General features: G+C 34.6%; 4 protein-coding genes across 7 annotated transcripts; 1 reads left to right on the top strand and 3 right to left on the bottom strand.

Moving 5' to 3' along the window:
• Window positions 1–55,205: 55,205 nt before the first annotated feature.
• Window positions 55,206–69,264, top strand: LOC131156228 (guanine nucleotide-binding protein subunit beta-2). Its single transcript, XM_058109748.1, has 6 exons — window positions 55,206–55,652; window positions 55,777–55,871; window positions 56,150–56,574; window positions 60,788–61,145; window positions 63,706–63,819; window positions 69,013–69,264. The coding sequence occupies exons 1-6, from the start codon at window positions 55,547–55,549 to the stop codon at window positions 69,046–69,048; spliced, it is 1,134 nt and encodes a 377-aa protein (XP_057965731.1). The 5' UTR covers window positions 55,206–55,546; the 3' UTR covers window positions 69,049–69,264.
• Window positions 69,265–79,855: 10,591 nt separating this feature from the next.
• LOC131156227 (glucan endo-1,3-beta-D-glucosidase) lies at window positions 79,856–84,360 on the bottom strand. Of its 2 annotated transcripts, XM_058109746.1 has the most exons (6): window positions 84,057–84,360; window positions 83,128–83,580; window positions 82,799–83,010; window positions 81,820–82,143; window positions 80,872–81,184; window positions 79,856–80,260 (listed from the first exon to the last, which is right to left on the bottom strand). In XM_058109746.1, the coding sequence occupies exons 1-6, from the start codon at window positions 84,145–84,147 to the stop codon at window positions 80,223–80,225; spliced, it is 1,431 nt and encodes a 476-aa protein (XP_057965729.1). In that variant the 5' UTR covers window positions 84,148–84,360; the 3' UTR covers window positions 79,856–80,222. The 2 variants fall into 2 exon arrangements, with proteins under 2 accessions (XP_057965729.1, XP_057965728.1); XM_058109745.1 differs by having other exon boundaries at window positions 79,856–81,184; window positions 84,057–84,306.
• A 14,104-nt stretch (window positions 84,361–98,464) lies between these two features.
• LOC131156226 (cyclase-associated protein 1) lies at window positions 98,465–105,868 on the bottom strand. Its single transcript, XM_058109744.1, has 10 exons — window positions 105,448–105,868; window positions 104,359–104,527; window positions 104,199–104,263; window positions 103,384–103,690; window positions 103,156–103,303; window positions 102,949–103,058; window positions 102,702–102,757; window positions 102,536–102,592; window positions 102,183–102,326; window positions 98,465–98,927 (listed from the first exon to the last, which is right to left on the bottom strand). The coding sequence occupies exons 1-10, from the start codon at window positions 105,718–105,720 to the stop codon at window positions 98,841–98,843; spliced, it is 1,416 nt and encodes a 471-aa protein (XP_057965727.1). The 5' UTR covers window positions 105,721–105,868; the 3' UTR covers window positions 98,465–98,840.
• Window positions 105,869–124,504: 18,636 nt separating this feature from the next.
• On the bottom strand, window positions 124,505–130,668 carry LOC131156224 (probable receptor-like serine/threonine-protein kinase At4g34500). Of its 3 annotated transcripts, none has more exons than XM_058109741.1 (7): window positions 129,836–130,668; window positions 128,102–128,206; window positions 127,869–127,991; window positions 126,894–127,064; window positions 126,640–126,769; window positions 126,347–126,556; window positions 124,505–124,827 (listed from the first exon to the last, which is right to left on the bottom strand). In XM_058109741.1, the coding sequence occupies exons 1-7, from the start codon at window positions 130,462–130,464 to the stop codon at window positions 124,714–124,716; spliced, it is 1,482 nt and encodes a 493-aa protein (XP_057965724.1). In that variant the 5' UTR covers window positions 130,465–130,668; the 3' UTR covers window positions 124,505–124,713. The 3 variants fall into 3 exon arrangements, with proteins under 3 accessions (XP_057965724.1, XP_057965726.1, XP_057965725.1); XM_058109743.1 differs by having other exon boundaries at window positions 124,505–125,497; window positions 129,836–130,655; XM_058109742.1 differs by lacking the exon at window positions 124,505–124,827 and adding an exon at window positions 125,431–125,506 and having other exon boundaries at window positions 129,836–130,655.
• Between the last annotated feature and the right edge of the window lie 5,527 nt (window positions 130,669–136,195).

Here is a 136,195-nt window from a genome sequence, read left to right as displayed (position 1 = left end):
TTATGATATCAACAAATATTTAAGGATAAAACTAAGTTAGCTCATCTCTTGATAATATCAACCAGAATTTCCATTAACATTACGGTGGAGTACATATTTATATAATTTCTCTAGAGGTGTTCATTCTAATTATGTGGAAATCTAGCAGCTCTAGAATGTGTCTATAACAGAACATATGATGAAGAGATTGAATTTGACTTTCTGCTGAGCATTCTGTTAAACACTTAGAAGCTTTTGTGCAACAATCATCTTAACAAGGTGCAATTTTAAATACTAAGTTGATATGACCTATGTTAAGATAGCTTTTCTTTGAATTACTTTGGTGTTGCTTCCTTGATTAACATTTAGGTGATAAATCAATAGTAGGGAATGCTCATAAGTATAGCCCCTTAAAGCTATTTTTCAATTTTGAAGTATTTCCAAAGTAATTTTGTAACGACCTTGTAAATTCTACTATAAAAATACTATAATACCATAATAATATCAACAAAGTCAACTCGGACCCAAAGTGGGGTATTGGGGATACACCTGTCCAAAAATACATCTTATCATTGTAGCGGAAAACATAATACACCTTATCCTTATATACAATACCAGAGTTCTAAAGTCTCCATAAATATACATATAAACCCCTAAAAATCCATAAAATATCCCCAATTCAAAAAACACATACCCTAAACTATAGTAACTAGACTTCCTCTTCTTTGGGGCTCGCTCTGCTTGGCTATTTGGATTTCCTGAAATGTTTAAATTTCTTGGGGTGAGACACCTCTCGGTAAGAAAGAATAAATTATTACCAGTGTGTGGCAATATGAGTTTTAGTATTCAAAATATACATCCATTATTCAATTAAGTTTAACTGACAAGACATGTAACTTGAACTCACACACACACATATATATATATATATATATATATATATATATACATATTTCCTTTTTAAAACACGCCATGTCGAACACATAATTTTCTGCAATAATTAAATCATCATGCATATACATATACATAAAGAATTTTCTTCTAAATGGACATTCATACATCATCATGTAATAACCTCACATGATCGGGTTGTGCGGCCCGAAGGCGGAACTTAGTCATGGCTAGCCTACCACCAGGCTAAGTCAAATTGTACGCGTCTATAGTACGATTGGCCTATCATAGCCTGGTCCAAACTCAGGGGCGGTCAACATCTCTCCGCAGGCCCAATCAACTTCCAATACCAACACCCTCCCCGAGTAGTGTGGTTGCACTAACTATCATTATCATAGCTACGGTATTGTGCTCCAAACATCAATGAAATAGTCCATCAGGGCTCTACTACCATATAGTATAATTCATATAATATAGCCGTATAAAATCTGGTATGTTCTCAAATTATTCTGTATAAACGCACAACTATATATATATATATATATATATATATCATATCTCCATAATTTTTATACAACTTTTCTAAAAATCAGTATATACTCATTGAAATTAGGATAGCTTCCCAAGAGGGGGGGTGAATTGGAATTTTAAAATTATTTCAATTTTAATTCTTTGTTTTATATCAACAATCACAACAAGTAAATATAAAAACAATTCAACCACGACCAATCAAGATAATCAAAAACTCAATTTTTGTATCAATAGCCCTGTAATGAATTGTAAAGCACGCTGAATTTATGTAAGCCCTGTGTTTATTCCAAACTCACAGTTCTTTTTTGTGTTTAGCTTTTAAACAAACTTTCAGATTAATAAGTTTAGGTTGATCAACCAACATAGTCCCTTTCGGTTTCCACAATCAATGCTAATCAAGCCAAAAACGAATTATCCTCCGGTCTATTTAACAACTATATACTCAGAATTAACAATTTAAAACATACACGCAGGTTGTAAGTATTGCTGAAAAAGTAAAGAGTAAGGAAGAAAAGAGACACAAGATTTTATGAGGTTCGGCTTATACCCAGCCTACGTCCTCGCCTTTGGCAAACCACCAAAGGATTCACTAATTCAGTTCTGTTGACGGGTGGAACAATACCGATTACAAACACTCATTCCGTTAGGCTAGAGCCCGCCTCTCCAAACTATATTCCCTCGTTTGGTCCAATGATTCTACAGCCCTGAATTGTTTATAAACAAGAACCAATATAGAGAAGAGTTTGTGTACAAGAAAACACTCTCACAGCAGAGTAAGTTAGTACAACATTCGGCACAATAATACTTCAAAGTAATTCAAATATAAAAGAATTTGAAGCTCAATACTCAATTTAGATCACCAAATATCTTCCAAAATTTGAAAGATTCTGACTTTGAAGGCTTTACTTCGGAGTCTGAATCGGTAGCAATTCAGTAGTTGAAGATGAATGAATACAAGAGAGTTTGAGAGCCTTTTTGAGAACTTTGATTGCTGAGAATTTCTTGGTGTCTAAAATCTTTGAAGTTTAGAGCTATTTATAGATGTTTAAAAGTAATTCCTTACCCTCAAAGTTTCCTTGAAGTAGTTTCCAAGTTTTTTAAAATAATAGTGTCCAAAAATTTCAGTTAAAAAATCTTCCCGTTGAGAGTTTTTATGCCAACGTTCGAGTAGCAGTCGCCTGCCACGACCTGGCAGTCGCCTGTCATAGAATAAACTCTTAACACAGAACATTGGCAGTTGCCTGCCAGAACCAAGGCAGTTGCCTAACATGACCACCCAGGCGCCTGGCTATATTCAGGTAGTCGCCTGGCATGCTACTGTCTCTTTGAAAAAATCTTCATTTAATTTGGCAGTTGCCTGACAAGAGGACAGTCGTCTGGCCCTTTCGTTTTTCAAAAACTCTTCTTTTTTAAAAAGCCTTTCTTTTCATTGATTTTAAAAAGCATTCTTTAGAGTTTTCTTAAAAAATATATTTTTGAGTTTTGATTTTATGAGAGCTTCAAATCAATTTATACTTGAAATTAACTTGAAGTACTTACATTCAAAACATCCTTAAAAATTTTAATCCTTTGATCTTCAATCTTGCTCTTCCATCATCTTTGAGTTTTCGATCTTTTCTTTGAGCTTTCATCAAGTTATCTTTAATCCTCATGCTATTCAAGATCTCTTTTTAATCCATAAGCTTTATCATCCTCTTGAACTTTGTCACTACCTTTAAGCTTTGCCTTTTTCCTGAAAAACTTTCACTTGAACCACATTAACATATCATGATTTGTTATCATCAAAATAAGAATTGTAAGTCTTATTAGGCCAACAATCTCCCCCTTTTTGATGATGACAAATCGAGAGCAAAAATAATAAGAATTAATACTCATGGCTTCCCCTTTCAATAAGCATGATACATTTTCATAGGTATATACAAGATATGATCCCTGCAAGATAATCCATAAATGATCCATGCAAGATAATCCATACGTATTCATAGTTTTACAAACCATATTAGCATCACACATTTGATCCATCCATACATATTCATAGTTTTACAAACCATATTAGCATCACACATTTTTGCACTCCCTTCTCTCAAACATCTCTCCCTTTAGACATCAATCAAAAAGGAGAAGAGATAATACAAAAATAGAGAAGTGCTGCAATACATAATACTTATAGAGCATAAAGAACATACTATCCGATAAAGCATTAAAACACATAGATGAAATGCATCAATTGAAGGCTTCCATAGACCCACTTTCATCGTATTCTTCTTCTTGTTCACCAGATTCATCATCACTTGATGTAGCAGAGCTAATATTCATTGGGGAATTGCCTTTAGAGGAGCTGGCCAAATGTTGTTCAATCTTGTCAACTCACTGAACAAGACTTGAACAATGAGTTTCGACAGTAGAAACCTTCTCCCTTAGAGTACCAAGTCCAGATTGCATTCCATCACTGAAGGTCATATAGTGATTAAAAAATGGAACGAACTAAGAAAGAGTTTCTAGGTCAAGTTGAACTGAAGATGCTGGTATGGAAGACTGAGGTGGTGGTGCAGATGATACATGACGATGTCCCTTATGAAACCATCCTTGAGGAGAGTTTTTATATCCCATACGTTTAAGAATAGTACCAGAAAAGATATCGTAATGGGTTTTTCTAGTGAAGTTAAATGATGGTGTAAGAACATTGAAATGAGCAAACACCATATTTAACATCCCAACATATGGTAGAACAACACGAGGGGCATCAACTTTCATAATATTCCACTTAATAAGTAAGCTTGGAAGATCCAACTTTTTCCCTTTAAGAATACACCACATTATGAAACAATCTAAGAATGAAATATGATCATGAGAACTAGAACATAGTAGGATATTGTATGTAATGAGTTTATGTAAGATTAGAGCTTGTAGATTGAGCTGTTTGTAAAAAGGTGGATACCCAAAATCAACAGGTGTATCAGTTATACATAGAGGCAAAAATTCCTCTAGAGTGAATCCTTAGGACATAATCCATTGTTTCTCAACAATGTGGACCTCAAAATCTCATGGCTTGACTCGAAGAATTTTTCCCAAAGATATGGGAGTAAGATGAATATTTTGCCCTAGAAGATTTTTTTTGATCCCGTTTTCACATCTTTCCATATTTGCATAGAAAATTCAAACCATGTTGGGATAGTATCCTTTAGCTTGATATGTAATAAACCGATCCCATCCAATCTCTTTAAAAAGTTCAGCTGAAGCAATTTGATTTCTATAGAGTTGCTTAGCAAGTGGAGTTACTAACCATTTCTCTACTTCATCATTGTTGATCCTTGTCGAAGAAAAAGAACCCTTGTTACCAGTAGATTTTATCCGTGGCATGTTTGTATGGAAGAGGGAATTTGAAAAAGGTGTGGAGAGAGGTTTGATGCTCGGTTTCAAGCTGATTTGGACGAGATGTTTATGTGGAAAAGAGTAAGGAAGAAGAATTTCAGAGAGAAAGAGGAAGGAGCAGGCGCCTGGTGGAAGTTAAAATGACTTAAGATAGGGTTTTAAACCCTACCCACCGCGAGGCAGTCGCCTGCTAGAATAAGGCAAGCGCCTGTCAATGTAGAATTTGAAAAGTCAGTAGCCTGGCAGTCGCCTGCCAAGCAAAAAAAAAAATTAGTTGACTTCACGACTATGTAACACACCCAATTCTCTTCTAATGAATATGAATCACTCTTCAGATAGAGGTTTTGTGAATATATCCGCTTATTGGTCATTTGTATTTACAAATTCTAGCATTATATCTTCGTTTTGCACATGATCTCTCAAGAAATGATGTCTTATGTCAATATGTTTTGTTCTTGAGTGAGATACCAGATTTTTTGAAATATTTATGGCACTTGTGTTGTCACATTTTATAGGAATAGTTTGATATTGAATTTTGAAATCTTTTAGTTGCTGTTTCATATACAATGTTTGGGCGCAACAACTTCCTGCTGCTATGTATTCTGCTTCTGCTGTGGATAATGCTACTGAGTTTTTTTTATTTTAAGACCATGAAACTAAAGAGTGTCCTAGAAAATGACACGTTCCACTTGTGCTTTTTCTATCTATTTTACATCCAGCAAAGTCTGCATCAGAATAGCTAATCATTTCAAATTCAATTTCCTTTGGATACCATAAACCTAGTTCAAGTGTGCCTAATAGATATCTAAGGATTCTTTTAACCGTTGTTTGGTGTGATTCCTTAGGATCTGAATGGAACCTATCACACATACATACGCTAAACATAATATCCGGTCTACTTGCTGTTAAATAAAGTAAGCTTCCTATCATACCTCGGTAATGCTTAGTATCTACTTGTTTCCCTTTTTCATCCTTGTCAAGACTAGTTGAAGTGCTCATAGGAGTTCCTATTGGTTTACTTTCTTCCATATCAAACTTCTTTAACATATCTTTAATATATTTAGTTTGATTTATGAAAGTTCCATTTTTTGCTTGTTTGATTTGTAATCCTAGAAAGTAATTTAACTCTCCTATCATGCTCATCTCAAACTCTTTTTGCATAGACTTAACAAATTCATTACACAAATCCTCATGAATTGCTCCAAAAATAATATCATCAACATAAATTTGTACTATAAGCATGTCTTTGTTTTTTGTTTTTATAAACATCGTACTATCTATCTTTCCCCTTGAGAAATTGTTTTGAATTAGGAACTTGCTTAGCCTTTCATACCAAGCTCTAGGAGCTTGTTTCAATCCATATAAAGCTTTAGTTAACTTAAATACATGATCTAGATTTTTTGAATTTTCAAAACCTGGAGGTTGTTTTACATATACTTCTTCATTTATATATCCATTTAAGAAAGCACTTTTTACATCCATTTGATATAATTTGAAGTCCTTATAGGTTGCATAACCTAAGAGCATCCTAATTGCTTCCATTCTTGCTACAGGGGCAAAGGTTTCATCGTAATCGATACCTTCTTCTTGATTATAATCTTGTGCTATTAGCCTAACTTTATTTCTTACAACAACTCCATTTTCATCCTTTTTATTTCTAAACACCCATTTACTTCCTATGATTGATTTGTCTTTAGGTTTAGGTATAAGTTCCCACACTTGGCTTCTTTCAAATTGATTTAGTTCCTCTTGCATAGCTATAATCCAAAAGTCGTCTTTTAAAGCTTCTTCAATATTTTTGGGTTCATCTTGAGATAAAAAGGCATAATGGTTGCAAATATTTTTCAATGAGGCTCGAGTGGTTATTCCTTTTGAAGTTTCTCCAAGTATTTGTTCTTTTATATGACTTTTAGAATATTTCTATTCTTTAGGTAGTTCTAGATTTTCTACAATGTTTTCATTTGAAGTCTCATTAATATTTTCTTCCTTTATTTCAAGATCTTCTTCTTTTTGTAGAATATCTTCTTTTTCATCAATCTTAATTTTATTTTCATAAATGTTTGATTCATCAAATATTATATGTACTGATTCAATGATAGTAAGAGTTCTCCTATTATAAACCCTATAGGCTTTGTTATCTGTAGAGTAGCCTAAAAAGATACCTTCATCAGATTTTGCATCAAACTTTCCTAAATCATCTTTAGTGTTAAGGATGAAACATTTACATCCAAATACATGAAAGTAAGAGATATTAGGTTTTCTTCCTTTCCATAGTTCATATGGTGTTTTATCTATACTTGATCTTATAGATACCCTATTTATAATATAACATGCTGTGTTTACAGTTTCAGCCAAAAAGTATTTAGGTAAGTTATTTTCGTTTATCATTATTCTTGCCATTTCTTGTAGGATTCTATTTTTTCTTTCTACAACTCCATTTTGTTGTGGAGTTTTAGGTGCTGAGAAATTATGGTTTATTCTATATTCATTACAGAATTTATCAACCTCTTTGTTTCTAAACTCCCTACCTTGATCACTTCTAAAACTTGTTACATTATAACCCTTTTCATTTTGTAATTTCTTACATAAGGTGATTAGCATGTCACAAGCTTCATCTTTATTTGTTAGGAATAATACCCAAGTAAATCTTGAATAATCATCCACTATTACAAAAGCATATTATTTTCCTCCTATGCTTAAGGTTTTAGTTGGGCCGAATAAGTCTAGGTGTAATAGTTCTAGGGGTCTTTTAGTAGATATATACTTTTTTTCTTTTTAAAGCTGGTTTTAACTTGCTTTCCCTTTTGGCATGCGTCACATATCTTGTCTTTTATGAATTTGGTATTTGGTAATCCTTTTACAAGATTTTTCTTTGACAATTTGGATAATAAGTCCATACTAGTATGTCCTAACTTCCTATGTCATAGCCAACTTATGTCATTTATGGCTACCAAACAAGTTACGTTTTGATTCGTTAGATTCTCAAGATTTATACAATAAACATTATTTATCTTAAGAACTATAAATAAGATTTTATTTTCTTTAGGATTTTGAATAACACATTTTTCTTTCTTAAAGGTAATTTCAAACCCTTTGTCACTCAATTGGCTTATGCTTAAAAGATTGTGTTTTAAACCTTCTACTAATAATACATTATTAATAGTAATAGAAGGTTCTTTACTTATTCTACCGATGCCAATGATCTTACCTTTGGCATTATCGTCGAAGGTGACATATCTTCCATCATTTTGTTTTAGGGATGAAAACTTGGTCTTATTGCCGGTCATGTGTCTTGAACACCCGCTGTCCAAGTACCACTTGTCCGTTGATGATGTTGTCCTAAAACATACCTACAATGGAGGATTCATTGTGTTAGTTTTTGGAACCCAAATCCTTTTAACTTTCTTTTTTTTTTTTTGTTAGTTCCATTATTGACTTTCCATTCTCCTTGTATTTTAACATACTTCCTTTTTAGTGGGCAATCAAACATACATGACCTTTGGTCTTGCACATATAGCAAGTAGTGTGTTCATGTTTGTTGTGTGAGGAAGTGTTAGCATAGTGCTTGGCTTCCTTTACAAAATATCCCATATATAATTTCTTATTCTTTTTGTTTGTTTTACCATTGTAACCTATTCCTTCTTTATTCCCATGTAGCCTTTGTTGTCCAATCATTTTTTCAAAATTATCTTTACCTTTTGTAAAATTATATATAATTTGTTCTTTACCTTCTACTAATTTCTTTAGTTCATTTATTTCTTGATCCTTTCTATTCAAGTTTTCTTTATGAGTTTTGCCTAATTCTTGAGTTACTTTACTTACTTCTTCCTCTAACTTCTCAATACAAGAGTATTTTTCTTTTTCAATGGTTTTAAATGATTCAAGTTGCTTCAAAAGTTCTTTATTTTGATCCTTCAAGGTTATATTTCTTTTGGAAATTTTTATAAATCTTTTATGTAAGGAAAATAATTCAACTTGTAATTCTTTGTATGAGGGCATACTATTACATGACTCGTCATAAGATTCATTGCAAGATTCTGTTGAAGAGTAGTAGGAATTTACCTCTTCATCATTCGCCATGAAGCATACGTTTGCCATCTCTTGTCCACTTGATTCGTTTTCAGTTTCTCTAGAGTTTGAGTCATCTCAAGTAGCCTTCATAGCTTCCTTCTTTTTCTTCTTGTCTTTCTTGAGCAAAGGGCAGTCTGGTTTGATATGTCCTGGTTTCTTACAATGATAGCATATAGGAGGTTCACTTTTACTTTTATTTTCTTTTCTACTTGATTCTACTTTTTTAGTTTTTCTTTTGTTGAACTTCTTAGGAAATCTTTTATTCCTTCTATAAAACTTTCCTAGTCTCTTAGTGATGAATGCTAATTCATCTTGATCTAAGTCACTTGATTCACTTTCTTCTTCACTTGAGCTGTGGCTTGATGCTTTTAGTGCAATAGATTTCTTATGCTTTGGTTCAGGATTTCTTTCTTTGAAAGTCATTTCATAGGTAAGGAGTGATCCTATGAGTTTATCTAAGGAGGTGGTCTTAAGGTTTCTTCCTTCGGTAATTGTTGTAGCCTTAGGTTTCCATATGGAGGGAAGGCCTCTCAAAATTTTCCTTATCATTTCGTAGGTGGTATAAGTTTTTCCTAAGGCACTTAAGGAATTAATTATGCGGGTGAATCTTGTGTACATAATTGATATGGATTCATCTGAATTCATCTTGAATGCTTCATATTCGCTTATTAACATGTCTATTCTATTGTCCCTAACATCAATAGTTCCTTCATATGTAACTTCTAATTTGTCCCATATTTCTTTAGCTATTTTACAAGCCATGACCCTACTGAATTCGTTAGCGTCTAAAGCACAATACAAAGCATTTATAGCACTTGAGTTTATTTGAAGCATCTTATAATCTGAATCGATCATATCCCTCTTCTCTTTTGGAATATGTTTTCCATCTATTATCTTGGTGGGAATAAGGTCTCCATCCACAACTACTTCCCATGCTTTCCAATCCATGTGTTGGAGGTAGATTTGCATTCTCTTTTTCCAAAAGGTATAGTTGTGTCCACAAAAGATTGGTGGATGAGTTGAGGATTGACCATCTCCAAAAGGAGCTACTCCTAGCCATTTAGATCTTTTTATAGTTTCTTGTTAGGAATTTGCTATAACTAAGCTCTGATACCAATTGAAATTAGGATAGCTTCCCAAGAAAGGGGGTGAATTGGAATTTTAAAATTATTTCAATTTTAATTCTTTGTTTTATATCAACAATCACAACAAGTAAATATAAAAACAATTCAACCACAACCAATCAAGATAATCAAAAACTCAATTTTTGTATCAATAGCAGTGTAATGAATTGTAAAGCACGCTGAATTTATGTAAATCCTGTGTTTATTCCAAACTCACAATTCTTCTGTGTTTAACTTTTAAACAAACTTTCAGATTAATAAGTTTAGGTTGATCAACCAACGTAATCTCTTTCGGTTTCCTCAATCAATGCTGATCAAGCCAAAAACGAATTATCCTCCGGTATATTTAACAATTATACACTCAGAATTAACAATTTAAAACATACACACAGGTTGTAAGTATTGCTGAAAAAGTAAAGAGTAAGGAAGAAGAGAGACACAAGATTTTACGAGGTTCGGCTTATACCCAGCCTACGTCCTCGCTTTTGGCAAACCACCAAAGGATTCACTAATTCAGTTTCGTTGACGGGTGGAACAATATATATTACAAACACTCCTTCCGTTAGGCTAGAGCCCGCCTCTCCAAACGATATTCCCTCGTTTGGTCCAACGATTCTACAGCCTTGAATCTTTTATAAACAAGAACCAATATAGAGAAGAGTTTGTGTACAAGAAAACACTCTCACAATGGAGTAAGTTAGTACAACATTTAGCACAATAATACTTCAAAGTAATTCAAATATAAAAGAATTTGAAGCTCCATACTCAATTTAGATCATCAAATATCTTCCAAAATTTGAAAGATTCTGACTTTGAAGGCTTTACTTCGGAGTCTGAATCAGTAGCAATTCAATAGTTGAAGATGAATGAATACAAGAGAGTTTGAGAGCCTTTTTGAGAACATTGATTGCTGAGAATTTCTTAGTGTCTAAAATCTTTGAAGTTTGGGGCTATTTATAGATGTTTAAAAGTAATTCCTTACCCCCAAAGTTTCCTTGAAGTAGTTTTCAAGTTTTTTAAAATAATAGTGTCTAAAAACTTTAGTTAAAAAATCTTTCCGTTGAAAGTTTTTAAGCCAACGTTCAAGTGGCAGTCGCCTATCATAGAACAAAGTCTCAACACAGAACACTGGCAGTCGCTTGCCAAAACCAAGGTAGTCGCCTGGCATGACCACCCAGGCGTCTGGCTATATTTAGGCAGTCGCCTGACATGCTACTGTCTCTTTGAAAAAATTTTCATTTAATTTGGCAATCGCCTGCCACAAGAGGACAGTCGCCTGGCCCTTTTGTTTTTCAAAAACTTTTCTTTTTTAAAAAGCCTTTCTTTTCATTGATTTTAAAAAGCATTCTTTAAAGTTTTCTTAAAAAATATATTTCTGAGTTTTGATTTTATGAGAGCTTCAAATCAATTTATACTTGAAATACTTACATTCAAAACATCCTTAAAAACTTTAATCCATTGATCTTCAATTTTGTTCTTCCATCATCTTTGAGTTTTCGATCTTTTCTTTGAGCTTTTATCAAGTTATCTTTAATCCTCATGCTCTTCAAGATCTCTTTTTAATCCATAAGCTTTATCATCCTCTTAAGCTTTGTCATTACCTTTAAACTTTGCCTTTTTCCTGAAAAACTTTCACTTGAACCACATTAAACATATCATGATTTTTTATCATCAAAATAAGAATTGTAAGCCTTATTAGGCCAACACTCATGCTATAACGACCTACTAAATTACCCAAGTTTTTTTTTCCCTCTTTATAATAATAATAATTATTGTGAAATTCCATTTCTCTGATATCTTCTTATATAAAATTAGTCATCTAACTAAGCAGCAAGAAGCTAAAATCACATAACCACGACCTTATATAAATTTGTATAATACCATAGAGCTACAATGTTCCCAAACTATACATATATGACTATTTCTCAAAATACCCTCAACTAGGCTAGGGCTATATAGAAATACTCCCAAAAATACTCACTCTACTGATAGGGCGATACTGAAGCCCCTCTACTTGCGAGCCTGATCTGCTCGCCTGACTGGATCACCTGAAAAATATTAATTTAATAGGATGAGACGACACTCAATAAGACAAAATATGATATTGCTAGTGTGTGGCAAATGAGTTACAATACTATAAAAATTTGTTTTTATATAATCATGTATAACTGAATCTGTAAATACAGTTCAAGTAATATAAACCACCACCTTTTCCATGTTGCTTAACATATCTATATTTTAGGTTTCTATACACAATACTTTTAATATATATACACGTATATTCCCTATTTACGTGAAACTGTACATATATAATAATAACTGAAAACTTCCCTGGATGGATAACTATATGTTATGATTTAACCCCTCATGACAGGGTTGTACGGCTCGTAGGCAGGATCTATCACTGGCTGGCCTACCAAGATAAACCATTATACTTTTTCAGCCCGATCGGCCCTCCTCAACCCATATCTAATGAGGAGCCTATCCACATGTGGGCTTGATCGACTTATCTACCACGTATTATCTATATAGGTGGGTGCACTCTATGCTATATAGAGCAATGGTACTGTGCTCTGTAAACTGTATCTATAATGGTCCATCAGGGTCTGATACTATATAATACATCTCTATATACAACAATCTGTTTTACCATAATTCTGTAATAACTGTATTAACCATGACGCTGTAGTAAACTGTATCTATATCAACTGTATTTCTGAGATTAACTGTAAATTTGTATGTCATGGTACTATAAAACTGTATAATCATGGTATTCAGAAAATGATGTAAAACATATTCACTATCTCTATATTCTGTATAACATAACTTTGAAAAATACTGTAAAACATGTTTCTGTACTATATCTATATTCCCAAGCCACATAGTAATTTAAAACATATTAAACATACTTGATAAACTATATAAATTTCTGCTATGAGTAATAATGTGATAATAACGTATAATTTATACTGAAAACATACTAGAATTGCCTAGCATAGCATATTTCCCTTACCTAATTCTTGTTAAAAATCCCCTACTATGATGGGTCCTGCACCCGTAGGGTTCTCCACTCAACACCCTGAAAATCATATATCTCATAACAAAATATCGTTATTTTTACATCTACTACATTTCCTACAATTGCTAGAAAGCAAATTTTGCTTAAAAGACCTTACTATGAATCTGGGATGAATCCAACTCCGTCCCACCGACGATCCGCTCTGGCAGACTTGAAGAGAACTTCCCCAAGAGCGTCGTGGTGGCCTTAGATCATCGATCCGACGACTAACGGGGCCAAAATCGAAGATAGAAGGAGGAGGAACCGTAGAAGAGAAGAGAGAGAGAGTGTCGGTGAATTTTTTGCGTAAAAACCTTCGTTTAACACTATTTATACTGCGAGCTTCATTGACGAGCCACGTCACCTCGTCGACAATGCCAAGAAGAAGGTTCATCGATGAACACCATCATCTCGTCAATGAAATTCAAAACTTGAACACAATCTCTCGGTATCTTCTCATCGACGAAACTTGTCTTTGTTGATAAGGCTCTCTTGTACCCTCGTCGACGAATTCCCTATGTTCGTCGACGAGAACATGATAAATTTTCTTGGGTCATTGCATCCCAAAGTGCAATGTCATCGACGAACACTCGACTGCCTCCTTCTGTTACTGTTCCCATGTCCCTCCCTCTTTATTATTTATATACCATTATTCTTCGGGTCATTACACATGCCATACAATTTGAGTATTAAATCATAGTTTAATAACTGTCTGGAAGAATATACATACATTTCACTAAAAATAAAATGAATCATCTTCCTTTAGGGTTTAATCAATTCATAATGATAATAATAATCCAAAATCCATTTTCCATATATTCAAATACCCAGAAAACATGTATATCAATTTCTGTAACCACATATTATAATTTAATCGATTAAATTTTAGAAAATTTCTGACCTAATTTTTTCCCTTTACTTGTTTACTGAGAATGTGCCTGTAAGGATCCTAAACCGATGCTTGCGGCGTTCGGAGCAAAAAATCTTATAATCATATATATTTTAGTTTAATCAGCCAAATTCTAGAATAATTACTATCCTAACATCCCTAGGTTCACCCGCTTCCATTAACCGTTTAATTTTAAAACGACACACTTAATTCATTTTTCTTACCTTAACTTTGGAGTGGTGTCTAAAATCTCCAAACCATGAATCTGCTCCGATTAAAATGACGAGGATCGAAGTTAGGATCCCTTGGTGGTGTCTAATCGTTGATTTGGCTGAAAATTTGAGAGAAATTGAGGAGAGAGAGAGAAAGATGGGCGGAGAAGAGAGAGAGAGAGCGTGAGATGGTGAGAGAACTGGGGGGGTCTTCCTACAACTTTCCTAAAGGATCAAGAATACTTCAGGTTATATATTTATATACATATATATATTAATATATATTATATTATTTAATTAATAATAATTTAATTTAATTTAACAATTAAAATAATAATAATAATTATTATTATAAATTATTATTATTATTATTATTGAAATCACCACATTCTCCCCTCCTTATAAAAATTTTGTCCCTGAAATTTGCTAACCGTTACTTATTGCAATCTCCTCTGGAAATTATTGAATTACTTACTTAACTCTAGAAAGAGCCGGTGGCCACCCACATAACAGCCCCGTCCCAAATTTATTAATAACCCTCACTTATGGCGAAAGAATACCATGGTTACATAACCGGCCTCTGGGAGATTACAATTAGTAAAACAAAACTCCCCCAAAAACCAATCATAACTTAAAACTAGAAACAACCGAGTTATAACTAACTATCATACACTATACAAGTCAATAACTAAAATAGTTATTTACTATAACTATCGCCTTTATCTGACTAATGCTGAGCCTCGTTGAACAAGTATGAGTATCTTTGATGCATTTTTTCCTCTAATTCCCATGAGGCTTCCTCAACTGCGTGGTTCCGCCAGGGTACTTTTACCAACGGGATCCTTTTGGTGCGTAGTTCCTGTTCCTTTCGGTCCAAAATCTGAGCCAACACCTCTTCATATGACAAGGTATCTTTAAGATGTAGTGACTCATAACTAATCACATGTGAAGGATATGGGATGTATCTTCTCAACATAGACATGTGAAACACATCATGGATCCTAGACAGAGTCGGAGGTAATGCCACCCTGTAGGCAATTGGACCAATTCTTTCTAGTATCTCAAACGACCTAATATACCTAGGGCTCAACTTACCCTTCTTCCCAAATCTCATCACACCTTTCATTGGTACAATTCTCAAGAATACATGATCCCTCACGCCAAACTCCAGTTCTCGTCGGCAGGTGTCAGCATAACTTTTTTGTCAACTCTTGCCTGTTTTAATCCTTTCTCAGATAAGTATGATTTTCTCAAAAGTCTGCTGCACAGTCTTTAGCCCCAAAATCTGCCTTTCACCAATCTAGTTGCAGTATAACGGAGATCGGCGCCTCCGATCATACAATGCTTCATATAGTGCCATTCCGATGCTAGCCTAATAGCTGTTGTTATAAGCAAACTCAACCAATGGCAAATACTGGATCTAGCTAACAACGAAGTCTAACACACAAACCCGAAACATGTCTTCCATTATCTGTATGGTCCTTTCTGTCAATCCATCGGTTTGAGGATGAAATGTTGTATTGAACGTCAATTGAGAACCCAAAGCTCCTTGTAAACTTTTTTAGAATTGAGATGTGAACCATGGGTCCCAATCAGAAACGATGTGAAAAGGAAGGTGTACTCTCAAGAGGGGCGGGTGAATTGGGATTATAAAAATATCTGTATAACCTCTTTTATTAATTCTTTCTCAATTCTTTTTAATTTCAGCAGTCACAAGTTCAATTGAGAATTAATTCATTTATAAATGAGAATACTAAATTTAATACTTTGTAGATTTTCTAAGACTTATTTCAGCACTTTAAATCAACACCCAATAAACCAATTCAATCAACCAAGATTAGCTTTACAAAATAAAATAATATATCAATTCTAGCAATGCTTCCAAGATTCAGCTTTGAATATGACAACCTATTCAACAGGATAAGCAATATTTCAATATGAAAAGAAATAAAGAATTCAACCAAACTTCCAAAACTCAGAATTTAAGTAAACTGCTTTCAATATTAATGAGTCTTGGGTGTTAATCAATCAACATACTCCCTTATGGTTTCCTAAATATGTATTGATCAACCAACATACTCCCTTTTAGTTTCCGCAATTCCAAAAAGCAAATTGATTTTCATCAATTATCCAATCCATGCAGTTGATATATGTGCAGAAAATTAAATAGAGTAGGGAAGAGAGTGGCACCGAGAGTTTACAAGGTTCAACTATCCCCACCTACATCCTCGCCTTAGGCAACACACCTAAAAATTCCACTATATCACTCCTTTATGGGCGGAGCAAACCTTTACAACATTCCTTCAATAAGATAGAGCCCTCCTCTCCAAGTGACACCCCACGCTAGGTACAATGATTCAACAATCCTGAACCGTCAACAAAACAACAAACGAATTTGGTGTACAAACACACTCTCAACAAGAGCTTGATTAGTACAAGTTTAAAGCAGAACTATATATTTCAAATCAAAATATAAAATATAGAGTATTTGAAGCTTTAGATATCTATCACTATAATCTTCTTCATTTGATTGAAAAAATCAGAATTTGTGTGCAAAGATTGGTGAGAAAATCTCAGCAAGACTCAGTAGAAAACTTCAACAAGTATGTGAGCAAGAGAGCTTTTGAAGATTGTAAGCGATAAGGTTTGACGGCTGATTTTAATTCTTGGTTTATGAAAACCTTTTTCTTGGGGGGTATTTATAGAGTTTAGAAAGTGTATTTCGTGTTCCCCAAGTGACTTGGAGTATTTCCCAAGTTTTCATAACGTTTAAAATTTCAAAAACTCAATTTTGGAAACTTCCTATTATTTCAAAATTTTGAATTTCGAATGGTCAGTCAACTGGACTCAAGAGGTCAGTCACCTGGGTCTTTTAAAAAAAGTGAAATTTCAAAGTCGGTGTAGGGTCAGTCTATTGGGCTCGCTAGGGTCAGTTGACTGGGCCTTTACAGTCTACCCAATTTTGTTCTGTATAAAGTTTGTTGGCCTATTATGGCTTTCGAATCTCATTTTGATGATAAAAAATAAAGGTTGATTTAACATGTTTCGTTAAGTGCTGATATTTCAGGAATGCTTGAATGACAAAGTTCAAAGATCAAAAGAAATGCAAGTTTAAGAGCCATAATCCATTACCAATGTGATCAAAGAAAGCTCAAATGGATCAAAATGTTCAAAAGTATGTGGAAACCTAAAGTTGACTCAAGCTCAAGTCTAAGAGGATTCAAAGCAAAGACTCATATGAAAACTTCAAGCTTAGAGTGTTCAAGGCTTTAGGATAACCTATATAAGTACTTCACACTAAATATCATGTGGAAATGTTTTGAAGCTCATTAGAGGTTATCATGGACTTAGAGACCTTGTTTTAAAATTTTGGAAAATGTTTTTATAAGTAACAAAACAAGATAGCTGAGAGTTTTTGAAAAATAACCTGAAAAACAAAAATTATAACTATTCAGGCGACTGAAGATTAACCTTAGGTGCCTTAAGATTTTCCTGAAGTAATTCTGAAGAGGCAGTGTAGGCTCAAGCGATTGACCCTGGTAACCTTAGGCGCCTGACCTTGTTTTATAACTGAAAATACACAGTTTTATGGAACATTAGGCGACTGACCTCAGGATCTCATGCGCCTAAACACTATTAACAGCTATATTTTTTAAAAGTTTTAAAATTCAAATTTATGTTTCTTGTGCCCTAAATTTCGTTTGGGAAACACTGTAAGTAACTTTGGCAACACAAATTAAACCTTTTTGAGCCTATAAATACATGTTTTTCTAATCAAATTTACACCAAGCATTGAAAATCTGCTCTCAAGCTAAAAACTCTCTTGCTCTCTCAAAGCTCTCTTGCTCACTCTTTCATACTAAGAATTGCTGAGAAATTCTGACCTGCTGATCAATCTTCTCTGAGCTCTATCATCTGGATTGTTGATTCTTATCTAGAGAAGTATTCTAGTGAATTAGTTCTTGAGCTTCAATTCAATTTCTTTTGATATTTGTTTGAAGTATATTATTGCTTTTAATTGTACTAACCCACTCTATCTAAGAGCATTCTTTGCATAAAAGAAATTGTTTCTTGTTTCTTTAACGGTTCAGGTCATTGGATCGTTGTAACTGAGCGTGTGGTATCGCTTGGAGAGGGGGCTCCACCCTAAAAGAGGGTTTGTAAACGGTTTGTTCTGCCCGCAAAGGAACTTGTTAGTGGAATCCTTAGGTGGTCTTGTCTAAGGCGAGGACATAGGCTGGGGATAAGTCAAACCTCGTAAAATATCTCAATCTCACTCTTACCCTTCACTCTTTAAATTTTAGCATATACAAATTGTGTTTCAAAGTGCAGGTTGCTAAAAACTAAGATTGAGAAGACTTTTTAATTTAAGAAAGTACGTTGGTTAATCTTTTGTGGAAACCTTTAAGGGAGTACGTTGATTAATCGTTTAAGGAAATCTTGATTAAAAGAAGCGCATAAAAATTCATTCATACATGGCTATATAATGAAATTGTGCAAACACTGAAATAAGGAATTGCTGCAACTCTCATAAATTGGTTAAGTATTGTGTGATTGGTTGATTGGTTGTTGTTTGGTTTGTGATTGATATTGTGTTTGGATTGTGGTTGAATTAAAATTAAAAATATCCTTGTGAGTTTGCTAAGTATATAAAAGAATTGTGAATTTGTAAAAAAAAAATTAAAAGATTTTTATAAACCCAATTCACCCCCCCCCCCTTTTGGGACTACACCTTAACTTTCAATTGGTATTAGAGTCAGGTTATACCAAATCTTAATTAAAAGCTATATAAAGGTATAAATGACACACCTAGGTGTATCCCCTTTTGCTGAAGGCCAATCTTCTACTAGACCAACTATTTTTTGTAGTTTAAACTATACGTTTTGGAAACAAAGAATGAGAATATACATTCAAACTATGAATTGGAAAGCATGGAAAGTTGTCACACATGGTGACTACATTCCTACTAAACTAGTAGATGGTAAAGAAGTTCCAAAAAAAGAAAAAGACTCGACCGATAATGACTATAAAATGATGCAAGTAAATTGTAGTGTCATGAATGCACTATATTGTGCTTTAGACGTTAATGAGTTTAATAGGGTCATGCCATGTAAGTCAGCCAAAGAAACTTGGGATAACTTAGAAGTAACATATGTAGGAACTATAGATGTTAGAGATAGTAGAATCGAAATGCTCACTAGTGAGTATGAGGCCTTTAAAATGAATCCAGAAGAAACTATCACTAGCATGTATACTAGGTTCACTCACATAATAAATTCCTTAAATGCTTTAGGGAAAAACTATTCAACATATGAAATGATTAGAAAAATCCTTAGAGGACTTCCTTCAATTTGGGAACTAAAGGCCACAACAATAATGGAAGGTAGAAATATGAAAAATTCCTCCCTTGAGTTAATCGGATCCCTTCTCACATATGAGATGGCAATAAACAAAAGAAGTGGAAAATCTAAAGTCCAGGAATCCATTGCATTTAAAGCCTCAAACAAAAGTTCTAGTGATGAAGATGAAGAAGAGATGGATACAAATGAAATAGCCTTTATATCCAAGAAACTTGCAAAAATACTTAGAAGGAAGAATAAATTTAAAAGAAAAATCTGGAACTCAAAATCAGAGGAAGAAGAAACTAATAAGAAAGAAACAAAGAAAGAACCACCTACATGCTATAATTGCAAGAAAGTTGGACACATAAAACCAGATTGTCCATAACTTAAGAAAGATTCCAAAAAGAAAAAGAAAAGGGCAATGAAAGCCACCACATGGGATAATATTAGTACAAGTAGTTCAGATAATGAATCAAGTGACCAAGAGGTTACTTGCTTTATGGTATGGGATGATGATGAAGAACAAAGCTCCTCATCCAAATCATTTAATGATTATAGTAGTGATTTATCTAATGAATCCAATGATGAGAGTATGTCATCTTATGAAGAACTACAAAGTGAACTATTCAAGGTTCATAAAATTCTACTTAAAGTAACTAAACGATACACTTCATTGAAAAATAAGAATGAAGCTGTGATAAAAGAATTGGAATCTAAAAATCTTGATGAAAGAGAAAAGGATCTAAAAATCAAGAGATTAGAATGCGAGAATGAAAAGATGATGAAAAAACTAGAAGATTTAAGATCTCAAGCTTCGATTGAAAAAGAAAAAGACCTAGTCATTAATGAACTTGAAAGCAAAATAAATCAGATAACTAAAGAACTAGTACGGCTATAAGCTAACTGCAAAGGAATTAAAAATTCAGAAATACTTTGCATTGAAAAGAAGATTGAGGATCAAAATAAAATAATTTACAACTTCACTAGAGGAAAGGAGAACTTTGATAAAATGATTGGCGTACAAAGAATGTCCTTGAATAAAGAAGGCATAAGATTCAATGGAGTTGAAAATACAAAGAAAAAGAATCTTTACATGGGATACTTTACAAAAGCCTCCAAAGATTATGTTAGCACCTCCTCAAATGCTTACACTCACACCACATGTTTTCTATGTAAGAAGAAAAGACACATTAAGTTTGAATGTCCAGTAAAAGAAAAGCATGTGAAAATTAAACAAGTTTGGAGAATAAAAGAAATATCGCTTGCTAAACCATCCAAACCCAAGAAAGTATGGGTACCTATATATAAAAAATCTTCAAAGACATTAGGATTAGCTATTCACTTTTAGAAAGTAAGAAAACCAATTAGTCTAACCCAAGGATATTAAATCAGTAGAAATCTAAAAGAAGAGCTTATGAAATATATCAAATAAATACAAAATGTTATTGTTGGCCAAACATCAAGAAGACTTGGAGTGTTCGACTTATCTTCAAAGATCAAGGAAGTCATATGCCTCAAAATCCAATTTAAAAATACAATTGAAGCCTGATAATATGATAAATCAAAAGAAGGAAGAGTTCATGTTAAGAGAAAAGAAAATATTTAGAAGGTTAAGGACTTCAGGCGACTGAACGCTGTATATTAAAGGCTAAGGCGCCTGAGCCATCAGACCTCAGGCGACTGAGGTGCTACTACTTACTAAAATTCAATTTTAGTAAATCTTCAAGCAACTAAACTTAATCTTTAGGCGCCTAAACTCACGGGATCTATATATTTTAAGCGCGAAAACCCTAACGTCAGGTTACTGAATCCTGCTCCATCACTCCCCCGAAGCTCCAACCTTTAGTCTCCCTTGCTTCCTCACTCAAAATCCCTCAAATTAAAACCCCAAACTCCTTCTCCTACTTCTTTTCCCTCGGATTCTAGGGTTTCTCTTGGCTAAATCCTTCCATTCTCCAAAAATCAACGATGCCTCGCACCAAGACCACAACAAAATGAGGATCTTCTTCTAGAAGGGATGATAACAACATCGAGCAATGGCTTGTCACCCCTCAATTGAAGCTTTGACATCATTCTAATCTCCATTCTATGGACCTGATTTTTGGTAAGGTGATCGACACCACCTTCTTCGATTCTGAATTTCCTAAAATCCTACCTATGTTTAGAAATATCGGTTGGAAAAATTTTGTCATTTATCAAGCCAAAGGAATGTATCCTAACTTGGTCAAAATATTTTATGCAAACATGATCCATTGCGAAAATGTTCTAACCACTAAGGTTAGAGAAAAGAAGATTGTTTTGATTCCACAAATCTTAGCTCCTATTTTGCATATCCCGGGTGAGTTTGATTGTCCAACCTTTACTCAAACTTGGATTCTAGAGCAAGGCTTCACACCCGAAGAATTTTTGCCTATAATTATGGTAAACGAACCCGTTTATTTTGTCCATCCATTATGTATAAGCAACTAAATCTCCAAACCCAAATACTTCACAAAATCATCTCCAACAACATCCTACCTAAGGTTGGCTCTTATGATCATCTTTCCTATGTCAATTGCTTTGTTTTGTAGTGTTTACTAAAGAGGAAGAAATTTGATCTCTCGAGGCTCATTTTGAAATGGATGAGGGACAAATTGGAAGCTACTAGAGTTGTAACGACCTGCTCATTTTTCACACATTTTTTTATATATATATTCCACATCATAAAATCAATACTACATATCCCACAATCCAACTCAGCAGGTCACCATCCACCTGGACCCGTGGGTACCAGGGGTATAAAAAAACATACAGCAGAAGTCTACGCAGCAGAAAGTATAAAATCATATACATTTCATCATAATGTGCATGACATATACCAGAGTACTACAACCACTAACTCACAGTATATACATCTCAAAAATGAAATCTAGGGACAATCCCCATGAAACCTATCTGTCCCTACCAAAAACTTACCCTTCCAGAGAGGGCAAACAACTACTCTATAACAGCGGGGCTTTTCCCGCCCTCCTATCAAGGGCTCCTGAAAAATGTATAAGATTTAGGGGTGAGACACCTCTCAGTAAGGGAAACAAACTAATACTAATGTGTGGCAACATGAGTACTTTGTGTTCTACATATAACATACATAACATATCCAATACTGTTTATCAAATATGGGAAAACATATGTATATCAAAACATGGCAGAACATACTGTATTTCATAAACATAACTCATCTCATATCATAATAAAAACATAAAAACCATCCTGGTAGGTTAACTGGTTGTTGTCATGTATTACCCCTACATGACTGGGTTGTGTGGCCCGAAGGCAAGACCTGACAATGGTTGGCCGACCACTGCCAAGTCAATAGTCTAATCTATAGGTCCAATGGGTTTACCCAGACTGATCCATACACTAGGGGCGATAACAGCACACTTCTTGAAAATAACCACATCGACCATCCAATCTCACACCACTTCGTACAGCGGCGTTAACACAGATATCATGATCACGAAGACCATGGACACATAGCAACGGTACCGTGCAAGTGCTAGCCTAAACCAAGCCAACCAGATTCTGATATCATATACATATACTGAAACCGTGATACATAAATATCTCATATCATTTATTCTCACATCAATCATATCATTTCACATATATACGTGTATCATGAAATCATCGGCCCATACGCCGGTATTGCACATTTTATCATAGTTCGGCCCGTACGCCAGCTACACATAGCACAACCCGTACGCTGGCAAATCATAATCACATAGCCTGGCTCATATGTTAGCTACCCATAGCACAGCCCATACGCTGGCAAATCACATCACATAGCCTGGCTCGTACACCAGCTACACATAGCACAGCCCATACGCTGGCAAATCACATCACATAGCCTGGCCCGTATGCCAGCTATACATAAAAAATCTTGGCCCGTACACCTATTTTTCATCATAAAAATCCGTACCATTCACATTCCCAGAAAACAGTATATCACAACATTTTTACTCATGCCACACCACAGATTTTCCACATATTCAACATACGTTCATTTTCACATTATTTTGCAAATATAAAATATATATATAAACATTTACATTTTCCGTAAATCAAATGCTAAGTATATATATATATATATATAAGCATTTTCTCAAAAACAGAACTAGCTTAGTTTATCCCCTTACCTGATCCCTGAACAGCCCTTAAGAAACTCTTCCTTACACCCGCAAGGTTCTTAACTCAACACCCCTGAAATTGAAAACTCGCAGAATTAAAGTTCAGTATTTCGAAGCATACAATATTTTCCTCAACTGCCAAAAACCCAAATATTGGGTAGAAAGTTTTCACCCAAAAGCATTCAAGTTTAACACCTGAGGGGTTTCCTGACCAATACTCCGAAACTAAAAACCCTTAGTATTAAACTTCAGTATTTTCATGCACACAACATTTCTTATAACTACCGTAAGACCAAATATGACTTAAAAAGCCTTACCTCAACTTTGGGATGATTTCCAACTAGCTTTCTCCCATGATCCGCTCCAGCAGATTTGGAGAGAACTCCGCCAGGAGCGTCGTGGTGACTTCAGATCGTCGATCTGACAACTGGTGGGGCCGAAAACGTAGAAAGAAGGGAGAGAGAACCGTAGAGAGAGAGAGAGAGGAGAGAGAGAGGTTTCGTAAAAAAATAATATTTCTCCCGAATTTTTCATTCTTATAAAACAAGATTTCGTCGATGAGCCCGACCTTCGTCGATGAGTCCTTCACAAATTTCGTCGACGAGACCCTATGTTCATCGACGAAATTCAGGCTGCCTCAGAACCTCTCTCGGCATTTCCTCGTCGACAAACCCCCTGTGTTCGTTGATGAATTCTCTTAAGCCTTCGTCGACGAATCCCCTATATTCGTCGACGAAATCCTGCTGAACTCCCTTTTGTTTGTCCCTTCCGAAATGCAATGTTGTTGACGAAGTCTACGACCTCCTTCTGTTTCTGGTTTCCATTTCCCTTTCCTTATCATTTAAATTTCATTTTAAATTTGGGTCGTTACAAGAGTAACTCTTTCGTGTGGTGGTATATTAAACCTTATCTTTGCTCAACTCAATATCACTACCCCTACATAGTTGTTCATTAAACGTACTCGATATGACCTCTTCACCTCCACAACCCTCAAGCAAATGGGTTATGAAAAGCATGATTAGGGTTGGTTCTTGAAAGGAGGAAGACCTCAAAGAACAGCAGTTGTTCCTCCTCCTCCTCCTCCTCCAGCACAGGACCAAGGACCTCCAGCTAACACTCCCTCTTAGTTCATTCCATTTCATCATGAATTCTCTACTTTTAGCAAAGATATGTGATCAGGACTTCAATCCCTTCAAGAGAATGTATATTCACTTCACACTACCTATTCGTTACTTGATCAGTGCCTCACTCGTATCGAGCAATATCAGGCTAGCTCATCTCGTGGTGTTGATCCTATGGATACTAGTTCTACTCCTCAGAGTAATGCTTCATCTGATGAAGAATCTGAGGAAGGAAGTGAGGAAGGTGATGAATAGGAAGCTGAAGAGGATGATGATGATGCTGATGATAACTGATTTATTTGTCGCTTTGTGTTGTATTAAGCACTCTCTATGTATTAGCTTTGTTTTATGTAGCTTTGCTTGTTTTTGTTTGACGTTTGGCTTGTAACTCCATTACTTATGCCCTTGTGTAATGTGACTATGCTCTTAATGTGCTAAGACTCTTTGTGCATATGACCTTCATTTCTTTTTGATTGATGTCAAAGGGGGAGAGATATTTTGGAGAGCAAAAATGAGACAAGAGTATTTTTAGAAAGCAACCATGAAAAATGAGCATATAGAAAATATGTAAAACATATAACACTTGGCATATAGCATGGGGGAGTAAACGCAAAAATAAACATAAGAACATAAGAAGAACATAAACTATATGTTGACATATACTTGATTGTGACTTATTTTTTGAACTTACTCATAATTGAAATCATCATTTTTCATATTTGATAAAAAGGCATGCTTATTGTAAGGGGGAGCCTTATAAAGGTTCTCTCATCTTTGATCCTTATTTGTCATCATCAAAAAGGGGGAGATTGTTGGCCTAACGTGACTTTCAAATCTCGTTTTGATGATAACAAATAAAGGTTGATTTAACATGTTTTGTTAGGTGTTGATATTTCAGGAATGTTTGAATGACAAAGTTCAAAAGATTAAAAAAATTGCAAGTTCAAGAGCCATACTCCATTACCAATGTGACCAAAGAAAGCTCAAATGGATCAAAATGTTCAAAAGCATGCGGAAACCTAAAGTTGACTCAAGCTCAAGTCTAAGAGGATTCAAAGCAAAGACTCTTATGAAGACTTCAAGCTTAGAGTGTTCAACACTTTAGGATAACCTATGTAAGTTTTTCAATACTAAATATCATGTGGAAATGTTTTGAAGCTTATTAGGGGTTATCATGGACTTAGAGACCTTGTTTTAAAATCTTGGAAAATATTTTTATAAGTAACAAAGTAAGATGACTAAGAGTTTTTGAAAAATAACCTGAAAAACAGAAATTATAACTCTTCAGGCGATTGAAGATTAACCTCAGGCGCCTGAACATTGTTAATGACTATATTTTTTAAAAGTTTTAAAATTCAAATTTATGTTTCTTATGCCCCAAATTTCGTATAAACTTGGGAAACACTCTAAGTAACTTGGGCAACATGTGTTAAACCTTTTTAAGCCTATAAATACATGTTTTCCCTAATTAAATTTACACTAAGCATTGAAAATCTGCTCTCAAGCTAAAAACTTTCTTGCTCTCTCAAAGCTCACTTGCACACTATTTCATATTGTGAATTACTGAGAAATTCTAAGCTACTGATCAATCTTCTCTGAGCTCTACCATCTGAATTACTGATTCTTATCTAGAGAAGTATTTCAGTGAATTAGTTCTTGAGCTTCAATTCAATTTCTTTTGATATTTGTTTGAAGTATATTAGTGCTTTCAATTGTACTAACCAACTCTATCTAAGAGCATTCTTTGTACAAAAGAAATTTTTTCTTGTTTCTTGTTTCTTTGACGATTCAGGTCATTGGATCATTGTAACCGAACGTGGGGTATCGCTTGGAGAGGGGGCTCCACCCTAAAGGAGGGTTTGAAAACGGTTTGTTCCGCCCGCAAAGGAACATGTTAGTGGAATCCTTAGGTGGTCTTGCCTAAGGTGAGGATGTAGGCTGGGGATAAGCTGAACCTCGTAAAAAATATCGATCTCACTCTTACCCTTTACTCTTTAAATTTCAGCATATACAAATTGTGTTTCAAAATGCAGGTTGCTAAAAACTGAGATTGAGAAGACCTTTTAAATTAAGAAAGTACGTTGGTTAATATTTTGCAAAAACCTTTAAGGCAGTACATTGATTAATCGCCTGCAAAAATCTTGATTAAAAGAAGCATATAAAAAATTCATTCATACAGGGCTATAAACTGAAATTGTGCAAATACTGAAATAAGGAATTATTGCCGCTCTCACAAATTGGTTAAGTATTGTGTGATTGGTTGATTGTTTGTTGTTTGGTTTGTGATTGATATTGTTTTTGGATTGTGGTTGAATTAAAATTAAAAACATCCTTGTGTGTTTGCTAAGTATATAAAAGAATTGTGAATTTGTAAAAAAAAAAAAGGACTTAAATGATTTTTATAAACTCAATTCACCCCCCCCCCCTCTTGGGACTACACCTTAACTTTCAAAGTTCAGTCGAGTGGGCCAACAAGGGTCAGTAGCCTAGATAGTTCAAAACCGTCGACTGAATCAGAAAATCACAGAAGTCCGCCAAAGGATTTTTTCCTCCAAGTTATAAGACAAAATCTTATACTTTCCTACACCAAACCTACTTCTCAACACCTAACCTAACATATCCATCTAGCATCCTTATCCTAATTAATTCCTATACTCTAGTATAAATCATTTTCTAAATTCTCAAAATCCCAAAATCATTGCTCTGATACCACCTGTAATGCCCCGACCCCCTAAATGGGGCTGGAGTGCTACTAGTCAATTCATTTCCTAATAATCCACATTCTAATATCACTTATGTAGCGAAAAACATAACTGAAATCTTTCAACAAATACAACACCAGAGTTTTCTACATCCATCTACATTCTAACATACATCATACATCCATTTGTATTCACATAAATACATATCTCCAAAACATGACCTACACCTCTAGTACTCATAAATACCAGTATGTTTCACAACCATCCATTATTCAGAAGAATTAAAACATAAAACATAAGATATTTACATCCCAAAATATTATCAAAATTATACCCTTTTTCCTCCGAAAGTACTATAAAATCTTGAGCTCTTTAAGCTCGATCTCGAGGAGGTCCTGAAAAAAAAAAATACATTTATATTCAGGTGAAACACATCTCAATAAAGGAAGAAACAATATATTAAAATAGTGTGTGGCTAACATGAGTTTATAATCAACATAATATTTAACATTTGCAAATCTTTAACATAATTTCTGAAATCATTTTCTGATCATATTCAAACACATGCAAGATATTTTACCCACAAGATTATCCAAGGATAGGGGTGATTACCCGTCCATACAAGTAGCACCCCTCTGCTCTGATAAAACTAGGGCTCTCACCTTTCTCAGCAAGCTCTCGGGCGAAGAGTTGGCCTCGCCCATATGTAACATGTTCTACTAGCATAAATACTACTAATACCATAATACATTATTTTGTTTGCCATTATTCCGCATCTCTCAACTGTTCATGTTCTCATCTTTTACTTTTCATTTCATTTCACTTTACGTGACTCTTTCCCATTTTACATTTCATTTCCATTTCATTCTTTTCCTTTTTCATTTCATACCCAGCATCTTTCAGTTGTTTTACCCAACATAATTCAGCTATTTTACCAAGCATTTTTTAACTGTCGTACATTTACCCAACATCTTTCAGCTGTTTTACCCAACATATTTTAGTTGTTTTACCCAGCATATTTCAGCTGTTTACCCAGCATATTTCAGTTGCTTACATGGTTGCATTAACACACACAAGTAACATATTTCATTCAACATTTTCGTACTCAGTTCGTTCCCTGAATATCATGCATCTCATACATATAACATATTTCCACACAGCATTCCTATTTACTCATGCCACACAATTTAATAGTAAAATTCATACATTGCCTGAAAATAAATCAACCCACATTTAACATTCATATACTAGAAAAATATTTTTAATTTATTGTATAATTATTTTGAAAAATATTTCACTTTCATCAGTTAAATTTCACATATACGTATCTAATAAGCAGTCCTAAATTCAAAAAAACGTAATTTAAATGGTTGGCATTTTAAACCTACACCGAAAAATTTACACGTACATATAACACAATTTATTTTTCATTTAATTCATAAAAATTCTGATTTAATATATATTTTTCCCTTACCTGATTTCTTGTATTACGCTAACAGGGATCCCGAAAAGATGTCTGCGGTGTTCACCCCGACCCTGAAATTAAATTCCTAAGTCCATTAAATTAACCCTAAATAAAATACTATTTAAATATTTTTTTAGGACCATAATTTTCAAATTAACAGTTATACCCGCAAATATAATCTATTTGTCAATTTTCCTAAATCTCACTCTTGCTTTGGAGTGAGGCTTAGAAAACCCCAATTTGAAGTTTACCTACGTCAAAATAACGACAATCGCGACTAGGGCCACGTGGTGGTACCCGATTGTTGATTTAATGGCAAATTTAATGAGAAATTGAGAAATTAGGAAAATTTTGTCTTACCCTAGGAATGGTGCTTAAGTTGCTTCCACGACAAATCTGCTCCAATAAAAATTTCGGCAGCAGAACCAGGAATCCAACAACATATTCTGTTTCCCGATTCGCCGCAAATCCGTCGAGAAATTGAGAGAGAAGCAGATGGAGATAGAGAGGCGCGGGGCACGCAAAAGAAATCTCAGGGGGGGGTTGGCGTGAATGTTCTGTGGATTTAAATTCTTTCAATCCTTCCTGAAGAGTCGGGAAGGATTGTTAAAGTATATATATATAACTTAATATATTATATTATATAATTTAATTAGTAATAAAATATTTTTTAAATTAATTAATTTTTTAAAATTTTAATTTAATTTAATTATTTATTGATTCATTTATTTTTTTATTTTTTATTTTTTTAATTAATTATTTATTTTTTTATTTATTTATTTTTATTTTTTATTTTTTGGGATCACTACACCCCGACCCTCTCAGTGGGCCCAGAGTGCCACTAAACATACATAACATACATCTCTCTGATACCATACATAAATAACCCGCCCAAACAGGGGGGAAAACGAGTGTTCCATATTGAACTGTATAAACATACATAACAAAAAACATACATCTTCTATTAAAACTTACCAGAGTTTCTAACTGTTTCCCATATACATCCATACATACCTAGAAACATAATCTACTATATAAATACAATCCCCAAAATACAGACACTATATAAAATCTCATCAGCTCTTACAAGGACTGTGTACTATCTAACTTTGCCTGGCAACACGCTAGGCTCGATCCCTCAGAGGACCTGAAACAACATTTGTATGTTAGGGTGAGACACCTCTCAGTAAGATGGATTATATTATTATCGGTGTGTGGCTAGCATGAGATTTCCTATGTACATATACTGCTAACATTTAAATACATTTAATTGAAATTATAAAACTATACTGCTTTGTAAATCTGAAAATACATACTCTGACTCAATATATCTCTTTCTATAGTAAATATGCTCATATATGCTTAGAAGATACAACTTGGTTTGTAGGACTAGTGTTGTCACTTCATCACACACACGTGCGACATGCTTCCTCCCATGACAGGTTGTGCGGCCCGAAGGCTGTACTTAACAAATAGTCGGTCGACTAATGCCAAGTCAAACATAAAGTAGCACGATGGTGCCTACTCTCTCTCTCTCTCTCTCTTTGTGCCTGAAGGCTACCCGAAGGCTGAGTCATTCGAAATACTCCGTCGAATGGGGCCCTGGAATACTCCTTCGAGGAGTACTTTACCCAGACCACCAGTCGCCTTTCCCTTCCACACTCTATCTGAGCAATGTGGTTGCACCTCTACATACATATAGTTACAGTACCATGCTTAACCATGAGAACATCATAACAGGGCTCTACTATCATATATGCCAATTTACATCATATAAAACTGTAATCATCATTCATTTCATAAAAATGTAATATGACATACTCTGTACATATCTCTGTGAAATATATCTGTCAGATACTAACTCCTTAAAAACCGACATATTATAAACTCGTCATTTAGCCGTCACATCTCATCTCATCTCATCTCATCTCTTCTCTTCTCTTGCCATATAGCCATCATATTTCTCATTTCGGCTTATTGTCATTACAGTTCAGTATTACACAAAATCTGCTCATTTAATGTCAATTAAAAATATACTCATGCCACACAATTTTTTTCTCATAACTCATACTTAATTCATCTGCTTGAGAAGATACATACTGCTGCTAGAATGGAGGTATGAATATCTCCAAGTTGTTATTTTACTAAATATAAATATAGAGCTAAATATGGAAAAAATGGAGTTAATCAACCCTACTGTCTTTGGTTGATTTTCAAACAAATCTATGGTTTGAAATAACAACTTTCCAACCAGTGAAAACATTCGAACAGAACAATACTATATTTTTAAAATATCATACTTAAATTTAAACAGTTGGTTTTGAAAATATAGTTAGTTAACCGAACCCTAGACTCAGAAACCCTAGAAAAGTTGTAACTGTTTATCTAAAAACCATTTTAACATTTCAATTCATTAAAACTCATAAACATAATTGACATAATATAATCCCCTTACCTATTTCCTAAAAAACACCTCAGACGCTTGAAAATTGAATCCTAACTTTTTCTCGAAATCATGAATCCACTCCGCTAGACTTGTAGATATTCGCTCCCTAATCCTCGTGGTAACCTCTGATCGTTGAAATGGACAACGAACGGCGAAGGATCGAAGAGAGAGAGAGTATCGGTGCAGGTTCTAGAGAGAGAGAGAGAGAGAGATATTGTGATTTCTTAATGAAGAAACAAAGAAAAATCTATTTATAGACCCCTTGAACCGGTCAAATTCGTCAACGAAATGATGTCTTCATCGACGAGCCACACAAGGTCGTTCATCGGAGAAGGAAGGACCTCATCGATGAACCCTAAGCCTGGACATTTTGGATCTCTTCATCGACGAAACTCTAAATTTCGGCGACGAACCTCAAAAGGACCTTCGTCGACGAAACCTGCTGAAAATCCCATTTTTCCTTTCTTATTTAATTTTCTTATTTTCCTTATTCGAGTCTCTACATGTTCATGGCACAAATTATTAATATTAACTTTCGACAATTTTAAGTAAAAACTAATTAATTATACGTATATGAACCAAATGTTCTATATTATTTATATAATTTTTAAAAATATCACATATTTTAGGTATAAGATTGACCATGTACATCATCTTCCATTTGTAAATGAACCACATACAATTTAAGAAACTTTTTTTGGGGTATTATTAGGAGGATATAATTAACATAAATACGTTTTGAACAAAATGCAATGTACAATTAATGCTACTTTATGGAGATTTTGAACAAAAAATAAGACCAAATTATAAGAATCAATCAATTATTTTAATAAATATTTAAATATTTAATTAATATATTTATCATATTATCCCACATAATTAAGATAAATATTTATTAAATACATTCACTAAATGCATGGTCAAGTAGAAATTTTCCTTAAATGGAACGAATAAGGATATAACTAGTAAAATATTAATAGTTTTTGTCGATGTAATTTAAATGCACACACATTCACATTTAATACTAGCAATTATTTTTAAAATAATATTCATTTACCTATAAAAAAAAATCAAAAGAAACACTTCTAGCATGATATTACAATTAATTTGCACTATTATGTTTATTTTATTAAAAAATTATTTGCCCTTAAGAGTGAGAATTAAATATTGTTTTCAATGGAGACAACTACGTTACAGATTAAATGCATTGGTTGATTTATAATCTTAAATTTTTCCATTTTAATATTTTATTCTTTATTCAAAATCCATGCAACCCTATGTACATGCAAGGAGTTATTTCGAGATGCCCCACAAGCATGGCGCGGTGGAAAGACATCAGCACGTAAGAAGGAGTATCGGGGGTTCAATTCCAGGTAGAAACACTCACGGAGTCAGCGGTACCTGTGGATGGTAAGAATTTATTCTGTGAGTCAGCGGAGACCATGGATGGTGAGAGTTCACTATGTGAGCCAGCGGGGACCGTGGATGGTAAGAGTTTTCTGTAAGCCAACGAGGACCGTGAATGGTAATGGAGATGTGTCCCGAGGGTCGGGTTGTCCGCATTCCGAACTTTAGCTGATCAGCGAAACCTAGGATGAGAACGCTGATCCGTAAGTTTGGTGCCGCATCCGAGGGTTCGAAGGGCTTGTTGGTGGCTGGAGTTCCTATGTAATAAAAAAAAAAAAAAAAAAAAGGAGTTATTTTGAGATTAATAAATCAAATTGAATTAGGAAATTGACTCGCTTACATATAGTGAAGATAGGGCAATGTAATTGTTTACATCGTTAATTTTCTATTCCTATAATAGTTATTTAACTATTTTTTAAAAAAAAAACTAAAAATCAAAATTTAATTTTCAATCGTTTTTACAATTTATAGATAGAATATATTAATTTTTTTAATTAAAAAATTTATTTTATATATAATTATTTAATTAGATTACAAAGTAAATATAAAACATAATTAAAATAAAAATATCCATAAATTTTCTGAAATTTTTTTAAAATGATAAGTCATTTAATTTTTTTTTTTACTAATTTTCATTTTCATATATAATTAGATTGTTTTGCAACACTAAAGTGTGAGCTTTAATTTATAATAATTATGTAAAATAATTATAATAATTTATATTTTAATTATAATAATTCTTAAATTGTAATTTTTGTATTATTATTTATTGTTCAATGGGTATTTGATTCAATATCAAAAGGTGAGTATTTTTAAATTAAATTTTAATTTTCTTTGATTTTATAAATATTAACCAAACATGTTACTAGCTTTTCTTTTAGTCTTTAATTTTTATTTTTTATTTTTTTTTAAAATTTTGTATGGGCCTATAATTCTCATAAGCAAGGGAGCTGGCCCTCATCAAGTGGGAGGCAGGTCAAGTTTGTCCAGCGCACACCATGTGACTAAAAGAACTTTAATGAGGGTCAAGTCAGGTCTGTCATGTGCAATTTGCATGATCAAATGGGTCTTTTTAAGTTGGGGAGGCCCGGGGGGGGGGGGGTGAGGGAAGGTTAAATCTACCATGTCATGCCACGTGACTAGAAAGTATCTTCAAGTATTGAACATGCTAGGTTTTGTCAAGCACAAGTTGTTTGTTCAAGAGGGCCTTTTTTAAAGTATGTAGCAGATTAAGATTACCACGGTCAGGTGACGTAATCAAGATGGTTTCCTCAAATGGAAGGGTAGGTTAGATATGTCATGTGCATAATATATGATTGTGAATGCCTCTTTAAGTGGAGTGTCGGTCATGTCTATGCATGAATCACGTGACTTGTCGTAGACCCACATTAGGTTGAGTGGGGACACTTGCTCCCATCGGAATTTTGAAGATTAGGAGATTTTTTTAGTAAACTAGGGGATTGTCCCCATTTAAAATACTATTTTGCCCCTATTTTGGTACATAAAAAAGCGGGAAAAAACTTTAAAAATTTATCAAATAGGGAAACTAATTGTAATAGAATGTTGGGAAGTATTTCTTTTAAAATTATTTTAAGAAAATGAATGTATGTGCATTTTAATTATATACTTTGAAAAATATAAAAATTATTTATATTTTATTAATTACATATATATTCCTTTGTCTCCACTAAGGAAATTTTTGGATCGCCACTGCTACATTATACTTTGAAAAATATAAAAATTATTTATATTTTATTAATTACATATATATACCTTTGTCTCCACTAAAGGAAATTTTTGGATCGCCACTACTACATGTGATCAAGATAATCTTCTGAATATGGAGCAAGTCTGGTTTGTCACATGCAGACCATTTGACTATACTAAAATGCTTAAAAAATTGACCTATGTGACCTAGTCAATTAGAAAACATGATAGAATCATAGCTAGTCGGCCATCAAAAAGAAACTTGTTTTCAAATCATGCATAAAGGAACCGCCCTTTGTAGATGGTTAACCACCTAATGTTGCAAGTACAAATTCACGCTATTTTTGCATTTTTTCTTAACATTTCTTCATTTTTAAAGAGGGATACATACACACACATACACACATAAAGTAAGTGCAAAAACCATTTTTGGAATAGGTGTTTTAAAGTGCTAGGACTTCTGAATGTTAAATGGAAGGGATTTGAAAGCCTACCTTCCCTATTCACAACGGTACTCTCGAACCAAACTTTGGAAACATATTTTTCCTTTATTTTAACATTTTCTTAAAAAGAAACTAAAGTGGCAACTCCATATTGAATAAAATGAGTGAGTAGGATAACCAAAGAAGGTTATATTACTTACTATATTATTCAAACTAGTCGTCAAATGATGGCAACCTAGAATGGGTCTTCAACTTGATGTCAATACGGTCCTTTCAAGTTAGAGATGTGATGCTAAGTGTGTATAGACCCATCACCTATGTGACATGTTTACTTCCAAGTGGGATGACTATTAGTGATACAAGACCTTTATACAAATAATGCATATAAAATAATTGATAGTGATGACTTTAGAATTGACCCCATCAATGGAAAATTCTTAAAACATTACTATGCCTGAAGTTTTCAACTTAAAATTTAAGTGAGGTGAAATTGCTTTGAGTAGAAAATAAAAAATAAAAAATAAAAAACTCTGCCAATGATGTTGCACGTGGTTAAACTGCTAAAATAACATCAAATCTAAGTTATTAAATAAATGACCCACAAATGATGTTGCACGTGGCAAAACTGCTGAAACATTATAGAATCCAAGTCAATAGAAAGCCTCATCAATAGTGTTGTATGTGGCTAAACTATTAAACACTATCAAATTAGTTTTTTTTTTTTTAAAAACCACCAATGGTGTTTCATGTGGTTAAACTATTAAAACATCATCAAATTAGTAACTCCAAAAAAAAAAAAAAACAACAACAACAACAACAATGACGTTGTAAGTGGCTAAACTACTAAAACACTCTACCAAATCTAAGGTTGTAAATAAATGATCCATCACTAGTGTTATAGGTGGTTAAACTACTAAAACACTCTACCAACTCTAAGGTGGCTCACAAATTGATGTTGTTGACCCACATGAGTTAAAATTATGTACAACTAAACAAAAAATTCTATAAAAAAATATAAACTAGTTTATGGCTTGATCATTATTGGAAGGTACATAGGTAGCTTTGGACTTTTTTATAAGTTTAGTCATTACTACAAAAATAAAAATTACAATTGTTTCAAACATACATACATACATACATACATACATACATATATATATATATATATATATATATATATATATGCATGTATCATTAAGGTTTTAAAAATGATGGGAGCACAATTTTTCGAGGAGATTGGCAGGATGGAAGAGAAATTTCTTATAAAAAGGAGGCAGTCACCCTTATTAGAAGCACTTCAACAAATCTTCAATTATATTTCATGTCCCTCTTCCCTTATTGGCCTCCGTTGCTAGGAGATTGGAGAGAATTCAAAGAAGATTTCTTTGGGGGAGCTTAGGGGAGGAGTTTAAATATCACATTGTTAGATGAGAAGTGGTTAAAACAACTCATATGTTCAAGAGGTTTGGGGCTGAAACCCCTCCCAACTTTCAATAAAGCCCTCTCAGGAAGTGGTTATGGAGGTTCATGAAGAAGAAAGAACACTTTCAATGGGATATTATTATTTCTAAGTATGCGCTCGAGCATAATGGTTGGATAACACACAATAGTAGGGGACTGTATGGAGTGGGAGTTCGAAAATTCATTAGGAAAGGATGGGATGATTTTTTCCAATTTTTGAGGTTTCAAGTGGGAAATGGGGACAATGTTGACTTGTAATAACATTATGTGTGCACGTGAGAACAGTAATCTTAGAATTTTTTTTTTTTTAATTACATAGGAACTCCACCCACCAACGAGCCCTTCGGAACCCATGGTGCGGCACCAAACCTATAGATCAGTGTCCTTCATTCAAAGGTCTCGCTGATTAGGGTAAAGTCTGGATGCGGACACGACTTCTGTGCATCAGTTGGACGTTCGGCCAACCCGACTCCTGGGACACATCTCCATTATCATCCACAGTCCCTGCTGGCTCACAAAAAACTCTCACCATCCACGGTTTCTGCTGACTCATAGAGCGAACTCTCACCATCCATGATCTTCACTAATTCACAGAATAAATTTTCACTATCTACAGGTATCGTTGGCTCCGTGAGTGTATCTACTTGAAATTGAACTCCCGATACTCCTTCTTACTTGCTAATGTCTTTCCATTGTGCCATGCTGTGGGGGCATCTCATAGTTGTTTTTTGTTCCATCTACATCTAGGCTTGTAACAAAAATGCCTTTATTAGTCATCATCTCCAAGTCACTGATCAAGGAATTTTTCGGAATGTTCCTTTTACTAGGAATGTAGCGAATTGGGAACTTCATGCACTCTGACTTTTACCAAAAAAAAAAAAGAACCTAAAGAGTCCATTGTAAAAGTTTAAAATCTTGGGTAGTGTATGGAAGCATGATTTCGAGCATTGAATTTGGATTTGTGTTGATTTAGAAGAAATTTAATATAATTTATATTATATTTTGTCCACATTCACACAAATCTAAATTCAAGCCTTCAAATTAATGCTTTCAAACATAGTGTTGGAGTCTATATGGCTGAAGAAAATTGTTTTTATTTTTCATTTTTAGCTTCTAAAGAATTACAAAAATAGTTAGATTGTTTTTCATTTGAAAGGTCCATTTGGGTCAAGTGTGTTTTTTGGGAAAACGAAAGAAGAGAATTCATTATTCATTACATTTTATTAATATAAAATATTATTAAAAATAAAAAATATATATTCTAATATGGTCAACAATTAAGAAAAAAGTAAGTGTTAATAATATGTAAAATTAAACTTTTGCTCATCTAATAATTCTTAGGATATAATAAAAATTATGAAAAATGATCATAAATGTTAACCTCCTATAATAATAATTTGCCAATAGATATTAAAGTCATTTTCTTTCAATATTAATGATTATTTTGAGTATGAGTGTATGTCTCTCTCTATATATAAAGCATAGTCATAGGCTCTCTCTTTGACCTTTAGAACTAGAGATATATTCGGGTCAAATCAAATCAATACAATGAAATGCTCTAACCGGAGAGGACTCAAAATTATAAACTTCAAACTTGAGTCAAATTCAAACGATACCAAAATTGTTAAACTTTAACTTGATTCTTCAATAAAAATAATTCATACATATTATATCTCTTTATCTAAAATAATATCTAGAAATGTTAATTTGTGTGAAACATCTCTAAAACTTAAATTTTGCTTTCTCAATGAAAGTTATGATTCTTTCTCCTACGTGTCATGTTTTCCTTTTTTTTTTTTTTTTTTAGATTACGCACCGAGTTTCCACGTGTCCATTTTACGGTCTATATGACTAATCCCGCGCCCCTTAAAGCTGACCCCACAACTCCAAAGGGAAGTAAATTTCAGGAATCCAGGGGCAGAAACAAATCTGAGAGGGTTTGAACACCTGATCTCGTGAGAGACACTCTCGCAGCCCGCACTACCACCTGAACCACACCCTGGGGTAGTGTCATGTTCTCCTTTGCTCTGCAAGTAATTTACTCTCTCCTTCACTCCCTAAATTAGATGAAAATCATTAATGCAAATGACGAAAAATTTATAATTCAACCTTCCAATATAATCCAAAAAGTAAAAGTTGCGGAAATGAAAATATTTAAATGGATGAGTGGTATAACATTGAAAAATAAATTAAGGAATGAACATATTCACGGTAAGTTAGGTGTAGCTCCTATAGAAGATAAGATAAGGGAGAGACAACTTAAATGGTATGAAGACTTACAACGTAAGCCATATAATGCGCCAGTGAGAAAGAGTGAGTGAGTTAGTTAGTATGGGGAGCAGTAGAAGGGGTAGTAGGGGTAGACTCAAAATAACTTGGGAGGAGATAGTGAATAAGAATTTAATGTTCTTGAATCTGTCAAAAGAAATAACTATGAGCGCATAAATTGACGAAAAAAAATTCATAAAAGGCGACCCCACTTAATGGGACTTATGACTTGGTTTTGTTGCTGTTGTTGCAACCTTCCTCTCATGTTCAAGCATCCCAAATTAAGTTGCCATAAATTTTCTTTAGAATAAAATTTTGAAACAATGTATTACTATCATCTCTATTTTCTCACAATCCAAGATCTCGGAAACAATGGAAATACTAATAAATCATCATTCCAAAAATAAAGGGTTTTAAAACATTCATTGCAAAAAAAAATTGAATTATTTATTACAAAAGAAAAAAATCAAAGACATTAACATTTGCTTATACAATTAAAATGTATCAACTTAATACTAACTTAATCTTAGCTTGGAAATGTATTAACTCCTAATTACATATGAAGAAGACTTTCCACTATTCTAAGATCACAATTAATTTATCATGAATTAAGAAACATATTAATTAAATAATCACGGTTAAATAATAAAACATATTTTTTTGCTTAATTTTGGGTAATCAAATGAATGGAAATTAATACTTTGTGTGAAATGTATTGTTTTCTTTTTTAAAACAAGTTAATTAATTTTAAAAGCATACTAAGGACCCTGGGCATATGCTCGGGTGACCGAGGGCCGCTTGACGGTGGAACGGGGGTTCAAACCCTACCATTCCAAGTGCATATTCGCGATTTACCCCTACACGTGTGGAGGGCAACGTGCGTGCAGACGTGGGATTAGTCCGAAGGAGGAGGGTGGCACCCAATGATCCCAGGACACCCGGGGAAACCAAAAAAACAAAACTACTAAAATTAAGTTATTGGGTCCTAACTTATTTAGCATAATCTAATTAAAAATTAGTGAGACATTAATCATTACGATTGAGAAAGCCTAATCTCCACCTATCACAACTTTAGTGCATGAATTTTCATTATCAATATAATCCTTTCATAGCATTACAAATTTATAAATTTTTTTTGAATACTTACAAACATTGTGTTTGATTATGTTTATAGCACAAATTATTAATATTAACTTTCGACAATTTTAAGTAAAAAATAATTAATTATACATATACGAACCAAATGTTTTATATTATTTATAATAATTTTTTAAAATATCACATATTTTAGGTATAAGATTGACCATGTTCATCATCTTCCATCTGCAAATGAACCATATACAATTTAAAAAAACTTTTTTGGGGTTATTATTAGAAGTATATAATTAAAATAAATACGTTTTGAACAAAATGCAATGTACAATTAATGCTACTTTATGGAGATTTTGAACAAAAAATAAAACAAAATTATAAGAACAATCAATTATTTTAAAAATATTTAAATATTTGATGAATATATTTATCGTATTATACCACATAATTAAGATAAATATTTATTAAATGCATTCACTAAATGCATGGTCAAGTAGAAATTTGCCTCAATGGAGCTAATAAGGATATAACTAGTAAAATATTAATAATTTTTGTCAAAGTATTTTAAATGCACACACATTCACATTTAATACTAGTAATTATTTATAAAATAATATTCATCTACCTAAAAAAAAATCAAAAGAAACACTTCTAGCATGATATTACAATTAATTTGCTTTATTATGTTTATTTTATTAAAAAATTATTTGCCCTTAAAGAGTAAGAATTAAATATTGAGATAACTCCGTTACCGATTAAATGCATTGGTTGACTTATAATCTTAAATTTTTCCATTTTAATATTTTATTCTTTATTCAAAATCCATATAACCCTATGTAAATGCAAGGAGTTATTTCAAGATTAATAAATCAAATTGAATTAAGTAATTGACTTGCTGATATACAGTGAAAAAACATACTAGGACGATGTAATTGTTTACATTCGTTAATTTCCTATTCCTGTAATAGCTCTTCAACTATTTTTCAAAAAAAAAAACTAAAAAATCAAAAATTTAATTTTCATTTGTTTTGACAATTTATTGATAGAATATATTAATTTTTTGAAATAAAAAATTTATTTTATACATATTTTTTTTTATTAGATTACTAAGTAAATATAAAAGATAATTAAAATAGAAGTACATAAAATTTCTGAAAATTTTAAAAATGATAAGTCAGTTGATTTTTTTTTTTTTTTTTTGCTAATTTTCATTTTCATGTATAATTAGATTATTTTTCAGCACTAAAGTGTGAGCTTTGATTTATAATAATATGCAAAATAATTATAATAATTTGTATTTGACTTATAATAATTCTTAACTTGTAATTTTTAATATTATTATTTCAATTGGTATTTGATTCAATATCAAAAAGTGAGTAGTTTTAAATTAAATTTAATTTACATTAATTTTATAAATATTAACCAAACATGTTACTAGCTTTTCTTTTAGCTTTAAATTTTAATATTTTATTTTTAAAAATTTTTGTGGGCCTATAAGTCTCGTGAGCAAGGGAGCCTGCCCCAAGTGGGGGGCAGGTCATGTTTGTCCAATGCACGCCACGTGACTAAAAGAACTTTACTAAATGGGAGCCAAGTAAGGTCTATCAGGTGCAATTTGTGTGATCAAATAAGCCTTTTTAAGTTGGGGAGGGGGGTGGGGGAAGGTTAGATCTTCCATGACATACCACGTGACCAGAAAGTATCCTCAAGTATTGAACATGCTAGGTTTTGTCAGACAAATCGCTTGATCAAGAGAGCTTTTTTTAAAGTGGGTAGCAGATTAGGATTGCCACTCTCAAGCGACATACAAGAGAGTTTCCTCAAATGGAAGGGTAGGTTAGACGTATCATGTGCATAATATATGATTGCGAAGACCTCTTTAAGCAGAGTGTCGGTCATGTCTGTATGCAAATCACGTGACTAGTTGCAGACCCACATTCAATTGAGTGGGGACACTTGCTGCCACCAGAATTTTGATATTTTTTTTATAAATTTTTAATTTGTAATTTTTTATATTATTATTTTTCAATTGGTATTTGATTCAATATAAAAAAGTGAGTAGTTTTAAGTTTAATTTTAATTTAAATTAATTTTATAAATATTAACCAAACACGTTGCTAGCTTTTTTATTTTAGTTTTTAATTTTTATTTTTTTTAGAAAAAAATTTGTGGGCCTATAACTCTCACGAGCCACGGAGCCTGCCCCAAGTGGGAGGTAGGTCATGTTTGTCCAGCGCATGCCACGAAACTAAAAGAACTCTACTAAATGGGGGCCAAGTGAGGTTTGTCAGGTGCAATTTATGTGATCAAATGAACATTTTTAAGTTGGGGAGGGGGAGGGGGAGGGGGGGTGAGGGAAGGTTAGATCTACCATGACATGCCACGTGATCAGAAAGTATCCTCAAGTAGTGAACATTTTAGGTTTTGTCAGGCACAAATCGTTTGTTGATCAGGAGAGCTTTTTTTTTTAAGTGGGTAGCAGATTAGGTTTGCCACGCTCAGGCGACGTAATCAAGAGGTTTTCCTCAAATGGAAGGGTTGGTTAGATATGTCATTTGCGTAATATATGATTATGAAGGCCTCTTTAAGTGGAGTGTCAGTTACGTCTATGCACGAATCATGTGACTAATCGCAGACCCACATTCAGTTCAATAGGGACACTTGCTCCAGCTAAAATTTTGATAATTTTTTATAATTATTAATTTGTAATTTTTTAACATTATTATTTATTTTTCAATTGGTATTTGATTCAATATAAAAAAGTGAACAGTTTTAAATTAAAATTTAATTTAAATTAATTTTACAAATATTAACCAAACATGTTGCTAGTTTTTTATTTTAGTTTTCAATTTTGATTTTTTTTAGAAAAAAATTTGCGGCCCTATAACTCTCATGAGCCACAGAGCCTGCCCCAAGCGGGAGGCAGGTCATGTTTGTCCAGCACATGCCATGTGACTAAAAGAACTTTACTAAATGGGGGCCAAGTGAGATCTGTGAGGTGCAATTAATTGTGTGATCAAATGAGCCTTTTTAAGTTGGGGAGGGGGGGGGGGTGCGAGAAGGTTAGATCTACCATGACATGCCACGTGACTAGAAAGTATCCTCAAGTATTGAACATGCTAGATTTCATCAGGCACAAATCGCTTGATCATGAGAGCTTTTTTTTTAAAGTGGGTAGCAGATTAGGATTGCAACGCTCCAACGACGTAATCAAAAGGGTTTCCTCAAATGGAAGGATTGGTTAGATATGTCATTTGCGTACTATATGATTACGAAGACTTCTTTAAGTGGAGCGTCGGTTATGTTTATACACGAATCACGTGACTGGTCGCAAACCCACATTCAGTTGAGTGGGGACACTTGCTCCTACTAGAATTTTGATAATTTTTTATAATTATTAATTTGTAATTTTTATATTATTATTTATTTTTCAATTGGTATTTGATTCAATATAAAAAAGTGAGTAGTTTTAAATTTAATTTTAATCTAAATTAATTTTATAAATATTAAACAAACATGTTACTAGCTTTTTATTTTAGTTTTTAATTTTTATTTTTTTTAGAAAAAAAAAAATTTGTGAGCCTATAACTCTCATGAGCCACAGAGCCTGCCCAAGTGGGAGGCAAGTCATGTTTGTCCAGCACACGCCATGTGACTAAAAGAACTTTACTAAATGGGGGCCAAGTGAGGTATGTCAGGTGCAATTTGTGTGATCAAATGAGCCTTTTTAAGTTTTGGGGGGAGGGGGGTGCAGGGAGGTTAGATCTACCATGACATGCCACGTGACCAGAAAGTATCCTCAAGCATTGAACATGCTAGGTTTTGTCAGGCACAAATCGCTTGATCAGGAGAGCTTTTTTTAAAATGGGTAGTAGATTAGGATTGCCACGCTCAGACAGCGTAATTAAGAGGGTTTCCTCAAATGGAAGGGTTGGTTAGATATGTCATTTGCGTAATATATGGTTACGAAGGCCTCTTTAAGTGGAGTGTCGGTTACGTCTATGCACAAATCACGTGACTAGTCGTAGACCCGCAGTCAGTTGAGTGGGGACAATTGCTCCTACTAGAATTTTGATAATTTTTTATAATTATTAATTTGTAATTTTTTATATTATTATTTATTTTTAATTGGTATTTGATTCAATATCAAAAAGTGAGTAATTTTAAATTAAATTTAAATTTAAATTAGTTTTATAAATATTAACCAAACATGTTACTAACTTTTCTTTTAGTTTTTAATTTTGATTTAAAAAAAAAAAATTGTGGGCCTATAACTCTCACGAGCCATGGAGCCTGCCCTAAGTGGGAGGCGGGTCAGGTTTGTCCAGCGCACGCCACATGACTAAAAGAATTTTACTAAATATGGGCCAAGTCAAGTCTCTCAGGTGCAATTTGCATGATCAAATCGGTCTTTTTCAGTTCGGGAGTGGGTGGGTGGGTGAAGGTTAGATCTACCATGTAACGACCCTAAATTCCTTTAACATAAAATGTAATATAATGAATGGAAAAGTCAACCCGAACCCGTGGGTAACGGTGACACCTGTCAATTACAGCGGAAACCTAAGCAGCAGTAAAATAAAATCTCAATCATTCAACCATGAAACATAATACCAGAGTTATTTACATTCCCAAAATACTGTATTTATTTAAAATCTTCCAAAAATCAAAATAACACTAGGATCGTACAACAAAAACCTCTTGATCGTAGTTCAACACCTACCCTTCTAGTAGGGAAGCTAAACCCACTTAACAGCTACCCTGACCTGTCGGTCCCTCTGGGTTTCCTGAAAATCATTTAATATTTGGGCGTGAGACACTTCTCAGTAAGGGAAAATAAACTAAATACAGCTATGTGGCAACATTAATATTTAAGGCACTTATACATATACAGTACATTTCATAATTCTGTAAACATTCATCATATCATACTGGATAATTATATAATTTCATATCTGTTAATAAATCATAACATACATAAAACATTTATTATAACTGTAATACTGAAAATATACCCAGAATGAATAGCTAGCTGATGTCATGTATTACCCCCCATGACGGGTTGTGCAGCCCGAAGGCGGGACCCGACAATGGCTGGCCGACCACTGCCGAGTCAAATATGTCTGTAAATACGATGGGCCCGCCACACCCTAGTTTGGACTGCTAGGTGGACGTCCACACTCTACTAAAAGCCACATCAACTATCCATCTCTCATCCCCTCGAGGGATGGTTAGCACTAATCTGAACGTAGATATCTGATCTACATATAGCTATGGTACCGAACTCCTGAACTGAACTAAACTAACATCCGGGTTCTGATAACATATAATACATGATATAATAGCGGTCTCGTGCCGATCATTTTCATAAATACGGCCTCGCTCCGAAATCATAAATACAGCCTCGCGCCGAAATCATACATAAATATGGCCTCGCACCAATATCATAAATACGACCTCGTGTCGATAACATAAATACGGCCTCGTGCCGATAACATAAATACATGGCCTCGCGTCAGAATCGTTTCAGGTATATACATTTTGAAAATAAATCATTTATTATATATTCATCAAAATCAACATAACTCATCTTTTCATAATACCTAAAAACATGTTTTGCTTGTAAAATCTTTCATATCATAATACATTTCACATAAAATAATATTCATGCCACACATGTGCTGTTAAAAGTCATACTTTATATTCTAAAATCGTGATTTTCTAGCATCTCATATATACATATACATGTCAACATAATAACAGTATTTCCCAAACATACATTTCATCCATAATATACAAATATAACATATACTTTTCTGAAAATAGATTTACTCATAATTAATAATAATCTGCATGGAAAATAACTGCTTTAGTTTATTCCCTTACTTGACTACTGAGAAAGCCCCTAAAATATCCTAACCTGACTCCCGTAGTATTTCCTGATCAATATCCTGAAACTGAAAATTCCCAGTATTAAACTTCAGTATTTTCATGTCTACATCATTTTCTATAACTACCATAAGACCAAATTTGGCTTAAAAAGTCTTACCTCAACTCAGGGATGATTTTCAACTTCATTTCCCTAACAATCTGCTCTAGCAAACTCATACAGAACTTCGCCAAGAGCGTCGTGGTAGCCTCAAATCTTCGATTCGGTGACTGGCGGGACCAAAATCTTCGATCCGGTGAGGGGCGCTGAAAATGACAAATATCCCGATTTTCCACTATTTATACTACCAGATTCGTCAATGAGACATGTCACTTCGTCGACGAATCCTTAAGGAATTTCGTCGACGAAGCCTTGTGTTCGTCGACGAAATTCTTAAAGCCTTCGTCGACGAGACCTTGTGTTCATTGATGAAGCTTGGCAGTTTCCTTCTATTCCTATTTTCATTTTTCCTCCCTCTTCATTATCTAAATCCCATTATTATTCGAGTTGTCACATTCTCCCCTCCTTATAAAAATTTCGTCCTCGAAATTTGCTATTCACATAATTCATCATCCCTTTTGAGGTAAAATGGTCTACTTATTTTATTACTTACCCTCACTTGTGGCGGAGGAATACCGTGGTTACATCTCAAGTTCTGGGAGATTACATATACTAAAAGAAAATTTTCCCCAAAACTACAATACCTCTTACTACTAAAACATTACATATACCTACAAAAGAAAACTACATATTTACTCACATTTTCTAATTACATTTAAACTTCTTGGAATAATTTTGGATATTTCTGTCTAATCTGTTCCTCAGATTCCCATGAAGCCTCTTCAATTGCATGATTCCTTCACAAAACTTTTACCTGAGGAATCTTTTTATTACGTAGCTCCTGTACTTTCCTGTCCAGAATCCGTACTAGTACCTCCTCATACCCTAGTGAATCACTAAGCTCCAACTCATCATAACTGATGATATGAGAAGGATCTGGGACGTATTTCCTCAACATTGATACGTGGAATACGTCATGAATTCTAGATAATGAAGGTGGTAAAGTTAACTTGTAGGCCACCGATCCCACTTTCTCTAAAATTTCAAACGGACCGATGAACTTAGGGCTAAGTTTACCCTTCCTACCAAATCTCATAACTCCTTTTAACGGAGTTATCTTCAAAAATATGTGATTACCTACATCAAATTCTAAATTCCTGCGGCGATTGTCGGCATAACTCTTCTGTCGGCTCTGAATTGCACTGATTCTTTCCCTGATAAGCCGAACCTTATTGTATGCTTGCTGTACCAGCTCTGGTCCCACAACTCGCCGCTCACCCATCTCATCCCAATATAAAAGAGATTGACATCTCCTACCGTATAGTGCCTTAGACAGTGCCATGCCAATACTGAACTGGTAACTGTTATTATACGCGAACTCTACCAGTGGCATAAACTGAGTCCAGCTACCCCAAAAATCTAGAACACATGCACAAAGCATATCCTCTAGTGTTTGTATCGTCCTCTCAGACTGACCATCTGTCTGAGGATGGAATGTCATGCTAAATGATAACTAAGACCCCAGAGCCTCCTGCAAGCTCTTCCAAAATCGTGACGTGAATCGCGGGTCTCGATCTTACACAATAGATACAGGAACCCAATGAGAACGAACTATCTCCTGAATGTAAATCTCTGTTAAATGGCTGAGGGAATAGCTGATCTTGATAGGGAGGAAATGGGCATACTTAGTCAACCGATCTACAATCACCCAAATCGCATTCTAACCATGCGATGTCGACGGAAGTCCTGAAACAAAGTCCATGGATATATGATCCCACTTCCACTCTGGGATAAATAGTGGCTGCAACTGACCTGCCGACCTCTGGTGCGCAGCTTTTATCTGCTGGCACATCAAGCACTGGACTACATACTCAGTAATCTCCCTCTTCATTCCACTCCACTAGTAAAACTCTCGCAAATCCCTGTACATTTTCGTACTACTCGGATGAACTGTATACAAGGATCTGTGACCCTTATTTAAAATATACCTCCTAATGTCAGCATCAGCAGGAACACATAGTTTGGAACAGAACCGCAAAGCTCCGTCATCAGAAATGCAGAATTCCTCCCTCTGACCACTCTGCACTATGTTCATCACCTCTATCAATTCTGGATCATCTTTCTGGGTGGCTTTAATTCTTTCCTGCAGAGTAGGCTGTACCACTAGGCTGGAGATACATACTGGAGTATTACTCTCTATCAACTCAATGGCAAGTCTCTCCAGATCCATCATGATCGGATGCTGGATCTCCATAGCTGCCAATGCAGATACCCCAGACTTCCTGCTCAATGCATCAGCTACCACGTTTACTTTTCCAGGGTGGTAACTGATAGTACAATCAAAATCTTTAATTAATTCTAACCACCTTCTATGCCTCATATTCAATTCCTTCTAGGTGAAGAAATACTTTAAGCTCTTGTGGTTGGAGAAAATCTCGCACTACTCTCCGTATAGGTAATGCCTCCAAATTTTCAATGCGTATACCACTGCAGCCAACTCAAGATCATGGGTAGGGTAGTTCTTTTCGTATTCTTTCAACTGTCTAGACGCATATGCCACTACCTTACCATGCTGCATCAACACATAGCCAAGTCCTTTTAAGGACGCATCGTTGTAGATAGTATAACCCTCACCCCCATACAGGATGATCAATACCGGTGCTATGACTAGCCTCTGCTTCAGCTCCTGAAAACTCTGCTCACAGCTATCGTCCCACTCAAATATGGCATTCTTTCTAGTCATTCATGTCAGAGGCCCTAATAAAGTTGAGAACCCCTCGACAAAACGACGATAATAACCGGCTAACCCCAAGAAACTCCTAATCTCCTGGACGTTCCTCGGTCTAGCCCAGTTCACCACTGCCTCAATCTTACTGGGATCTACAGAAATTCCATCTCCTGAGATAACATGCCCCAGAAACACTACTTTATCGAGTCAGAACTCACATTTACTGAATTTTGCATACAGCTTCTTCTCCCTGAGCATCTACAAAACCCGCCTCAAATGTATCTCATGCTCCTCATAGCTCCTCGAGTATACCAATACATCATCAATAAAAATAACCACGAACTAGTCTAGGTATTGGTGGAAGACTCTATTCATCAAGTTCATAAATACCGCAGGAGCATTCGTCAGACCAAATGGCATAACAAGAAACTCATAATGCCCATACTTGGCCTTGAAAGCCGTCTTCGATACATCTTCTGCTCTCACTTTCACCTTATGGTAACCTGATCTGAGATCGATCTTAGAATACACCCGTGTACCCTGGAGTTGATCGAACAAATCATCGATATGGGGTAGAGGATACTTGTTCTTGATGGTCACTTTATTAATCTCTCTGTAATCTATACACATCCTCATAGACCCGTCCTTCTTCTTCACAAACAACACTGGAGCTCCCTACGGCGATACACTAGGTCGTATGGAGCCCTTATCCAGCAAATCCTGCAACTGGTCTTTCAATTCCGCCAACTCTACCGGCGCCATTCAATACGGTGCTTTAAAAATCGGCACCGTACCTGACAGTAGATCAATGGGAAAATCTACTTCACAATCAGGCGGCAAACCCGGTAATTCATCTGGAAATACGTCTGTAAATTCTTTCACTACGGGCATATTAATAAGCTTTAATTCATTTTTTGACATTTCCTTTACAAAAGCCACGAATCCCTAACTACCATTCTGAAGCAGTCTCCTCACCTGAACAACTGAGACCATCTAAGGTAAGGATTGCACTTATGACCCTGAAAATCTAAATTCTGGTTTCCCTAGAGGTCTGAATATCACTTCCCTAACACGACAGTCTATAATAGCAGAATTAGCAGTTAGCCAATCCATGCCGAAAATAATGTCAAACACGTGCATATCTAATACCACCAAATCAGCAGATAAAATTTTCCCCTCAACATCAACTGGACAACCACAGAGTACCCTACTACATCTCACCGCTGACCTGGTCGGTGTAGCCACTAATAACTCGACATCTAATGATTGTGTTTCTGCCCCCCATAATTTAACACACTCCAAGGACACAAACGAATGTGTGGCATCAGAATAAAAAAGTGCAATAACTTTAAATGAAAACATACTAACAGTAACTGTCACCACGTCGCCGGCTGCCTCAGCTTCGCCCAGCATCAAAGAGAAAACTCTGGCTGGGGCCGTATTCCTCTGCTGGCCTCCTCGTGGTGCCTGGTAACCCCCTCGTGCAGGTCTAAGAGTAGGAGCAGTACCAGTCTGTGTCAGATACTCTCTCATCATATGCCCTGACTCCCCGCACCTGTAGTAGACACCTCGCCCGGCACGACACTCTCCCAGGTGCCTTTTCCCACAAGATGGACAAGCCAGAGATGGCTGCACACCCTGGAAACCGCGATTCCCAGTCTCCTGTCTCTGGTCTCTATAATGGCCACCTCTCTTCCACGTAGCACGACCGACTCCCTGCTAGGAACCAAAAGGTGTAGACCTTTTCTTCTGCCTCTACTCCTCAACCTCCAACCGCTCTCCAATCTCTGCTATAGTGACTCTATCCACTAGCTCAACAAAATCCTGCAACTTCAGAATCGATACCTACTTATAAATTTCTCTCCTCAGGCATCTTTCAAAGTGTCGTACCTTCTTCGCCTCATCTAGAATGATGTACGGGGCGAAGCGAGATAACTCAATGAACCTCGCTGCATACTGCTACATTGATAGCTGTCCCTACTTTAGATTCAGGAACTCCTCAATCTTAGCCTTCCTACACGAGGCTGGAAAATACCTATCGAAAAATATTTCTTTAAACCGTTCCCACGTCATCTCCACAGGTACAGTCCTCTGCTGCTCTAATAATCTCACAGCCGACCACCATCTCTCGGCCTCTCCAGTCAGTTTATATGTGGCAAATAGTACCCTCTGCTCCTCAGAACACTGCAGCACTGCAAATATCTTCTCCATCTCCTGCACCCAATTTTCAGCGACTGCAGGATCCGTTCCTCCTAAGAAAGCTAAAAGACTCATCTTAATAAACTTCTCTATCGAGCTACCGTGGCCTACAGACAGACCACCCTATTTCTTCGAACTCCTAGCAATTTCTGCCATAACCTGTTATGCTACGCTGCGTAAAACGGTATCTAAATCACTACCCGCAGCGCCTGAGGGTCTAGCACCCTCACTCCCACAGGCGTGGGCACTATTGCCACAAAGGTCCATCCTGAAAAACAAGTAACTTAACTCAAAACCTAATTCTCTATACATATCACTCAACTCATATAATATTTTCTCTTAATTAACTCGTCACTCCTGATCTTAATTCAAGGTTCAATCCTGCAACCTAGATACTCGATCCGACAATAGTTTACAATGACTTTCCTGAAATCGTCACCTCAAGAAAATCACACAAACCACCACGAAAGTCATGCATTTAGACTACACAACTAGACCTCAAATCCCCTTATCCTATACTCTGGTATTATTACTGCTGCACTCTAGAGTCTACAGAACTTAGTATCTTAGGCTCTGATACCAAATGTAGCGACCCTAAATTCCTTTAACATAAAATGTAATATAATGAATGGAAAAGTCAACTCGAACCCGTGGGTAATGGGGACACCTGTCAATCACAGTGGAAACCTAAGCAGTAGTAAAATAAAATCTTAATCATTCAACCATGAAACATAATACCAGAGTTATTTACATTCCCAAAATACTGTATTTATTTATAATCTTCCAAAAATCAAAATAAAACTAGGATCGTACAACAAAAACCTCCTGATCCTAGTTCAACACTTACCCTTCTAGTAGGGAAGCTAAACCCACTTAACGACGGCCCTGACCCGCCGATCCCTCTGGGTTTCTTGAAAATTATTTAATATTAAAGGGTGATACATTTCTCAGTAAGGAAAAATAAACTAAATACAAATGAATGACAACATGAATATTTAAGGCACTTATACGTATACAGTACATTTCATAATTCTGTAAACATTCATCATATCATATTGGATAATCATATAATTTCATATTTGTTAATAAATCATAACATACATAAAACATCTGTTATAACTGTAATACTGAAAATATACTCAGGATGTATAGCTAGCTGGTGTCATGTATTACCCCCCATAACGGGTTGTGTAGCCCGAAGGCGGGACCTGATAATGGCTGGCTGACCACTGCCGAGTCAAATATGTCTGTAAGTACGATGGACCCGCCACACCCTGGTCTGGACTGTCAGGTGGACGTTCACACTCTACTGAAAGCCACATCAGCTATCCATCTCCCATCCCCTCGTGGGATGGTTAGCACTAATCTGAACGTAGATATTTGATCTACATATAGCTACGGTACCGAACTCCTGAACTGAACTAAACTAACATCCGGGTTCTTATAACATATAATACATGTTATAATAGCGGCCTTGTGCCGATCATTTTCATAAATACGGCCTCACACCGGAATCATAAATACAGCCTTGCGTCAAAATCATACGTAAATACGGCCTCGCGCTGATATCATAAATACGGCCTTGTGCCGATAACATAAATAACACCTTGTGCCGATAACATAAATACATGGCCTCACGCCAAAATCATTTCAGGTATATACATTTTGAAAATAAATCATTTATTATATATTCATCAAAATCATCACAACATAACTCATCTTTTCATAATACCTGAAAACATGCTTTGCTCGTAAAATCTTTCATATCATAATACATTTCACATAAAATAATATTCATGCCACACATGTGCTGTTAAAAGTCATACTTCATATTCTAAAATCGTGATTTTCTGGCATCTCATATATACATATGCATTTCAACATAATAGCAGTATTTCCCAAACGTATATTTCATCCATAATATACAAATATAACATATGCTTTTTTGAAAATAGATTTAGTCATAATTAATAATAATCTGCATAGAAAATAACTGCTTTAGTTTATTCCCTTACCTAGTTATTGAGAAAGCCCCTAAAATATCCTAACCTAACCCTCGCAGTATCGCCTGATCAATATCCTGAAACTGAAAACTCTCAGTATTAAATTTCAGCATTTTCATGTCTACATCATTTTCTATAACTACCATAAGACCAAATTTGGCTTAAAAAACCTTACCTCAACTCAAGGATGATTTCCAATTTCGTTTCCCCAATGATCCGCTTCGGCAAACTCGTAGAGAACTTTGCCAGGAGCGTTGTGGTAGCCTCAAATCTTCAATTCGGCGATTAGCGGGGCCAAAATCAAAGAGAGAGAGAGAGAGAGAGAGAGAGAGAGAGAGAGAGAGAGAGAGAGAGAGAGAGAGAGTCATAAGAGAGACAGAGAAAGGAGAGAGAAAGGGGCGCTGAAAATGACAAAATATCCTGATTTTCCACTATTTATACTATCAGATTCGTCGACGAGACACGTCACTTCATCGACGAATCCTTAAAAAATTTCGTCGACGAAGCCCTGTGTTCGTTGACGAAATTCTTAAAGCCTTCGTCGACGAGACCCTGTGTTCGTCGACGAAGCTTGACAGTTTTCTTCTGTTCCTATTTTCATTTTTCCTCCCTCTTTATTATCTAAATCCCATTATTATTCGGGTTGTCACATACCATGACATGCCATGTGACTAGAAAGTATCCTCAAGTATTGAACATGCTAGGTTTTGTTAGGCACAAATCGCTTGATCAAGAGAGTTTTTTTTAAAGTGGGTAGCAAATTAGGATTACCACGCTCAGGCAACGTAATCAAGAGGGTTTCCTCAAATGGAAGGGTTGGTTAGATATGTCATTTGCATAATATATGATTACGAAGACCTCTTTAAGTGAAGTGTCGGTCATATCTATGCACTAATCACATGACTAGTCGCATATCCACATTCAGTTGAGTGGGGACACTTGCTCTTAACGAAATTTTGAAGATTAAATAATTTTTTTTGGTAAACTAGGAGATTGTCTCCATTGAAAATATCTTTTGCCCCTATTTTTGAACATAAAAAAGCAGGAAAAAACTTTAGAAATTTATCAAAATTGAGAGACTAATTGTAATAGAATCTTGGGAAGTATTTCTTTTAAAAGTGTTTTAAGTAAATGAATGTATGTGCATTTTAATTTATATTTTTAAAAATATAAAAATTATTTATATTTTATTAATTAAATATTCCTTTATCTCCACTAAAGGAAATTTTTGGATCACCACTACATGTGATCAAGATAGTCTTTAGGGTAGCCCCCACGGGTATGGCGCGGTAGAAAGGCATCAGCACGTAAGAAGAAGTATCGGGAGTTCAATTCCAGGTAGATACACTCACGGAACTAGCGGTACTTGTGGATAGTGAGAGTTTATTCTATGAGTTAGCGGGGACCGTGGATGGTGAGAGTTCGCTCTATGACCAACGGGGACTGTGGATGGTGAGAATTCTCTGTGAGTCAGCGAGGACTGAGATGGTAATGGAGATGTGTCCCTGGGGTTAAGTTGATCGAATGTCCAATTGATGCATGAAAGTTGTGTTCACATCCAAACTTTACCTTGATTAGCGAGACCTGGGGGCGGAGGACACTGATCCGTAGGTTTGGGGCTGCACCAGGAGGTCCGAAGGGCTCGTTGGTGGTTGGAGTTCCTATGTAAAAAAAAAACGATAGTCTTTAGGATAGGGAGCAAGTCTGGTTTGTCACGTGTCACATAAACATTTTAATCTTACCTTTTAAAGGATGCACTACTATTTTGCAGATACTAAATTATTTTAAATGATACATTATTGTTTGACACCGATTATTTTTGTAGTGACTTCTTAACTAGTGCCAAAAAATAAACCAAAAGTTTTTATAATGATTTCTTAACTCATGCTAAAAACGTACTAATATAGTAGACATATAATTTTAGGGTTTTTTTTTTTTTTTATAACATGGGAACTTCAGCCACCGACGAGCCCTTTCGAATCTCCCGGTGCGGCACCAAACCCCCAGAACAACGTCCGTCTCCCCTAGATTTCGCTACTTAGGTACAATTTAGATACAGTCACGATTTCTATTAGCTAGTTAGACATTCGGCCAACTCAAACTCCAGGACACAACTCAGGACACCTTCGAACATAAAGACATCAATTAGAAAGCATCAATAAGGATTGAATTACCGCTACTCCTACTTTAGTGTCAGCCTCTACTCATCGTACCATGCCCGTGGGGGCAATTTTAGGTCTTCTCTTGATGGAGTGGTAATTGGTGTTTGGAAACGGGCTCAAAGCTGCTCGTGAGCGCTTCCTCCGGTCCATGGACTTCGTCGCACCCTAAAGCAACCCTTAACAACCTATAGCTGAGCTGCATATCTGCGTATCTGACGAGGCCATAACTTGACAGCGTGTCAACCACCAACTCTACTGTCTGCCACGTCAGACGCAGCCCCACGTCGTCTGACGCCACCGTGGAATCCTGGCCGTCCACTCTTGTGGGCTCCACATCCGTGACCAACAACAGTGAACGACTGTGCTGTCATCAGTCATCGCCTCAATCATGAAACGGAGCTCTCTCTCTCTCTCCCCCCCCCCCGCCCCCTCAACTGTTCCAACTCCTTCAACGCTCAAGAGCACCGTGCCATTTTCTCACACGTACCGCTCTCTCTCTCTCTCTCTCTCTCTCTCTCCCTCTCTCTCGTCCTTCTCCGTCACTGCTCTGCGCTTCACAGTCTCCGTCTCTTTCTTTAAAATTATAATCTCTCTCTCTCTCAATGGATCAGCCCTAAATTTCACTTATTGGTTTGGTAATCTAAGAGGTAACATGGAGATCAGGGCTTTGAATCGAGCTTGAGCCGAAGCTCTAATGGAAGGTATTTGGTAATTTTCGGAGATGTCAGTGGCGGAGCTGAAGGAGCGGCATATGGCTGCTACGGAGAACGTCAATAATCTCAGAGAGCGGTTGAAGCAGAAGCGCCTTCTCCTTCTCGACACCGATGGTGTGCTTCTGATTTATCTTGTGTCTCGGTTCTGTCACGTTTTTCTGGCGTTTTTCTTTTTCTTTGGGACTAGTTTGGGTGTGTTTGGCGATCTTAGATCTGTGGCTTTTGTGCGAATTTGCAGTTGCGTCATTTGTGCGGACGCAGGGCCGGAGTGCGGTTACCTTCGGACAGACGGATCTTGTGTGCTGTAGGACGTTGCAGGGACATACAGGAAAGGTAGGGTTTTGCTGTTCCTATTTTTTCCCTTTTAATTTTTTTATTTCCCCTCTAATTTTTGCTATTCCCCTTTAATGTTACTGTTGTTGGGAAATTATATGGAACAAGGTTTGTCGTGAGCTCTTATACTGAAATGATAATTACTCTGTAAAATAGTTGCAATTCAATGTGACTTGTAGATTACGTTGGTGTAAAATTTGAGATTGTTGGCGATAGGACTACATTTGTATGCCGGGATAAACATTACGTTCGTATAACCTCTTTAAGAAATTTGTCAGGTGTATTCATTGGACTGGACTTCTGAAAAGAATCGAATTGTCAGTGCGTCTCAAGATGGGAGATTAATAGTGTGGAATGCTCTAACCAGCCAGAAAACTCATGCCATAAAGCTACCATGTGCATGGGTCATGACCTGTGCTTTCTCTCCAAGCGGTCACTCTGTTGCCTGTGGCGGACTTGATAGCGTGTGCTCTATCTTCAACCTGAATTCTGCTACGGACAAGGACGGAAATTTACCAGTGTCAAAAATGCTCAGCGGACATAAGGGTTACGTATCATCCTGTCAATATGTTCCGGATGAGGACGCTCACCTTATAACTAGTTCCGGTGATCAGACGTGTGGTTTGTGGGATATTTCTACTGGCCTCAGAACTTCTGTTTTCGGAGGTGAATTTCAATCTGGGCACACTGCGGATGTATTGTGGTATGCTTGATGATCCTCAAATTGGTGTTCTAATTCTTCGTTTTCTGTTTTGTTCTTGAAATTCTATTATTTTCTATGAATAAGTGATGAAAAGGCCAAAATATCCATAAAAAGATTAATTATGAATCAATATATTAATTAATTGGATTAAAATCCATACTAATTTTGAGACTTAATTAATCACAACATGAGCTTGCAAGGTTGATATGGAAATCGAGCATTGATTTAATGTGTTTGTTGTTGGTGAGGAGGGAGTAAGCCTTGAACTTTTCGTGAATATTAATCAAATTAATTAATTCTTCTAATTTGTTAATTGTTGTGTGGATATTTTGGTCTTTTTAGCATCCTTTGTTAGTCAAAATTAATGAAACTATGATTTAATATAGTTTTGGAAAGAACAAGGTTTTAGTGGTCCTAATGAAACCAAAGTACCTCCTTATTTTTTAGGGGGTTTGCATAGTTTTCCAAAAAATTTGTTAAAGACAGAAACAAGGTACCTTATGTCCTCCAAAACACAAAGAGCAACAACCAAAACTCTGACAAATTTCTATGCTCTAGTATGCCATGTCTACTAGGTTGGATGAGGGGAATAACTCTAAAAGATAAATTAGGAATGAACACATTTATGCAAGTTAGATTGTGCCAGATGAGATGGTTTGGGCACGTCAATGTTGGCTAAATAATTCATGGAGGAAGAGTGAGTATGCTAGTTAATGAATGTTGCTGTGAGAGGGGAAGGGTTTGGCCTTGGATAACTTTTAGTGATATAGTAAGTATTTAACAACCCTCCATTTGTGTGAGGATATTGCTCAAGGTTGCCCACATTGGCAGAAAAGGATTTTATTGTTGTTATTGTTGTTGTTGTGGTATTCAGTGTCTTAGTAATTGAATCCTATGTTGATTTCCATGCAACCTTTATTATAGCAAGGTGCTAGCTATATCTATTTCTATTCAAACCTCGAGGTTGTGATAGAAAAATATGATCATGTTATTATTCTCATTTAACCAGTGGGAACCACAACCATCTAGCACCCTGTTTTGGTGGAGATTCCTATAAGTATGGAGTCCACTAACACAAGTCTCTTACAAACATATTGAGAGATATTTTACATATTGGCCATGTGATGTAGGAGAAGAAGCTAGACCTTGGGAAGATCCTTGTTGGAGAATACTTAAGAAGAATTGGACTGAGTATTGCTGGGTTTTAGTTAGTAGTTAATTGTGTGTTTAGTTTAATTAGTATAGGATTATGTATATTTTGGGGCTTGTTTATTGTGTTTGTGTATTCTAGGGTTATGTTTGTAATGTAATTTAGTTTTAGGTGTTTATGTGTACTTTCATATGAAGAGGCTTTCTTATAATAGTGTGTGAAAGCCATGTTGTAGCAGTTATTCCTGAATTTGGTTTTGAGAAGAACGTGAATTTCCCCTTGTATCTCCTCTCTCCTTTTCCCCCTTTTTCCCTCTCTTAAATTTCCTCGAATCTTTCCCATGGCTGCAGATACGTCATGCTGCCTCTTCATCATTTGGTAATAGAGCCAACCATCTTCTCTGTTCTTCCATTTCAGTCCAACCATTTTCCCCTCACTCTTCTCCTCCTCTTCTTCTTCCCCCTCTCTTCGTCTTCTTTCTTTTCTCTGTTCTGATCTCCTGTTCTGTCCCTAATCCCCTGCTGCCCAGCGGCATTCTGCCCTCTTTCTTCTATGTTTCTCTTCTCCTTCTTCTCTTAATTCTCTCCCATAACTCTCTCAACTCTCTTTCTGATTTCTGAATTTAGTTGCTGTCTCCTCCACTCACAGTAGTTTCTGTCCAGAAATTCCTCCAATCTACCATGTTCTTTTTTTCTCTCCTTTATGTTCTTAATTATTTATCTCTATTTCTAAATTTCAGTCCAGAAAAAAAAAAAGAAAACAGTAAGAGCAGTTCTGGATTTTTAAAAATCCCAGTCATTTCCCCAGTTTTTTGAGCACCTCTTTCCCAGATGATTTTTGAGACAACTCCACTACCAACTTACTCAGGGCCTATAAAACCCCTTCCCCTAAAATTTTGTCTCCATCCGACCACCAGTGAAGTCCCACGTGCCGGCCAAACCTCTCCCAGCTAACACCCCTTTCAAAACTCTTTAAGTTCCTGCTCTTTTCTCATTACCCCACTACACCAGTGGAATCCTCATCCCTTGATCTCCCTTTGCCTCAAGTTTCATCACTGGAGGAGCCTTGCCGGCAGTGCAGATGCCAGCGACCTGCGACCGAGAAATTTCCAGTGTTTTGCTGCTTCCTGTTTCCCAAGATTTTGGGCTTTCTCCACAATATTTTTAATCTGCAAGGATATATTTTGATTGTGGACATGATATATTGCAAGCAAGCGGCAATAATTTGGCACAGAATCCTAGAAATTGTCACTGCCAGCATTGAAGATCAGGTTTTATTGCTACAATTTGAGAGTTTTAGAAGTGAATGACACTCAAGATCTAAGGTGAATTGAAGATGTCTCTTGAAAGTTGGGACTCAAGTATGGTTTTGCATGATTAGATTGAGAATTGTGGGCCAAGAGTTAAGAACTTTTGGTGATTTATAATTGCAGTGTATATATGTATAAATCAAGCAATATGGTGACAAATTATTGGACAAAGTAATGCTTTATCATACCTTGGACACAATTTCAAGCTTTTCCACACCTTCCTCAAGCCTGGAGGAAAGGTTTGCAAAATCATAAATGATGGATAACACTATGGACATGGTTTCTACAAATGGAGTCACTTGACTATAACTTCATCTAGGAACTCACTCAGAGCCTTATGAGATGTCTTGGTTGATAACTCTACTATACTTTGTGAAAGATGTTTAGCTTATATCCAAATGGGTGACTATTTTGAGAATGTTTCTGTGATATCATACCTATGAAGATTAGCCATGTACTCCATAGTTTTCCTTGGTTGGATGATTTGGGTGTGAAGGACATGATTACACATATGTCTTCTACTATAATGGTAAGAAGATCATCTTGAAGTCTGCTCAACCAACCAAAAAGGACTAGGGAAAGCCATCCCTTGTCTCTAGCTCTTGATATCCATTAGAGATACTCAACTTGAAGATACTACAAGGAAACGAATGTGTGTGAAGACATCCAAAGTCTTTCAAACAATTCCATTGTAGAGTTTGTCATCCCCGATGAGTTTGTTGATGCCAAATCGCAATTCAAGTCTATGATGCTGTCAAAGGATCGTTGTTTCTTGTACCGCTCAAGCATTAACTTTCAAAGAATCCAAGTTTGATTCTTAATTCGGATCTTTAACATTTCAAAATTTGGGGCCCAGTTTTTTCTAAGTGGGGCTGAGTTGATGTAGGACAAGAAGCAAGACCCTAGGAAGATCCTTGTTGGAGAATAGTTGAGAAGAATTGGATTGAGGATTTTGGGTTTAGTTAGTAGTTTATTGTGTTTAGTTTAATTAGTATAAGATTATGTGTATTTTGGGGGCGTATTTTGTAGTATTTGTGTATTCAAAGGGCTATGTTTGTAATGTAATGTAGTTTTAGGGCTTTATGTGTAATTTCATATGAATAGGCTTTCTTATAAATGGTGTGTGAAAGCCATGTTGTAGCAATTATTGTTGACTTTGAATTTGAGAAGTGAACATGAGTTTCCCCTTGTATCTCTGCGCTCCTCTCTTCCCCTTCCTCTTCAATTTCTTCTGATCTTTCCATGGCTGCAGATTCATGATGCTGCCCCTGCATCACCATGCCTCCATCCTCTTATAATGCACGTGAGATATGGTCTTGGCCAATCACCATTTTTTGTGGGAAGACCTTTAGCATTTGCAGAAGTCTGTTAGCTTTTTTTACTTTTATTTGTTCATGGAAACAAAACATTTAATTGGTCTCTGCTTTCATGCTGCTCCTGTTAGAGCTCCTATCACCATGAACCTCTTGACGATATCCAAAACATGAATTATATATGTGTGCGCTGCGCACATAAAGCAAAGAAAAAATCAGTGTCTCCATCTTATATAGGATTGATTGTTGCTTTGGTTATTTTTTTTTTATCATTTGCACCCCCTAAATTTAACCTACATCAATGTCTCCTATTATTTTACCGAATTTGGATGCCTAAAGTTGTAAGAAATAGTTAACTTTAATTGTGAATGCAACAATGGCAACATGAAGCATGTTAGTTTTCAAGAATTTCTTACATTTGTATTGTTTTGCATTCTGCAGTGTCTCAATAAATGGATCAAACTCAAGAATGTTTGTATCTGGTTCATGTGATTCTACTGCCCGATTGTGGGACACTCGTGTTGCTAGCCGAGCAGTCCGTACATTTCATGCCCATGAGGGAGATGTTAACAGTGTGAAGTTCTTTCCAGATGGGAATAGATTTGGAACTGGCTCAGATGATGGAACTTGTAGGCTATTTGATATAAGGACTGGGCACCAGCTTCAAGTATACCATCAACAGGAGGGTGATAATGATGTCCCACGTGTAACCTCCATTGCATTCTCCACATCAGGGAGACTTCTCTTTGCAGGAAACTCAAATGGTGATTGCTATGTATGGGACACTTTACTCGCACAGGTACTTTTTCCTTTAATTCCTTTATGGTACTTATTATCATTTGCACATCTATGTGCTTGTTTAGAAGTTTGTGATGGTGTATTATAGTGTTGGTCGTGTAGTTTTTACACTACTGAGCATGGTACAAGAAAATCCCTCTTCTCGACAAGCTTTGTTTTAAACATGCAATTATGTTAACATTTTGTGTGTCAAAAAGATTAATTATTACTGTTTTTTAATTTCTATGAGGTAATTTTCTGTCTTTGAATTTAGTCATTTCACTTGATGCACTTGGACATTTTGATTTCTCAAGCTTACAGATTATTGAGTTTGATTCCTTCTGCCAATGCTTGACTTTTAGTCACATGTCTATATCACATGGCTTGGCATTTGCCTTGAAGAATTATTACAGCTTCATTTATAAAAAGTTTACAAATATTTAGCTATAGAAAATGAAAGTAAGTTAGCTGTGTTCTGCCTTCTGTGTGGAGGCTGTTGCCTGTTGCATTATTTTCATGAGAACCACATAATATGAACTGTGAGTTTTTCCTCCAAACATTGCTGCAAAAACATTAAGATTTCTAGAATGTGCAAGAGAGGTATCTTAGTTTTCTTCATTTTAAATTTTTTTTATAAAAAATATCAATATAAAATAATATATAAAGTATATAAAAATGATTATATATGCTAAATAGTCTTAAATATATCTGTTATACTAATTATTATTTTTTTCTTTTTTTCAACATTTGAAGCATCTAATAATAAAAGCATAAGCAAGTAGTAAAACAAATAATATTTGATTATAAGTATTTAAATATAAAATAGAATGAATTTAAAATATTGTTTTATAGTTATAGGATTATGAATACTGAACAATGTGTGTTTAGTGTAAAATTTAGAGAAAATAAAAACTACCTTTAAAATACAAAGAGTTAAATAAAAAAATCATAACATACTAAAATAATAATGCTATGATACCCCAAAAAAAGAATGAGAAAGATTGAATAACATGGTTTTAAATCGCAGTAGCCGGTAGCGTAACGTAATAGTAATGGGTGTAATGGGAAGCGAGAGTAGCGGATGTTACATAACGGGAAGTGGATGTAACAGCCATGAATTTTTTTGAAGCCTGCGCAACCTTGTGCATATTAGTGTACTTGCATGTTTTAAGTTTTTAACCCTTCTTAGAAAGAGTTTTAGTGTATTTTGGATCTTTTAGTTCAAGTAACTAAGTTATTTGGTAAGGACGGCAAGTTTACATTTGCTTTAAACCACCATTGCTAGAAAAATTACGTGTGTGTGCATATTAATACTTCTCATTGTTCTTAACTGTGATAAATTCTTATGTGTGCTAAATTAAATAATAAAACAAAATACATTATACACTCCATTAATCTATTAGACACATAAGACATACGAATAATACAAATATAAAATAGTTAGAAAAGAAAGAAGGTTGAAGTTGAAAAATATAGAACATAAATATCACATTACTAATATTATCAAAATAAAATATTTTCCTAACAAGTTAGTATTTTCAAATTGTTAATGCATGTCTTGTGAGTATTTAAAGAACTAGTAAATTTTGTATCTCAAGTGTGCTCTGTGATCGTAGAATACCCTTAAAATTGAAATGGAAGTTTTATAGGACAGCTATAAGACTAGCAATGTTATATGGATCGGAATGTTGGGCGACGAAGAAACATAATATCCAAAAAGTAAAGGATGTCGAGATGAGAATGCTTAGATGGATGAGTGGTATTACATTGAAAGATAAATTAAGGAATGAACATATTCGTGATATGTTAGGTGTAGCTCCTATAGAAGATAAGATAAGGGAAGGACGACTCAGATGGTATGGACACTTGCAACGTAGGTCACATAGTGCACCTGTGAGGAAGAGTGACTTAGTTATTGTGGGGAGGCAATAGAAGGGGTAGGGGTAGGGGTAGACCTAAAATAACTTGGGAGGAGATAGTGAGTAAGGATTTATATCCTTGAATCTATCAAAAGAAATGGTCCATGATCGCATAAATTGGCAGAAAATGATTCATATAACTTACCCCACCTAGTGGGACTAAGACTTGGTTTTGTTGTTGTCGTCCTCATTATAATCTTTTCCCCCTCTCGCTGCATTGTATATTGAGAATGATTTATGAAATAGAGGGAAAAAGTGAGAAGAAAAAGTAAAAAATAAATTAAATTTTTTTATGTTATAGTCGGGTTCAGAAATTGGATTGCTATTTCCATTGTTTAACCCATGCACAATAGGCCTGTGAGATGCCAGACAAAAATTATAATAGTTTACATTTTAATACATTAATGATTAATTAAGAAACATTTTGGTACTTTTTGTACAAGTGAGCTGCACTATTTGAGTGTCAGACCTGGCAATTTTACCTTATTTTCTTTAGTGCATTCCCCTTTACTCTGTTGTTTGTGCAGGTGTTTTGTTTTGTTTGTTTTTTTTTTGTTTTTGTTTTTATGATATTTTCAGTGGTGCTTTTGATTTTTTTGTGTGTTTTCGATGGTGGAGTTGGGAGGATGAATTGGCTCTAATTACCTGGCTTTATCTTGACAGGTGGTTTTGAATTTGGGATCTCTTCAAAACTCACATGAAGGCCACATCAGTTGTTTGGGCTTATCAGCTGATGGAAGTGCCATATGTACAGGAAGTTGGGATACAAATTTGAAGGTTAGTCTGCATTTAAACTTAGGTTTGTTCTGTTATCTAATGCATTGTGATCCTGAGAACACCAATTTAATGAATTGCACCATAATTTTCTGTTGCTTGTTAGTCTGCTTAGTTCTACTCTAATTACTAGAAAATGAACCCTCTAGTGAACCACGAATTGGTACATTTTTCATTCCAGAACGCTAAATTTATCGATCCAAAATTTAATTCAATATTTTTCACATAACTTTTTATTTGTTGAAAGTGGCAATCCTCGCATTTCAAGTCTGTATGTCATTATTAATCTAGTCCACAATAGAAAATCTGTTCTAGATTTAGAAACACCTCAATTTCCTCTCCAAATTATACAAGTGCCATTACACTTTTTTCACCAATATATCTATTTTAAGTATAGCCTTAACATTCCACATATTAGAGCATATGTTGTACAACAATCCTGTTCCCGTTCCATGAACCAAGATGTTCCAACATTGTGAAAAGTAAGGTGTAGTCCCAAGAAAAAGTGGGGGGGGGGGGGGGGGGGGGGGGGGGGGGGGGTGAATTGGGTTTTAAAAGTTTCTTTGAAATATTTTTATAAATTTTTTTCCCAACTTATTGTATGTTTAGCAATCACACAAGGATGGTTTGAATTTCGATTACAATATCAGCTGAGAATCAAATTCACTTTTAAATCTTTATGAAAGAGTATATCAATTTGATCTTGCGGCAATTTAAATTAACACCCAATCAATAAGTCAACGCAATCCACAAGTTAATCAATTAAACGATGTATGAATTTCAGTAGTGCTTCCAAGATTTCAACTTTTGAATATGTCAACTCACTCAACAAGATAAGCTTGATTTCAATATGAAAAGAAATAAAGATTCCAACCAAGTATCCAAAACTTAGAAATTAAATAAGCCGCTCTCAATACTAATGAGTCTTGGGTGTTAATCAATCAACGTACTCTTTTATGATTTTCGTAATATGTATTGATCAACCAACGTACTTCCTTTCGGTTTTTGCAATTCCCAAAATCAAATTAATTTTCAGCAATTCAATATTTAATCCACGCAGTTGATATATGTGCAGAAAATTAAAGAGAGTAGGGAAGAGAGAGACCGAGATTTTTACGAGGTTCAGTTATACCCGCCTACGTCCTCACCTTAGGCAACACACCTAAGGATTCTATTATACCACTCCTTTACGGGCGGAGCAAACCTTTACAACACTCCTTCAATAGGATAGAGCTCTCATCTCCAAGCGATACCCCACGCTCGGTACAACGATTCGATAGCCCTGCACCGTCAAGAAAACAAGAAAAACTTCTTGCGTACAAGAATCACTCTCAAAAAGAGCAGATTAGTACAAGTTATAGCACAGTTAAGAATACTTTAATTTTAAATATCAATGAAGAATAGAATTGAAACTCAAAGGATATATCACCAGGATCTTTCTTTTGATTGATCAAACTCAGAGTTAATGCTCAAAGATCGATGAAAAATAACTCAACGAGTCTCAGAAAAACTCCAGCAAGTATGTGAGCAAGAAGGCTTTTGGAAGAGTATGAGAATTATAAGTTTGATTACTGTCTTGAATTCTTGATATGATTTGATTTATGAAATCATGTATTTATAGAGTTAAAGAGTCATATTTTCATGTTGCCCAAGTTACTTGGAGTATTTCCCAAGTTTTGACAGAGTTTGGGGCACAAGCAACATAATTTGGAAACTTTTAAACGCTGTTTTAAAACAGCCGTTACGAGGTTCTGGCGCCTGGACTCATTGAGGTTAGTCGCCTGGACTCACAAGGGTCAATCGCCTGGGCCTATACTGTCTTCCCAATTTTAATTTAGCATAAATGTCAGTCACCTGAGCAGTTAAAAACCCATGTTTTAAAACTTGTTTCCTAAAACTCTTGCCAACTTGTTTTGATACTTCTCAAAGTATTTTTCGAGGTTTTCAAAATATGGTCTCTTAAGTCCATGATTAACTCTAATGAGTTTTAAAGCATTCATTTTTTACATTTAATTGAAGTACTTACACAAGACTTCCTTAAGACTTAAAATTCTTCTAAACTTGAAGTCTTCATGTATATCTTGCTTTGAATCCATCTTGTCTTGAGCTTCAATATTCTTTAAGCTTTCCTAATGCTTGTCTATCTGTGACTGTCTTGAGCTTTCTTTTGATCACTTTGCTTTGGAATGCAATTTTTCATAACACTTGTGATCTTGGACTCTTATGCTTGAACTTTTTTAACTTCTTAAGAATCTATTAAATGTATACCATACTTGTCATTAACTCGCACAATTATATTAAATAACCTAAGCCATAAAATTACAGCATTATAATTATGAAACTTATCATTTAAAAGTAAAGTTCTAACTACTTATAACAAGACAAAAACTGGAAGAAGGAATAAGGTTGAAGTTGAACAATGTTGAAATAAAATAAAGTTTGTTTAACAAAATATTGTTAATATCAAAATTTCAATTAATACATAGCTTGTTGTATGGTAAAAAATAAAAAATTCTGTATTGTTGTCGCCTTCATTATAATCTTCTTTCCCCCCTTCACATAGCTTTATTGGGATTGATGCATGAAATATAGTTGAGAGGAGGAGAAAAGGTAGAAATATAGTTCTATAGTCTTTGTAGGGGTCCCTTATCCGCTGATAGCGGCCACTACATGCGGTAGTGGTCTGCACTCTGCAATGGCCAGTAGGGGTGATAATTTTTATTCTTACTGCAATAATGATAATGGTATCAGAACCCTAAAAATGCATTATGTAAGGAAGTTACGCAAGACCATGGACTAGTTTCATATTCCATGTAATGGACCATCTGATTGGCTGTCCAGAAACTATTATCTATTTAAATCGTGGTTGTCATTAACGGACAAATTATTTTGCCTAAAGAAGTCAACAGATAAATGAGGAAAATAGGATCTTTTTGATTTGGCATGTGTTATTTCTGAAACAGAAAAGCTGTTCTCTCCCTTGTCACTGCCTTGCCCTTCATCCTAAATTATGCGGAAGGGTTTTTGCTTATGTGGGAAATTATTGTGAAATAGGATCTTTATGATTTGGCATGTGTTATTTCTGGAAGTAATAGTGGAACAGAAAAGCTGTTCTCTACCTTATCACTGCCTTGCCCTTCATCCTAAATTATGCGGAAGGGTTTTTGCTTATGTGGGAAATTATTGTGAAATAGGATCTTTATGATTTGGCATGTGTTATTTCTGGAAGTAATAGTGGAACAGAAAAGCTGTTCTCTACCTTATCACTGCCTTGCCCTTCATCCTAAATTATGCGGAAGGGTTTTTGCTTATGTGGGAAATTATGGCTCCCTCCATAGTTGCCCATTTATGAAATTTCCTTCCCTGGTTTTTGTTAAAGGAAACAGAAGTGCTAATTTTATGAACTTGCTTTTATGGCTTATCATTTGGGTTTCTTGTCTTGGAAGACATGCAAGAACTTTTTGGACGGTATTCTTATATGAAGGGATAGTTTGGGTTAAAAGGTCATTTCACCTGACCCTATGTTTAGAGAGACTTTAGATTTGAATTGGTATTGGAGTTAAATAAGATGTAATATAAAATTATATTAAAATTTGTCCAAATCTGTACAAGTTCAAACCAAACTCCGATATTTATATTCCCAAATGCAGCGCGAGAGATTTTGGATTTTCTTTCTGGCTCATCAAGGGGTTTGACTTTGAAGTGAGCACAAGTCAGCCTCTTCCAGGAGTCAAATTACAATTTGTAGTAATACCACAGTTAGTCGTATATTTATACCATTTGACTGCATGTTAAATAATTAAGAGGAGTGTACAATTGTGAACTTAGGTAAGGATTCATGCGTTTAGGGTCTTGGCTACATATTTTGTGGATTTGGACAAAAAATACAATTTTGTAGCATCTTTTGTCGAAATCGCAACACCCAAACCCAAATTTGGAACTAGCTCCCAAACACGTACGATATGTTTGGGGAGGCCTTGAATTTAGAGTTGTATTGGATTTGGGTAAGATGTAATATGAAATTGTATTGAAATTTGTTCAAATTCACTCAAATTCAAATTCAAGATTTGAAATCAATGCTCCCAAACATAGCGGTAGTATCGTTCATATTCTTATGCCTGCATACGAAACAATCAAATGGCGTTACCAAAATTATGTGCTTCACATGCATATGTGAATCAATGGTTTTAAATCGCAGTAGCGGGTAGTGTAATGTAACGGTAACAGGTGTAACTGGAAGTAGTAGCAGATGTTATATAAACAGGAAGTAGCGGAACAAACGTGTATTTGTTTTCAAGCACGCACAAGCACAACCTTGTGCATATTAGTGTATTTTGGATCGATTAGTTTAACGAAGTTGTTTGACAAGGGCAAGAAATTTACATTTTTTTTAAAACTCGAAAAAATTATGTTTATGTGTATTTATCTTTTCTCGTTATTCTTATGCATGATAAATTCTTATATGTGAATAAATTAATTACTAAAACAAAACACACACTCAATTAACCCGTGACATATAAGACATACGAATAATACAAATATACAATAATAGGAAAGAAAGAAGGTTGAAGTTGAAAAATACTGAACATAATATCAAATTGCTAATACTATTAAAATAAAATATTTTCCTGTCAAGTTAGTATTTTCAAATTGTTAATTAATGCATCTATCATGAGTATTTTTTAAAATTAGTAAATTTTATATCATTGTCATCATCATTATAATCGTTTCTCCTTCTTGCCCCATAGTAAATTGAGAATGATTTATGAAAGGGCGATGATAAAAGTGAGAAGAAAAAGTAAAAAATAAAATAATTTTTTTGGTGTAATAGTACTATCGCAGTTACGTAACGGCCTTTACGTAACGGTCGTAGCTCATAACGGCTGCTACGGCCATGATTCTTCTTTTCACCAATTTTTCATGTGACAATATTGCAAAACCAAAAAATAACGATGTTACTTAACTGTTGTGGCCATTGTTTAAAACCATGTACGAATCATTCTATCTAAATAACGGTGTTACGTAACACTTTTGTGGCTGTTTAAAACCAAGTACAAATCATTCTGTCTAATTTAATTATATTCTATCATTTCATTATTTGCATATCTCAATGAATCTCATGTTTTTGTAAATTTATTTATTTATTTATGGAGCATGCCTGTTTGGTGTTAACTGGTTTAAGTATTTTGGCAACAGATATGGGCCTTTGGAGGGCATAGGAGAGTGATCTAAGTGCCTGGAAAGAGCAGAATGGCTGTTTTTAATCTTCCTAGGTTTACCCAGCGCAGCTCAAGACCATCAGAGTCACCTTGACCTTGGTGCTTCCTTTGTTATTCTTCGTGTAAGGTGATGTGGTTTGGAAAACAATAATTGTGTACTGTTTTATTCTTCTCATTGTGAACACTGAGGATCCATTATTCTAAGAAAGAAAGAAAGAAAATTACTCTCTCTCTCTCTCTCTCTCTCTCTCTCTCTCTCTCACACACACACACAATTAAAATGGGGCATTCATTTGCTTGCCCTTGCCTGAGGCCCTGAATTTGCCTTGTTCCCCCCTTTAGCATACCCACAAATTTGCCTATCTGCTTTTAATTACTATGCTTAAAATGGTGGTGTTTAGAGAAATAACAGTTGGTTATTCCTAAGAAAATTTTATTGAATTATGGGGGAAAACAAGATTTCATTAAAATATATTCTACGTTTAAATGCTGTGAAGATGCCTTTTGAATAATAAATAATATATATATATATATACACTGTTGGGCATCTCAAGTGTATATTAAAGTTTAGTTTACCAAATTGAATTTATGTTTTAAGAATTTGTAGTTTCATCTATGAATTAATAGGAATGCTGGCAGCAATTTATGCACCATTTTCATAAACTCACTATAATTGGGCTATGTGCCTTTTTTGTCAAACATAATATGAGGTAATTTCGAAGTCTGAATACTGCACTTATTTTTATTTTGTTTTTGAAAAATAAGTTAAGGGTTAAAAGGGTAACCCATTTATGAAAATTGTGTCAAATTGAGTAATTATAGCAATAGATAGTGTTCAGTATATGTTGAATAAATGTATTCACCAAATAGAAAGGATTGAAAGAAGTTTATATATATATATTTCAGATAATTGTATTTTTTTTAATAAATTAATAACAGGCAATTACAATTAAGTATGGATTAAATTCTCAATAAATGAGATTAATTTAATCCCTATAATGTTATGTAATATAAACATATTACATTTTATTTATAGTTATCAAAGTATTATACTTATTATAAGTGCTAAGAATTCTATTTTTAAAAATAAAAAATTTAGGATAAATTTAAAAATATTCACCTCATACTAGACCTTCCTTTTTATTTTGATGTAGATTATTATTGGTAATGGTATGTACACAATGTTTTGAAAGCATATGTGAATATAATAGATTATCATGTGATATATGTGTAGTTACAGGAATTTCGAAGAAGTCAAATGTATTATTAAATACTTTAAAAATAATAAAATCCTTTTAACCTTTTTGTAATTTATAAATATTGTTATTTAACTTTATAATATGCATAAGGCTTCGTTTGGAACTTAGAAGATATTAGGGAAAAGAAGTGGAAGATATTATCAAAAAAAGTGGAAAGAAAATAAAATATATACTAAATTTATTAATATAATTTTTAATTTTATTCATTATTAATATTTAGTTTTTCTTACTTTTTAGTCGTATTAAAATGAATTTTTATTTTTAAAAGTATTTGATAGAGAAGAAAAATATAAGGGAAAATGAGTGAACTCCTTATTTTTCCTTTCCTTTATTTTTTTCTAAGTAAAATCTGCGTGTGTGCGTCTCGGCTCATCGCTTATACATGCGCCCTGTGACTGCGCTTGCGGTCGTCGCACGGCGCTCCTTTTCGCTGCTTCGACTTGCCTCCTCTGGAATTTATAGAAAATGAAAACTAAACTGCAAGCATTCATATGCAGGTACGAGATTTACACATTTCGATCCATCGGTAGAGAACGATTGTGAGAGATCCTATGAATGAAATCACTGTACATCTCTAACAAGCCTGAGTGGCCCTACGCTTCTAGTAATGACGATGAGAAAATGGATAATAGTAGCCTTGAATTCAATTTAGTTTTTTTTTGTCCCAATCCTTCTTTCATTGTCAAACAAACAATTGACTCTACATATCCCCAAACAAACAAATGCGATCAGGAAATTCTACATGCCCATACTTTTCACTCTGGGCATCTTGGGTCTTTATAAACTAATTTAGAATCTATACTCTTTCTATCGTATTTTTCTTTCAATTTCTCCAACACAAAACCTTTAATCCAATGGGGGAGTCTAAAATTTCTACTCTATAAACTTTAATTTGAATGAAGGACATACATGAATAACTTACATGGTTTCTAATTATAAAATATTAGAAAACACCAAATTCTCGATTTGGAGCCTCGCACAATATCATGAGAAAGAAAAGAAAAATATCCAGGTCCCATTGAATGACAAGTTTGTTTGGAAAGATGACAAAAGAAGAAACTATTTTCCCTTAATATTTTTCCTTCTATACAACATATTATAAAAATCAACACTTATTTTAATATGAATAAAAATTAAAAAACTAAATGATTAATAATGGAGTAAAATTAAATTTTTTATTCAATAGATTTGTTATAGATTTTTCTATTGTTCTTTCTTAGTTTTGTGGACACCAATATAAAATGTGAATTCTTTTATATTTCCTTTCCCTTTCTTGCAATATTTTCTAATATCCATATGGAAGACCTAAGGAATCCCACCACGTTTTACGTTTTATTATCGAGGAAAGTACGAAAGAAATTAAAAATATACCAATAAATCTTGATCCAAACATAACCACAAAATATCATATAATTAGAGTGGAAAAAATTTAAGGGCATACCAACTAACAACCTTCATGCAATGTTGACTGTTTTTTTTCACTTTTAAAGTCTCAAAGTTTAATGCCATAAAAAGAAAAATAATTGAGAAGGAGATTCTGTGAGAGAGACGTTAACCGAATCACAAACCTCTGTCTTCATACATCATACAATTGGGAAGTGTCCGAAACAAAACAAAAAAGAGAATATAGCATATTTTATGATGTCGAATCTATGCAACTTGCACTCACCCATTCAACCTTAACAACAAGATCCGTCCTAGCTTGCCAACAATTTACCACATCATATCTGACAATTTTTTGGTTAACACTCTGCACGACCCCCATCAACGATACCGTCGCCTTCAACCCCATTTCCTGCTTTCACGCGTCCACCCAGCTACCCGATTTTCGATCTTCTTCTTCTTTCTCCATATTTTACCAACAACGCACACTCATCTCAACCAAAAAATAGACAACCCAAACGAATGAGATGTAGATGATGGAGATAGATAGTGATGGGGGAGAGTGAGAAGAGCAGGAGTACAAGAGGCCGTGTATTGACCCCCTACTATCTATTTCCAAGCCACACCCTCGCCTCTTATTTTCGTCGTCGTAATCCGCGATTCAAAAAATACTGACAACGCAAGGTATCATCCATCGCTCTTATTTTAACGGCTGGCCTCTCGTACCCGCCTTACTTCCCCCGTCTCCGGGACCAGCGGTAAGCTTCACCAGCATTAGACACCTCGTAAGTTACCACATCAGTCGATAAAACCATGACATATAAACCAGCATTTCAAACAAGGCTCTTTGCCCATAACGTGTCGACACAACACAGATTCATTACGACAAGGACTCCAACAACGGACGACATAATGAATCGCACCTTATCCACAACAGCTTCTACTGGCCTTTCTTCTGTGTCTTACTTAGCAATCATGTGCGGCTCATTGCGCATCCGACACCGACACCCAGACTGCCCAGTATAAAAGTAAGCCCTTAACATTCCTTCTCGGCTCGTCCTCATTTTATTTCAATTCGGTAATCACAGTCACTTAACGTAACTGTGGCAAGACATTGTGTGAGCCAGTGAACTCACGGTTTGTTTCTCCTAAATTTCCTGATCTTGATCACCTTGTCAGTACACTGTAAACTTTTGTCACATTCTCTTCTAATCGTTTAATTAATATATCTGAATGCCCCCACCAGCCAATCAACTTCCCCCGGGTGCTCTTAAAACACTCTTCCACTGTGCATAAGCTCTTTGTTGCGGCCTCATGCACCGATAAAGTCGGATCGTGGCCAAACTTTTGGTCGAACATCTGACACCAAGCCGCGTAGCACTTTAATGCCAATGATTTCTTCTCTTACCGCTACTACTATCAATGGGTGTTCTATACATTAGAAATAAAACAATCTAATAATAAATCAAACGACCTAACTTGTACACCAAACAAAAACATATTCACTCGACTCACGAATGCTGTAGTCTTCAGCTGAACCGCATATGTTGCCGATTCCTCAAATTGCTTCCGACGTAATCAGACTGCGTGGTAACACCTATCAAGGCCTGTGCGGGCCACCACCGCTTCTGTGCGTACGTAACTACTAGCCTCCTCCGGTTGGCTTGTCGCGCCCAGCCTTCTGCCTTGCTTCTCCGTCTTTACAGGTTTAGCGATCAACGCATTGCATCGAGCTGTTCTGATTTTCTCCAGGAGAAAGTAAAAACACCTTGACAGTGCCCTTTTCTCCACCTCCCCTGTCCCCTCGCGACACTGTTGTGTCGGTGGCGAAACCCACGCACTCTAAAAACAGTCAACAGAGACGTCGCGGATTCGAGTGGCACATGTCGCCCGTCTTGCATCCCCGCCTACCTCTGTTCCTGAAAGGTCTCGGCCGCGCGGCTAAGTTGTGTGACGGCTTAGCTGGGCGTAGAGCATATCCTATTCACGGTACCAACGTCAAGTGCTCACTCTGCCTTTCTGGCCGCGCCACGAACAGTGCTACGCCCGCTAGAAGTTAGCACATGTGCTGCAGGGCAGGAGCCCCATCGCACCTTAGCGCTGTCTGATCGTCCCCACGGGGTGATTTCGTGCGAGTTTTCCACTAAACATCCTCCGCTCCCGGCGGTCGCCGCCTTCGGTACTTTGCTTTGCGCCAGGGCTACTGTGCCTCCTGGCAATCCTGGACATTGCGCCTCCTTTTCTTTCCGCTCCTGATTGGCCGCCAACCATAAACAGTCTCAATCGTATCTTCCTTTCTAATCTCGTCTCTGGTACACCAGTTGTCTGCTAGGCAACTACCTCACTACTGTCTTTGCCCCACATAGCTTCCTTTGGTGTCACCGCACCAGGCCAACCTCTCCCATCGGTCTAGCCTCGTTTTCCCTCAGTTTGTCGTACCTATCTCGCCTCGACGCGTTGTATGGCGCCACGCCTCGCGTGCACCGTCATCGTGCGCGAGGTGTAGGAGCAGCGTTCGCGACATCGTTTTGGTTGGCAACAATCCTTTCTGGTGGCATCGGTCAGCTGATAGTGCGCGTGCGGCTGTGAGTCTTTCGCGTCACATCAATCAACTACTTTATCGATCCCCCTATGTCACTGCCACTACATCCCCCCACCCGTCTCATCTCCTAAGAGCCCATATAGTTGATGCGTTACTAAAATGTGCACCCACAAACATCATTCAGGGGCAGCACTTTGGGTGCGGGGGCAACACAGGAGAAGGATGGTGTTGAATCATCTATGATTTTGCCAGACACTGAAGATATATAAAATTTATTACCATACCCATGTTATAAAATCCACGGTTAATTGAATTGCCTGTAAAAAATAGTACTAGGATGTTTAGAAAATTCAGAACTTGCGCACAAGAGCCGCACCATGGAAGTAACATAGGTAAAACATAACAGCTACAGTCCATTGACTTTCCAATACCACCAGGCACTTTCCATTTAAGCAAAAGAGGTCACTCATTTCTCTGAACTAATCTAAAGGAACACTACTTTGAAAAGACTGTTTGATCATCATTTTTTCCCAGTCTCGGAGCTCAAACAGGTTCAATTGCAAATTTCCAAGTTTGATTGTTAGCCTTGCCAAGTCTCATCTTTCAATAATATTCTCAATTCCTAAATTTTGACTCACTTTGTCACTCCAAGTTCAATCAATAGATATCGTCACCAGTTGGAGGAATAAAAGGGCTGTTTTTTTTTAAGTCTGCCTTCTCACCTGGCTGCTCGTTATCGTCCAGCCTCATATGTCATGAGAGATCCGGCTTGAACACCAAATGCGCGCTCCGACCCTGCCCTGACTTCCAAATTCTCATCATAGAGTGCAATATGTAGTGGTCGACAGATTTTCCAGGCAATCAACGGCGTCCTATCCCCAACCAGTGTCTAAGAGAGTAATCAAATTGCCATTGTAGCTTATCGTTTTCTCGACCTAGTCCCCCCCCTCATTGGGAATCCCCATGGTATGGCCACCCTGTTTCATCTCAGCCACTACCAACTCTCACATCCTTAATACCCCATTGCACTCAGGGAAATCACAGCATCAACCTGCACATCATACCTACCCAGTTTTATATAACTAAAAAAAACAGTAGGATCAGTGAGCTGATCTATTGAACATGCTTTGTTATTCCTCGACCACGGTCTATGATGTGTCAAATTTAACACATCCGCTACTGTTTCAAACTTAATTGCTAAATTTGAAAACTCTACTCGATCGAGTTTGATTTGGAGTCGAAAAACGTTGACAGATCACAGTTCCCATCCGTGGCTAATCCCAACACTAAGTTTCATTTCTTAATGACTAAAAGCAGCAGGAAGCAACGCAAATGTCACAAACAGCAAAAGTCGCAGCACTGGGCAGGAACCTATCCCCTTATGCCAAAAGATTTGATCAGCTATATACAACGATCAATGCCCTCATTTTTTTATTTTTATCTGGACGAATCCCGAGAATGTTTAGCATGTGTTTCTCATCCATATAAATAATACTGCCTAATCGCAAATTTATTTTACTCCTGTTTTATTTGAGCAGTAAGTACGATATGTTTGGGGAGGCCTTGAATTTAGAGTTGTATGGATTTAGGGTAAGAGGCGGTAATATGAAAATTGTTGAAATTGTTCAATTCACTCAATTCAAATTCAAGATTGGAACTCAATGCTCCCAAAATAGCGGTAGTACTCGGTCATATTTGAGGCCTGCATACGAAAACAATCAAATGGCTGACAAAATTATGTGCTTCACATGCATATGTGAATCACTGGTTTTAAATCGCAGTAGCGAGGTAGTGTAATGTTAACCGGATAACCGGGGTAACTGGAAGTAGTAGCAGATGTTATATAAACAGGAAGTAGCGGAACAAACGGATGTATTGTTTTCAAGCACGCACAGCACAACCTTGTGCATATTAGGTATTTTGGATCGATGAGTTAACGAAGTTGTTTGACAAGGGCAAGAAATTTACATTTTTTTTAAACTCGAAAAAATTATGTTTGTGGGTATTTATCTTTCTAGTTATTCTTATGCATGATAAATTCTTATATGTGAATACATTAATTACTAAAACAAAACACACACCTCAATTTTAACCCGTGCATATAAGCATACGAATAATACAAATATACAATAAGAGGAAAGAAAGAAAAAAGAGGTTGTTGAAGTTGAAAATACTGAAAATAATATCAAAAAAAAAAAAAAAAAAAAAACAACAAAAAAAAAAAAAAAAAAAAAAAGTGCTAATACTATAAAAATAAATATTTCCTGTAAAGTTAGTATTGTCAAATTGTTAATAATGCATCATCATGGTATTTTTTAAAATTAGTAATTTTATATCATTGTCAATCATTCATTATAATCGTTTCTCCTTCTTGCCCCATAGTAAAAATTGAGAATGATTTATGAAAGGGCGATGATTAAAAGTGGAAGAAAAGTAAAAAATAAAATAATTTTTTTGGTGTAATAGTACTATCGCAGTTACGTAAACGGCACGACGTAACGGTCGAGCTCATAACGCTGATACGGCCATGATTCTTTCTTTTCACCAATTTTTCATGTGACCAATATTGCAAAACAAAAAAATAACGATGTTACTTAACTGTTGTGGCCATTGTTAAAACCATGTACGAATCATTCTATCTAAATAACGGTGTTACGTAACAATTTTGTGGCTTTTGTTTAAAAAACATAGTACAAATCATTCTGTCTAATTTAATATATTCTATCATTTCATTTTTGCATATCTCAATGAATCTCTGTTTTTGTAAAATTTTTATTTATTATGTATGGAGCATGCCGTTTGGTGTTACTGGTTTAAGTATTTTGGCAACGATATGGGCCTTTGGAGGGCATAGGAGAGTGATCTAAGTGCTGAGAAAGAGCGATGGCTGTTTTTAATCTTCCTAGGTATTTACCCAGCCGCAGCTCAAGACATCAGAGTCAACCTTGACCGTGGGCGTCCTTGGATTCTTCGCTGTAAGGTGATGTGGTTTGGAAACAAGATTGTGTACTGTTTTATCTTCTCATTAGGAACATGCGGATCCATTAGTCTAAGAAAGAAGAAAGAAATTACTCTCTCTATCTCTCTCTCTCTCTCTCCTCTCTCACACACCAACACAATTAAAAATGGGGCATTCATTTGCTTGCCTTGACCTGAGGCCCGAATTTGCCTTGTTCCCCCCCCTTTTAGCATACCCACAATTTGCCTATCTGCTTTGAATTACTATGCTAAAATGGTGGTGTTTAGAGGAAATAACAGTTGGTTATTCCTTAAGAAAATTTTAGTTGAATTATGGGGGAAAACAAGATTTCATTTTATTAAAATATATCTACGTTTAAATGCTGTGAGACTGCCTTTTGGAATTAATAAATAATATATTATATATATACCACGGTGGGTTTAGGCATCTTCAAGTGTATATTTAAAGTTAGTTTACCAATGAATTATGTTTTTAAGAATTTGTAGTTTTCATCTAGAATTAATAGGAATGTGGCAGCATTTATGCACCATTTTCATAAACTCACTATATTGGGCTATGTGCCTTTTTGTCAAACATTAATATGAGGTTAATTTCGAAGTCTGAAAAATACTGACCACTTATGTTTTTTTGTTTTGAAAAATAAGTAAGGGTAAACGGGAAACCCATGTATGAAAATTGTGTCCAAATTGAGTAATTATACACTAGATAGTGTTCCGTTATGTTGACTAAATGATTCACAAAATCGAAAGGATTGAAAGGACAGTTAAGATATATATTTCAGAATTGTATTTTTTTAAATAAATTAAAACCGGCAATACAATTAAGTATGGATTAAATTATCAATAAATGAGATTAATTAATCCCTATAATGTTATGTAATATAAACAATTACATTTTATTATAGTATCCAAAGTATTATACTATTATAAGTGCTAAGAATCTATTTTAAAAATAAAAAATTTAGGATAAATTTAAAAATATTCACCTCATATAGACCTTCCTTTTTATTTGATGTAGATTCGTATGGTAATGGTATGTACACATGTTTGAAAGCATATGTGAATATTAATAGATTATTTGTTTTTCCCAATTTTTTGTGGAATATATGTGTAGTTACAGGAATTCGAAGAAGTCAAATGTATTATTAAATACTTTAAAAAAATAATAAAATCCTTTTAACCTTTTGGTAATTTATAATATGTTATTTAACTTTATAATATGCATAAGGCTTCGTTGGAACTAGAAGATATTAGGGAAAGAAGTGGAAGATATTATCAAAAAAGGGAAAGAAAAATAAAATATATATAAAATTTATTTATATAATTTTTAATTTTATTCATTATTAATATTTAGTTTTTCTTACTTTTTAGTCGTATTAAAATGAATTTTTATTTTTAAAAGTATTTGATAGAGAAGAAAAATATAAGGGAAAATGAGTGAACTCCTTATTTTTCCTTTCCTTTATTTTTTTCTAAGTAAAATCTTTGATCAAAATGGACCGAGATATTCAATTTATTAGAAAATGAAAAATAAAACTGCAAGCATTCATAGTAGCAGTGAGATTTACTACATGTCATCCATCGGTAGAGAACGATTGTGAGAGATCCTATGAATGAAATAACATGTAGCATCTCTAGAAGAATGAGTGCCTACTCATTTAGTAAATGAAGAATGAGAAAATAGGATAATAGTAGCTCTTGAATTCAATGTAGTTTTTTTTTTCCCAATCCTTCTTTCTTGTCAAACAAACAATTGACTCTAAGCATATCCACACAAACAAATGCGATCAGGAAATTTCTACATGCACATACTTTTCACTCTTGGGCCATCTTTGGGTCTTTATAAACCTAATTTTAGAATCTAATACTCTTTCTTCGTATTTTTCTTTCAATTTCTCCAAACAAAACCCTTAATCCAAATGGAGTCTAAGAATTTTCTTATAAACTTTAATTGAATGAAGGACATAAATGAAATAACTTACATTTTCTAATTATAATATTAAAAACACAAATGCTCGATTTGGAGCTCGCAAAATATCATGGAAAGAAAAGAAAAATATCCAGGTCCATTTGAATTAAGAATTTTGTTTGGAAAGAGGAAAAGAAAGAAGAAACTTATTTTCCCTTATATTTTTCTTCTATATAAAATATTATAAAAAATAAAAACTTATTTTAATATGAATAAAAATTAAAAAAAAAACTAAATATTAATAATGAGTAAAATTAAATTTTTATTCATAGATTTGATATATTTTTTATTTTCTTTCTCATTTTTGTGGACAATCAAATATGAAAATGTGAATTCTTTGATATTTTCCTTTCCTTTCTTCAATATTTTCTAAGTTCCATATGGAGACCTAAGGAATCCACGTTTTTATGTTTGATTATCGAGGAACGTAAAAAAGAAAATGAAAAATATACCAAATAAAATCTTTGATCCAAACATACCCAAAATATCATAATAGAGTGGAAAAAATTTAAGGGCATACAACTAACAACCTTCATGCAATTTTGACTGTTTTCACTTTTAAAGGTCTCAAAGTTTAGATGCCAATAAAAATAAAAAATAATTGAGAAGAGAGATGCGTGTGAGAGAGACGTTACCTAATGACAAACCATGTGCTTCATACAATCATACAAGTTGGAAGTGCCAAAAAAAAAAAAAGAGAATATATACTTATTTTATTGATGTCGAATCAATTGCAACTTGCAATAGACCCATTACACTATGACAAGCAAAGATCTGTCCTAGCATCACATTTACACAATTGAGAAGTTGGAACATAAGACACATAAGTAAACCCTAATTTCAGCCACCACCATTTTCAATCTTCTCTTCTTCCCATTCAAAACCATCATCAGCCAAAAAAAAGAAAAGCCAAAAAAGAGATGAGAGAGAGAGAGAGAGGGGGGAGGGAGAGAGAGAGAGAGAGAGGGTAGTGCACTATATATCACCACACCCTCCTTTATTTTGTCTTCTTAATCGTTCAAAATACTGATCAAAATCAAGGTGCATCTCCTTTTTTAGGTGCTCCCGCCAGGGTAAATGCAAGCATTATAACCTGTAAGTCACAGAAAAAAAGGACAATAAACAAGCAGAACAAGTTGCCAAACAATATAGAAATTATCCAAAAGGAAGCAATAATGAACCAACTTCAAAAAGCTTCTATGCTTTTCTGCTTTTACAATCATTGTGCTATAAAGACCCCAGAGGCCATAAAAGAGCATTTCTCTTTCTCTCTCATTGTTATCATTGAAAGTACTTAAAGTTCAATACATTGTTTGATCAGTGAACTTTTCTAAATTGTTTATCCTGATTACTGTAAATTTTTTATTCCAATGTGTATAATTACTGCAATTCAGTGTAAACATAATGTAATTTTTGGAATTAGAAAGCTAGTGCAGCTTTGAAATTACAATGAATTTAGCAATGATTTTTACAATAAATGGTGTTCATATTAGAAAAAAGAATAATAATAAATCAAGATAATTTAAAAAAAAAAATATTCAGTGACCAGAAGTGTATTTAGCTTGAAGATATGCATCCATGTGGGTAAATTTAAACATAATTTGGGGCAGCCTTTCTATAGTTTTCTTTTTCTTCTTATTAGATAATTCATCTTTTTAGAAAAATAAAACTGAAGAGACATTGGTGGCATACAAAAGAACTTACTGGGATTAGTGGATGTGAGGGCAGCCGATTGAGAGAAATCACAATTCCAAGAATTCTTGCCAGAAGTTTGATAGAAGAGATTCATGGCATAGGCAGCGTGTGATGCTACAGTGTTTGGTTCAAAACAGGCGCCGCCTGGTTGGATTGGGCTGCAATTGATGCCTTGGCCGCAAGCATAGTCAAGATTAGCCTGTAATTGGGCATCAGAAGTGCCAGCCTTGGGCACACACCAACCCATCGTAGCTGGTTTTGGAGCGGGATTCACTGGAGTTGGATTAGGAGATGGATTCACTGGAGTTGGATTAGTGGGAGTCTGGAAAGAACAAATCATAAACAAAACCCATAAGAGATCATATTGAATTGTGTAACTAAAATATGTGCATTCCCACAAACATAATTCATATGTGCACGCACTTTTGTGTGCGTGTTCAAGCACATTAGAAGGATGTTTTTGAATCATCTATGATTTTCCAGACACGGTGAAGATGATATAAGAAGTTTATACCATACCCAATGTTATAAAATCCACGGTTAATTGAATTGCCTTGTAAAAAATAGTACTATGATGTTTAGAAAATTCAGAAACTTGCTCACAAGAGCCTCACCATGTAGTAATCATGATTAAAACAATACAGCTACAGTCCATTACTTTCCAATACGCAACCAGGCAATTTCCATTTAAGCTAAAGAGGTCACTCATTTCTCTGAACTAATCTAAAGGAACACTACTTGAAAATGACTGTTTGATCATCATTTTTTCCCCAGTCTCGGAGCATCAAACAGGTTCAATAGCAATATTTCCAAGTTTGATTGTTAGCTTGCCAAGTATCATCTTTCAAATAATTCTCAATTCCTAAATTTGATCACTTTGTCACTTCAAGTTCAATCATAGATATCGTCACCAGTTGAGGAATAAAAGGGCTGTTTTTTGAAAGTCTGCCTTCTCACCTGGCTGCTCTTTATAAGTCCAGCATCATATGTCATGGAGAGATCAGGCTTGAACAGCCCAAATGCGCGCTCAGACCCTGGCCCTGACTTCAAATTCTCATCATAGAGTGCAAATATGTACGTGTCGACAGATTTTCCAGGCATCAACGGCGTCCCAACCAGTGATCTAAGATGAGTAATCAAATTGCCATTGTAGGCCTTAGCGTTCTCGACGCTAGGCCCCACCTCATTGGGATCCCCATGGTATGGCCACCCTGTTTCAGCCACTACAATCTCAACATCCTTATACCCCATTGCACTCAGGGCAGAATGCACAGCATCAACCTGCACATCATACCATAACCCAGTTCATATAACTAAAAAAAAAAACAGTAGGATCAGTGAGCTGATCTATTGAAACATTGCTTTGTTATTCCTCGACCAAGGTCTATAGAGTGTTTCAAATTTTAACACAATCAGCTACTGTTTCAGAACTTATTCTAAAATTTGAAAACTTATCAGCTCGATTCGAGGTTTGATTTTGGTCGAAACGTTGAACAGATCACAGTCCCATCCGTGGCTAATCCCAACACTAGAGTTTCATTTCTTATGACTAAAAGCAGCAGGAAGCAACGCAAATGTCACAAACAGCAAAAGCGCAGCCACTGGGCAGTACATATAACCTTATGCCAAAAAGATTTGATCAGCTATATAAAAAAGATCAATGCCCTCATTTTTTTATTTTTATCTGTAGCGAATCCCGAGAATGATTTAGCATGTGTTCTCATCCAATAAAATAATACTGCCTAAGCGCAAATTTATTTACTCCTGTTTTATTGAGCAGTTTGAGTGAGTTAGTTTTACGTTTAAATTTGTAAAATACTCGTTCAAACCTATACAAATTTAAATTTAAATTTAAAGGTCACCTACTTTTAGTTATATATTTATTTATATTTTTGGCAGCGGTGGGGCCTGGTGGGAAAGGTGAAGACGCACACACCTGGGCATCGAACATGTTCGTGTATTTTATGTTGGTTCGCGAGTCGACTCGTCCCTTGTTGGGTTGAAACAGGCAAAACGCCAGCGTATCGGGCGTCGGGTCGCTCTGGTATGCGAAGAACGGGTACGGGTTTATCGTCAATGGAGATCCATTCTGCTTCTGAAACTCCAACAATCCTCTCATCACATCACCTAACGCAGGATTGAACATACCTGCATAGTAAAAATCACCCCAAAAAAAAAAAACGTAAATTATCATCCACTTTTCTCATAAAAATGAGAATGACATCATTTGAAATGGATACTTGATTAAACGGGTCGGGCAGGCACCTGAAGATGGCGGGTCGGATTGACTCAACACGGCCATGGAATGAACCGTGGAGATCTTGACCTTGCCGCCCAGGGAAGCCGCACTGAGAGCGTTTTGAAGATTTCGCATGGCCGGAAGGAGCTGAGAGATGAGGTTTTGGTCGCCGGAGAGCAGGACCTCGTTCCCGACGGTGATGAGTGTTATTTTGCTGGTGGGGTAGTAGGGGAGCACGTTTGCCTTGATCCACTGAGTCGCAAAGTTCGGATCGTTGGCAAATCCTGGAATGTCGCCGTTGGAGGCACCGATCACGATTCCGATGCCGGTGTTGGCGAGAGCCTTGATGATCGCCGGATCGGCGCCATAGAGTCTGACCTTGCCGATCGACGTCGATTGGAGAAGCTTCACCGTCGCGTCCGGCGGCGGAAGGTTGTCGGCGACCTGGCCATAGTTGACCCCAACGAACGATTGCGAGTCTGCGACAGACGCCGACATTTTGACCAGAATTATTAAAAAAAGAAAAAAAGAAAAAAAAAAAGCACTGAGTTGACTCGGTGGGCTAGAGCACTCTTCTGTCGGGACGACGCCGTTTTCAAGCTGTTTCTCAGACGAAAACGACGCCGTCCCGGTCGCGATCCCCCTGCATTCCGCAATCTGGCCCTTCCAAGATTCTCTTTCAGGCGATGAATTCCGTGAAGTCTCAAATTGAAATTCCACAGAAGGAAAAACAAATCGAAACAGAATTACACTAGAAAACAACAATTTCCCGATAAAATAAATTTTCCTAATCTGGCAAGGAAATTATACTGGAAGGCTCAGTTACGAAGCACGCAGATCACATCACCAATAATCGAAAGCAACTACAGAAATTTAACAAAGAAAAAGAGAGAAACTTGTCAAAAAAAAGGAAAATTAATCACTTAAATGAATGAATTGGAGATGCCGAACTTACCTGCATGGTAGAAGAAGAGTGGGAGAAGAGAGAGAGCGAAGAAGAAGACGAAGAAGGAGAATGAAGAAGGCAGAGTGATCGCAGCAGCCATGGACGAACAGAACAGCTCGCTCTCACACACACTCGTCTACGGCTGTGCGTTTAAAGAAGAAGAAGAAGAAGAAGAAGATAAGGACGGTCGTCGCGTAGCAGTACAGCGGAGAGAGCGTGGAAGACTGTAACGGTAACAATCTCTTTCTTTATTTATTTACATATTTTACATGAAAATTAAATTTTATTTAAAAAAAAAGAGAGAGAAAAAAAAAAAAAAAGGAAAATAAGAGGTATATTCACATTCTATTAAAGTAAAAACTTCAGAAATATTTTGTTTTAATAATAAAAAACAATTTTTTAGAATAAAACAATTTAATGTCGAGATTCTCATTAACATTTAATTTTGTCTTATTAAAATCTTAATTAATAAGATTTTAAATTTCAAACTCTTATTATCTTAATCTTCTAATATTAAAGTCAAATCTTAGGAGCATGCATGCTGATTTTATTAGTTAGATGCCAAAATTTATTTTATTTAAATATTTTTTGCTAGCTTTTTATTAATTGATTTTATTTTCTCACAATAATTTAATTTTGTAGTTTGTTTCTTGAAATATTTACACATTTAATTTAATTTGATACTACGCATAATTCTTCACTTTGAAATCTTTTTAATTTGATTTTCTTTCATTATAAAATTTTCATTTATTTGTAGTATGTATAATTTATTTATTTCCTTTTCTTTAATTTTATTCAATACTATATGCAAAATTCTTTTTAATAATATTTTACAATATACGTCACAATCTCAAATAGATGTGTATAAGGAGATCTAAGTTATGACTTAACCTAATGAAATTTTTTTATGAGCAAAACCCCTTAGGCATAATAAATAAAACCAAAAATTTGACCAAAATCAATAAAATGGAATCTCTCTCTCTCTTTCTCTCTGAGCTCGCATTCTTTTAAATATAAATTGTTTTTTTATTTTAAATTTTGAAAAAAAAAATCATACTTTTTTTTTTTATTTAAACATGGATCCCATGCAAGCAATTTGAGCAAGTGCAATTATTTTTTTCTTTTTTTTTTGAAAAAAAAAATTACTACTTATTTACGGGCACACTTATGTATACATAATTATGTATTTTATTAAACCATACAAGCAGCTATGAGCTATAAAAATTTTAGTTCTTTTGGGGAAAAAATGGATTATTTTACATACGTTTAAAATATATTAAAATTTAAATATAAATTTATTTAACACATTTAATTTACATGGACAAATCACAATATTTACTTTTAGATTTCTCAGATATCAATACTAAGTACTTGCCTTCAAAAATGTGCCTATATACTCTTTATGAATATAATATTATTAATCATATTAATTTAATATTTAATAACATTATAAAACATAAAATATAATATCAATACACAACTAATTTTTATTGATGAATCAAAATGTTTATTTGATCAAAAGACACTCACCTATCCGAGGTTTAACAAAAAGATAGAAATCTTTCTTTCTTCCATGAAGTTTGCTAAAAAGACACATATCTCATTTTAAAAAATTTATCTTTTTATAAAATACAAAAGGACGTTTGTATCTTTTGAACAAATCTTAAGGAAGGTTCTTGAGATTTTTGAAACCTCGAGGAAGGTTCATGAAAATTTTGAAACCTCATGAGAGATTGTTGTTAAATTATCAAACCTCATGGGTGTTTAGTATCTTTTGCCCTATTTATTTTTAGATTTCTCAAATATCAACATCAAGTATTGTGTAAAAATTAAATAGGATATGCATGCATGCTCTTTATGAATATAATATTGTCACACGTACAAATTTAATATTTAATAAATTATAATACACAAAATTATATATATATATATATATTTTACATCATAACTAACAAATATTGACAATAACATATATAATTCATCCTAGAAAACTATAACTTGATCAAAGTGTATTATAATGTTTTTAAAAATAATTTTTTTGTCGTCATTATAATATAATAACAATAATAACCGGATGGCGTTTCCCCTTTGAGAGTTTATCCCGGTGACTAGGGGTGCGTCAATGGGCGGACGGCTTTTATCCACATGACTTTGACGCGGCACCATGGTGTCCAAAGTAGCGTGAAAGGTGGCTAAAGTCCCCGAGTCATAAAAAAAAATAAATAAATAAATAAAAAAACAGGATAGCATTATTAGCACTTTAAAAATAGGACTCGTACTAGTCTATATTTATTTTTCATGAGTCACATGATAATTTTTTTCCCTAATTTTTTTTTACAAGTGTAAGTTTTTTTTTTTTTAAAAAGAAAGAAAAAGGAGGACAAATTTATTATTTTATATTGAAATTAGGGATAAAATTGTCATTGAAAAATATGTAACACACCCTTGCGGTAACAAATGAATTTGGATTTCTTGGCGAAATTCAATTACGTTCGTGGTTGACTGATTGGTCGCGTAGCCTGGGCCATTCTAAGTTGGACTAGTGGAGCAGGTGAGCATGGGCCGAATTGGAAACAGAAAATAAAATCCAAAAAGTACAATGTTATGCACATTTAAATTCATATTATATATATATTTAAAATTTTATATAAATTTAAATTTAAGTTTTAAAATTCATGTGTATGCTTCCAAATACTACTTATTATTATTATTATTATTATTATTATTTAATAATTCTCTTAACCCTAGTTTTGTGGGGTTTCGTGCTATGTTGAGGATGATTTATATGTATAAAACTCTTGAAAGTCTTGGTCAATGCCCAAGAGGAGTCCATGTCCAAGTGGAAGTGAAGGCCTTTGTGTCTAGTGGTATCACTATCACACTTGTTGTCTTGAAATCGAGTGGTTCATTAATTATTTGGTTGTGGCTTTCTTTTTTTTTTTATTACGCATCGGATTTCCGCGTGTCCGTTTTACGGTCCACGTGACTAATCTCGCGCCCCTTGAAGCCGACTCCACAACTCCAAAGGAAGTTAAATTTTAGGAATCCAAGGGCGAAAATGAATCCGAGAAGGTTTGAACACCTGATCTCGTGAGAGGCACTCCTGCAGCCCGCATTACCACCTGAACCACACCCTGGGGGTTTGGTTGTGACTTTCTTTGTAAGATGGTAGGTCGTCTTTGAAGAAGCAAAAATAATGAATTTGTGGAAGTTATTGCTCCAAAATTATAAAATAAAATAAAAAGTGTTATGTATCCTTGAAATAGTCAAGAAAAGAGTGAAGGAGAGAAGAAAATAGTTTGTTAAAATTTCAGGATTGAGGGTGTCTGCACAATTAACTTGATCTTGATGATCGGATGGTGATTTCTCATCCGATTGAACAACAATTTTGACAACTTGTTTGTGATGACTCATCCTTCTTCATTCTGGTTGGTCTTATTATCATTTGGAGTTTTGTAACTTTAGTTTTGTGGCTTGGACAACAACCTCTATTTTGGGCAAGACCTTACCATTTTTCATTCAAGTTTGATTTCAAAAAATACCACGGAAGAGTATTTTCTTACACAATAAAATGAAAAATTTGCCTCTTTATTTGTTTTTCCCTTTCTAAAATAGTCATTTTAAATATCTTTGGGCACCTTATAACTTTTTTTATAAACACTTCAAATTGTTTAAAGGGTTCTTTTAAAAAGTGAGAGCAGAACAAACTAAGCCTAATGCTTTAGTAATTTTGTTATATTTGAAAAAAAAAATTAAGGATAATAATGAAACAAAATAATTTATTAGAGAAAAAGTCAACTTTTAACTTTCAAAAACTTCAAACTTAAAAGCTCCTAACAAAGGTAAAAATTGATTATCGAAAGTGTTAGATCCTACTTTTATTTTTTTTATTACAAAAAAAAAAAGAGGCGAAAACGAGAGAAACTCACTCTTTAAGTGTCGAATCACATAAACTTTATAGTGTGATTATTCAATTTATCTTTTATTTCTTATAATTTTATTTTACTTTTTTATTAATTATAATGTCGGTGATCTTTGTAATCAAACAAAACTCTTATGCCGTATTTGGGTACATAGATTTTGGATATTAAATTTGAATTTGAATAAATTTTAATATAAATTTATATTATATCTTTATCTAAATTTAATACAAATTTAAATCCAAAGTTTATTTAAATGGCAGAACTAAATAAAAAATGTGATGAAAACTAAATAAAAGAAGTTTAAAGGAAAAAAAGAAAAGAAAAGAAAGAGTTGGTAGAATGACATAAATTTCATTTATTAAAGTTGTTTTTAACAGGACAATTGAAGACGACAGCAGCAACCTTCATAGAGATGCGTGTATGTAGTTCATCTTTTGTTCTTCTTTTTAAAAAAAAAAAAAAATTCTGTAATAATATTTTTATGGAAAGTTGGAAACAAAGATGATTCCATCTTTCTTCGATCCCCAAAAAGTGTTTTACTTTAATTATTTGGGTTTGGATCCGGCAAGAAGAAAAGGGCAAAGCGACGTCGCTTTCTAACCAAACGTAGCTGAGACGGCTTTGGAGATTAGAATTGAGATGATGGGAGACGTAAAAGCGTAGTCCCTTTTATGTATTATAATAATGTTATTATTTTATTATTATTTTGAAAAAAAAGATGTATCATTTGTTCATGTATCTCACGAATATATAAGATTAATTATATGGATATACCTTAAATTTAGAGTTGTATCTACTTCATTTATATATATATATATATATATATCTTATTTATTAAGTATGTGAAGAATAAAAAGTCATTTTGTACTTATAAATAGATCGTTCAGCTATTCTCTTTTCTTTATTCTCATCATATCATTATTCTTTTAAATTTAGAGAGTTTGATAAGTAAAGAGAAATGTTTTTTTCTTTTTTTTGTAGAACTTTGGACTCCTTCGTTTGTGCCGAATTGGAGAGAATCATATGATTCAAATCAAGTTCTTGTATCTTAGGGAAGACAAGTCTGGAGAAATCATGTTACACCGATTCGTGGGTTAAGCCAATAAACCACAGAAGACTTGAATCTCCTTAAAGAGAGTAAGATGTCTATGTCTCTACCTATTTGTAAATCGTTATTTTATTTTTATTCTATTTGAATCTAAGTTTTATCATTTTATATCATTAGTTTTCTAACAATTTTAAGGAAATTCAAAATATGGAGCCTACGGTTGAAAATCGAGTGAAAATGTTGGAGATCTCAACAAGTCTTTTCGGTTTAAAGGAGCTTACTTTAAGAGATAGAAAGGCAAGAAAAGCTGGAAGGTTTTGCAGAATAAGTATAACACCAACGAGATAAGAGGACAAGATGCAATTCTGTAAGACAAATGGTAATACTATAAAGGTAAATTTATTTTATTCTGAATATAATACTTTACCTAAAGATCTTTTCCTAAAAACCATCAATTAAAGCCTAAGATGAGAAATATGGAAAATAACAATAGACCTCACAAAATGAACAGGGGCAACCCTAATCAAAAGAATTTGACCCAATGACTCCCTTACAAGCAAAACAACAATGTTTGTTATATTAGTGACAAAAGTAGGCATATTGCTCGAATTTGCAAATTTTGAAAACGTGGGTCTTTTCCCCAATCTAATATAGTTGAGGAACCATTTGTGACAATGCTTATCGATATAAATATGGTCCACAATATTGAAGGGTGGTGGGCAGACTCAGGTGCTAAGAGGCATGTTTGTTATAATATATTTTTGTTCAAGGTGTACACTCCTTTTAAGGAACCCAAAATTATTATACTTGGAGATTCACATGTTATTATTGGCCTCTATGTGAATGACTTGCTCATTTTTTGTTCAACTTTGCATGTCATAAATAAAATAAAAACAATGCTCAAAAAATATTTTGAGATGAAAGATTTAAATGAGGCTATTATTATTTTAGGCATGGAAATTACAAAATAGTGTGATGGTATATTTCTTGATCGTTGGATTCGACAATGAGTCTATCCTCTTGTTGACAAGTCTTTAACTCTGAAATTTTTTAGCTCTCGATATCTACTCGTCGATGAACATAGGGCACTCATCAACGAATCTTTGGCTGCCAACATAAGAAGACTTCTCTCATATGTTTTTTTTCCTTTGTTTGTGATCCCACTAAGTATAAGAGTCACGCGCAAATATAACAATCTCCACCTTGGCAATTATATGCCCCTTAGGAGAACCTGAAAAACATGACTGATTCTTGAACTTGAAACGCTCGTTTGGGACTGTCTCCTTTCTAGTACTTGGATACATGCACCAAGTCCAAGCAACCTCTTGAACTTGCCAATGGCCGCTTCAGCTTCTACCATCAACTCCGATATAGCTATAGATGTAACATCTGAAAACTTTGCCCTAGGCTTCTAATAAGACCTTACCACAATAGTAAACACAAAATCTGCTGCAAGTCTTATATCACCAAAACCCTCTGCATAGTCTTCAACAAAACAAACAACTGACGGTCCACTCTGTTGCTTGCTGAAACACTCCATTACACAATCATTGAGGACCTTTGACATATCCCGGACATCACAGCCCATTCTTGGGTACCGAACGGTAGACATTTCACAACGATTCTCCACAAAACCTCCCTGAGACGGCAAACAAACTCTCCCTGCGGTTCTGTCCACAAAGCTACCCTGAGATAACACCAATCTCTTTGCAGTTGTGTCTATGCGAATCAGCAAACCAAGACCGATCTTGGTTGTACCCATTACATTTATGTCAAAGACTTTCAACAGAGTTCCCAACTGATTAACCTTAGTTAAAGCCTTTCCAGCCAATAAAATGTTACTCACACACAACATATACATCACTCCACGACATCCTATCACCCTCTTCCAAACTAGAAGCCTAATCAACTCGCATACCTGAGTAGTGGTCTGATAGTACCTATGAGCCCACCGTGATCCTACTGGTCTCTCGAGCTGAAAACTCTTTTGCAATATGAACTATGTCATCTATACCCTGAGTTTGTTGCTCCACCTGCATTACATGTCCATTCATACTGTGATACTGTTGACCCGAGATAGAACTCCCCACAGTTCTGCCCTGAGTTCCTAACTCTACCTAAATAATATAATTTTTGTTGCCGCGGTTTTCTAGCATTTGTTTTTCTTCCTTTACCTGAGTACACGACCTCATGGCTTTATCACCAAAAATCATGTCCTCGATCACCCCTTTGTTTGCCACAGGATCACCTAACTTGCACCCACCTTTCTTACAACCCAAAAAGATGTACTGTCTGGACATAATACCAAGCCTGGATCCTCCATCACTAGAATAGTGCACCAGTGGACATCCACTCACAACCGAGTAGTCTACCACAAAACCTGCCCACAAGTCACTTGCAACTTTCTTTTCTAGCGATACCTTTGGCGATCGGTCACACGAGAAATGCATCATACTCACTGACTATACCAAGAAGTACCCTATAAACCCTGGATATGATCTACCCTGCTCACAAAACTCCTTGAACAAACCCAACATACTCAGTCCCAATGGATGACATGAGGATTTCTCTCCTGGTCTGCTACTCCACCTCAATGACAACACCTCAACATCAGGCTTGTGCCACATGAGATAAACCAAGACCTTCCATGATACATTCACGAAAAACATATTTCTATCCTTTGATGCTATCATCATTAGTCTCCAAACACGTGAATACATGTAGTCATCCATATACTTCAACTATATGCCACAAAGTATCTGATTCAGATTCAACAGTTGTAGCTCCACTTACAACGATAACACCCTACAGTACATAGATATTTCTCGCTATCTTTTCTCCTTTCATTACTATAGAATTGTCTTCACACACTTTCATTTCTCCACTTTCAGTCTTGTAACAAAATCCATTACAGTCTAAAGTACCCAATGAAATAACATTCTTTCCTAAACCCTTAACATGCCTTACTTCACATATGGTTCTTACAACACCATCATGCATTTTGATTTTAACATTTCCAATGCCAAGTATTTTGCATGAAATATTATTTCCCATCAAAACACAACCAGTATTGACTGACTTGTAGGTGTCAAACTGTAATGACCTGCTATTTAATTGGGGGGTTTTTTTTTTTTTTTACTATAACATTTAAAATGCTCTGATACCACACTAGATTAAACCCAATCATCAAAATAAGCAGCAAGAAACAGAAATCAAATAAACATAACCATATGTAATTATATACAATACCAGAGTGCGAAAATGTTCCCAAAATATACATGTACAATTGTTCCCCAAAATACCCTCAACTGGGCTAGGACTATACAGAAATACTCCAAAAACATACTCACTCTCTACTGACAGGTTGTCACTGAAACCCCTCCACCTGCGAGTCTGATCTGCTCGCCTACCTAGATCACCTGAAAAATATAAATTAATGGGATGAGCCAACGCTCAGTAAGACAAAATATGTTATTACTAGTGTGTGACAAATGAGTTACAGTACTATGAAAATCTGTTTCTATATAATCATATATAGCTAGATCTATGAATACTATACAAATAACATAAATCACCACCAATTCCATATTGCTTAACATATCTATAATTTTAGGTTACTAGTCAAAATACTTCTAATGTACATAAGTATAATCTCTGTCTTTTTAAATCTGTGTATACATAATAATAACTGAAAACTTTCCTGTAGATAATTGTGTGTCATGATTTAACCCCTCATGACAGGGTTGTGCGGCCCATAGGCTGGATCTATCCTGACTAGCCGACCAGGGTAAACCACTATACTCCCTCGGTCTGATCTGCCCTCCTCAACCCATATTTGATGGGGAGCCTGTCCGCGTCAAGGCACTATACGATCGACCTACTACCACGTATTATCTGAATAGGTGGTTGCACTCTGTAAACTGTATGTAACTACAGTACTGTGCTCTGTAACTGTATGGTCCAACAGGGTCTGATACTATATAATATATCTCTATATACAACTATCTGATTTACCATGATTATGAAATAACTGTATTTACCATAACAATGAAATAAATTGTAACTATGTCAACTGTGTTTCTGAACTAAACTATAATCTGTAAGTCATGGTGTTGGAAACTGTATAATCATGGAACTGAAAACTACATAATCATGGTACTGAAAACTGTATAATCATGGTATTCTGTGATTACTATAAAACATAACCACTAGCTGTTTATTCTGTAAAACATATCCTGAAAATACTGTAAAACATGTTTATTTACTATACCCATATTCTCAAGCCACATAGTAATTTTAAACATATTATACATAAATGATAAACTGTATAAATTTCTATCGTGAATAATCATCTGATAAAAATGTATAGTTTATACTGAATATAGTAAAATTGCCTAACATAGCATATTTCTCTTACCTAACTCCTGCTAAAATCCCCTACTGAGACGGGTCCTACACCCGCAGGGTTTCCTACTCAACACCCTAAAAATAATTTTCTCCAAAACAAAATATTACTATTTCTACGTCTATTACATTTCTTACAACTGCCGAAAACTCAAATTTCAAATAAAAGACCTTACCCTGGATTTGGGATGAATTTCAACTTCGTTCCACCAACGATCCACTCCAGTAATCTTAAAGAGAACTCCGCTAGGAGCGTTGTGGTGGCCTCAGATCGTCGATCCAGCGACTGACGGGACCGAAATCGAAAAGAGATAGAATAGGGGTCTTAGGAGAGAGAGTGGCACTGTATTTCTGAATTAATCCGAAGTTTTGCACTATTTATACTGCGGGATTCGTCAACGAGCCACGTCACCTCGTCGACGAGTCCTGTAGAAAGTTCGTCGATGAATCTGCACCCTCGTTGATGAATTTCAGACTTCCCAAAATTCCTCTCTCGGTATCTTCTCGTCGACGAGACGGGACCTCGTTGACAAGGTCCTGAAGAACCCTCGTCGACGAAACCCCTATGTTTGTCGACAAGGCCTGGGGAAATTTCTTGGAATTATCACCTCCAAAATGCAATGTCGTCGACGAACAGTCGGCTGCCTCCTTCTGTTACTGATTCCATTTCCCTCCCTCTTTATAATTTAAATACTATTATTACTCGGGTCGTTACACAAACCATTTTCTATTTGCTGTCATGTGATAAGAGCATCTAGTATTTAGGATCAAGAATCATCTGTAAGGCACTCCGAACCTGATGAAATACATAGTATATCCCCATCACATGATAGAGAACTTCATCGGCCAAACACAAGCGTATTTTAGAAATGGCTTTTGCTGCCAATTCTCCCCATATTGCCTCATCCATTCCAACCAGTTGAACGCCAAGTAGAGCCTTAGTCATCCCTTGTTGCACAAGTATGTCCTTCACTCTCCTCTACCATAACCAAAGTTTTTGATTCCGTCCAATTTGACGAAGTCAAATCTTGCAGAAGATGATCCCGAAGCCATCTCAACAATCGCTTTGATACCACTTTGTTGTAATAATGGATCAGATATAGGATGCACAATGGAATAAAAATGCAACAAGTAAATCAAACTCAACTAGAAAACATGAAATAACAAGTACAACAACAAGATATACGTGGTTCAGCAAAACCTACATCCACGAAAGCAATCCATACAAAAATTTCACTAAGAAATTTGAGAATACACAATACACTTCACAAAGATCTCTCTCATGTCTCACAATACCTTCAGATAGGGATAAATAGGCATTCATTCAGAGGTTTCCCTCCAATTACCCAACCACCCCAACGTTCAAATTCAAAATTTAAATTTCTTCTCGTAGCCTAGGCACACTCGTCGACAAGAATAAAGGATTTGTCGACAAGTCAAAGAAGCTCACTCGTCGATAAGTCTTTAACTCTGAAATTTTCAAGCTCTCGGTATCTACTCGTCGACGAGTCTTTTGCTGCCAGCACAAGAAGACTTCTCTCACATGTTTTTCTTCCTTTGTTTGTGATCCCACTAAGTATAAGAGCCACACACAAATATAACAATATAAAATCTTCTAAAAATCTTGCGGATCCATTAACTAAGGTCTTAGTAAAAGAAAGAGTCTGGAATACATCAAGGGGGTTGGGATTAAAGCCCTTAAAAATCACGAACCACGTATGAGGATATCCAACCTAAGGACCAAACATCCTGTAATTGGGTTCAATGGGAAGAACAAATCATATGGTGGTCATAAGAAATGCACTATTATTTTTAAACTCATCCCTATGGTGTAAATGCATTTATCTTATAACGGAGGAGGTTGAGTTTTTAATGATAATATATATCTCTTATGAGTGGGGTGTCAGAGTTACAGGAGCACCCTTAACAGATTTCACCTATGTGAGCATGGGAGTAGGGCTGCTCTCTATGAGAATTGGGCTTATTCTCAAATATGCTCATGAAACTGGGATTAGCACAAGGCCAAAACGTGCTGGCTATTAAAGCTCATGTCAACACCTGAATGATCATGTGTGAGCACTAATACTTTATTTCCCTTAAGCAATCATAGTTCAAGTCTGAGACCACTAGTGACTGTGGAGTAATGATTATTGTTCAGTAAGTGAAGATTCAATGTAGAGCACACCTTCATTATGCATAATTATTCATCTTTGATTGTTAAACTCACTATATGCATGGTGTATACATAATATTAAAATGAGGGGGGAATTGTTAGTGTATTTTAATATTATTATTATATTGTTTGTGTATTATAATAATATTATTATTTTATTGTTATCTTGGAAAAGAATATGTACCTTGGATTGGGTTATGACAATTCATTCATGTATCTCATAAATGCATATGATTAATTATATGAATGTACCTTGAATCTTGGGTTGTATCTACTTAATATATACATATCTTATTTATTAAGTACATGGAGACTGAAGGGTCATTTTGTACTTATAAATAGACTCTTGAGGCATTTGCACAACACATCAATATTTTCTCTTCATTTTCATCATATCATCCTTCTTTAAGTCTAGAGAGTTTGACAAGTAAAGAGAAATGTGTTTTTTTGTGGAGCTTTGGGCACTTCCGTTTGTGCGGAATTGAAGAGAGTCATACGATTCAAATCGGGTTATTGTATATATCCTGAGGTAGAAAAGATTGAGAAATTCTGCTGCACCGGTTCGTGGGTTAAACCAATAAACCACAGAGGATTTGAATCTTATTAAAGAGAGCGAGATATTTGTACCTCAGTCTATTTGTAAATTTTGGTTTTATTTTTATTCTATTTATATCTAAGTTTTATCATTTTATATTATTAGTTTTCTAATAGGGTCTACCACATTTCTTCCTCTACTTTCATATAAAGATTAAAAAAAAAAAAAAACTTAGTAACACAAATCGTGATGATACAACCCTAATTGATAGGATCTTATTAAATGATGCAATATACGTAATGACACATATGATACAGGGACTCAAAATACACAAGCTCACAATGTGTTTTAGGTGATTTATAATTGAGATTCACGTAATTCAAATGGACTGATTTCATCGACCGATAAAGTGATTCAGAGGGCCTAATTTTATTTTATTTTTCTAGTGCATCAACAAAAAAAAAAAAAAATCAATTTGCTTTTAATTCAATTGAAGAACTTCAGGGTCATTTGATGCACCAACATAAATCAATATTTTTTGTCCTCTTTAAGAGTATGGTATTTATTTAACTCTATTTGGAACTTTTAACTAATATTAATATATATCATTTTTATGTTTAATTATTAAAGTTTGAAAAATTATATATACTAATGAATAAGAATTTAAGTTTTCATTTTTTTAAAAAAAATTCAATCACACTAGAAAAAAAATCTGTTTATAATAGTTTCCAATATAAAAACAATATTCCATTTTATTTTTTCCTTCATCCAAATAAATCCTTGACCCAAACAAAAGTAGAATAAAATTTTAAAATTGTGAGATTTTGAATTTGGCAGTAAAATCATAAAATTAAAATAAATAAGATCCTTGAAAAAGAAGGGCAAAATTCAAAAACCTATTTTTTTACCATAAGGGCACAACTCAACTTTGAATAGAGTAAATGGAATATAGAATGGTATGAAAATAATCTCTATAATTTTACATATTTTCAATATAATTTTTCATTTCATTTCATTCACACTAAATTCGATTATAATGTACAAAAATTGAATTAATTAATTAACTATATATTTAACAAAAGAAGATTTCATTAATAGGAGAAGAACATTGGATTAGGTTTATTTAATATGTAATCAAATTGATCTTTATAATTCTAGATATTGACTATGTAATATTTCACTTTGTTCTGCTCCTATTTTTCATACCGGCATATCAAATGTTCGGCAAGTTCACAACATGCTTATTCCTAAAAATAAATTTTTTTTATTTTTTTTAAAAAGAAGATGAAAACGTAAAAAAAAAAAAAATTATCCACTTCACTCCAACATACCAAAGGTTGAGTTAATTAGTTCATGAAACGATTGACCCGCTCGGAACTTGAAAATTATGAGGAAAATAAAAGAAAAACACAAAAAATTCAATTTCTTTGGTTATTAAGAAAATTGAAGACAATTTCCTTAATTTTTAATCATATTAGAACAAATTTTTATTTTTAATAGTATTTGATATAAAGAGAAAAATTCAATGAAAAATGAGTTCCCTCCTCATTTTCCTTTCTTTTTCTTTCCACCAAAAGGACTGGATTCTTATTCTTAAGAATAAATTCAAAGAAAATGAAAATATAAAAAAAAATTATCATATAAGAACAATTTCAAAAAATAATAATATAAAAAGTCATATTACTCCAATCAAACAAAAATTAAGATTTCAAAAATAAATTTTTAAAGTAAAATTGAAGAGTAATCATTCAGTGTTTGTCCACTTTATTAAAAAATGATATTATTCTTTACTTAAATTATGACAACGCGAAACGGTCAAATCTTAATATTACAAAGGCTTCTTAAAAAATTATCATTCCTTGAAACAAAATGTAACTTAAATTTATTTATTACTAATAGAAGGAACAAAACAAGACAACAGTTTTCACAACTTGGGATGTGAAGATTGTTGCTTAAAAGCCAAGGCACTCGAATTCCTATAAAGTCACCTTTTCGCACACAATTATCCACAAACACCTTTTCAAGAACCACAATCTAACACAGCCCTACACCAGATTGATTATTTTAGGGACTTGAAATTTGCATTTTCATAATTAATAAAATGATATTTAATTGTCTAAATCAACATCACTCTCGAACATAATGCAGCTGCATGCATAAACCTAAAACTGAGTAAATTTGCATAGTCAAGTTTTAAATTTGAATTTCTATAAATTATAACTCTCTATTACATTTCGTCCAAATTCATATCATTTCAAATTCAAAGTCCTCACAAACATAGACACACAAAACCCACAACAAAAAGAGGGAAGATAAATAAGAAGCTCCTCTGTGTGGAAACTGAAAAGTATACGAATAAATAAATTAATAAATAAATCAGACAGTTGGAAAAGCAAAACATTACATATAACACAAATACCAGACCGAAAAAAACAAAAAAAAGAAAGGCTCACAACAGGCCATTCATATGGAAACAAACTCAGCCTAAAACAGGCAGAAAATTACAACAGTTTGATCAACCAAAAAACAGCAGTGTAAGAGCAAACCCAACAGAATGCAAATGTATAAGCATACTCAAATACCAACTGTAACTGAATCGGGCCGAGAGAAAAAAAAAAAAAAAGCGCCATTCTGCAGTCTTCCGATGATGTATATGAAAAACGAAGAAACAAGCAGCCAAATGCTTGCGTTCAACAAAAAGCTATCGCAATTACCCTCCAGAATGGGACACCGGAGTTGTTACGAACTGCCCATTCTTGAAGACATGAACAAACTGCTGGGGCAAAGCATGCTCCCCCTGCAACGTAACACATGAAGAATTATCCATCATAAACTCAACGAGCCAAAACTTCTTATTCATGTCTGAATTTTCTTTTTTCTTTTTTTTTAAAGCATGCAAATTCAAAAGATTAAACGAATTCTACCTAACTTAAAAACACCAAAATAAATAAATAAATAAATAATTTAAGTCCACTGTCACACCTAGATGAATGCCAATTAAACCTAGAATTGATTTTTTTAAAAAAATTTAAAGGTCAGATATTTACATGCATTTGATGCATTATTACCATCCGCCCTGGGGGAACCAACTCATTTTAATTTTAAAACTTAAGAGAGAGGCATCAGTCTTTGGCATCAATAGATTCAATACCATATGCATAATTAATAAACACAATCAAAATAATGGATAATGACTCGGAAATACAGACAGGGACAACAAAACCAGGACTAAGCAAATCATGGAAGGATGTTATCTTCAGCCAATGTCCCACAATTAATCAGCAACTAAAAACTGAAATGTGCATTGTAGATATGGTTTAAATGTTTGCGGGCATTGTTGGTCTCACAATCTTAAGAAACGTCAGGTGAAAATGATCAAAATGACAAGGTTTAGCACCAGCTGAATCAACTCATTCTATGGATGCTCGTGCATAGAAGCCCAGAACAGAATATGTTACGATCAAGCTTCCAGGATCCATAGAAATTTGTATCCGTATATAAGAATATATTCCTATCCTTTGTGTGATCAACAAATACAGCATACAGGAACATTGCTAAAAAACAGTACAAAAGATCAGCAGCTTTTAAAGACAATCACAAATGCAACTCAGGAACCTCTGCCACCGGATTGCATAGCAGTGCCAGTGACTTCTTCCTAAGATGCAAATTTGGTGAAGAAATTTTCCCATCAAAGTGAAATTAGCCCCCACATCTCAAACCAATTAAAAAATTACTTACAATACTTACCACTTAAAATAAGGACTTGTCCTAAAAAGTACTGCTGGGCTTGCACAAAAGCAAGTACTTACTGCAAAAATAGTTTTTCAAAACCACCTTTTTCACATTAAAAAAAAAAAAAACATTTTCCGTAAATGCTGAAGAATTGCCATTTTGACCACCTTATAAGGTTGACGTTAGAGACCGTTAACAAACTTGCAATTTTTTAAAGAGGTGGTGGTGAAGTTGTAACTTATAACTCTCAGTTCTGTGAGCATGGAGGACCCAAGTTGCTGCTGCTGCTGCCGCTGCCTCCTCCTCTGGCACCAGACTATCACCAACCCACCCTCACCCCCCTTCTCTCACAGGCAGTCAGGCGACTCAGGCCTATGCCCAAGAAGCAACCTAGGCCGCTTCAGTCACCTCACATCACCTTTACCGACGGATCTAGCGGTGCTCCCAGATCTCCCCCCACCACCGAAATGAATTAGTGATGACTGATGAATTATTAAATGTTTATAGATAATTGTTCATTAGAAAATAATAATCATACAACTGATTTATTTATAAAAAATAAAATAAATTTTAATTTAAAATATTAATTAGAAGATATTGACTAAAATTGTTAGTTTATTCAATAATATTATCATTGACACAATTTAATAATCATACATTATTTTTTGTTCTATATTATAACATATTACTAATATGTTGAAACATTATAATATTATTATAAATTACAATAAATTCATACATCACTTACAATCAGCACTTATTTTTAGACACACCCAAGAAATTGTTATATGGATTTCAGGACCTTTCTATTAGTATTTAATATCAACATTTTCCAATTCATTACTTTTTTCAGAAATGTGTTTTTCTATAAGTGGTTCCAAACAAACCAGAATGCCAGTAGTCTTTTTAACTATTGCATTAGTTATGTAATCAAAAAAGTCAAAAGATTATTTACATGATATTTTAGGAGAGAAGAAACTGAACTTCAGCCACTTCCTGCTCAATTCTGCACAAGTTTTATTGGGGTTTCCACTTCCCACCAAAATAGTTAATATACCAATAGAAAGTTTGACCAATTTTGACAAGGCATTTACAGTCCAACCTAGCAAATAAAGTAATTGAAGATCATCAGTATAACTTCTTGACATCCCCAGAAAACACGCTCAGCATGCCCTAATCAGGCATGTCATTAGTGCCAATGCCCTAGGTAAGGACTAGGGAGAGTAAAATCCAATTTTTAAAAGCTCCACATTTACCTTTGAAAGAAAATGAAAAGAAAACAAAAGTAAACCTTGAAAACTGGGTTACGGAAACTCTAATATTACCACTCCATCAAATGATCCAATTAAATTGAAAATTTTCAGAATCAAGGCATTAAAAAATATATTACTGCATAATCTGCTAATGCCAGTTGAACCATTCTAGGGAAGAATACACAAAATTAAAAGCAAGACAACATAACATCACACACAAATTAAAAGCTGCAAGCATTCTTTGAGCAACTATCATTTGATTAATGTCTTACCAAGTTCTAACAATAGAAACCACAGGACAAACATGACACTGGATATCCTAATCAATCCTTGCCTAGTCATATTCACAAGGAGGCCCTAGTCAGTTAGAGAAAGTGAGAGGAGACAGTTGACCCAGCTAATGGTTTCCTAGAAGTGCATTTCAGCTACATAGACTTTCAAGCCACATACTTGAATGACCTAACCAAATGGTCCTCATCAATGTTACCTAGAATTCAGAATGTTCCGGTTCACAGAACAGGGTACGATATATACTCAAAAGTGAGGTGGATGAGGTGGATTAGGGGTATCCATATAGAGATGTATAGCATAAAAATGTCTGATGGAACTTTCTTCCATTTAAGAGAAGATGCTAAGAAATTTTCTTTGGTAAAGTACATTAATAATGATTGAAAAGAAAAACATAATATGATAATGCACCACTTTTACTAATACAACAATATTTCATATGGAAAACTTTGAATTAAACTTCAAATCTCTAGATTTAGAGTTCTGGAATGAAAATGCACCATATTTTGCACCAACTTGTGGCTTGCTAGAGTGTAAGCACATTCAGCTAACTAGGTGATTTTTAATCATTTCAAACATTTCTCAGGACTATTTCTAACCAAATCAGGTCATCCACAGCAATCATATCCGAGTTCTCAGCGTGAGTGTTGTACATGGCATCTTTTTTAATGTCAAGCTTAATAATTTTAAACAATCGCAATGGATGAGTATACCAACAAAAAATACATTATAGGATAAATACCCAGAGCAAACCAGCCAAACAGAAAATGTTAACTCACCCAATCACCATTAGGGTCAGCACCAGGTACCAAGACATTGATCTCGCTTGATTTAGCTGTTGTTATAGAGGTTTCCAAAGAATCTTTGCTCAAATACAATTGGCAGCCTGATGTGTTGTCAACTGAAATAGTTGGAGCTGAACCCTGTAATAGCATTTAAAAATTAAGAACTTGGGTCATTCTAGCCTTCAATAGTGTAGGTCATTGAACTGCTCAATATGAAATTCTAATGCTCAGAACACTATTAGCACGTTAGGAAGTTAAGTAAAGATTGTGATAGTAATGTTGTCAATTTAAAATATGCCAGAATCATTACTCTAATTATATTTGTTTCCCAACAAAAAAGTAGATACCTGGCATTGCACCTCAACACCATTGCAGTTAACAACCTCACAAGCAGCCACAACATCCTGTATTTCACAATTCAAGGTTTAAAAATGAACGTGCATCTTTCACAACATAAAGCTTCCATATATCATAAAAGTACTCAATTCTCTATTCTAATCTGCTCAGACTAACCTTGAAAACAATTCCCATCTTGGTGCATTTGTCAACTGTTATATTGTTAACTTTTCCTGCACATTATTAGAGTAAGATATGGCTGCATGTAAATATTAAAAAAAAAAAAAAAATCCTGCTCATTTTTCCTTTTTTGTTTTCTTTGTTCTTTATTTTTGTTTCCATTTTTTCTTTCTTTTTCTTTTTTTTTTCTGAGGATGATGTGTCAGGGCAATTATCATATTGCTTGTGAGAAAACAAAAATTACCCTGGATTTGCAAAACAGAATCTTTGCATCCAAAGATATATACAGACTGTTTTGCATCACAGTCATCAATGACAAGATTCTTTCTCCCAATTTGATTCTCAACCACCCACCTGCCAGTAAATACAACATAGTAATGAGATTAAAAATTGTATGCTGGCACAAATCTAATATAAAGCCAAAGCATCTACAAATGGAATGCATACTCACTTACGACCCATTTGAAGCTCTAACTTTGGAGGTCCAGTTTTAGAAAAAGAAGGTGAATTGGTACGGCCTTCCTTTTCACCAGCGGCTACAACGCCACTTCTATCTGCACGGTTCTTTGTCTTCATATCTGCTGTGACTTTTCTCAAACCTAAAAAGCAAGCAATCAAATTAAAACTGTGCAACATACCCCAAATAATAGAAAACAGTGCAAATGTGGAAGAAAACTACCAGAAGTCACAGACTTTCCCGCACTAATTTCTTGAAAAACAGCTGACATCCCTGTCTTTGGGTGTGATGTTGAAGACTGAGATGATTCAGAGCCGAAGAGAGGAGCTGGAGGAGGGGGTGGAGCAACAGGGGAAACTGTTGGAGGAGCTTTTGATGGTGCAGCAACAATTTTTCCTGTGGAACTCCATACTGGGCCCAGAGGATAGTAACACTTAACATAATCCCTTAAACCTGGAAAATATAGTTCCTTCAAAGCTTTGGCCCACTCCACATGATTTGGGTCTTTGTTTTTGTACTCCACAAGAATCTGAAATTTGCCATTCAGAGAGTCAACAAACATGATTTGGTAATGACTTTACAACTTCAAAACACTAATGGGCACAGCAATATGAAAGGCATGTGTGAGGCCATCCAGGAGATGTCCATGATACACTACACATGGAAGACTGGAAGTATTAAGCATACAGGAAATGAAAATTGAATAATCAATATGTTATTACACACTTCAGTGCATAGTTTTTTCCCCTTAATTTTTCATTTTGACTTTTCACCAGATGAACCTATGAAGCTGTTGGTTATGAAACAATGGAAGTGTATGCAATTACTTACCAACATTTCAAGATACATTCCTAAAAAATTGAATGCAACAATAGATTGCAAACATCATTTTTCAATCCAGAATATTCTCAACCTTCTTGCACAGGAGTTTACTATTACCAACTCTCTTTCTATTTGAAAGAAAATATTTTTAGTAATTATTTGGTGGTATTGTAACAGCTAACAGGAGTCACTTGCTGCTACAAATATATAAGTACCTTGTTACTGTAGAATTCTGCCATTTGCCAACTTTCTTCCACATGTGCAATAGGCAAGCTCATACCTTTGGAGAAAGATAAAGCATGTTAAGGAACCAATCAAGATCAAATAAAACCATCTGCTTTCGCCATTAAAAAATGATCACAGCTTTCACCCTACCACAATCTTTTCCCGAATATGCAATCCATGCTAAAGCTGAGAGACTGTCAGTGGCAGCCTTCAAGTGGTTAAAGAAATCAGATCGCCTTCCTTCTGTCATTGCATTCGCTTTCACAATCACTTCATTCAATGGATTGAGAAATTCACTCAATCCCACCATGTCAGGTTTCTGCACTTGTAAATCACACACTCATCATCAAAGCAATTCAATTAACAAGAAATGATACGTATACAGAAAAAAGAAATGCAAGCACTGCCAATTGACCATTTCTTGGTCGTAGTATGAATCATATGACTTATCTTATTCATTATTCTGAATCTTGTCTAATGCACTTACCTACCAATTCTAGTATCGACTATCAAGTGCCAAACCACTTAAGAACTGGAAGAACTCATCATCGCTGATCTTAAATGATCAATAAACAATCTTATTGCACAATTTAAGACTTTTAAGTATTTTAAAAATCCACTGCAAACTTAGAATGCATAATCTCATTTTAATTTGATATCATTTATGATTTTCCCTGCTTCTGTGCTTTCTCTTAAGCTTTCCTCAAAATTTTGCTAATAACATAGATTTAGTTAACTCATCCAAAACTCTAATTGGATATATGATCAAGGGAGTCGAGCTATCAGTGTCTTGGGGGTCAGAAATGAATCTCATGAGATCAGATCCAATCATCCAATAGTAAAAGACGCAAGCATCAATGCCATCGTCGTGCATTAATTGGAATGTATTGGAATAGGCATTCTTTTGCAAAAAGGTGATAACAAAATCTAAAAATAGCACCAAATAGATAATAACCAACCCTAGTAAATTTCTAAGCATTTCTCTATACTCTGTTGGGATTAAACCGAAAAATTATCACCAAAATCACCCGCAAACCAAGTAACATAGAAACATGAGAACAAGAAAACCAAGCAATTCGGGCACAATGTCACCATGTCATAAGCTATCCACACATCACTAAAGTCAAATATACAAACCCGAAATTTTCCAACCAACACCAACGCAACAACGAAACACCTCAATCTCATCTAATCCCAAATTCAAAACGCAAAACTAACAAACCACAAAACAGAACCAACCTGAGTCTGCTTGACCTTGACGAGAAGCTCCCTCTCAGCAGAAAACGCCTCCTCGAGAACCCTCGTAACGACCAAAACTTGTCCCCCAATCTTCCCCGCCGCGGCCGAAACCCTACCCACGAACTGCGCCATCAGATCGTCAAAAGCAGCAATCGAAGGATCCGCCGCACCGCCGCCGCCGCTCTCCGGCGCTCCTCCCGCGCGCCCTCCGCCTGAAACCGCCTCCAACCGCGCCACCGCCGCTTCCAATCTCTGTATCAGCCTCTCCTCCATTGTTCAATCCAAGATCTCTCTCAGATAAGATTAAGGACGAGATCTGGGGTGGATTGTTGTTTAGGGGTATTTATATGTGCCAGTGTGAGCGGGTTTTTGTTCTGTTGTGTTCTTGGCGTTGGGGGTGACGCCGAAAGGCAGAAAAAGGACAATGGGAATAATTGCTTTTCTCGGGGGGCGGAATGGTAATAATGACGGTCCATTAGGATTGTTTGGGCACTGACATGCCGACAAGTGGCGCTTTGACAGGCAACGGTGGCGTGCGTTGCGTTGTGAAACACCTGTAAAAAAATTATTGTAGCGTAAAGAAAATGGGAGGAGTGGGAGATGGGTTGGATCATGAATGGGTGGGTTCTAGGGTTTTGAAAGAGTGATTAGATCATTTAAATGTTCATTTGAAATAGAAAAAAAAAACACCCAAATTTAATCTTTAAGCATGGGTTTTGGGTATTTATTTGTTTATTTTTTAAAAAAAATTAATTTTTAAAATTGATTCAATATTTAGTGAGTTGTGAGTTAAAATCGAAATTATTTATGAGTTACTTTTCAAATATTTCTTATTTAATTATGTTTAGAACACATGGTAGTTTACTTAGTTGAATCATTAAATTAGTTGTATATTTAATTTATCTGTTCTTAGTTTGAATTAGTATTCAATACTTACATAACTTATTTTACTTAGTGTTTAATACTTACTTTTTATCAAAAGAAATCTTCTTCTACATATTTTCACTCATTTAAATTCGTATTATATTGATTTTTTTCACATATAAAATCACTTTTATATGAATTAATTGTTCGAATGCCTCAACTCAGCCTTTGGCTGGTACAACCAATGTCACGTATAATAGTATCAAACAAATAAAATCAAATAGCTTTGATTAATTTCACTATGTATCATAAAATAATTTTCCCAAATTTTATTATTGTATCAAGTTATTTGCACTAATTGTATTCATTTCTCCAACAATATTGAGCAACAAAAACAAAAAACACATTTTATCAGATTTATTCTTAATTGTGCTAGGAGAAACCGAATACAATAAATAAATTAAACTTAATACAAGTATTATGATATCATCTTTTACCATCGGTGTATCTATTCTCTTTTGAGATGTTTTGCCTTGCAGTGATCATTTTTTTCCGAATCTGCTAGTGTTCATATGTTAGCTCTAAGAAAGTTGTGTGCATACATGCTCATAACTATTTAAAAAAATTTATGATCTTTTTTTTTTTTCCTTTATTTTTGTTATTGACTTTAAGTGCTAGCCGATATAATTGTGTCATATATAAAGTTAGCGTGTATCCATCACACATAATAAAAGTTTATGAATGGGTAAGTAGAAGGCATGAAAAAAAAAAAAAAGGGTGGTTGTTGATGCTTTCTTTATTAATTTATTTTCATATTCAATCATATTATTTAGCCACTTGTTTTTTAAGTTGGGGGTAAATTAATTTAAAGTAAGTCGATAAAAATGTTTTCAACAAAAACTGAAGATTAAGAAAGATCAAGTTCTTCTTATTAATCATTAATGCTATAAGAAGTACAGCCCGGTACATAAAACTCCTGTGTATGCGAGGTCCAGGGAAGGGGCGGACCATAATGGGTAAAAATACAGTATCACGGGTGGAGGTTTTTAATTATGTATACTACTGTTTGACGTTTAATTCACTTATTTAATAAAATCGAGGAAACCATAAAAGTTGTGTTTAGAAGTATGAATTTTAAGTTTTAAATTTAGATTTGCATAAACCTGTATGAAATTTTATTTGACTTTCAATTATATTTTTTTTTATCCAAATATATATGTATCTAAACCTTAAAATCCAAACTACAAACTTCTAAAGATGCGAAAAGAAGATTTTAGACTTCTAATTTTTTTAGTCAATATATTGTAACGTTACGTCTTCCTTCATTACTGTTAAGAAAACAATATTATTTGAAATTTGAAAATATAAAATTATCCTTTACCATGTGTTTAGAATGAGATCAAATGTGAAATAAATAAATTATTCAATTTATTTATTTCACATTACTCATAAATACTAAAATTAGATCTCGATAAAAGATTTTGAAAGATTTGAGTAGATTTATAAGGTAACTCTCATCCTACTAATTAAAATTGATTTGAAGGATTATGTGGAACCGAAAAAATAATGAAATGAAGGAAGTTATAAATATTTGTTTAGAATTTTAAAATTGAAATAGAATTAAATTTATTAATTAACTTATGCACAGATGATTTCTAAATATTTTCATTAAAAATTAAGGACATTATAAGAAGGATAATTGAATTAAAAAATGATCAAAAATTATTTAGGATTTCTTCAATTAATAGTAGAGGAAAGATATTATTAGATTATCAAAACAAAATTTGTTTTTCTCGTTATCTTATCCTTTTCATAAGCAAGTAAACTATTTCTACAGAAGTTAAAATATTAATGATTTTATTAAATATTTTGAAAATGAAAATTGCATAAATTTTTTACAATAAACTCATTAGAATTTGGATAAATATTCAAATTATTATTGACCAATATTTTTCAGAATTGTTTTCCTAACATATTGCAAACCTAACAATGCATATATGTAAATATGTAAATATCTAACCTTAAAGATACACTTTACTACACGTTTAAAATGTAAAAATGGAAAGGAATCGACTGTAATAAAATTGAATTTATCACTTAATTTCATTAAACTTCTTATTTAAATTTTTTTTCTATTTCTTTCTTAGTATCATTTTGTTTGCAATTTTCTTTCCTAATCTCATCCTATTTGCAAATTAATCATGACATTAGTTTATAGGTTCAAATATTAAGACTCTATTTGGAATTTGGAAAATAATGAGGAAAAGAAAGAAAAGTATTAAGAAATTTGCATTTTCATATTTGGTTATCAAGAAAAGTGAAAAGAAAAATGAAAAATATACCAAATCTATTAACAATATTTTAATTTACTTATTATTAATATTTTATTTTTTCTAATTTTAAATCGTATAAAAAAAACTTATATTTTTAATAATGTTTAATATAAAAGAAATATATATAAAAAAAAATAAGTTTCCTTTTTTTTTTTTTAACTTTTCTCAAGTAAAATCCTTGATTTAAAGACGGACTAGAATCTACAATGTCCAAATAAAAATGAACCTTCAAACTTGAAAATGTGTGTGTGTGTGTGTGTGTGTGTGTGTGTGTGTGTGTGAGAGAGAGAGAGAGAGAGAGAGAGAGAGAGAGAGATGTAACAATGAATAATGATAGGGGTGGAGGTGTGAGGTGTGAGGGGGTGACCCACCATGTTCGGGTCGGGTCGGGTCGGGGACACAATTCCGTTCGAAATTCATTTTTCCCTTGTTTTAGTACGCAAAAAGTAAAAGGGCATATAAATTTTTAAAATAGTTTGTTTGAATCAAAAACTTTATTTGCACACTAAAATATGTGAAAAAAATACATAAAAGGTTATTTTATGTGTAATTTTAGGGATTAAAGAAAGGATTTGATATAACTTAAATGAGACTCTGGTATTAAACTCGACATTAACTAACATAAGATTAAAAATTGAAAAAACATCGAGGGATCAATGGAAAGAAGGTAAGGTCTGTTAATTAAAGTTGTGAGTTAGCACACCAATTTTTGCTCTCTAATAACCTATCTGAAATGTAACCATTGCGATCAAATAGTGGGGAAATCAATAGAGAAGTATCCTGAATGCCTATAAAAAGGACGGTCTAAAGAAGGTAAGACATCTTATCTTATCTTATTCTCATCCATACTTTACTATTGCAAATGTACAATCCTTCCAGATTTTCAAACTTAGACATTAGAGTAATCCCCGGTAGTACATCCTAGATCCTCCAAGCCGTTTATATCTTATTCTTAGCAGGTGATCAAAGTTGTGATTGATTTAAATTTTCTCAGATAAATTTTGACAGCAGCAGTTGGTACCGTCTGTGGAAAACTTGAAAGGATTTCTTTTTTAAAACTCAATTATGGTTGCATTACGCAATTTTGAATTTGAACCCGTTGCTAGGGATCAATCACTCTAGTAAATTTACTCCCTTCAACTAGACAGTCTGCCGTAAATTGTGTCTTTAGGCTAATTTCTAGCTTTTTAAAGGAAGGTAGAAGACATCTTTACCATAATCTTACAACCAAAAAAAAATTTAAAAAGATATTGTAGAACATGTCTTGGGCCTATACAAGTAGAAACAATACCTAAGGGTAAGGCGATTATACTATATGTAGCATCCTTGAAAATTCCTGTAACGACCTCAATTTCTTAAACATAAAATGAAACATAATAAATAAAATGGTCAACCCGAACCCGTGGGTAACGGGGACACCTATCAATCACAGCGGAAATCTGAGCAGCAGTAAACATAAAATCTCAAACATCCAACCATAAGACATAATACCAGAGTTATCTACATTCCCAAAATACTGTATTTATTTACATTCTTCCAAAATATTTCAAAATACATCTAGGATCCCATAATCAAAATAATTCTGATCCTAGTACATTGCTTACCCTCCTAACGAGGTAACTTAGTAAACTCAACGGTGGTCACGACCCGCCGGTCACTCAGGGTTTCCTGAAAAATATATTAAGTTCGGGGGTGAGACACTTCTCAGTAAAAGAAAATAAATTAAATACAACTGTGTGGCAACATGAACATTCAATGCAATTATACATATATAGTACATTTCATATATCGGTAAACATTCATCATAACATACTAAATTCTCATATACTTCCATAATTATTAATAAATCATAATGCACATAAAAAATCTGTTATAACTGATAATACTGAAAATATACCCAAGATGAATAGTTAGCTAATGTCATGTATTACCCCCCATGACGGGTTGTGTAGCCTGAAGGCGGGACCTAACAATGGCTGGCCGACCACTGCCTAGTCAAATATGTCTGTAAGTATGATGGGTCCGCCACATCCTAGTCCGAATTATCAGGTGGACGTCTACAACTCTACACTGAAAGTCACACCGACTATCCATCTCCCATCCCCTCGTGGGGTGGTTAGCACTAATCTGAACATAGATATCTGATTTATACATAGCTACGGTACCGAGCTCCTGAAACTGAACTAAACTAACATACGGGTTCTGATAACATATAGTACATGATAATATAACATCTTTCATAATTACAGTCTTGTGCCGAACATTTTATAATTACGGCCTCATGCTGAATATTTCATAATTACAGCCTCGTGCCGAACATATCATAATTACAGTCTCGTGCCGAACATATCATAATTATAGCCTCGTACCGAACATATCATAATTACAGCCTCTTGTCGACATATCATACACATATACATCATTCTGAAAATAATTATTTTATCATGCATTTATCAGAATCATACTGTATTGTATACTTTCATAATTTCTCAAATCATACTGCATTTACATCATTATCATATCATAATATTTCTCCACGTAAAATAATATTCATGCCACATATTTGCTGTATAAAACTATACATTGTATTCTGAAAATCATGGTTTCTGGCATCTCATACATATATACACGTTTCAACATAATAACAGTATTTTTCCCAAACGTGCATTTATTCCATAATATTCAAATATCGTAAATATTTTCAGGAAATCAATTTGCTCATAAATAATATTAATTTGTGTCTGCTTTAATTTATTCTCTTACCTAGCTACTGAGAAAGGTCCTAATATATCCTAGTCTAACCCCTGTAGAACTTCCTGATCAATACCCTGAAACTGAAATTTTCCAGTATTAAACCTCAGCATTTTCACGTGTATATCATTTCCTATAACTACCACAAAACCAAATTTGACTTAAAAAGTCTTACCTCAATCCAGGGATGATTTCCAAGTTGTTTTCACCAACGATCCGCTTTGGCAGATTTGGAGAAAATTTCCCCAAGAGCGTCGTGGTGACTTCGGATTGTCGATCTGGTGTAACTCTGACTCAAAATCAATGAAAGAGAGAGAGAGGGCCGAAGGGGAGAGAGAGAAAAGAGAGGTTGCTTAATAAAGAAGTTAAAAATCGGATTTTCGATATTTATAGAACTAGATTCGTCGACGAGCCACGTCATTCGTCGACTAAATTTCATCAACGAATTCTCTTAAACCCTCGTCAACGAATCCCCTATGTTCATCGATGAGTCCTCTAGAAATTTCTCTTCCTCTTTATTATTTTAAATACCATTTTTTTTTTTTTGAGTTGTCACAATTCCAGATCTGAAAAAGTAAGTAGAAGGAGCCAATAGTGTGAACATTAATGAGCAAAAATCTTAGGAAGAAAAAAACTCAAAAGAATTAATCAACTAAAAAATTTGGTAAAAGAAGTTCGTAGTCAACCTTTAATAAGGAAAATCTTAAATAATGGAAATCATTTTAGCTAGTAAATTCAAGATGTCTAACATAGAAGGATATGATGGGTCATCAAATCCTTTAGATCACCTCGACACCTTCAGATTAATGTTGATGCAATTGTAAGTTGCACTCGATGCAATTATGTGTCGATCATTTGCAGTGGCCCTGAAGGGAAATGCTAGAGCATGGAATCAGACATTGAAACTCGCCTCGATTGGTTCTTTCTCTGAGATGGAGCAACAATTTGTGGAGCATTTCGTCGGTAGTTGAAAAATGACGAAGACTTCAGCCTGTCTTATAAGTCTTGTTCAAGGAGAAAAGGAAACATTAAAAGAATTTAAGCATCATTTCGTTAATGCAACTCTATAGATCAAAAACTTGGATGATAGAGTAATTGTAACCACCTTGACAAACGAATCTACAACCTTGTGACTTTCTGAATTCCATAGGGAAGAAACCCCTGATCAATGTGGGAGAGCTGATGACATGTGCCCAAAAATATATCAACGTAGAGGAAGTTATCACCACAAAAATAAAACAAATCATATTTAAAGAGAAAATATTCTAGAGACATTGCCAAAATCTTCAAAGGAGGGGTAAGGAAACATACCTCTAGTAAATACTTCCCTTCCAAATATGGAGAATAAAAGAAGTGGAGAGGAACTATTTATAGGAGAAAAAAATGTGGCACGAACCACAGGGCTTTGTTAGATGCAAATTAAGCTAAGAAGATCTACCCAAAATACGGGTATTACTCAACGGAAAACTAGCACATCTCATGAGCACTGCTCATGAGGCCCAAAAAAATGTTCATTCGATATACACTGCTCATGAGACAACAAGAGACGAACACTACTCGACAAAAAAATGACCCACCTAATCAGCATCACTCATTAGGCCTAAAAAATGTTCATTTGATGAGCACCGCTTATGAGGCCCAAAAATGCTTATTTTGTTGGAATTGGTGTAATCCCAAGAGGAGGGGGTGAATTGGAAATTTAACATTCTTCCTAGGTTAAATCCTAATCACAAGCGGTATTCCCCAACCTAGGGTCTGTCTACGCAAATACCAATCACCCAACAATTTAACACTGAGCAAAAGTTATAACAGTTATAGCAAACTCAGTATTTCCCAAGCAGATATTGTAACACCCCGACCCGCCACGTGGGGCCCAAGGTACTATTTTAATAAAATTCATATTCTCAATACCATATTCATCACATAAAAGCAGCGGAAATAATTTAAACATCATCAAAAATATTACCAGAGTTCTAAACTACCATTATACATAAAGGTCTTCAAATATCCATATGACAAACCAAAAATAAAAGACAGAAACCAAACGTCATTCATACAACCCACGTACATATACTAGACAACTAAACTCACCCCCTTTAGCCTGCTAAGAACGATCTGTGGTATCTCCTAAAAAGTCAAATGATATTGGGGTGAGACACCTCTCAGTAAGATGAATTAAGTTAATATTAGGGTGTGGTCAACATGAGTTTCAGTAGAATCAGAAAATATTCATTTCTCTATTTAACCAAAAATAACATTTGTAAATTATACTCACACCTATACAGTTGAAAATACACATTTATTTCCACAGTATAAACCAGTTTAATGAGTAGATAACACCATTTACATAAATTCACATATATGTGTAGAAGACAACTCCTGATACCAACAACATGATTAACCCCCATGACGGCTTGTGTGGTCCAAAGGTTGGACTTAGCCTGGGTGATCAACCCAAACAAAGTCAAAGTAACCATCTGCAAGTACGTCTATAGGTGTCTGCAAGCTCAGCTATAGGTCCGATTGTCTTACCACTTCCTGGTCCAGACCCCAGAGAAGGTACAACAACTCTTCACAGGCCAACCGACTGAAACCACCTACACTTCCACTACAGTGTGGTTGTACTTGGCCAAACAATTCACTAGCAACGGTATCGTGCTCTCAATACAACCACTCCTCAGGGTTCTTAAACCATATCATGCAATTTAAGTAATAAAAACTATATATATATTCTCACTTTTGTCATTTCATATAAAATTTGTCATCATATCAAAACACAGCATACAACCGTCATATAACACATGGCTCTCAGCCGTCATATCAACACCCCGGCATACAGCCGTCATATCAAAACCTGGCTCTCAACCATCATATCAACACCCCGGAATATAGCTGTCATATCAAAACTCCATATTTTTCAAAAACTAGTAGATCTCAATTTCACAATATATTCTCACAACCATACTCAGGTTCTGTTATAAAATAAACCGTATAGATTATTCTCATGCTACACGATTTAGTATTAAAACATAATCAGATAAACAACCAGGAAAATACCTCATAGTATATTTAGTTTGTATGATGAAAATCAGGTAGAATCACCTCCACGTTCTAGGTATTCAAAACATGCTTATATGCATATATACATGTAGATTTGTTCATGAAAATATGAAGATGACTATCCCTCACCCTTTGATTCTTTCCCAAAACACGGATATGACCATAAAAGCAAGCTTTCCACTGTTCATCTCATTCAAAAATACCGTATGACATACCCATATTTATAAAGTCCATTTTTGAACAGTTGGATTTCGAAATAACCATGGATACCATAAAAATACATACCTATGAACAGTTTAATCGATTCAATTTCGATAAAAGACCTAACATAATTTAATCCCCTTACCTGTTTCTAAAAATAAGCCGATTACGTTCAGAAAACGAGAAACCCTAGCTTCCAAACTCGCCACCGAAAGTGAGCCGCAAAGTCGAGAGAAGAGAGAAAGATGATCGGGACCGAAGACGAACTCCGAGTGATCTTAGAGAAAGAAAGCCATGTGATAGAGTGAGAGTAAAGAGAGAGTCTCAAAACCTAATTTTAGAGTGAGAGAGGGATGTAAATAATGAAATAAAATTCATTGCTTATTACTTAAGTAAGCCTATCCAAAGGAAAATAGTCGACGATTTTCTTGGGTTTTTTGAAACCGTCGATAGTTTGGCAGTTCTATGCTCTCAGTTGTTTGTAACCGTCGATGGTTTTTCCTAAGCTAAATGAAACCATCGACGGTTTGAGGTCCTGCCTGACCAATTACCTCTTTTTCTTTTCTTCTCCCTTATTTCTCTCTTCTTTTATTTATTTTCTTTTCTTTTCCGGGTTCGGGTCCCTACAGATATGTATGCAGAAGTCCAAACCAAATAAATCATTCACGATAATTTAACTGCAAGCAAACATATATCGAAAGTAAAGAAATAAAGGAAAGAGAAAGTGACACATGATATGTTATCGGGGTTTGACCAATATTGCCTACGTCCCTGCCTCTAGCTCGCAAACCCGAGGATTCCACTAGAGCTTACTTGAGGGTGGAGCGAAACCGGTTACAACCTCCCTCTCCTTAGTGGACCAGGGAAACCCTAGGTTAGATTAATAGGACTGACCCCAACCTTTACAATCCACTCTTTCACAAGGCAGAGCATACTCTCTTCAGGCCACGTCTGGAATACAATAATCAAACATATTTTGGGTACAATTTATGTGCTTCTCCAATAAGCAAATATGTACTTATACACATTTTGAATTAGGTGTAATCCCAAGAGGGGGGGTGAATTGGGTATTTAAAAAATTCTAAGGCACTTAGTTACCTCTTAAACTCTTCTTATAAATTTACCAACAACTTCTTGTTACTCAATTATGTATGTGTACGGCTATTCAATCTATGCATGCAATATACACAATTCAAATGCAATGCTGAAAATAAAGAGTGAAGGGAAGAGAGAAGACAAATGCAGTTTTACGAGGTTCAGCCGACTTGGCCTACGTCCTCGCCTTGAGCAACCACTCAAGGATTCACTAAAACCCTACTCCTTAAAGTGGGACAGAGCTTCCCTTACAATTCGCTGCTTACAAGAGGCACAGCTTCCTCCTACTCCGCTGCTTACAAGAGATACAACTCTCTCCTCACACACCGGTTCATACACCGAACCGTATATACAATAGAATCTGAAAAACAACACTCAAAACAATGCTTTTAACAAAATCTTGTGAGTACAATTCAATTTCCTAGCACATTAACATATGATATAACTTGAAGCTCATGAATGTATGAAAAATGATACAATCGTTTTATGTATGATATGCTTCAACACACAAATCCCTATTTAACCACAACTTCTAAGTAAAGAGATATTTGAAATGTCTTGGAGTCAACTAGGGTTCTTGATTCACTTTGTAAAGATGTACAAGTATGTTTGATGTGAGCTAGTTAACAAAAAAAACTTTGTCTTGAATACAAACTCAATCAAAATCACAAAGTTTTAGTTGATGTATTCAATCACAATTTGAATATATTAATTTTCAGAAAATATCCTTCAATTAATTGTATGGTTATAAGTACCAAGGATATTTAATCAAGCTTTAATATATCTAAAATATAAATCTTTTAGAAAACACACACTTAAATCAAATAATGATCTTATTTAAAATAGCTATGTATATTTATAGATACTTTCAAGATCACCTTTCTAATCATACAAGGTTTTTCAATAATAAGTTCTTTGAAAAATATATGTATATTTATATGCTCTTGAATCAAAATTCAATCAACCAAGTTAAATAACCTTTCTCAAGTAATGATCTCTTCAAAAATTAATTTTTATACGAATAAGCACACTCAAGATCAAAACTTTTCCAATGCTAGTCAAAAACAAGCAATGAGATGAGATGAAAAGTTTGTAAGACTAATAATTTGAAAAATCAAACCTCAATACTAGATTGAAGTACAGTAGAGTAAACAAGTTCCTTTTGAGAATCTGAGTTGATTTGCCCAAGCTTGAAGAATAGAGATTGAAGTGTAGGCAATCGTATAGCACTAGGAGTAGATTTTCAACGTTCTTGCAACAAGGTGTGTTCTTTTCTTTCTTGTGTGTCTAACCTCTTCTTTAGGATTTAGATATTCAGAATATATAGTATATTACCCTTAGGATTGATCTCATCCGTTGGATCGATAAAATAGCTCGCGAGTCTTTTTAATAAAAATCTGAATTTTAAGTTTCCCGCAGGTTCAGGCAACCGAAGTGGGGTTCAGGCTCCTGAAGTGACAACTTTAGGCGCCTGAGGTTCTAGGATCAGGCGACCGAAGTATCTCTACCAGGTTCTGTCTTTCCCATTTAATTCTTCAGGCTACAGAACTTAATCTTCAGTCTACCGAAGAAATTCTTCAGGCGCCTGAGGTTGAGTTCAGGCTAATAAAGTCCCCTTTTTCTCAAATTTTCTTTTCTAATTTAAAATTTTGTTTTGCTCCTTTTCTTGGGTCTTTTATAAAACATATTTTTCATGATTTTAAGAACATTTCTAAGGCCATGAGAGTTTCCTAATGACGTACATGAAATGCATGAATCCTAAAATCATTCTAAGTTACATTGAACCTCAAATTAAATCATACGAAAATATAAGTACATAAGTTCTAAATCCCTATTCCCAAAATATTCTTGAACTTTACCGCTTGCATCTTGATTCTCGTACTCTTTGAGTTCCATGGTGCTTTCTAAAATGTATCAGCTTTACTTTATGGCTTCCATGACTCGTTATCTTTTCGTGCATGCTTAGTGTAAGTCTTGTTCACAAACTCAATGCACAGATCAAATATCAAGTAATTTGTCATTATCAAAATAGGATTGGACTCATAGAGTCAACAACACACAACACAACCAATGCACTCACATATGATAAGTATTTATGCTCAAAGTGAGATTGATCAAGTTATATATCAGCTCTCAATACTATATGTTTATATGTATGCGCGAGAGAGTGAGTTCCTTAATTCAATATAATATTATATATATGAACAATCAAAGGAGCGTTGAAACCCTAGTCAGATATCTCAAAAAATACATTTTCAGTATTAAGCACAATAGAGATTAGAATCAAGCTTGCAAAACTATATTTGATCAAATAATACATGTAACGCCGTCAAATTCCTTAATATAAAATGTAGCATAATAAATAGAAAAATCAACCTGAACTCGTGGGTAACAAGGATAGCCTGACATAAATAGTGGAAACCTAAGCAGCAGTAAAAATAAAATCTCAATCATCCAACCATAAAACATAATACCAAAGTTTACTACATCGTCAAAATATTGTATATATGTACAATCTCCAAAAAGTCAAAATAACACTAAGATCATACAACAAAATCTCTTAATCCTAATTCAACGCTTACCCTTCTAGTAGGGAAGCTAAACCCACTCAACGGCGGCCTTAACCGGCCGGTCCCTCTGGGTTTCCTGAAAATCATTAATATTTGAGGGTGAGACACGTCTCAATAAGGGAAAATAAGCTAAATACAGTTGTATGGTAATATGAATATATATAATGCAGTTATACATATACAATACATTTCATATATCTATGAACATACGTCATAACATACTGAATCATCATATACTTTCATATTTTTCTAGTAACTCATATCATTCATAAATTGTGTGTTATATCTGATAATACTAAAAACATACCCAGGATGAATAGCTAGTTGATGTCATGTCTTGCCCCCCATGACGGGTTGTGCAGCCCGAAGGCGAGACCCGACAACGGTTGACCGACCACTGCTGAGTCAAAAGGTGTCTATAAGTACGATGGGCCCGCCACACCCTGGTCCAGACTGCCAGGTGGACGTCCACACTCTACCAAAAGCCACATCGACTATCCATCTCCCACCCCCTTGTGGAGTGGTTAGCACTAATCTGATCATAGATATTTGATCTATATAGCTAGGGTACCAAGCTCCTGAAACTAAACTAAACTAACATCCGGATTTTAATAACATATAATACGTGATATTATAGCATCTTTCATAATTACGGACTCGTGCTGAACATTTCATAATTACGGTCTTGTGCCGAATATTTCATAATTACGGCCTCGTGCCGAACATTTCATAATTAGGTCTCGTGCCAAACATTTCATAAATACGGCCTCGTGCCGATCATTTCATAAATACGACCTCGCACCGAAATCATACATAAATATGTCATTCTGAAAATAATCATTTTATCATACATTTATCAGAACCATAATGTACTGTATACTTTCATAACTTCTCAAATCATACTGCATTCACATCATTATCATATCATAATATTTCTCCACGTAAAATAATATTCATGCCACACATTTGCTGTATAAAACCATACATTGTATTTTAAAATCATATTTTTTGGCATCTCATACATATATATACATTTCAACATATTAGCAGCATTTTTCTCAAACGTACATTTCCTTCGTAATCTATAGAATTAATACATGCTTTCCAGAAAATAACTTTTCTCATAAATAATAATAATTTGCATGAAAGTAACTGTTTTAGTTTATTCTCTTACCTGACTACTGAGAAAGCCCCTAAAATATCCTAGTCTAACCCTTGTAGGATTTCCTGATCAATACCCTGAAAATGAAAACTCCCAGTATTAAACTTCAGTATTTCTACGTGTACATCATTTCCTATAACTACTGTAAGATCAAATTTGGCTTTAAAAGTCTTACCTCAACTCAGGGATGATTTCCAACTTGCTTTCACCAACGATTCGCTCCGGCAGATTTGGAGAGAACTTCCCCAGGAGAGTCATGGGGGCTTCGGATTGTCAATGCGGCATAAATTTGGCCCAAAATCGACAAAAGAAAGAGAGAGAACCGAAGGAGAGAGAAAGAGAGGAGAGATTTCTTAATTGGGAAGTAAAAATCCGGATTTTTTGATATTTATAGAGCTGGATTCGTCGACGAGCCACGTCATTCGTCGACGAGTCCTTTAATAATTTCGTCGATGAAATCCACTCCTTGTCGACGAAATTCAGTCTGCTTAAAAACCTCTCTCGGTATTTCCTCTTCGAACAATCGTGTCTTCGTCGACGAATCCTCTTATACCTTCGTCGACGAAACCCTGATGATTTCCCTCGGTTATTCCTTCCAAAGTGCAATGTCGTCGACGAAGGCTTCGTGTTCGTTAACAAAGGCTTCGCGTTCGTCGACGAATTCGACTTCCTCCTTATGTTACTTTCTTTATTTCCCTTCCTCTTTATTATTTAAATCTCATTATTATTCAGGTTGTCACACAAGCAAGCTCTTGAATCTGGCAATAAGGATGCTAAGAATCAAAAGCAAGAATAAGTTCTTCCTAGATGATATTTATCAATCAAATACAATGGAAATAACTTTAACTTACTCTCTAAAAATTAATTTTAGATAATGCAAAATGAGAGAGTTGTAAGCTTCAAGAAGATGTATGAAATGTGCACAATAATAAAAATTAAACTCACTTTCAAGTTGCAATTATTTTGCAACCAAGGAGTATAACAAATGATTCTCCTCAAAAATAGTTTTTCAAATCAAAGTGTAAGGAGAATGAGTAGTATGCTTTAAAATATTGGAAGAATTTGAACAATAAGAGGAGTATGAGTATAAAAAATTTCAAAGAATTCTTGCTATTGATTTTTTCTAATCTATTTCTAATTAAGACAAACGAGAGAGTACATGTAGATATTCATGGAAAAATAACCGTTGGGGTCACGGAGGTCTTTTTCGAAAAAGATTAGTGAGTTAATTAAATTTAACCTCAGTTTACTGTGGTAAAAAAATTTCCAACCCGAGAGTTTCGATCGCCTAACGCCTAGGGTCGGTCGCCCAAACACTCACAATAGCTTACAAGCAATTTTCCAGTTCGGTCGACCGTGGATATACTCGATCGGCTGAGCCAGGAAATTTTCCAAAGCTACATGGTTTCGGTCACCCGATGAGTGGTTTGGTTTGCTGAGTTTTGAACTTCGGTCGACCGAGGTCAATTTGAACTAACCATTCGGTCAATTGAGAAAGGTGAGGAAAGTCACATCTCAGTTTCGGTCGACTGTGGACGATATGCACAAAATATGTTCGGTCGGCTAAGGTTTGGTCAAACTGTTGACCTCTAACATGTTCGATCTACGGAGGCATTTATACTGCCAAGGGTTCAGTCGATCGAGACCACTTAAAATTTACGTTTCAGTCATGTTTGGTCTCTATGCTATTTCAACCCTGTGTGAATAAGCATATGCCATTTAAGTTCGAAGGGTGATTGTTCCTATGGTCATTCTAAGGCCTCTTTGAGTATAAATTTATCATATATGCAATGCATTATTACAGTCTATTATTACACACCCAAAATATAAAAACCAAATGCATTTACAATTAAAATTAAATGTCTTCAATCTTCTTACTCGTGTGTCTTCATGGGAGCGCCAGATACATATGATCTTGGAGTTTCTTCTGGCTTCCAAGTCCTTTGATCTTATGTTATGCTGTAATTTAGACATGTTCATATACTTAAACACACATAAGATACTTGTGCTTTGTCAGCATCAAAACAGAGATCGGACTCAAAAAGTCAACATATTTGATAAGCACCACTCATGAAGCAACAAAAGGCGGATACTATTTGGCAAAAAAAAATGGTCTATCTAATGAGCACCAATCCTAAAATCCAAAAGTGTCTATCTAATGAGCACCACTCACAAAGCAGCAAGAGATGGGCACAACTCAGTTAAGTATAGACCCATTTGATGAGTACCTCTCATAAGACAACAAGAAATAGACATTGCTCGATAGAGTATTCATTCATCTAATGAGCATTGCTCATGAGTCCCAGAGATGTCTATTTAATGACTCAATTTTGAATTTTGTGATAGTAAAAGGACTTAAGGTAAATACAATATATTCTTGAGCCAAAAAGGTAACTCTAAGACTCAAGAATAGGAGACAACTAATATAACCTAAAAGAGGCTCTAACATTAAACTCAACATTAACTAATACAAGACCAAAACTGAAAAGACATTGAGTGATTAATGGAAAGAAGGTAGCATCTGTTAATTAAAGTAGGGGATTAACATACAAATCTTTACTCCCTAGTAACCTATTCAAAATGTAACCCATAGGGTTATCGTGAATGCCTATAAAAGGACCCTCCAAGGAAAGTAAGACATTTAATCTTTTCTCAATTTCATCCATACTTTTACTGTTATAAACGTGCAATTCTTCCAAATTCCCTAACTTAGGCATTAGAGTAACCCTTCGGAGTACGCCTTGGGTCCTACAATCCATTTTTCTTTTATTTTTGGTAGGTGATCAAAGTCGTAATTGATTCAAATTTTTTCAGACAAATTCTGGTAGCAGCAAAATTATTAGAGGATCTACAAAGAGAAAGGAAAGAGAGAGAGGAAACTACACCCAAAAATTAAAAGGGTATGAATGAAAAATTGGCCTTTTATGTTTTCAAAAAAAAAAATTCTTTTAGGATTTATTTTGCTTAAGGAAAGAAATTTTTCTCCATTTAAAATTATTAAAAATAAAAATTATTTAAATATAATTAAAAATTGAAAATATAAAATGTTAATAATGTATAAAATTAAGTTTTTATTAATTGATTTTGCATATATTTTATTTTTTTATTATTTTCTTTGATAACCAAATATGAAAAGAATAAATTTTTAAATCATCTTTTCATTTTTCTAGTATTTTTCAGATTTCGAACGAAGCACTAAGAGTGAAAAGAAAATATAAAAGATTTTACAATAATTTAGTAGAGAGTCAGTTGAAAATAGTCTAACTATTACAAAATTCAAACATTACTCTTAACTCATTATTCACTAATGAGTTAGAAATATATTGAGTATTAGGCAAATCAATTTAATTACGAGACACCATATGAAGACCGAAGACTTTTGCCAAAGACCATTTATTTTTATTTTAAAATATTAAAATATGTAAAATAGATAAACAAAATATAATATGTAAAATAAGAATATATTTTATATGAGAAGATTAGAGTCTACGGGACATATCCTAAATTTGCGTAATTTTTGACGATCAATTACTCAAATCTAATACAAAACAAAATATTTTAAATAAACAGTAAATTAAATTTAAAGCATTAGTTTTTTAATAAAAAAAAAAACTCAAGAAAATCAATTACAAAAAATAAAAATAAAAATTAGACCCACATGAAAAATAAGCCAAAATTAAATAACCCTAGTGAGAGGAGGAGCAACAGGCCCATGTTCATCAAAGACTTTGAAGGTGGGGTGGAGGTAGCAGCAAACAAAGAATGATGCCCCAGGCTGCAGTATAGTGGGGAAGTGACAGTCCACTTTTCAGAATTTCTTCTTCTTTTTTTTTACCCATCTTTTATGTGACTCAATATCCAAAGAAAACTCCATCAAATATACATCTTTTCATCTTAAAAACCTTTCTTTGTAAACACTTTTGAAGCATTTCCTCCCCCATCATGTTCATGTTTCATAAATGAACTACAACTCAGATCTAAACTTCATCTCTCTCTCAGCAGGTATTGTAGGATTTTTTTTGTTTTTCTCTTTGGGAAAAAGACACTATCTCTACTGAAATTTGATAAAAATAAATAGAATTTTTTTTAAGATTTAAAAAATATCATAAATCTCTTCTAAAATTTGCCAATAAGATACGATCTTTCTCTCAAAAGACTTGTCTTTTTGACAAAATATAAGGGGAGATTTGTATGTTTTTGGTAAACTTCAAGGGAGGTCTTTAGAATTTTTGAAACCTTTCCTTTTACCAAACCAAACCTGAAGGGAGGTCAATGTCTTTTTTTTTTTTTTTAGATTTCTCTGTTATTCACATCTCATGTTTTTGGTAAAATGACAGGCAGTCCGATGCACAAAACTCCTGCATATGTAAAATCTCGAGAAGGGATGGACCATAATGGGTCTATAATACGCAGTCATACCTTGCATTTTGCAAGAGACTATTTCCATGTCTCCACACAGCGATATCTTTACCGTTGCGCCTAGACTTCCCTTCAAAAAATAAAAAGAAAATGTTCCCAACATTTTTCATCCAAGTCTTCAAAAATCACCCTAAATTGAGGAGATTGAGAGGGAAAAAAATGAAGAAATGAGAAAGATGAAATAATTACTACTGTAATTTCAGCTATAAACCATTGTTTTTATACCAAGTAAAGAAAATGAGCATCCTTATTCTATCCATCCATTTTCCATCTCTCCAGACAATGAAAAGCTTTCTTTCTTTCCTTCCATTATCTATCCCTTGTCTCTCCACTCTGCACCTTTCATTCTTTCTCACCAACCAAATCATTAAGAGGACATGTTCCTATGTCTGCAGAGACAGATTACTGTTGTCGGAGTAGAGGGAAACTTGGAAAAAAAAAAACAGAGGAGTAGAGGGAAACTAGTAATAGATCAAATCATCAAAAAGGGAAAAAAAGAAAACCTCTTGGCTAAGTCATTTTTCCAATAAATCTTGAAAAATGTTTTTTTTTTCCCTAAAAAAAAACTAGTAATTCAATATGAGATTTCATGTTATGCAAGCTGAAACAAAAAATAGAGAATTGATATTGATGGAAATGAACATATATTTACAAAGCTCATTTAAATGAAATGTTCTGTAACATATCAAGTGAAGAGACAAAAATATATATAGGGACATGCATGTTCAAGGCTACAAAAAGGAGAGCATATATGTGAGTTCTTCTATGTCGATGAAGAAAAAATACATGAACTGTGCTTCAAGTAGATTAATCATCTCCATTTTGATCTCTGCAATTCACCATCCCCTGCCTCCTTGGGCGGAAATAAAACTTTATTGTTGACAGCTGCAGGAGGAGGGAGAGGGGGCATCTCTCGTCGAGGTTCCTGCAAACATAAACAAGTAACTAGAACCATTTTGAATTGATAGAGTAGTACAGTATTATTTTTTTTGTTTCTTCTTTTTGAATGGTTATAAATCTTCTTGTTGAAATAAAGTGTTCCCATTTTTCCTGTGGCATATATGATAGTGCATATCAATTGGATTGAAAATTTGAATAGCTAGCTAGTTGGAGAACACAAGAAAAGAATGCCACACAGAGAACCATCTCTTTTCATCGAGCATGCATTTCCTTTCTTAGAAAAACAATGCAGCCGGAAAATATTATCCATGGCATGTCTTATTTACATGTTGATTTTTTTTTTTTTTAATAGAAAAATTGAAATAAAAAAGTTTTTAGGGATTTTGATGAAAAATCCATGATAAATTCTTGGGGTGGTTGCAATTCAACTCCTTTATGATTTGAGTAATATCCCACCACCTTATTCAATATCACAGAACATTATCCCCAACTCAAAAAGTGGTTGGAATTGTCCACATGGACATCATGTGTCCAGAGGTGCAAGTGTATAAAGTTGCAAGCCTTTAAAAAAAGACAACTCAGCCTTATTTTAAAAAATAGCAAAACAAAAAATATAAAAAGAACTTACAGCACTAACTTCTTTCTGCTCTCTCCCTCCCCCCATCTCTTAGAGATGATAGAATGCTCAATTTAATCTGCATGAACTAGACCAAAGTTGCTTGAGATTGAAAGGTTTTACACGAGTGTGTGAGAAATCGAAATATAAATTGTACGGTAAGACCATCGCTTAACAGTTCATTTTTCTATATTTTTCTCCCTAATTGAGGGGGATTTCTTGTCAAATGCCTTTTTCTATTGTACAGTTTTGCATGGGCAAAATTGTCTTTTCAAAAGGCCTAAGGGTACAAATGTATTCGGAGTTCATACACATGAGAAGGCTTTTAGAGCTTGGGAAGGGAGCTCGAAGCTCTAGAGACAAGTAAGATGACATTGCTTAAATTAAGCAAGGCGTTTAAATTGCAACCACTCCAAGAATTGGGGGGCCTTCTGTGAAAATCTTTGGTCTTTATAGTTTTATTAATTACCAGAGAGAGAGGAAGAGGAGGAAAATTTAAGCCACCCACTGTTTGTTCACCAAGGACACATTTCTGGCTTAATAACTAGCATGTCTACATCTTTAAAAAGCCCATGCAATGGTAGACAGCTGAGTGTGGCATTTGTCGGTCCACAACCTATACTATTTTCAAACAATACCAGGACTTGAACACAGCTAATGCTCGACAGAACTATACTCTAACCCATTTGCAGTAGAACAGCTTCCAAACTAATATAACCAGTTCAAACTCCTACATTCCACACTTGAGCATGCACCCAAGCATTCTAATGACAAGCAATGTAAAAGCAACCGACACTATATTTCACAAACTAGGAGTCTAGGATGGATAATAAACCAAACACAATGTTCATATGTCAGTTGAAATAAACACTTAGAAAACAGATACCGAGAAAGGTGCAAAAGAAGAGGGAGCAGGAGCAGGGCTTACAGCACGATAGGGGAACTCATCAGCCTCAAGCATATGTACTATTTGCCCCATCCTTGGGCGTTTATTGGCATCAAGATCTATGCACCGGAGACACACCAGCAACACCCGCTTCAATGCTCTTGATGAGGGCTGAACTTCAATCAGAGGGTCCACCACCTCTTCTCCATGACGACTTGCAACCATTCCTCTGAACCAATCAACCAAGTTCATCTGAAATCCATCCAATGGGAACAGTTTTAAAATAGAGTATTCACATTAGAAATGAATTCCAAAAGGTTAAAACAAGTATTCACCTCTCCAGCTGGCCTGGAATAATCAACTGGGCTCCTTCCAGTTATTATCTCCATGAGTAGAACCCCAAAACTATACACATCACTCCCTTCATTAAGCATACCGGTGCTTGCATACTCAGGAGAGACATATCTGTAGCACCAGATAAAAGATGATTAACTTTATGAACCAGAGCAAGGTGTAGAGAATGAAATTTGAACCTTTAAATAATGTAGCTTATATTTTAAAATTTGAAAGGAGAAAAAAAAAAACAAACCCGAATGTGCCCATTACTCTTGTGGTCACATAGCTTGCCTCAGATCCTAAAAGCTTGGCCAGGCCAAAGTCTGATACTTTTGGGTTCCAATTTTTGTCCAGAAGAATGTTACTAGATTTTATATCACGGTGTACAACTTTTGGTTCCAAACCTTCATGCAGATAGGCTAATCTGCAAAGGAAAAAAAAAAAAAAATGATATACAACAATTCAGGAAAGAGAATGAAAAAAAATAAATAAATCACAAATTATATGAGTTATGAGTATAAAGGAAAGAATGACCAATGATAGACCAAGAATATGAAGTGGCAGAATTTTTGGTTCCAATTACCAGAGCATGGGACTTCTATACTGTGGGTATCAGGATCTAACCTACTTCCTTTTTTTCACAGGCTATGAAATTGACTGGATGAGACAAGTGCAAATCTCATTTAGCTGCTGTTTAGTAGTCTGCTCAAATGTTTGATTGCTCCACTCATACATTCAAACTAATCACAGGAGTTATCCATTTGAAAAAGATGTCAAAAGACATAGAATATTAGTAAACTTTATCCTTCTATATGTTACAAGGTTGATGCAAACTATCACAGCTAGGTTTTTAATTACTATTACCAATTATATGCCAATTTACATGTTTACCACTAGGGCTGATCAAGGACTCAAGGATTCATTTTCATCAGTAGACCCACCAGTTTAGTAATGATATTTAAGCTGAAGTAACATAACAAAATATAAATGGAGGCAAGCTAACGCAAATATGCAATCATCAAATCAGATTTCAATAAAAAACAATCTAAAATTTCTCAGCAAGGACCACAATCTCAAAACATCCTAAATTTCCATCAAGCTTGATCATAAAATGTTGGTTGATCACCATTAGAGGACAATTCAGAACCAAGATATTAAGTTATAATTTTTAGTGACCATGCAAAGGAAGGTAAGTAGCTTAATGAATGTTAAAAGTAGAATATCACACCCTTTTGCAGTCCCAATGGCAATCCTCATTCGGATATCCCAGGCCAGAGGGCTAGTGGGCCCTACATCACCATGCAACCACTGCTCCAAATTGCCATTATCAACATACTCGTACACAAGCATCCTGCATGGCCAGTTGAAGTTCCCACGTGCAAGTTAGGGAATGGGGCAAAAAAATAATTTTCATTTCCTTTTGTTTAAAGGAAGGACAGTAGAGATAAGTAGCTGAAGTACCTTTGAGGGCCTTCTGCACAATAGCCAATTAGACCCACCAAGTTCTTGTGCCTTACTTTACCAATAGCCTCAACTTCCACCTTGAACTCCTTCTCCGCTTGACCCCTTCATTCACAAGCATCACAGGTAAGAATCATAAAATTTAACCACATAAGAAAAGTGGGAATGGGAATATAAATTCATTTATTTTAAAAAATGAAGCATATTTTTCTTCAAACAAAGGGGAAACTAAATTTTCAAATCTTAAAATTAATGTTCAATAGATCATGAAATAGAAGATTGGCAATTAATGAAATTTCATAAAGAATCTTGAACATCTAGAATGCTTAGAGAAATATTGTCAATTTACCATTTACATCTAGTTTGCAATTATTTTAAAATTCATTTCAAAAATAGTAAAAAATTATATTTTCTAAAACAGAAAGTCACATGCTTGGTTCTCCAGGTTTTTGTTAAACCCTGCTGACAATTTGATGAAGGAATGGAATATAACATTTGCAACACCTCCAACCAACCAAAACCCAAAACCCACCCCTCACAAAAAAAGGAACAAATAAAATTGAATAATTTCCTCCTTATGAATCTGAATGAAAGTAAATGCAGGTAAAAGCAGAGAAAGTGAAATTCCCAGAAAATGATGGGGAAAAAAGAATAGAGATAAAGTGGCCCTTCAGTTCCCCTGAAACTTAGTAAGCTAGATGACCAGCTGCCAATACAGACAAAGGGATAATACAGTCCAAATGCATGCTGGCAATCTTCCATTCAGCACACTATATAGCATGAAACAAAATTGTAAACTAATTATGATTAGGAAGAAAGCAACAACTTTTTAAGTCTAGATCAGCAGCAAATCAATTTTTCCAGAGCTTCAATATTCAAAATAACTCCATAATTAACTCCAATATTTGCGTTGATTGAGAAAAGAAGGCCATTGAGGAAGAGGGACAGTGCCTGTACTGCATTATTCCCACCTGGGATCTCAAATGAAGGGCCTGTGCTACGAAGATTAACAGTCCACAACCAGGATTGGACTGTGATCACAGTTCATTATCAGTGTCCACAAGAGATCTTCCTCAGGAAGGGACTTCGGAAAAGCAGAAGGCTACCCTTTCCCTTTATTCTCCTTGTTCTCTTGCATCATCATGCACAATTATTTCTCTGTTCACTTTCCCTGGTCTCATCCCCATTTGGTCATCTGTTGCAGAGTCATGAAGATGAATCTATTCACCTTTTTCCTTTTTAGGCTGGGCAACACCATCAAAATCCAAACCATCATCAGAAGGCCAACTGCCCAACAGTTGATCACAACAAAATGTCACAATTGGATCACACTTTCTTGCTATACAAGGCAATACACAGAGGAATCAGGGTATTCGTAAAGATTGAAGTTCGAAGTTAAACCCACAGTCACATTCCAAAACTGCTTGGCTTTTAGATTTAATTACCACTTCAGAATCGGATTACCCTTTTTCTATAGAGAGTGATCTTTAGTTGGAAAAGAACTCTCATATAGTTGGGAAATGGACATGAGAAAATTATAGCATGACTTGAATCGGATCACAACACAACTCTGAGCATAAACCATTTTACCAAACAAATAAGAACGGAAAAGAAGAAAGGTGAAATATAAACTGAACAATGTAGTTCAGATCTCACCACAGCCAAGACCAAACAAAATGAAAGCAAAACTGGGAAAAATTTTTCAAAGTAATTCTTATTTACTTAAGTACTCACTTGTTGTTCAGGAGGTTCTTCACAGCCACGACGGAGCCATCGCTCAGAACCCCTCTGTAAACGACGCCGTAACCTCCTTCTCCGATCACATTCTCTTCGGCGAACCCACCAGTCGCCGTCTCCAGCTCCCTCAAACCGTACCACTGACCCCAACCGATGTTCTGAACCTCAGGCGAAGCCACAACCGCCGCCGACGACGTCGAGCCCCGGCTTCCACCCGAAAAACTGCTCTCGGCGCTCTGTTTCCTCGCATCAGATCCCTCACTCTCGACCTTCTCCCCCTTCACCGCAACAATACCCCCAAAACCTTTCTCCTCCGCACTCCCCTCGATTTCGTCAATCGTTCGATCTTTCTTCGCGCGATCCGAGGCTTCTATCTCTGCGATCTCCTTGGAAACCAGGGGTATCAGACTCGAGCCTTGCTTCCCAAGGGTCCTCCGCCTTCTCGACCACCGATTTGAAAGCAGGCAGATGAAAACAGTGACAGAGACGACGATCAAGCACGCACCTATCGCTCCTATCAGTACGTACAGCCTCAGCCCGAGAAATGGGGACTTCCCGGACAGCTTTCCCGTCAGAGTGTCAGCAGAGCCCTGGCTCCCGTTTGAGCCTGGGCCGGAAACCGCCATTGTTCCCGGCGACGCAAGCACAAACTCCGAATTTTCAGAGAGAGGGAGAGACGGTGAGATGGGGAAAGGCCCAAAATCAGAGAAAATGGAAAAAGAAAAGGATTGCTAATTGGTATGAGAGCTACTGAGAGAGCGCGCTTTCAACGGATACAAAGTAAAAGACAAGAGACAGACAGCGAGAGAGAGAGAGGCAGAGGGAGAGAGAGAGGGAGAGAAGAAGGGTGAAATATAATAGTTTGGGTTGGATTTTGGCAGATATTACGGAAAAGCCACCAAATGCGACCGTTCAATATGCTAATGACAAAAATCAAATACAACCAGGAAAGTAGCTAATCAATGAACTCCATACTTTAGTTACTCCACTTTATTCACTCCTAATTTTTCAATTTTTTTTTTTTAAAAAAAAAGTAAAAATAAGAATTTTTTTAATATGACACTGCACAATTTATTAGTGCTTAGAATATAAATTTAGACTCCTAAATTTAAATTTATAAATTGAAATAAAATATAACATAAATAATGTTAATTTTTTAATTTTTAAATAAATTTAATTTAAATTCCGAAAACTATATTCTCAAACACTGATTTTGAGTATTTTACCCATTTATTAACAATTATAAGAAATTGAGAATGTAATATGTACACAAAAAATTCAAAAAAATTGTGTTTGATTAGGTCGATTTCAAAATATTAAAAAAAAAATTATAATAGTTGCTCTAATACCAACTGTCACGAACAAAACACTTCATATCTTACATAAGATAATCTAGTACCAGATATCACATTTGTTTAATTAATCAACCAAAATATATTGTAGTTTATCACAATAATAACTAGAAAATTATAGCTAATTACATTTTATGAACTCTTACTTTCTCATAAAAAATTTTCTACTTCATTCTGTCTGTAACACTAAGAATCATAAAATTGACAAAGAAGTCATACTCTAATTTTACACTAAAGCATTATATCACTCGAAAAATAAAACTTATATTATTATTTATGATCCTCTGCGCACACGATTGGCGAGCATAAGCAAGGATAATGCTCTGAATAAGTTCGATTCATAATATTTTTAAAAATTTAAATATTTATAAATATATAGATGAAATCTAATATAATTTTATATTATATTTTACCTAAAACTCAAATCTAAATTTAAATTTAAATTTTTTAAATATGGGATAAGTGCTATTTATTTTACCCAATTAATGTGGCAAATTTATAAATATTCGGAATTAAATGCATTGGATGGTGGCACGTGGTGGATCCATGCAAAGTAGGTGGTGGATATTTTTGGTTCCTCCCTCTTGGATATAAAAAATGGTCTCCACTTCCCCAAATAATAATAATTTAAATTTAAAAAAAAAATGTCTATGTTTTGAATATAATTTTGTGAATAAAATTTTCATGGGATATGGTTAAAATATTTTTTTATGAATGTTTTGTTGTTAGGCACTTAATGGGTGTCAGGTGTACACATGTCATAGGCTTATTGGTTAAAAAGTTATTTTATAAATATTATGTTAAATTAATTAAATTGGTCTTAATTACATTTGTGATGACTCTTAGTAAATAAAATAATAAGCATTTCTTAAATTAGTAATATTAGTAAATGACGGGACATGCATTAAGATATATGAAAATTGCTTCAAAAATTTGGTGAGTCAAATATTACTAATATAATTAACCGTACACGGTATTTAGCACAGAACCCTTACGTAAAAAAAAATATAATTGTGATTTAAGAAATATCATAGAGGAAAAAAATTAGTGATTACGGGATGAGAAGTACTCATACATAACCCTTACTTAAAAGAAACATACCCTTTTTTGTTAAGTTCTACATAAAAGAAGTAAAGGTAAAATAGCTCGATTAAGTTTTCATGCTTATTGGTTTTCACTCATGATTCATAAATATCGAATTATGCAAAGACACCAAAAAAAAAAAAAAAGACCTAATATTATAGCTCAAATTGGGTTTGAGTTAGCGATGTACTCTATCTAATAAAAAGAGTAATGTTTAATTGAATTCTAAGAATTTCAACCTCATTTTTTGTGACTTAAGTAAATGGTCCATTCAGTATATATTCTCGTGTAATAAAGAAATCGTGAGAATGATTTTTGTGGCGATAAATTAATGAAATAACTTTATGAAACTAAAGAAGTAAAGAAAACTTTACTTGTAATTAATCTTTATTTATAAATTAAGTTATACATCTGAGAGAAAATAGAAAAGAGTGAGTAATATATGTTTACGGGTCTAAAATTTAATAGGTTAAAGTTGTAAAGCAAAGTTAGCGATTCATAAAAACAAAAAAGTAAAGTTAGAGTCATTACCAAAAAAAAAATAGTCAAGTTTGAGTTAAATTATATCTAAGAAATTACGCTTAGGTGCAATTTACTTGCCAACACTAAATAAGCTTTAGATTGATATAAAAGCACAAGGAGACATGCATGACTCGAAACTTTTTATTTGGACAAGCCTTTCGGATCCATCACGACAATACAAAATCAAGTAGATCGATGAAAGCATTGTTGTTCATTTGTTAACGCATTCCTAATAATTTATCAGTCAAATTACAAGTAGAAGATCTAACACGAGACTTTGGGATTACTAAATTTTAACTTTTTCTTTATTATCACTTCAATACGTCAGACGCGTGTATATATATGCATGTAGGATGGATCTAAGCAAGTTACAACCACCATGCACGTGTATGTATGATTTGGTTTAGTTTGGTGAGGAGTGGTGGTGGTGGTGCAGGTCATAGCTTTGATGGATCACGTAGGGCACAATCCATCTCTATGTATAGCATTAATGTTGACCGCAGCAATTTGGATTTTGATGGTGAATTATTAGAGATGCATCGGTCCAACAATAATGTTTTTATTCCTAAGTTTAGTGTTACCTAATCGTGGATTCAAATGACTTGTCCAAATTATAATTTTAAATCATAAAAAAAGAAATTAAAAATGGTTCAAACAGTAGTACGTACGAAGTTTAATTTTATGCATGCATGCAGAATTAATTATGGAATGGAAGGAGATGGAAGCAGCCCCCACCCACCCCATGCATGTACGTAAGACTTATTCTGTCAGTGATCTCCTTCACAAACCATATCTATCTGTCAATACATAATTCTATCTATTAATGTAATTAATTAATTCCCCACGCACCCAATTTCTCTCTCTCTCTCTCTCTCTCTCTCTCCTGCTAGGTTACGTTGTTCTTCACTTAAGCAACCACTTAATTATATTACTTAGTCAAAAAAAGATTTTATTATTATTATTATTATTATTCAGCATTGTAATTCTTAATTTTTTTAAAAAATAAATTAAATTAAGAGCATGTCTAAGTTAGCACACACATGCGTCATATATAGAAATTATTATAAAATAATTTTATTTACTTTGAAATGCAAAAAATATTAGGTTAGATTGTTAAATTTTACATATCATTAATCAAGCACATCCCTGAATTATGAATAGACTTTAATAAAGCATTATTAAATTATATCACTAATCACTTTCATTTTTGGGCAACTAAAATAAAATCACTAACATATGCAATTTGTAAATGTTTTTTTTATATGATTGAAAGTACATATTCATGATTAAATTTTTTAGCATTATATTAATAATCAATCAAAATAATAGATTCATTATTTGACTATCTTCATTTAATTAACATCAATCGGTCCAAAACTTGAACCGTGAATGCAATTAATTAATCATCAAATTCTTAAAAATATGTAACTTTTATTTGTGATTGTGAATTATAAGTAACTCATTGCTTAGTTAATGAATTCAAAGAAAATTTTAATTAAAAAAAAAAAGATTATTGAATAAAGGAATGCCATAGATGAAAAGTTCGGTTGTGATTCAATGAATTAAAGTGAAGAATTAACTAAATAAATCAACGAAAACTTTATCATTGTGGAATTGTATGCATGGGATCTTGTGCCTTTTCTTATATTGTGAAATTTTTATTAATAAATTATATTACAAAAACTATAGGACATGTGAGACAAGATAGGGACAAATTTTTAAAAATAACAAAAAGGATATTTTTGTTAGTCAGATGAGACATTGTTATTTACTTTTTCCGTCATAATTGAATTTTATAATTCATTAATATTTTTAATGAGCTAGTTAATTAGAGCTTTACTATGGTGAATTTAATAGTTTTTTTATAATTCAGATACTCCAGTCATCATTGCGTCACTTTAAACACTATGATGCAGCACCAAACCAGAGGGTGAAAGTCGCCCACCCATTAACGCAACTCTAGTAATTCATCAGCGTAATGTCACATGCCTTATAAGTACTAATTTTACATTAAAAAAATAAAAAAACTAACATACCTTATGCTACTTCTATTATTTCATTTTAATAACCTTAATTAATTCAAATACCGAAGCTATATATATATATATATAGACATAATGGAAAAAAATTAAAAACATATTATTTACATAATGCAAAAAAGAATTAAAAACTTATTTTTAAAAATAAATTGTAGTACATATCTTTTAAATACGTATATAGGGCATAAATTTTTTTAAGTAGTCAAATTACTTTTGAATTCAAATCGGTATACAAGCGGCATTAAAAAAGTCATTTGTGAACTTAAAATTACTTTTGAATAAAACTTCACTATTGTAACTTTTTAAAATTAATTTTCGGTCAAAAACATTTTTTTAAATTTGTCAAATGAATAATATTAAAAAGTTAGTATACAAATCATTTTGTTTTAAATTATTTTATTTTTGGTATACCCTTTGTGTAATAGTATTTTACAAGTTAATATTTGTAACATTTAATCAAGTGAATTTCGAATGGAACCCCCAAAAAAAAAAAAGTCAAATGGGCACCATGATTGTTCTTCAAGGATAAAAGTGAAACTTGAGAAAGAAATGAGGAAGGGATGGCTTGTGCAGTAAAGCAGCTTCAATTTTCATGGTTGCTTCAATGGTGAATTGGGTGGGTAGACATTAGGAAAGTCCCTTGGTTGTCACTTCAGCCAGGAAATTTCTCCAGCCCTACCTCTGTTTTCTGGTAGGGGTGGGGTGCTTTTGTGTTTTCCCTTTCTTTTTTCTTCTTTAAGAAAAAAAAAAATATCCTATGGGAGATAAGGTGGAAGGGACCCCTTCTGATTTGATTCCATTTTCCTTGCACATTCTTGTCTGTGGAACCCAAAGTAATTGTTTGTTTCTTTTCCATTTTCACATCTTCAAGCTATGAAATCCCAAACAATATTGGGGACTTTATCTCCCACGACTTGATCCTATTCAGACTCATTTCAGACCTAAATGATCCTTATTGGCCTTGATCACATACTTGGTCCTCCAACTGTTAGCACGTCAGGAGAATTAGTTTCATATCTCGACTTTTACGATGTCGCTCACCTAGAGTTACAAACTTTCGGCTCTGATACAACTTGTTAGCATCGAAAAAACACATGGGTGGGCTTGATACACATAAGTGAATACCAGTTTGATCCAAAAGCTTAAACCTATTGGGTTTTTGGTCCAACTATGTATATAAATATCTATCATTCACTCAAATTTTTCAATGTGAGACAAACTCACATGGAAAATTTTCAACACAGTTCCCCCTTTATATGCTCATCATGTGAATTTGGGTTCTATTTTACTTAATTTAATTTATAACTTCGAATAAAATAGGCGGAATTTATTGCTCCAAAAGAGTATTGAGAATTACAAGT

This window comes from Malania oleifera, chromosome 5 (genome assembly GCF_029873635.1).
Source record: "Malania oleifera isolate guangnan ecotype guangnan chromosome 5, ASM2987363v1, whole genome shotgun sequence".
Classification (NCBI taxonomy): domain Eukaryota; kingdom Viridiplantae; phylum Streptophyta; class Magnoliopsida; order Santalales; family Ximeniaceae; genus Malania; species Malania oleifera.
This window is presented reverse-complemented; position numbering and strand designations above follow the sequence as displayed.

What these genes read in the sequence shown, in the direction of transcription:
- LOC131156228 (XM_058109748.1), top strand. Translation starts at nt 55,547, where the DNA reads ATGTCAGTGGCGGAGCTGAAGGAGCGGCATATGGCTGCTACGGAGAAC. An exon ending in CACACTGCGGATGTATTGTG is followed by an intron (nt 56,575 to 60,787) that starts GTATGCTTGATG and finishes TGCATTCTGCAG; the next exon opens with TGTCTCAATAAATGGATCAA. An exon ending in GGGACACTTTACTCGCACAG is followed by an intron (nt 61,146 to 63,705) that starts GTACTTTTTCCT and finishes TTATCTTGACAG; the next exon opens with GTGGTTTTGAATTTGGGATC.
- LOC131156227 (XM_058109745.1), bottom strand. Translation starts at nt 84,147, where the DNA reads ATGGCTGCTGCGATCACTCTGCCTTCTTCATTCTCCTTCTTCGTCTTC. An exon ending in ATCCGACCCGCCATCTTCAG is followed by an intron (nt 83,011 to 83,127) that starts GTGCCTGCCCGA and finishes TTTACTATGCAG; the next exon opens with GTATGTTCAATCCTGCGTTA. An exon ending in CGAACATGTTCGATGCCCAG is followed by an intron (nt 82,144 to 82,798) that starts GTGTGTGCGTCT and finishes TATGATGTGCAG; the next exon opens with GTTGATGCTGTGCATTCTGC.
- LOC131156226 (XM_058109744.1), bottom strand. Translation starts at nt 105,720, where the DNA reads ATGGAGGAGAGGCTGATACAGAGATTGGAAGCGGCGGTGGCGCGGTTG. An exon ending in GAGCTTCAAATGGGTCGTAA is followed by an intron (nt 103,059 to 103,155) that starts GTGAGTATGCAT and finishes ATTTACTGGCAG; the next exon opens with GTGGGTGGTTGAGAATCAAA. An exon ending in GTGTTGAGGTGCAATGCCAG is followed by an intron (nt 102,327 to 102,535) that starts GTATCTACTTTT and finishes ATGCTATTACAG; the next exon opens with GGTTCAGCTCCAACTATTTC.
- LOC131156224 (XM_058109741.1), bottom strand. Translation starts at nt 130,464, where the DNA reads ATGGCGGTTTCCGGCCCAGGCTCAAACGGGAGCCAGGGCTCTGCTGAC. An exon ending in GCCATTGGGACTGCAAAAGG is followed by an intron (nt 127,065 to 127,868) that starts GTGTGATATTCT and finishes TTTCCTTTGCAG; the next exon opens with ATTAGCCTATCTGCATGAAG. An exon ending in ATGAGTTCCCCTATCGTGCT is followed by an intron (nt 124,828 to 126,346) that starts GTAAGCCCTGCT and finishes TTATGTTTGCAG; the next exon opens with GAACCTCGACGAGAGATGCC.